General features: G+C 41.2%; 3 protein-coding genes across 4 annotated transcripts; 1 reads left to right on the top strand and 2 right to left on the bottom strand.

The window, feature by feature from the left end:
• Positions 1 to 5760: 5760 nt before the first annotated feature.
• LOC118123866 lies at positions 5761 to 11255 on the bottom strand. Its single transcript, XM_035181510.2, has 5 exons — positions 10920 to 11255; positions 10001 to 10102; positions 9412 to 9588; positions 7485 to 7610; positions 5761 to 6004 (listed from the first exon to the last, which is right to left on the bottom strand). The coding sequence occupies exons 1-5, from the start codon at positions 10966 to 10968 to the stop codon at positions 5829 to 5831; spliced, it is 630 nt and encodes a 209-aa protein (XP_035037401.2). The 5' UTR covers positions 10969 to 11255; the 3' UTR covers positions 5761 to 5828.
• A 6205-nt stretch (positions 11256 to 17460) lies between these two features.
• Positions 17461 to 27096, top strand: LOC118123137 (pyruvate dehydrogenase (acetyl-transferring) kinase isozyme 2, mitochondrial). Its single transcript, XM_035180299.2, has 11 exons — positions 17461 to 17710; positions 18441 to 18582; positions 20383 to 20454; positions 20599 to 20786; positions 20923 to 21012; positions 21785 to 21862; positions 21999 to 22075; positions 22502 to 22600; positions 23562 to 23672; positions 23769 to 23882; positions 25169 to 27096. The coding sequence occupies exons 1-11, from the start codon at positions 17581 to 17583 to the stop codon at positions 25310 to 25312; spliced, it is 1245 nt and encodes a 414-aa protein (XP_035036190.1). The 5' UTR covers positions 17461 to 17580; the 3' UTR covers positions 25313 to 27096.
• A 12001-nt stretch (positions 27097 to 39097) lies between these two features.
• On the bottom strand, positions 39098 to 109410 carry LOC118123921 (potassium voltage-gated channel subfamily C member 1). Of its 2 annotated transcripts, XR_007034919.1 has the most exons (6): positions 108743 to 109410; positions 74628 to 74759; positions 73018 to 73879; positions 69526 to 69738; positions 42978 to 47194; positions 39098 to 40625 (listed from the first exon to the last, which is right to left on the bottom strand). XR_007034919.1 is itself a non-coding variant. In XM_035181624.2 (5 exons), the coding sequence occupies exons 1-5, from the start codon at positions 109283 to 109285 to the stop codon at positions 40612 to 40614; spliced, it is 1764 nt and encodes a 587-aa protein (XP_035037515.1). In that variant the 5' UTR covers positions 109286 to 109410; the 3' UTR covers positions 39098 to 40611. The 2 variants fall into 2 exon arrangements, 1 of the variants encoding a protein (XP_035037515.1); XM_035181624.2 differs by lacking the exon at positions 42978 to 47194.
• Between the last annotated feature and the right edge of the window lie 18364 nt (positions 109411 to 127774).

The raw sequence follows: 127774 nt of genomic DNA, 5'->3' as shown, positions 1-127774 counted from the left end.
GTGACTGGGCCCTAAGAACTAAAGAAGCCAAAGACTCAAGCTATGAATTTGTTTCTGAAACGTGCACTTAATGTCTTATTCTTTGAAATCCTCTTTACTTCCCGATAGCAATCAATAATTAGAGGAAAAAAGCCGGTGTCTGTGGCGCTCGCAGGACTTTAATATATGAAATGATTGGTTGGCATACCTGTATGTCACTTACCGACCTTACTGCTTGTGCACACCCTGACCATGACATACACCGATGAAGCTAGAGCGGTATTCGAAAGTAAGCGATCGAGTAACGTAACAGTCGGCCTCTAGCGGTTGTCAGGCAGTGCACATTCATGTGTTTTGGGGCATGGCTTTGACGAGGGGACAGATGGGAGAGGGTGGGCCGGTCGTCGCATTTTTTCAAAGTGTAGCCTGCTCCTGCCATCTTACCTTGGATGACCAACTCTAGCGTTACCATATTTCAGGAACACACTATGACATATTAAGGATGGTGGTGCTGTTCAGCCCACAGATTTGGTCCATATCTCAACAAATTAAAGTGTGCCATTCATGTTCCCCAGAGGATAACTCCTACTGACTCTGGTATTCCCTGAGTTTCCTTCTGGTGCCACATAATTAGAAACAAATAACAGATCAAATATTTTAATTTCCATGCATATAGTGGGCTCACGTGGTCCGCTGCCTCTGAGCCTCACTGACCCCGTCTACAGCTCCCAGGTCCTGTCTCCTCCTTCTGTCCACCAGATGTCCGCAGATTTCTTTCCCCTATCTTCAGTTCCACATGCTCACATGTTAACTGTCTGCAGTCACCTGTCCCAGTTTCATCATCACTTTGGTCACTGCTCTAATTCTGTCATTGTCATATTCTCCAGCTCATTGTCGGATTGTCTGTTTCTCTACTGTTCCGTTACCTTTGTTCTCACTTCTTCCTGCTTGCCTCCTCATCCACCCATCTGCCTAAAAGACATTGTTGTCCTTCATTAAAGCTCCTTCTCTGCATCATAACATTCCCCTCAGTTTATGTTTGAGTTACACACACCATCTTGTGGCCACTGTATATCACCAGACCATGTACACAGTTGTGTAACAGTCATATTTAAGCTCTGTCAGACAGGTTTTTCTAATGAAAATAATAAGAGTGATGTTTAAAGATGTAACAGTGTTATTAATGATAGCAGCCCCAGAGAGAGAGAGAGAGAGAGAGAGAGAGAGAGAGAGAGAGAGAGAGAGAGAGAGAGAGAGAGAAAAGGAGAACTATGGGAGGCTTGATTGTTAAGGGCTTTGTCTGTGAGGAGCAGGATCTTGAATTCTATTCTGAATCTTACATGAGCCCAATGCAGGAGAAGCTAAGACAGGAGTCATATGGTCAACACTGAAACAATCTCAATGTTTGCTTGCTACTTGCTTGTTGCTACATCATGTCCAGTTAGGAATCATGTTTGAGTTATCGTCTTAATGTCAGAAGTGAGGTATTCTGTTACGACCCTGACCTCGCTAATGTCTAATTCCGACCGCTTGCACGACTGATGTTTTTTGTTCTTGACATGAAATTGTGGATCTTTGTGCGGTCTGTGTTATGTCAGTCAGTCAGTTTGCGTGCGAGCAGGTAAAATCTCAAATTAAACAAACGATGAACGTGTGACATTTGTTAATACAATTATTTAATCAAAATCAAACTTTGACACCCAATCCTTCCCTTACCTTTCCTTCCCTTCGTTTTTAACGGCTGTCCCAATACCTGTTGGGGGGCATTTTTCAGACCATCACTACAAACCGAGAGGTACCCAGAATGCCTTGCGAATAAACGGCAAACTGGGAGAGAGACCCACAAATGTAGTATTTTCTTCATTAATACGGATTTAAAAACTACGATAATTATTGTAATATATTAGTTTAATATCATTTCAATGTATTATGGTCACTTTTTTTTTACAACAACCTTAAAAAAAAGATCGCGAGGACGCTAGCGTGAGCATGCTAGCGATCCTTTCTTGCATAATAATCCCGTATTTTCGCATCTACTACTGACGACGTGTCGGGTTTTCGCAGCGACTACTGATGACGTACCGGCTTCTTGAAGGGCTGTCCCAATTCGTAGGGGGAGATTTCAACCACTACCCCTTGTGACTCCGTTTCAAGGGGCAAGATAACCCTCGAAAACAAGGGGTAGGGCCAAGGGCTGAAATGGGATTGGGCCTTAATTTGCAAAATAGTATAGTAGCCAAACATTTGTTTTGGTAAAAGTAGAGAATTACTGTAAATATGTTAATTTTAAAGCATAGGCACTGAGACTGTTTCTCTGCAAATGGATGTGTGTCATTTACCTTAAGTGTAAAATTCAATCTGGTTTGCTGTCTGGTTGAGTGAGTGTGGGAGACGATCATGCTGTTGACAGCAGCATGTGGTGGTTTACAGAGACTGTGGCCTAACCGGTTCTGTTACAAGAGAGGCTTTTGTATGAACATGGAGGAGGTAAATATTGTACCTGGGCGCCACCCTGAGGACTAACCGGCATTACACTCAATTTTACAGTTATATCACAGATCCACCGTAGATTTTAACACTGTTCTAAGTATGGAGGTAATTTCCTGGCAAAACATAAACAAAACGTGTGTGGAAAGCAAAATAGTTTTTACTCATTTTATTAAATGTCCATAATAAGTGACATTAAACTTGTTTTCGCTTCAACCACCTTTACCTTAACGCAAACAGAGGCACATCAATTATCAAGCTGCAGCTGGCGTGACCAGGTTTTCACTAAAGACGGACCACATGACCCCGGTAGCTATCGGAGATATCACCTCATTAAGTTTTGATATTCTCCCAGGTGATAAAGTAATCCTTCAGATTTTGAATATTTGCTCATTTTTAACCAAATGAGGTTTCTCCAGCTGGTCAATGTGTGACGTTATACCAGGAGAAGAATCTTGCGTCAACAAGCCCTTTTGAAATTCACTCTGTCATTGTTGTCTGTACTTTTGATCCAGATAAAATTCCTTCTGACCGATGGAATTTGTATCGCATGTCCACTGCTGCCACTTTTTCAATCTTTGCCAAGAGATAGAGCTGAAAAATGAAAAACAACATGGCTTTCGTAGGCTTTCGTAAATGCTTTGTTTAGTTGGGTTTTTGGCAGGACATAACCTGAATGTTTGCAATCCAGGCAGATCTTTATTTTATTCTTGACTATTTATCTTGATTACCTACTGTGTAGTATTACCTCTCACAAGCTCAGTCTTTTCTGTCTTCTTCCAGATTTTCTATCCATGACAGCCCAAATTAAACAACATTGCCCCGGGCACTCTATGTGATGCAACTCGGCTGCTTGGCTTCTGCTTCAAGTGGCAGGAACAGTAGACTCTGTGCCTGCCCAATTCAAGTGTGCCCAAAGACTACTGAGTCCAGACCAGGATCCGTCTTTGCAAGCTAATATTGTTTCTCTCATGTGAGAACTTATCTTTCACTCTTCAGTCTGTGCACCTGTCACATGAATCGGCTGCGTTTGAGTGATCTTCCTGCGTGCACACTTGCACCCACGTTACCACCATAGATTGAACAAATTATGTGGGAAACAATTGGGGATGAACACTTGACGTTACTCCGCTTGTCAGTTGTGCCTCCTCTGCTGCCTCACTTGGGTGGAAAGCAAACAGGTGAGCCCACAGATTAAATAGTCCAAAGTGGACAAACTGACATAACCTATGATCTGTACTTTACTGTCTACAGTGTAGGAGCCAAAATACCTCCAGACACGGCTTCTCAGATGCTTTGGTGTCGTAATTGTCCACTCAGGGCATCTTTGCTTTCTAGCATCCTCCATTTTCATAGCAGAACAACAAAACATTACTGGCTTACTTCACTGAGAGGTCAAGAGGGCATGCAAGAGGTCAAGCTGACAGCGCCCGCCCGCTGCTGGGTCTTGAGGCAAACTACTTCAGACGGTCTGATGCGCTTGTAGAGTGAATATTTTGAATTCGAGACGGTCATTACAGTTCGAATGTGAACTTCTCCTCCCCACGTTTGAATGAATGTTCAAATTTCAAATAAAGAGTGAGGGTGGGTGTGGGGGTGGCTCAGGAGAGCACCCCCAGCCGTGCCAAAGGAGTGATTCCTGCAGCAGTTAGTGAATCACTCAGTGTTTAAAGGTGGCAGCACGGCTGGACGTGGAGAGGAGAGCCACAACACACAGAACAGAGATCATAAATCGTAGAGATCACATACATGCATGAAAAGAAGCGTGCGCCAAGGGAGCCAGACGGCAAGGCGCACTGTGGTGTGGAGTTTTTGTGGTGTATTCTGTGTGCAGCAATCTGAGATCAAAGCTCTGTGTTGTGTTCTTAGTGCTGAGTTAACCCACCACAGCAACCACCTGTGTTACACCATGTAAAATAAATAGTGAATAAATGGCTGGACAAATGCAGTATGTTGTGAGTACTGTCATGTCGGGTTGATTAGAGCCGAGCTTCTAAAAGCTGTGGATCGATATGGTCCCCACACAAGTAAAGAAATTATTCATTGGCTAGATTGAAGAAAAAGCTCTAGTGGTTTATGGTAAATGGTTTGTATTTATATATAGCGCTTTTCTAGTCTTGAGGACCACTCAAAGCGCTTGACAGTTTACAGTTTGCAGCCAGTGCATCTATAGGCAGCACTTTTTTTCCTATGAGGGGCAATCAGGGGGTTCAGCATCTTGCCCAAGGACACTTCGGCATGCAGATGGGGAAGACTGGGATTGAACTGCCGACCTTCTGGTTGAAGGACGACCATCAGGCACCGCCGTCCCAGTTCATGTTTAATGCTGCTAACTAACAGACAAACAAACGCAGATGAACACATAACGTCTTTGGTGCAGGTAATAATGCACAGTGTTATTATTGTAGTAGTTCCGAGAGTACCCTGGATGGTCATTTTCACACGAGTTGTTGCACAGGGGATGTCTGAGACAATGTCTAAGAAGTTGCTCTGCTCAGCTGCACATTGAAATGATCCGTGCAGTATGTAGCACAGTATACAAGTGTTATATGTTGGAGGTTTACACTCCAGAACAATCGTGAGCCATGTTAGATACAGAAACTCTGCTTGACACTTACCTCAAGCTGTGTTTTAATCTCTATCTCTGATGTGACGATTAGAGAGTGTATGTAGTTATATCTTAATGTGTGTGGTCTATATCACTTATGTTGTGGGGACTTAGATCCATTTACAGAGTCACATTATGGGGACTTGTCTTACCATCATTACGGTAAATTAAATCATTAGATTTTAAGGTCAGTACAATATTGTAAATTTGCCCTATAGTGGTAGGTTTGGTTCATGTTAAGGTTAGGAGAATGGTTTGTGTTTGGCAAGTACACCTTATGGTTAAGTCTCCAGGATATTAATGTAATTCAATGCAATGTCCTCAGATGTCACGCAGACGTGTGTGTGTGGCCTGCAACACATGCTCTTACTGTTCTTCAGCATAATTGTTTGCCTTCATACCTGTGGGTTTATTACATTACATCACATGTCATTTGGCAGACGCTTTTATCCAAAGCGACTTACATTTAGTGCATTCAACATCTACATCTATTTATCTCTAGGATTATATCTGTGTGTGTGTTTATGGGTGTGTTTGTTGTGCGTGTGCATGGTTTTGTCTGTGTCTATGTGGGTGTTGTTTTTTGTTATCAGTTCTCTATTGTGACATTCCGTTAATGCATAAGTCTTGTGATAAATATCTTTGTCATCCATTGTGTTCAGTGCAGGCATAGCAGACACAAATAGTTTCAGAAGAAAATGGGTTTTATTTCTGCATTTCAGTGTGTGTGTGTGTGTGTGAGCACAAGTATTAATTAAACAAGGATTTTATGCAATGTAAGAGCAAAGGTCACCAGCATAGCGCTGATGCTGACGCTCCACGGTGCTCCACATGTGATCCTGGGGTAATCAGTAAGCAGGGCCAAGATAGCAGTCTCTGGGCTGCAGAGGTATCTGGTTATACAGCCGAGCAGCAGCATGTTTGATGTAGCTGCAGAGAAAGGACATGAAAAAGGAAGAATTAAACACATATAAGAATGAATGATAAGTGCAGTGATCAAAACAAGTATGTCAATGTACCATGACAGCATGCAAGCTGATAAAAGGGCTACAGTCCTGTAACTATTAACATTGTTTAGTGTTGCATTGCATCACAATAATCACTGGAACGATATAGAAGCATTCAGTTTAAACTTTTCTCTTTTATCCGCATTTCTTCCTTCATCAGAAGTCGCAGTGTAGAAACGTGGAGAGAAAAGAAGGGTATGACATTTTAAAAGTGTTGTGCCATTAGGCACAGTCATTTCAGTCACATAAGCAACAGAATATCTAATCAAGACATTTAAACCACTACTGTGCACTTACTGGTCACATTTAGATACCACTGAAATTACAGCATGGCAAGATTCTGCATCGAAAACCATGCGTCTGGATTTGTTTCGAATTTTCCTCTCTGCAATTTGCACATGGTCATTTCGAGGTGTGTGATTTCCGAAAACATGCTTTTAGGATATTTAAAACATTTTGTGCTTATTAATTATCTACTTTTGCTTGGATTCAGTGTTTAGTTGGATTTATATTCGTTTCAGTTTTTTTCAGATAAGTCTAACATGAACCTCCAGGTTATTGAGGCTTAACCAGACCAATCAGTGCTGTCAGGTTCCAGCCCGGTCAAATGCACGCATATGTAGCAGTGTTCGAACCATCTCCTCCCGCTCACTTCCGATGCTAGCCAGGAGGCGATTCAACATTTGTTTCATGTGGCGAGGCAAATTGCAGCGTGGCTTCGCGTGAAGATCAACTTTAGTGAACTTTGATGAGCAAGTGAAAACCTCAAAAACGTATATATGTCACATCCCTTTTCTGTCAATCCTTTTGTTGTCTCGTTTTTGGTTATATTTTGAAACTCACATTCTCCCATGTTAATAGTTTTTTGGGTAGTTTTTCCTTACTCTTGTTGAGGGTTAAGGACAATGGATTTTTAAGTCCTATGAGACAAGTTGTACATTTAATTAGTAAATTATCATTATTATTATTATTATTATTTTAAATGTTCATTTTACACTTAGTATTAATACTTTTAATTGAAAAGTAATAGTTTGAATGACTATGACCTTGGCCTCCTTTCAGTGCAGTGGTATTTAAATGTCATTATCGAGTATAGTATTTTCAGTAGTTATTATGGATTTCCTTGCTTTCTGTGTGAAAAACAGACAGACAGAAATAGAGGAAGTTATTGTCCTGTGTTTGTATAACTGAGTGACCAATTAGAATGTGTGTATTTCTCATACACTGTTCATGGTGAAATCATGGTCAATCATAGAATGTAATATTCTAATTGGTAGCTATATTAGTTGCTTGTGTATTACATGTTTTATCGCGGTAGGCTCAAGTTTGCTGTTCTAGCTTGGACATCAGTAGCCACTTTACCAACTGCATCACTGTACCGTCATTTTACTGCAGGAACTCACTGTTGCCACTGAAGCAACTGTCTTCAGCTCCCACACAGTTCAATGTTGTGTTGCAGGTCCCCGCCAAGCTGTCAGCTGGGCTCGCACAGTCCGGACACACCTTCCCATTCATGAAAGAACTGGGAGCTGGAAATATGTAAGAGGAGGAAAAAAAAGTGGAGACAGACATGTTTAAAGTGCACGTCTTTAGTACATGTAAGAAAACCAGACCCCAAGCTGAACGGACTTTACTGAATCGTCACTGTGGCTGCACTAGACTTCCCCTCACTGGTGATAAAAACCTCCATTGTCATCTCTGCAGTGTAACTGTATGTGACACCTGTCTCTGTCCAAAGCCAATAGAGCGCAACAGTGACCTTCCACTTTCAGAATGGCTCCAGTTCTGATTAAATTCTCCTTCATTTTCTCCATTGACATTTCAGCAAATCTGGAACCAGGCTGACCAGATGAATCCTGACCATAAAACATTTTATTAAAACATATTAGAAAATGGAAATAAATTATTTGAAGGAACTACACATTCCCATAAACCGTTGCTAATGATCCCTTTCCCGTAACTTCCAGCGCTTCTTCTTGAATTTGTTGCAATATAGTGTTGTTTGTACCTTGTACATATACAATGTTTAATACAGTGTATAGTATAGCAACCGAGTGTAGTAACGATCCAATCATACCTGATTGTAACCAATCCTAGCCAACATAATTTCGCAGTTGGTGGTAAACATTTCCATGGCAAGAGTGATTTCCACCAATCAGCGATGTCGCTATCACACCTACAGATTTAGGGTAATGTACTCCTTCTTCTTGACATCTTGAAAAAAACACTTCAAACGCAGTTGATATCGTACAGACTTGGGGCTTTTACAGGAGCATATAACATTGTTTGTCAATATGGTCGCTTGTGGTAAGTCTACCTTGGATACTTACATTATTATGGCTAATAATCAAAACCTATATTCAGAAAAAGAACGTTTTTTTTTACATCCTTAACCACATCGTTGAGCTTTATAAAAACCAGACTCCGGTCCTTGTAAAGCTCCAGTAAGAAGTAACTTCCTGGAGTACTCACCAATAATAAACATAAGAAGACACTGGTCTAGCACACTAGAGAGGTGTTTTTACACATCGAGTTTTGTACAGATTAAACAAATGCAATATAAAGTGTTAGTTACTGAGCTTTAGAGGAGTTGATATGTAGATGTTGTCATCTTTGGACAGAGGCAGGTAAACTGTTCCACTTTAAGACCCACCTGAAGACCCACCTCTGCCTTGGCCTGGGTTAGTTTTAGGCATGAAGAAAGGTGATTGGTTAGGATTAGGGAAGATTAGACTAAACCAATAAGAGGCAGGATATGTCTCTGCTCACCTCAGGTAAAAAAAATAAAATGTTGCTTTTACCCTGTTTACAGTCTTTAGGCTAAACTATGCTGAATGGCTATAAATAACAGCTTCATAATCTTCACATTTAACTCTTGTGAAAGTCCATTCCTAACAATATTGAGCTGTTGCTTTAAAAGCTCACTGAAAGAATGATTGTGATATCCATGTCAAGTCTGTGTGTTAAACACAACTGAGTTTCTAAGCCTAGCTTGGCATCAAAATAGGGAGCAGGTGGAGGCAGACTCAAAACTAACCCTAACAACACGGTAGACAAAACAAGGGTTTGAGTTGTGTGTCGAAACATTTTTCGGCTTATGAGACACATGATAGCTTTTTCCCCTCCTTAAAGTCTTTGTGCTAAGCTAGGCTAGCCACACCCTGTCACCTGCTCCATAGGCAACAATACTGGTATCAGTCTTCTCTCAATCTCAGACAGATATAAAATAAGTGCGTTTGTGACACATTTGAACTTGCCCTGTGCTTGGAAATGCAAGTGATAAAGGTTTTACAGAATTGCAGAATTTGTAAAAGTTGCATTAAATCTTACTGGCCAATGTCTGGAAGTTGCAGTTGTCGGTCACGCAGCAAATCTGAGTGTGGGCTTCCCGTCCGTAACCGAGGTTCACTGACCATTCAGTCTCAATGCTGGGCGGAGTGAAGCAGGACAGCGGGGAAGAACACTTTTTATTCACTGTCACAGTGGCAGATGAACCGGTCCCCTTCACTGGAGGGAAGGAAATAAAAAACATGGGAATAAATAAAATAAACAAAATGTTAATGGTTAACTGATTCAGTCACTCTTGTAACAATAACCTACTTTATCTCATCACAAGAAGATTGAATTGTTGATTCGGTTTGACTGATACTTCATTAAAGGCTCGTTGTGTAGGATTTAGTGCCATCTTGTGATAAGGGTACAGATTGCAGCCAACTCATTATCTCTCCACTCACCACTCACCTGGGGTGGGTCTCGGGTCACAGAAAAACATGCAAGGCCCTTCCCTTCGGCAAGTATTTGGGTTTTCTGTTGTAGGCTATTGGAGAAACATGGTGGTGCCACATGGTAGACTATACACCTTTAACAATGCTCATGTAAAAGCACTGGACTCACAGTACTATAGATTACTGGCACCCACCTGAAGTGACAGTTTTGCAGATTGTCCTCGTGGCAGGACACTGGACAGAGGTTGTGTTGGAACACATTTCATTTGTACACACATGGCAGTGCAGTGACTCAGCTGGAATGCAAAGAAAACAGTATTTCTGTTTCATTTCAGTACAGAAGGAGAATAACACGTTTCAGCTTCCACCATCTCACACACATGAACATGTGTTCCATTGCATGTTCATTTTCACTTTTATTGCACATATCTTTGTATTGCATGTATCAAGTCATTTTCTTTTCATGTAAAACTCAGGAAATATTAATTGACCCTTCTGGTAAGATACTTTTCAAACATGCAACATACAAACAGGGTAACACAACAACCCTTTGTAAAAGGCCTGCATCAAAAAACCTCAACTTATCATCAAAAATTAAAACTGGTCATGAAAAGTCATATGGATCTAAACCTGATTCAAATTGTCACGAGCAGACAATTGTAGTAGGGCTGCTAATAATTATCATTAACAAATAAAACATCCCCCAAAACCCTCCACTTTGTTCAAATGACAGAAAATATAAATAAACATCAACATTTCAATTTGAATTCTTAATAATTCATTTAGGATCAAAGATGCTGATTGTATAGTTTTGTGAGTCAAATAATAAACGAGGTACATGAGGTGATAGAGGTACAGTACAGTAGTGTTACTGTAGCAAAGTAGTACTGTGTATATCATATTTTCCCAGATGTTTAATCTATTGCCTTTTGGAGTAGACGGTAGTGAAATTCCTTTATAGTTCATGTGATGCAGGTTGAAAAAAGATGCACGATTGAGAACAGTGAAAGGCTGTTGCAAACAAATTACCACTATAACACTTCAAAAGTATTATTCTGTGTGGATACAGACAACAGCGTGAGACAAATCACATGCCCAGAGAAAACCACTTGCCTGTGTAGAGCAGAGCCCAGGTCAGACAGACAGTCAGCAGCAGCTTCATGTTTGGTGGAGGTTGGTAGGTGTTTGGAAGTGGAAACCACCAAAGCACATATAAAAGTCACTGAACATAGCTTGATGACAAATCGTTCAGCTGTGGAACCAGTTCAACTGCTGTTTATCTGATCATTTACTTTGATATTCTCTCTCACGTAGCTCCAGCTACTCTACTTCGTAGTGCAGGGGCAGCTCCAGTATTCAACTAGATGTTAGGTTGCTGTATATAAAAAGGTAAATAGACAGACATGGTGTTTCTGGATATATTCATTTCTCAAGTTATTCTTGATATTCTTACTGAAGCACTGTGGAGGCATTTGAATGAATGGAAGTTAGAGATATATTAAATAGAAAGACCTGTGTGAGGGAGAACTGTCGGCAGGGATGTCGTACTTGTGCTCTGCACATACCCATCATGCCATAGACTGTGTGTTCCCGTATCGGCGTATTATCTCACAATGAATCTGAGTTTCAGTCAGGAGTCCTCGATAAACCATCTTTTACCTGTTTCCTTAATGCACATAGTGAGCACCTGACCCCTGTTCTTATTCAAAATCATGGAAAAAAGCAAATGGCCCTGTGTAGAACTGCTTTGTTGCCAAATTTTCATTTGAGCTTGACAGAATTACCTCGCACAAACAGACATTTAAAGTTGGTCTGAACTGGTCAGCACACAGTGGAATTAGGTAAAGCAAGGTAGCCCACATGTTGCTCTCTAAGCCACATCCTCCCGGTCTTGCTGGGTGGTCCCATGGGGTTCTGGGGCCAAATGATATGTAACAAAAAATGTATAATCACTTGAGCTTGTTGGCCTCCTCCAATTGGATATGGACTGGGAAAACCCAACAGCCACCAGAATCAAATGACTGAATAAACTGGTTCCTTCTAATAGAAAGAGAGCAGTAGCTTTACTCCAAGCTCCCCACCTGGTCCTGAGGACCGAGTCCAGCCATCCTGTAAAAGTCATACATAACAGGTGTTGTGATGGTGACTCATTGGAGTGTTCTTTGCTGCTCTTCAGAGAGAGAGAGAGAGAGAGAGAGAGAGAGAGAGAGAGAGAGAGAGAATGTGAGGGGAAAAAACACAAAGTTAGTGACATGTAGTAAAATAAATGCCGGGTGCAGCACATGACAACTGCCAATGCCAGTCCTCTCTCTCTCTTCTCCCAGCAAGCAGGGTTTTTGGTTCAAGTTTTGATATTTATTATTAGAATTATTAAAATTAATAAACTTTTTATTATCTGTGTGGATTCCCTCAATTTTTGTCTTTCTAAGTAATGTGGATGAAACAACCCGAGTTTAACAATATCACAGATTTTGCCCCATTATTATACCAGGCACCTGAAGATACAATACATATGCTGCTGGAGTCAAAATCAACAATTGTTGCTGATCTATAATAATCTACACTGAGTTGGTGAGCCTCAGCAGGTTAGGAAGTTACTGTGTAAAACACAACACTGCCATCTATGGGAGAAACAGAGCAATGATCACACTAAAGCGGCTTCTGGGACGTTTACACATTTTCTGTGTAATATATCCAGGGAATACAGAGCCGCTAAGGCCCCCAGGGGATATTTATTTATCTTGTACACACAAGATATCAACTTGTTCACAAAAGAAAATCACCTTGTTGGAGCAAGTTAAGGTATGTGCAGCAAATGATTTCTGCTGATTACAATCGCATGTGTTTCATTAAATGACATTCCAAGGTGAAAAAAACTTCTCTGAGTTCTCTCCATCTGAAGTTGTCAGAGGTGCATGTAAATTTTTACTAAATCATCTTTTGCACACAATATATTTATTCATGTAAACTAGTTGTGTGCTAAAGTTATCTTGTGCGAACAGGATTGAAAAATATCATCTATCGGGACTTCAGGGGCTCCATGAATTCAAATGTTCAAGTTAGCCCTTGTATTATTTCAGCAGAACAGTAGGAAGAAAAGGAGACGTGTCTTGTTGTGAGCGCTCAATGTCCCTTCTCCAAACATCTTCAGTTGTTTGTTGAGTAGTTTAATCTACGTCATTGTGTCGTATCCCGTACCAAATCACACATTTTTCAGCATTGCTGTATCTCTAAAAGTTGACGTTCCATGATCTCAGAAAAAGCCCCAAAGGAGCAGTCACACCTGCTGCTGTCTAGCGATGCAGAGAAGTGACCTTAGCAAAGAGGATAGTACATTGACGGACATTAAATATACATTGAAAGCCAATGTTTCCTCAACATTTTCAGGTTGAGAGGTTGAGATCACTGAAGTGAGAGTACACACTTGTGCACAGTCTATTCAGGCACAGGCATGAAATCTGTCATCTTTGCTCTGTATTTCACTACATTGAATCTAAATCAGAAAAATGTGTTACTTATTTTCAGATGTATCAAGTGAACCATGTAATCACAGTCATTTGACAGACTGCCAATTGGAGAGGAGAACGATTTTTGACCCAAGTGCCATCCATCCATTCATTATCTATACCGCTTGTCCCGGGTCACAGGGCTCAGAGACATATATTATAGTCTCTATTAAACCTAAATCTAATCTGCATGTTTTTGAACTGAGGGATTGAGACTAAGGAACCTCTTACCATGAGGCAACAGTTCTAACCACTGCATCACCATGCTGCCAACTAAAAAAATAATCTAAAGTTGAATGTCTGCACTTAAAGTTCATAACATAACTTCATATCCAATGAGCTGAAGGGCAGAACCAAAATAAGCAAAACGTGTGCCAGTGTGTATATATTCCATATCAAACTTAGAACTGTAGGTGAGACCAACAATGTAACTCCTTCCTCCAACGAGGGTTGGGACAGCCCTGTTGTCCTGTAGTAGTTCTTCTGTACCCAAACTTATTTATAGTTAATATAATGTGTAGGTACATTAGTATAAATAAGTACCTCTGCCAAGGAACTTGTGTTTTCATCAGAATTACACAAAAACTGCTGAAGTGATCCAGATGAATGATCATATTAAGGATTTTGTTTGGATAGGGTGTTAGCATCCAATTGAAAATAACTGTAGTTAATGTTGCAGGCATAAAAAAATCAGATGCCAACTTCTGCCTTTAAACTTCAATAGAAGTGTGTTTAGCTGAGGGCAGTAAACAGTAAATATAACACATCAGCCTTCTAAACCGTGGTTTGACGCCAACTGTAAATAACACATGAAGCTATGCTGCCTGTCTCCACTGCAGCTGTCACCTGAGACTGACCTCATCGCCTCAGAGGAAGATCAACTATCTTGGCGCGGAAACACTCCTGCTGTGACTCCTGCTCTTCCTGGAGAGGAGTATCTGCCGTCTGTGCCTGGAAACACTCCTGCTGTGACTGATGGCCTGTTGTTGCTCTCTGCCACAAGTGTTTACTGCATGCGTCGTTCTAATTGCAGCTCTGAGTGTAAAATATCATCAGGATAACATCAGCGTTATACAATTAATATCAGTTTATGTGGATCGCCATTAAATAAATATTTGCTGTCTTTCTGAAAACAGGTTGACTCATCATCATGATTATTATTTGGGAAACAAATAAGACAAATAAGTAAAGTTCTGTTATATTTGATGAAGATACCAGGTTACAAGAGAAAGTGAATTTCAGTGATTTGTGGTTTGAGGTGATTTGGAACTTTTCACCTCTGAGTTATACCATACCTCCACAGCTGTAGCTACTGTAGATGTTATAAATCTGCCTGTTTGTGACTTGGGACTCGTTCCTGTGTCAGACAGCCAACCTCCCCCTGTCCCTTCAGCATCCCCAAATATAGCCTGTTTACAGTGTGGAAGCTTAAGAAGGTCACAAGGGGAGGAATGCATTACAGTTTGGATCACTGCCAGGGACTCCACACACACAGCCACACAGACACTTTCCACTAGGTGAGTTCAGGTTCCATGAAGTGACTCATACACAACTGTTGATCTAAAGAGATCAGTTACAATTTTGAAAATATGTCCAACTCACACAATAATATATGTGTCCACACGTTATGTCCTCAGCACCCTGTTGTTCACATCACTACACATTTCTGAGAATAAAAAAATAAAATAAACAAACATGAAACCCTTCTCTAGAACCTGTGAGATCATACATGTGTAACATAAACGGTACTGACACAAGCAAAGATTATATTTCAGATTGCGGTGAATGTTCTTTTGCTTCCTGTGACATTAACTTAATTTTATTAACAGATGTATAATAACTGTTGTGAAAATAGTTGTAGCTTATTATGGGGTGACACATGTCATGTTATTTTTAAAACATACCTGAGATTTTGAGGAAATGAGGTTTAATTGATTCAGGGTCACATAATAATTTAAAAATAAAAAGACCAAAGCACTTCTGATGGCAGTGCGTCCTTGCTATGACCTTATTAGATTAATTAGATAAACTAATGAGACTGTGATAAATGTGATTAAATGACCTCATGTTTCATTTTTTGTCCATTTTTAATGGACTGGATATTTTAGTCTCATCTAAGTCTAAGAATAAGAAGCATTTTTTCTCATTGTAGTGCAGACTAAGTATGAACATTTTCCTCAAACTTCAGCAAACCGCATTTTGTGATTTCATCTATTAAGTCCGGAAAGATGCAACAACACAAGCAAATCCAATACAATCTAACTCCTACAATAAGATCAGAATGTAACCAGAAAAAAGAAAAAACCCGTACAATCAGAAAGAAGCCTTCACAGTAGCTCTTCCCCGTATTATGTTCTGATTTGTCAGAACTGTGACGGAAAGATGATGATTTTATTCTGTTGTTTCGTTTGCTAGTGGGAGTTTGTGTTGTACTATCACTCTCTGCTGCCTCACGATAGTTCATTCATCAACATTTTCACTGGATGGGAAAATGACATCTACGTGGGTATAGCAAAGACACTGTCGGACTTCTGCCTGTAGGATGCACAATTTCAGCATCTTTGGTCAGGACTCTGAACCCCAAGTTCCCCCTGATGGCTCTGTGTGAATGATGTAGGATAGAAATGTGCAGTATATAGAAGAGCTAAATATGTGTGTGAACGGATGAATGCAATTCAAGTGCTTTGAGTGGTCTTTAAGACTAGAAAGGTTGCTACATAAATCCAGGTCATTTGTGATTAACAGTTAGCCTGGTATATATTGGTAATGCCCCCCAATATGCAATATTTTCTAGGGTTGTAAAATAAATATTGATTTTGAAACATTAAACTGTTGAATCAGTACCTTCCTGTTACATCTTATACTGTAAACTAAAGCTGAACTATAAAATCATGATGGTAGATTTATTTTAAGAACGCAGGTTGCAGGTCAGAGGAAATAACTCAACCCAAGTACGGCTGCTGACCTTGTGCCAGACCCAGTTTGCATGATGCCCAACAATCAGCCTAAGTACATGGATCTGTGTGAACAGACATCGCCAGCATAGGTCCACAATCAGCAAGAATGATAGATTTAAAATATACTGGTTGGAGTCCTGTTGCCAAACCCTAACTGCCACTGCCACCATTGTGCTGCAATCAGCCCAGAACAAAATAGCCCATAAAATCTAGAGTGACATCTAGTGGTGGAGTTGCATGCTGCAGCTGAATACCCCTCACCCTCCCCTTCCAAACATGACAGAGAACCTGTCGTCGCCTTCAGTTGTCATACAAACTCAAAATGTGTTTAGATTGTCCAGTTTGGGCTACTGTAAAAAAACATCCGTATAATATATATATAGTATAAAGGGCCCATTCTATGGTAAATAAAACAACAATTTGTACCATTTAGATGATTACTAGTGAAAATATGACTCAAACTATTTCATATTCATTTTCTACCAATAGATCCCTTTCCCCTAAATCGTACACATTGAACCTTTAATAGTGTATAAGCCTTAATAGATTTAACAGAACAACACTGTGTGTAGTTTTCAATAATTAATTAAATATACTGAACATATCAAAAACTATAAATTGACATACAAAGTCAGGTTGGTTTAACATAAGGGACTTAAATATACTCAACATTAAAACATTAAAGACAATCTTAAAACTATCATAAATGATCCACATCTGTTTAACAAATAAACATTGTGTATATATAACATTAGTAAGATATTTTTAAAATGTGCAACAATGCGTCTACACATAGACTTTTTTCAGTGTATTTTTGATCCAGTAGTTTTTACTTGACAGCTGAAAGCCAGATGAACAGCTCTGTTGTGTAGTACCTTCAGCCACCGGACACAGTGTTGTTGTTATGTGAGTCGTGTGTGTGCAGTAAGTAGCAACAGAGTCACTTCCAGTGTTTGTGCTTCTCCACTTGTTAGGTGTCGATGTGATGACAGCACACATGGCGACATGTCATTGTCTGAGCTGTTTATCTCTCAGAATGGACGTTATGTAAAAGCCAGTGTGACCGGGTCACTTCTTGTTTACTATCTTCCTACAGCGAGCGCGGACGGGAGTGCTCGAATCCCATTGGCCGGCCGCCGCCCACCGCGCCCCGCCATTGGCTGGCGTCCTGTGATAAATAAGAGTCTCGTGCGGAACAGCAGCTCGTAAAGGATCGTCTCAGTGTCTGTCAACGAGCTCGTCACACTCCAGAGGATTTTACATCCTGTTTTCTTTTGTTCCTGTTGTTTCTGATAATCCATCTTTTTGAGAATGACCAGCAGCATGAGGCTGGTGCGGTCAGTGGTGAAGGCTGCGGCTCTGGCCAACGTGCCCAAACACATAGACCACTTCTCCAAGTTCTCCCCATCTCCTCTGTCAATGAAGCAGTTCTTGGACTTTGGTGAGTGTGACCCATCTTTCATCCACCTACCTTCATTTGATTGATTATACTCAAGTTGAAATGCTGATATAATAGTGCATTTAATATAAAAGAGATACATTAAAGTGCAGGATTGAAGTCTAATAGAAATATTCAGAGTCCAATTTAAAACAAAATGATAATAGGATTGAGGAAAGACGTTTTTATTTGTTAAGAAACTCTGAAGTTCAGTTGCATCTTTATGCTACAATCTCAGTGGTGCAGTAGTGGGCACTGATGTCAACAGGTTATCAGCAGGAAGAGCCGTCCTGTTAAATGATTCCTAATTTGTCTCATTGGCTTGATATCATCATCATCATCATCATCATCATCATCATCAGTTAAGCTGAAGGTGTCAGTTCAGTTGTGACCTCCCTGATATCCAGTGATGATGTTTGCAGTTGCAACAATGGCCGTTGCTTGTGTTAATGCAGTTGACAGTGATGACAATGATGATGCATGTGAAGATGACATTTGTGAGGCGAAGCCATACTTGTTTTTTTGTATTTTTTTTACAGTTTTGCCACCGAAATTTGTAAAGTTCGTAACTATTAATAGTAACATAAGTGGCTACATAAAAAACAACAACTTTGCGATCAACCTACAGCTCGTCATCATGGAGCATGGACTCAGCTTTTTGTTTAGCAGCCTGTCCCTTGAATACACAGTTTCATTACACTTGTTTGTTACCCTGCTCGTTTCTGCCCTTTAGGTTCAACCAATGCCTGTGAGCGCACGTCGTTTGTCTTCCTTCGTCAGGAGCTTCCTGTGCGTTTGTCCAACATAATGAAGGAGATCAACCTGCTGCCCAACCGGCTGCTGGCCACACCCTCCGTCCAGCTGGTCCAGACCTGGTGAGAAATAGCAGCGAACTACTGAGCGCTCACCCAAATGTTTAGGAGAACACTTGTTTGAATAGCAACGGTTTTACTGACTTGTTTACTGACAGACCTGATGTGTCCCTGCTGTCCTGAAAAGAACTCCCGGTTCATGTGTCCCTGCTGTCCTGAAAAGTACTCCCGGTTCATGTGTCCCTGCTGTCCTGAAAAGAACTCCCGCTTCATGTTTCTCAAAATACTGTTACTTGATGCTTCCTTTTGTTTTTCCAAAATGAGCTGAGTAAAAAACATATAATATATAATATAATAATTGGTTTTGTTACTTTAATGTAACTTTGGACACTTTGATATTGTCATGTTTTCACTATGTTTGAGCAAAAAAGGCATGTTGGATGATTCACACATTTCAAACCTTCCTTTTGGGGTTAGCGTTGGGTATTGTCAGGTTTTTAATCCAACTGCAATAAATAGCAGGCCAACAGTGTAAGCCCCAACTAAATCCATTATTACACTACAGAGCAAGGCAGGAGAGAGGGAGGGTGCCTGAACTTTGTCCCAGTTCCTCCTCTAGCCCCCGCCTTTCTTCATACGTTTTCCTCATCCTGCCTGCTTGTTGTTGCAGCTGAGGGGAACATGATGTCCAGAACAGTGGTCTCTCTGCTGAGTGTCAAAGTGATAAACAGTCATAAATGTTTGACTTTTACGCTGACCACAATATTGGAAGCTTGAAATGCTCCCGATCTGGGAAAGTTTGCGAAGTTGCTTATGTAGAATATTGCAGAGAAACTTATTTAAAAATGACTCAAAACACTGTCACTTTCAAAACAAGCCAAAAACAAATCGTGCAGTGGACTGGTTTAGGCAGGTTCAACCACAGCCTCTGTGTTTTTCAAAATCCTGACGTCATGCTGTGGTGTCTCCGGAAACTTTCCAGGAACTGCTCAATGGAATTAGTTTCACACTCACACAATATGGGAACTCAGTAAAGTGAAACTGATAAGTTAAACGGTTCCCAGGATATGCGTTCCACATATAGACAGAAATAGAGGCGGAGAGACAGACAAATGTTTGTGGAATTAGTAGGTAGATTATTGTTTTTTGTGGTTTGTGAATTATCTGAAATGCGATGTGGTCTCTGGCATTGTTAATGCATTGATATCCCGAGACTGTGTAAAGTGATTGATCAACAAAAATCTGGTCTGAAACCAGAGGGGCAGGATTTCACTTTGATTTGAATCAATACAGTAACATGCCCCTGAACTTCATAGGCACGTGTACAACACACTTACCCACAGATGATCTGCTTGTGTTGAAAGTGAAACAAGCGTCTTTAGTGTCTTCAGCACAGACACTGAGCATAGTCATGAAACCAAAAAAACATTAACTACAAAGTTCTTCGTGGTTTCAGAAGTTGTTTTATTAAATGAGAAATCCCATGATCCACAGAGCAGACTGTGTATACATGCCCTAACAGGAAATGCATGCTACTTGCTGTCAACTCTCTAATAACAAACAGCAGGCAGGACTAAGGGCATGTCAGGCGACTGGCTGCTTGTTGACAGCTGGGTTATGAAAGCATGCGTATTACATGTCAGGACTGGTGATGGATGGCAGTGTTTCCATTTTTCTCTCCACAGCCCCAGGCACTCCTCTCTGTTTTTTTGCCTTGCTCTCCCACTAGACTGTCCCGATGATTCCAACTGTAGCGAGGATAATCTGTGTACTGGTGTGTTTACCATGCTGTAGCGACCACTATCCCCGATGGCTGGAATTGGCCAGATACTCAGGAACTCTCCTGTGTTTGTGTTCTCTCAGGTACAACGACAGCCTCATGGAGATCCTTGAGTTTCTGGACAAGAACCCTGACGACCACAGTGTCCTCGAGACGTGAGTAGAAGAAAGGGCAGGACAGAGCGGGACATGATAGCACTGCTTTCACTTTCTTCTTCTTTAACCTGACCCCTGCCTTCTTCTTCTCCTCCTGTCACGTTCCCTCCCGTCGTCTCTCTCCTCTGTCTCCTCCACCCTCAGGTTTGTGGAGGTCTTGGAGGCCATCAGGAACCGGCATAATGAGGTCGTCCCCACCATGGCTCAGGGAGTCATCGAGTACAAAGACACCTTTGGCCAGCACGACTCCGTCACCGACCACAACATCCAGTACTTCCTGGATCGCTTCTACACCAGCCGCATCTCCATCCGCATGCTCATCAACCAGCACAGTGAGCCCCCCCACCATACACAAACAAAACAAAGCAATGATTGGTTATAATATGTCAATATACAGCTTTTCAACTACTGCGGCTAGTGGTATTGCACTAAGAAGGACTGATTTCCCTTGTCTCTGCTCTCTTGCAGCTCTAGTCTTCAACGGGAACACAAACCCCGCCCACCCCAACACCATAGGCTGCATCGACTCCATATGTGATGTGACAGAGGTTGTGCGAGGTATGGAGAAAGACGGAAATTACAGGTTTTAAAATAGATTTTCTTTTTTCAAATGTACGTTATTTAGAAGATCTGAAGTTGACATTAAGTTTTCTACTCGAGAAAAAGTAAGTACGTAGTTGCTTTTAAATATACGTAAATTATTAAAAATAAAAGTGCTCTTAGAGTGTAGCCCGAAGTACAGATATTTGGGGAGGACTAAAAGTAAATATTAGCCAAAAATAAATCTACCCAAGTTACATGAAAGATGTACAGTAACACTTCAGAGGTACATACAAACAAAATGCACAGAGGGTGGAGGGAGTGGGGGACCTGAAGCAGACACAGCACCTCATTCCCCCCCCAGGGAGCTGCAGTGTGTTTATCCAGCCCTGATATGATGTCAGTCATTATATACAACAACAGTACAGTGTACGCAGGTTTTGTCCAATATATTGCAGAGGAGGAGCATTTCAAAACTGCTAGTTCCAACCGTTAGAGCCTTGCTCTGTTCAAGCAAGCCAGGACTTTGTGTCCCCACGGCCATTAGAAACATCCCATAGTGATTTACTTTCATATAGTCAAGTGTCTGGGTCACTTTTTGTGATTCATAAAGGAACAAAGCTCCCCACCTCCTGAAATGAGGTCTGGCAGGCTGCCAGTACAGGCTTGTTTCAGAGTCACAGCGGCTGATTGAGATCCATGATTATACTGATGATAAACTTGCATTTATCACATAGGTTTATCTTTATGTTTATTTTATGATGTTATTTTCCTCTCCCTCTCTCTCTAGATGCCTATGAGAGTGCAAAGTTGCTGTGTGAGCAGTATTACCTGGGATCACCAGAGCTGGAGCTGAGGCAGATGAATGGTGAGACACACACACACACACACACACACACACACACACACACACACACACACACACACACACACACACACACACACACACTTGCTGATGTGTGCGCCTACAGAGCATTTGACCGATTTTTTTCTCTCTCCCCCAGTCAACAGCCTCAGAGGGCCTATCCAGATTTCATACATCCCATCTCACCTGTACCACATGGTCTTTGAACTCTTCAAGGTAATTAACGATATTAGACCTGCACAGTCAAACGCTTATTCTCATTATTGATTCATCTGCCACAGGCCAAGGTCACATCTTCAGTGGCCTTGAGTCTTGACGAAAGTCAATTAGGCAAGACTGATCTTTGCAGCTTTTCTCTATAAACATCTGTATGCAGTGGTTGCTTGTGTTGGCAATGATGTTTGAAATGTCTACTTTGTGGAGTCTACTGTTATAACAAGGTGCACACACAACAATGTCAGTGATGAGGCACATTCAGAAACTTGTGCTTAGTATCCATACACCACACCAGCAGTTCCATCAGTATAGTTTTTATAGTACGTCACACTTCATGCAGCATCTATTACCTGCTTTTTAATATCATGTCAATATAATTTACTGGCTATCAAACAGCTTGTAACTCTCTCTGTGTCCTCTCTGTAGAATGCAATGAGAGCAACCATTGAGAACCATGAGGCCAGCAGGACCCTCCCACCTATCAAAGTTATGGTCGCCCTTGGTGGAGAGGACCTGTCCATCAAGGTGAGTGAATCTTCTGTAAAATGCAGAGACTCTTTAATCGTCAAGTTAGTAACATACATGCATTTTTTACTCAGATGAAAATATATATGTCAATGTTTGATTGAAGGAAGAGTTCTTACATCTCAGACAATGCAATACCACGCTAAGTTTTTTTTGTCGGGTGGGGTTTAATTTCAAGAATTGACATTTAATTCAAAATCTCAATTCAAAAGATAATTACTCAACTTTTGAGTTGGTGTGATCCTGGGCATTGAAAAGTTTTGAAATAGTCACAAATGAAATGAAACAATATTTTCCAGGGAAATTTGAAGTAAACATACTTCAGCAAAAATATGCAACACTACTTGAACTTTGCAGCTTTGCACAACTTGAAAGAAGGATAAACAAACCAAGAATAGAACCAGAAATGGCACAACTAAAACTTAAAAAATATCACACTAATCCATCCTGTAATGCAGCCATACTGAAGTATGTTACACACACATCATGTGTCCTCTAAGAAGATTATGTATGTGAGGATTGTTAAGAAAAATCTATGAGAAGAAAGAGAGAATGTTTTCTTCTTGCCCTCATTCTGAAGTGACATGTTTTCATAATTCCCCCAATGATCTTGTGTCCCTGTCTCACCTCTGTTCAGCGGATTCGTAGGTTATATAAACCTCATAAACCTACATTATCTGCCCAGATACCGAGTACATTCATGGTGAACCACGTACCCATATTTAGACAGGATCAACTCTGCACATAGCTGATATCTGCAACCTTTGCTCCTTAGATGGAGACACACACACACACATACATGAACAAACACACGGTTACCTGTTGTGAGTGCATGTCTCTGTCAGTGTCCTCAGAAGATCAATCCTGTGTTTATGTTTAATGAGCAATGTACCAAAACTGCAGGTTTTCTCTCCACCCTCTCTTCATGAGCAGACTCTATAATATGTGTCTCTCTCTCCAGATAAGTGACAGAGGAGGTGGCGTTCCTTTCAGGAAGACAGAGCGCTTGTTCAGCTACCTGTACTCCACAGCGCCCAGGCCTTCCATAGGAGACAAACACAGAGCCCCACTGGTAAACAAATCACACACAAGTCACACGTTCAAAACACAATGTTAATATGTGAGAAGAGCTAATGTTTTGTGTGTGTGTGTGTGTGTGTGTGTGTAGGCTGGTTTTGGCTATGGTTTGCCCATCTCTCGGCTCTACGCTCGCTACTTCCAGGGAGACTTACAGCTCTACTCTATGGAGGGTCATGGCACTAACACTATCATTCACTTGAAGGTAATATATGCAGCTACACACACATTTGCACCAACATATTGCCTGGTATATGAAAGATGGACTGATTGGCTCTGGGCCCAATTCTCTGCATACGGCTCCACTAATCCTAATATGTCAGCCAGATAAAGACTTACACTTAATGTCTTAGCCAGCTAACTTCAAATGTAACTGGAGGATTAATATATTACTTATCAGTCAAGTCACCTAAATGATAGTTTGCTAACATGAGAAATGGCACCATATTTTTCTAAGCTACTGAGTCAAAGTTCTATGAAGCTGATTAACTAATGTCACTAGATGCACATTTTATTTACAAAATGACAAATAAAAACAATTCTAAGGATAAGTCAATAATCAGTTTAAAAACAATTATTACCTAATTCAAAAAATAGTTCAGCATTTTGGAAAAAATACACATTAGACTATTTGACTATGAGGGTTAGGCCAGAGGATGTCGCACCTTGTTAAGCCCTATGAGACAAATTGTAATTTGTGAATATGGGCTGTTGAAATAAAATTTGATCGATTGACTATTTCCCTTTTTTGTGTAAAGAGATGTGAGAGGAATAATTCACTCATTTCTAGCTGGAGCTTGTTACCTTAACTTCAAGGCCTCTGCTGGTTGCCTGGCAACCATCTAGCAGTGATGTTAAGAGTTCTGAAAGTCCTTGATGCCGACAATAAATGTGATTCTTTACACTGAGATTAAACATGACGATTTTTTTAGCTAACAGACTCAAACTGTTTCCCTCCTTTATGCTAAGCTGAGCTAACCAGCTCCAGTTTACAAATTTATTTTGGTATCAATCTTATCTTATTCTTGACAAGAAAAAATAAAGATCTCTTGTAAAATGTGGGACTATTCAATTATGAAATCCTTCCTGTTTCAATGAAGTTGTACCTGTCATTTTTATTAAATTAAAATGTCATAATCATCATTTAAATCTCATAATTAAATGGCAAAATTCTCCATTGGAGTTAGGTACAATGGAAAACAGATATTATTATTTCAAATTACCTATGTTGCTAAAAGCACCACAAACTAAATTTTATTTTTTGACTTTATCTTATTGTATGGTCCTATTGAGAACTTGCTCTGAGATCTAGATTTATTTGAATCGGCCTTTAAATCTCAAATGTCCAAGCTTTTCTCTCATATAGTCAACCTCACCATGGTTAGCGGCATATATAGAAAAGGGCCCAAGTCTGGAGTCAGACAAAGGCATAATAAAAACTAATGGTAAATGAACACTGCACTGAAGTCTTTTCCCTGTGTCTGTGTGCAGGCGCTTTCTACAGACTCTGTGGAGAGACTGCCAGTTTTCAACAAGACTGCGCTGCGTCACTACAAGCTGACTTTGGAGGCAGACGATTGGTGCAGTCCCTCAAAGGACCCGTTGGACATGGCTGTCTACCGCGCCACCAAGTGATGCAGACAGGATGCCATGTGACTTTTGGCACAAACATTTACAAGGCGACCATAAAATGTCCTTCAAAGGCAGGGCATTGTGGGACCAGAACTATAAGCCCGGCGGTGGACCGGGGCAGAAGTGATCAAGTGTGGCCAGGGAGAAAGAGAGAGAGAAGGCCGAGTATTGCATGTCCAGATCATCCAGGAATTTTCTTGATTAGAGCGAGCACCTTCTTCCCATATCTTCCCCTGCTTTCTTTGCATGTGTGCTGTAGATGAAGGAAGAGAGAGGGCTGATACTGTGAGTCGAGATAGTGGACTGAGAGAGCGAGAGAGAGAGATGTTGAGCTAATGGCTTAAGATACACAGTGGACATTTTCTAGCAGATAATAGGATTGTGATTTAATGGTTCAGTGTGTAGGATTTAGTGACATCTAGTGGTGAAGTTGCATGTTGCAGCTGAAAACCCCTCACCTCACCCTTGCCTTCAAAGCATGAAGGAGAACCTAATGTAGCCATCAGTCTGGGCTACTGTGAAAAACATCCATAGAGAGGACCTGTTCCCGATGGAAATATAGAGTATTCAAATATGAAGGGCCCATCCTAGGGTAAAGAAAGTTAATTAGTTAAATAGTTTCCATTTTATCTGACGTCTGAAGTTACTGGTGTGCCGGGAGAAAGTTGACCACACATTAGCCAAATTTGGCCACACCTGACTAAATTCACCACGCAGCGTTGTCTTAATGGTGAGGAAAGTCAGTGGTTACTGACTATAACCATGCTAAACCTTTTTTACTGTTTGGGAGCTGCAATTTTTTTTTTCAGTCTTTCAAATCTTGTTTTCGAACAGGATTAAAGTGATTAATCGCTCCGCCCTAAATATTGGAGATAGATGGTTTCATTTTTAAAACCATTTTGAAACAGGGTAAGCATTCCAACTCTTTGCAATAGCTGAAGCCTTTGCATCAGTTCTAGCATACAAACTGTTAATATACTTTCAGGATTTTTGGCATCAGTTTACTTTGAGCCGACATGATTACGAAACTGATGGAATGGGTCCGACGAGGGCTTCTCACAAGAAGTTTGAAGAAAACCTTGCTAAATCTAGGACAGATAACAGTACACGTGTATTTCAGCTTGATATTAATACACCACTTACCTCAGAAGAAAAGAGGCATTTCACATAAATGTTATTGTTTCTTGTTGTTTTTTCAAAATTAGGATGTTTTCGGTCTTTCAGTTTAAAGACGCCCTAGGAAGTTTCCCTCCGCTTGTGCACTTTAACTAAAAAGTCCTTTTTGGTATGAGAAAACAAAACACCTTCTTACTTTGTGTGACTGGTTTGTTTTTCAGTGAATCAGTCAGACAGGACACTATGCTGATTTTAACTAAGTTTATCTTGAACAAATCAACTATGTAAACCCTCTCTGGAATTCCTGCATTGTTGTTGAACAAATGTTCAATTGTCCAGATACTGATAGTACACGAGAATTAAAGATCATTTAGTTAGAGTTTAGCAAGTACGTGTAACACTGTCAGACAGTTGTATAAGCATGTCTTCTATTGACAGTTGTGGTTATCCATTAAGTATCAGAACTGTGTGGAAAGTGTTCGCCTCCATCACTGAGTTGCAAAATAACAACTCTGTGCTGTATATTGTGTCACAGATACAGAATGTGTGTGTCTCAGACACTGTTATTGTGTCTTTTTTCAAGTGCCTGTATTCTATTGTAAATTTGAAGTTAACTGTTCATATTGGACTTCTATTTTTTTAAAAGAAAAAATAAATAATTCTGAAATGAATTAAACTTTTGTGTTTTATTTCAATAAATATTGGGGGAGGAATGTGTGTATTCCAGGGTTTGAAGCTGTGTGTACAAAACAAAGAGTGGAAAGATGCGTGTGTGTGTGTGTGTGTGTGTGTGTGTGTGTGTGTGTGTGTGTGTGTGTGTGTGTGTGTGTGTGTGTGTGTGTGTGTGTGTGCGTTGTCGTGTGTGTGTGTGTGTGTGTGTGTGTGTGTGTATAGATGACCTCGAATAACTCCAAACAGTTCAGGGCCAGCACAGGGACCTTGGCCACCATGCAGGGTGTGTTTGCTGGCACATCAGTTAACACGCAGCGGGCCTGTGTGTCCGTGCGTATTTGAACATTTGAAGTCCTGGTCATAAAGTATTGATTGGGCTGAAGATGTGACAGCTTGTAGATATGGTCCAGCATCAAAGCTGTAAAGATTGTAGTGTTGGTGGTCAACATCTACTATGATAATAAATTGAGGTGTGTGAGGTACTATTCTCCATCCAAGAGACTATTTCAGGTATCACTGGTTTCTGATCTAAAAATGTCTGACATCTTTCAGTTTTGATCATTTGTAATCAATGGTAACAAGTGTTTTGAAATGATTCCTCTCTGGTTTGCACCTCTCACATGGCCAGGGTGGCTGCCGTTGCCATAACAGATGAGGATTGTGAATATTGTCCATTATGTCCCCTGTGCCAAATTTAAAGACAAAGCATGATTTCTAACCAAAACTCAATTGAAATGAAATGAATTGGAGGGGTGACGCACACCCTGCATGTACACTGTTCCCTCTATAAGGCAAATCTAGCTTTTTAATATTATAGTAATGCTGTTTCTTATTGATGTCAAATATCATTATGAAATGCCAGTGGGATGTAATTGATCATGGATTATTTTTCCAAGCTTTAATTCATCTCTGTTGCCCTAAAATTCTCAGAGACACCTTGAAAAATGTGTTTTTGATGTATTCATTACATTGTGACTTCTTCATGATGCCACTTATCATACGATATCGTATAGACATATTCTGATCAATACAACACCCGATTGTCCCTAGCCCAATTTATTTACAGAGACATCTTGGAAAATGTGTAAGGACATATTTATGTTGACCTTGACCTTTGACAGGGGTGAAAACAATACTCCTGACATTTGAAATGGCAGACTTAAGATAAACACATATCATACCTTCTCTGGGTGAACTTCATGTTTATGTTATGCAGTGTTTATGATTGCACAGCAAAATAATGGTTTTATTAAATTTCCCTAAGGTGCTCTACCCACATAAAAATGATTATGCAATAACACAATTATTATTAATCCAGTTTATGATGTGTCCAACAAAAAGGTTCAAAAGTTTGGCCTGGATCTCGACCATGAATCAAATTCAACCATCATGACCTCAGTCTGACATAAGTATTGACTGTACACAAACACACAAATGTACCCAGTATATTTGACCAAGGCAGGTTCATGGAAGAAAGCTGAAGGACTAGCTTGAACCAGTTATGTTGTGGTATGAGCCAGAACCTGGTCCCTGCTGCAGTAGAAGGTTAGGCTCTGCTCTCTGTACGTGATATCTGACACGTCCATGATGTCTAACACAGACAAAACACAACAAACCCCTTTTACAATTGAGTTCAACACTATCATGCTCTTGGAGGTTCTGGAGGCATGCCCTCTCTTTGGTGTCTCAAAAAATACACGGTTTATATTATTACTTACAAATTTTATTAGAATTACTCAAAATCATGAGTTAGAAGTCAGATGATGAAGGATTACACTGAAAAACCAGAATGGCAGTAGGAGAGCACGTACCTCTGTTCAGGCCAATCAGTCCCTTTTTTAAAATCATATTTAAATTCACTAGATTGATTTAGTTTTTTCTTGGCACCAAATTTCACACACTGATAAATACCAGCCCCCTAAAAGAGCCTGCTTTTTTATTTAGATCCATGAATTATTCTCTGAGAAAGCAACAAAAATGTTTGGAAAAAAACTCAGTCCCACCTCCCAGTTTTGCATTCTCAAGCCGTGTTTTTGTCCAGGCAGAGACACTCCAGCCATAATTTAGGGGGTGAAGTAACACATGAAGTTTGTGCAGTTACAACCTCTGGCCAGTAGAAAGCGCTGCTGCCCCCTCAGCATACCCACTTTCAGCATCCTTGGATTTTATGGTTACAGTCGTGGTGCTGCAGAAATGTAAATGAATATTTTAAATTGCTCTCCTGCTTCCTTTGGTGCTCTATCTAGGTTTGAATATCTAGGTTTGTGTTAAATTGTAAACTACCTGTACTGACCATCAAATCAGATAAGAAGGGTTAGGGTTAGGGGAATTAAGAATTTTCCGAGCGTCTCACGCCTCATGAGAGGCTAAAAGGATTTAAATATTCATGTTTGCTGCTCCAGTGCATTTCTTGACCTGCCCACCACATGTTAACCTATTTAACTATGTTCCAGTCAGGTAGAATAAACTCTGTTTATATGAAGATACTTCCAAAGTTATTGTTTCTATTTCAAACTATTCCTGTTCTCATTGGGAAATCATTTTTATCACTCTTGATTCAAACTATTTCCACTTTTATGGAAGAGATTATTTACTGCTGTGCCAAAAAATAAAAGGGGGGATGTGACTATACCTCGGTCTGTATCCTTCTTGGTTTGATCTGGTAACTCTGTTCATGATCCAGTCTGAGTACAGATGGTACAGATATCTGAATACATACAAGACAAGACAAGACTCTATTGTAAGCCACGATTTGTTTAAAGATGTGGTCAAACATTTCAGCTCTATAGTTAGGCTACTCCTCTGTTTCTGTGCTGCAACGGGATTGAAAATATTACGTTTCCCCAAATTTGAGCACTTCTATATTAAATTCAGTTTACTGTGATGTCAAATCTAAATTTTCCTCCGAACAGAAGCCGATTGTAGATTTTATTGGAAAAGTGTCAATGTGAGTTGTTCATTCAGCCTCAATGAACAGTGCTTCACTCAGTTATACTTGCAGGTATAACATAATACATTTGCATCATTTGTGAACAGAATTGGCTATTCATTCGAAATAGAAGTCCAAAAGGCAACACAAATGAAAATGAGTTGTAAACTCACAAGTCTCATTAACTCCTGATGATAAAACAAGAAAAAAAACACACACAAATGGTTGAAACATGCAGTCATGTATTGTTTTCCATGTTGGTCTGTTGTCAGTGGTGTAATTATAGATTGAGCAGTGACCCCATGTGGTGGGATTTACAAATTACAATTAAAGCATGTTTGCATGGTTGCATGTTTATTGTTCTCTGTGGCGCAATCGGTCAGCACGTTCAGCTGTTAACTGAAAGCATGGTGGTTCGAGCCTACCCAGGGACGCATGTGGTATAATTAAATAGGTAGTTTGATCTTGAGGGGCTGTGGCTGAGGGGTAGAGTGGTTGTCCTCCAACCAGAAGGTCGTGGTTCAATCCTCAGTCTTCCCCATCCGCATGCTGAAGTGTCCTTGGGCAAGATACTGACCCCCTAAACAGCCCTTCGTAGATGTTGAATGCACTAATTGTAAGTCACTTTAGATAAAAGCGTCTGACATGTAATTGTTTCTTTTTAGAACTAATCTATCTTGGTCACCTGAAGATAACAGCAAGATTTATCAAAGCTATTCTGGAGCTAATCACAGTATGCTGCTCACAAAGTGTGGTTGCATACATTTAGAGTGGGCTAGTTGGTCCTTTGGTGTTCAGCTGTTAAACTAAACATATTTTCTGACTCTGGATTTTTCTGGAGGGAGAAGGAGATGTCAATTTTTAACGACAGATACTTTATTTATGTCCTAAAACATGTCGGGATGTTTGTTCTAATGACAAAAACTGATGGCTCGCAGTCATCTTGGAGAACCAGGGTCCCTCAGGGTCTGCGGCCCTGGAGCAGTTTTCTGATTTACCAGCTCAGTATCGTGGCCGTGTGCGACGTCCCTCTCCACTCGCTCAAGTGAGTGAGCTCTGGGTTTGAAAGGCCTGGCCATTAACTGCTTTTCTAGCTCTCCCTTCAGCTGACATCCACCCTGCGTCAACCACTTTTACATTTTGCACTCATGTAGCCCACACTTACATGTCCTGCTTTCTCTGCTGCTGGTGTTTCTGATCCACTCAGTTAATAACACTAAATAAATGATGGCCATGAGGTGTCACCTTCCTGGAGTCAGTTTTTGACAGTTGCAATATTCGAATGGTGTTTGTGTCCACCAGAGGGGGTTGTAGCAGGGATCTCAGTCTTCAGTATGATAAGAATGTGTGTATGAATAGGAAATTAACAGGCGGCTCAAAAAAAGAAGAAAAAAAAGAAACATAAAAACAAGCACAGGACACAAATGGAAAATTTTGGCATAAGCTTTTAATCTTTTTATTACGTTTTTGAGGTTTTCTCTTTAAATTTTATTTTTGCTTTTTCCCAGTAGTTTTGTTTGTTTGTGTGTGTGTTTTTTATTATTTTTTTTATTATAACTCATCTGGTTTTATTTATTATATTAGTAAAGGAGGAGAGTTGCTCAGGTAAATCAGCATTCACAGTCAAACCTTCATACATTTTAACAACAGATCAGATTTTTTAATAAGTCTCTATTTCACAAATGCTGTTGAATTATTACAGTTTCACCTTTTTTCTTCTTTTACATTTTTCAAAAATAGAAAAGGTAAATAATAAACATTCCATTGAAATATATTTTATACAGGTCTTTATACTCTTCATTTTTTTATTTTTCTCTCTCCAGTGTAGTGACAATAAAATTATCCAGCATCAGTTTGTATAGCATAATCCCCATTTATTAATGGAGGGAAGCCTCTCGTCCATCTGCCTGTCATCCTTCTGGTGTTCTCTGCCTCTTTCCAGTGGACATACACCAACATGTTAATCCTGCTGTGGGACCATCCACAGATCAACCAACGAATATGTCAATACCTCAACAGTGATATGAACCCCCGAGTGTCAAAATTCAACTTAGTAAATAGCTGCATCTGGACTTGTGGCGTGGTGTGTTTTTGGAATACATGAAAAATCTGCAGCATTGGGTAAATGAGGAAGAGAAGGCACAGCAAAACGAACAGGCCTGAACAGACAGGCAGAGAGGCGGGCAATGAGTCGGCAGCTTGCCAAACAGTGAAGAAGAGTTTTCCATGGTGCCATGTTTCAGTGGGAAGTTGTGACAGCAGTGCCAAAAGCAGAGAGAATAAAATGACCCTAGAATATATCTGTTGGAAATGTAAGGAGACGGTTACATGGGAAGAATCCCTCTGCTTGATTTCCCAAACAGGCATCGAAGCCTCGACGCTTGTGTTGGAGAGCTTCTGGATTGGACTCATGAAACTGAGCCTGTTTTGCCGCCAGACAGTGATCACGTCTAAAGCCTACCAGTGAAAAATTAACATGCCTGTGTTATAGCATGGAAATAAGCCCAATAAATAAAAAGAGTGAATTAAAGGGGCGAAATGTGTGTGTCCCACAATGTGTCTTCTAACCTGTCAGAGAAAAGAAGAAGGGAAGGCAAGCACCTTTGCTCTTTTTTTTGTTCTTCCATGGAGGAGAGGCTTCCCTCCACATGGCCATTCGCAATTGAAGTTAAAGTCATTTTAAAGTTTCCCACACATGCATTTAGAATTCATCTTGAAAAAATAGGATAGAAAAACACAAGAACAAGGGATGCAAAAAAAGCTTCTTCCTCAAAGTAAGTGGAGGAGGAGATGGAAAAGATAGAGAGAGAGAGAGAGAGAGAGAGAGAGAGAGAGAGAGAGAGAGAGAGAGAGTGAGGAGGATGGGATGGAGGGGGGAATGCAGACTGGAGTTTTAGAGCCCAATTTACAAACCAATGAAAAACATTATCGAGACGGGAGATGACAGAAGTCACCTTGACAAAGAGAACTGCTGCTCTCCATAGGTTGAGACTTTTGACCACACCCAAATCGGTGATGTCACACCTCGCATTTATTTTATCTGTTTTGGGGAAAGCATCCACTGTGACATCACTGAGTGGTGTGAGTGTGTCTTAACCCAATGAGAACTGCACGGCAACCGTGTCTGCCCACGTGCCGTTCGTGTAGACCTTAAAAACTCCACTCAGCGTTACAGAATGGCGGCAGTGGTGGATAATGGAGGGTTGGGGTGGGGGTGGGGTGGGGGGGCTTAGTGGGCGGACAGTGGGCGGAGCCGCTCATCTGCATATTGTCCTGATATGTTTGCTCGTCAGTTGGGTTTCAAGTAAAGTTGCACTATTGGTTAGTTCAGGTCTCCTTTTATTCACAAGGGGGCGGGAGGGAGGGAGGGGGGGGGGGCGGCTTAGCTTGGACTGTACAACATGCTTCCTCGCTTACAGTGTAATTTATACAGACAAACACACACATTCACACACTGTCCCTTACACACCCTTACACACGTGTAACCAAAACCAGAGACCCTAAAAAAGATCTTATTTCATTATTGCTCTATCCCAGCTACGCTGCAGTGGAATAATCAAGATTTCTATGTTTTTCTACAACTGTGCAACAATAACTTCTTCTTCTCCTACTGTCCGACATGTCTCTATTACATCTTAATCAAGCTGGTTTATGGAGCAACTTAACTTATACAATTCATGGGGAGCGGTTGTGGAGGTTGGATTCCACCATGATGAATGACTGTAGCCACTGCCCATGAACTCGACCTTTGCTCTGACATCTTAGTGTTCCCAAACTGAGGATGTTACTAAATGCATTTCTGCAGGACACGAGGGGATTGAAGCCGTTCGATGTCAATAATCAGGTTCAGTAATTTTTTTACCTGGGTGCTTTTATGTTGTGAAGCAATACGAATAACAAACACCATCAAGTTGACGTATGGTTATTGCAGGATCAGGCATTTTTTTGTAACTTGGCATGTGCTAGCAGCTATAAGACAGGTTATCTGAATATGCTACTACAATTCAAATCACTTTGACAAAAAAAAAAAAAAATCTGTTTCACACAAGTCTCCCAACATTATGAATGACCAATTATCTACTACTGTAATTCAGTGGAGCTTTGTGAGCCATTTTGGTAATATTGATGATATGATCACCACCCGTTAGATCATATTGTCACTGCTATAATAAATAAATAGACTTTTGTAGGTACCCCTCTGTATGCACTGACTCTGCAGTGACCGATGTATATCCAGGTTAAGTTTAACATAAAGCCCAACTGAGACACAGAACAACGTTTTTCTAACAGTGACATTAAGCCTGTAGCCCAACTGGTGCATGCTCTTTATGTTAACTGCATGCTTGTATACAAAAGCATTTACAGATGCAATTTTAGAGTATTCATGATCATAATTCATCAGACTTGCTTGAGTTAAGAAATATAAAATTCATATGCAAAATAAAAGTTATGTTCACCTTGACGTTGGTACAGTTCATTACTATTTTTGACATTTCAAAAGAAAAATGACAAAAACATAAAATAAATAAAATACCTGATGCAGTGTGGAAGGGCATCTGGACACAGTTTTGGCCAAAAGGTCAGAAAAAATCTACTTCCAGGTTTAAAGTAGCATTTTTGTGAAAATGCTCTTTTGAAACAATGATTTGAAGATGAAATTTTCTTGTAATTACACACTGCAGCATCATAACAATCTTGATGCTCTACCTCTCAGATTTTTGATTCCGTGTATTCCTGAGATGGGCCCTGTTTTCTGTTTGAGTTTCTGGCTCTTTATGATTCCCCCAGCACGATACAGAACATTTGAAACAAATCACAGTTTTAAAAAAAAAAAAGTAAAACACAGAAGACACAACATTTCTTTTTTGTGACAGTACAGTAATTTGGAACAGAATACCAGTAGCAAATAGAAACCTTGTTGGTCCCTGCAATGTGCAAAGTGAATTTCACATGTGCTGAGGGAGGATCTATTCTTTCTTTCAGCCATTGTTCTCATAAGTTTCAGTTAGCATTAAGTGTACTGCATGGCCATATACACAATAAATTAATGAATGAATACTTCACGGACTTGGAAGCACGAAGAAAAAAAAAGATAAGTGAGCTGAGGTCATTTTGTCTCCCTCTGTAGACACAGAGGAACTTTCCAGTGAGCTACCACACTTAAGCTAAATCCAAATTTGCAAAAGTGCATCAAGCCATTGTCTTTTAGCTCCGTTGCTACACTTGCAAACCAAACGGGCATGCACTCAGAAAGCCTGTCAGTGCGTCACACTCTCCAAACCTGCAATTCATCAAGTGCACAGCTGACCTCAAGGGCATTTTCTGGATTTGTAGAGTGCTCAATAATTATGCAAAGACAAATCAAAGGGAAAGTTTTGACGTGTATATCAATAAAGCAGCATGATGTGACGGGTTCAAGAATTTTTATCAATAGAAAGGATTTAGGTCTTAAATTCTATCTTCGTAGCTAAACAGTGCGACAATTGTTGAAAATGTCACAGCTCACTGGGCCAAATTTTGGGGGTTGGAGTTCACAGATCTGAAGAGTCGACATTTGGACTTAGACATTTTGAGCAAGCATGTCTGTCGATCTTTCACTGTGGGAGCACAGATCTGGCTGCATGGTAACATTTTGCCAGTAACAACTCTATTAGCTTTTATAGCCCTTTTTGGAAAAGTGTGCAATGCAGAAAAGCACAGCTGATGAACTCCTGTGGCTAGTGAGTTTGGCAAAAGTGGTGACACCAAGAAAGTGGAGATTTGTCTCCAAGTAGCTGGACAGTTCTCAGAACGTATTCTGTCTGTCGTTTGTGAGCATTTTACAGGATGTGTTCGAAAATGGAGCCAGATTTCAGCAGGAATATTATGGATTGTTGTATAGCTACACATATGAGACATTGGGCCCCTGGGCACAAGCATATGAAAGGCCACCCACCCCACCAACAAAGAAGCAAGACACCCAGAATGAATCAGACATAACACAATTATGCAGATGTGGCTTTTTTTTCTCTCTGTGGTTATGTTTCGTTCTCTTTGTCGTTATTTTGTTTCTTTTTGCAGTTGTTTTAAGTCTTGTTTTTGTCATTTTGAGCCTCTTAGTAATCGTTTAATTCTCCCACAAGACGTGTTCACATCCATTTCAAACACAAGCCTCACTCCCCCTGGTGCCTCTGCCCAGCAGGCCTGTACACTCATCCATCCATGCCTTCACAGTTTCCAACTATTTTGCCCAGGTCAAGGGCCCACATGGTCTCACAAACCAATTAACAATGAACAGAGAACAATTCAAATACACATGAGAAAACGTTTCAAACACAGTGAGGTGTATAAAGAAGACATGAGAGGATCAGAAATGAGAAGAACCAGCACATTCCAAATCCAGGTATTCAAACAGTTTTTGGTAATAACTCATCTGTCCAGTAATAGTCAGCTTTCACTGACAATTTTAAAGGCATTTCCACCTTTCTGTGTATTTCACTCTGTTTCTCTAGTTTATTAAAATCTGTCCACAGATGTGAGTGAAAATGGTTTTCCCACAGCCGAGCAGAGCGTCCTTCCCTCTGCTGTTCCCATAACCGTAGGGGTACTTGGCCAACCCTTTTTAAAAACATAGAACCAAGATGGCTGCCTCTCACCGGGAGAACCACCACGAAGAGCTACTGTTCATCTATTAATGCTGGTCTGACTGACACTGCACAACTGTCCTCTTCTGTTGTCTCACCATGGGAAATGCTACTCTGTTCCTGTGTTATATGAGCCGATGACTGACCCAACCTAATAGCTGCACAGTTACTTCATATTTTAAGTAGTTATACCATTTTTTTTGTGTGTTCACAAGTTAGGCTGCTAAAAATATCAGTTTTCGTGCTACCATGACTATACATGTGCTGAGTTTGTTATGTAGAAAAAAAAAAGTTTTGTTAGTTTGGTGTAATGCTACTCGGCCAGGCCTTCAGTTACGGCAACCATTAGCAGCAGTTTGCAGGACACTAATACATCCAGTAACATCAGCCAACGAGCTTGTAAAAGCTGCTTTCAGACAAGCTCTATCCCAGAAAGTCTGGACCCAATTGTGCAGACATTCTCCAGAGTTCATGTCAACAAATGGTTGAATATTGTGATGCTCTGATTCAAAAGCCTCGCTCAGTAAATAAATACTCTTTCAATGAAGCTACACTTTTACGCAACAAAAGGAACATGGTGAAGAAAGCGACTGTTTTCCTGAGCCATTTTGAAAAGAAAAGCATGGAAACTAACCAACAGCTGCTGTGGCTACATTACAGCTAACTCAAATAGGGTTAATTAATTATCACTCCTCTTCACCACATAAATTACAAGATGAAATCTGACAGGGACTGTTAGTCATTATGGGATTCTTTGGCAAAGCTACACTGAAAAAGCTAGTAGACCAAACATTTGCAGATGACATCATACTGTTTCTGTCTGAGTCTCCTGAACCATATACAGAGTTATGTCAGGGACATACCTATATTTAGCTGCGGCTCAGGAGGCAATAGAATAGAGAAGCGCTATACGAACGTATTACTTTACATTAAGCTATAATATAAGGAGTCTACATTCAGGGTTGAGGTTTTCAACATTGCTTGTGATATTTTCTGACTATACTTGACTGTTTTTAAGCATACAAAACAACAAATCCGATTTTAAATGGGAGTAAAAGAGGGATTCTGTGTTAAATACAATTGAAACAAAATTTTTCGGGGATAACATTTAATGTTAACCGAAAAGGTAAATGAGGAAATAAAATCTCAGGATTCTTCAGTAGGTGAGGTTGAGCTTGGTGAATTTTGACTTTGGTATTTGTGAAAATTTGGCTTGGGCCTTTCTTTATTTTTCAAGAGTACACACAGCATGAATTAAATTGAGTCCAAACTCCTCCCATACAATATGAAATAATGTTAGTCTGAACCTTGACTGTGACTCTTGAAAATGCTAATAAAATGCTTTTATTAAAAATGTTTCATAGAGGTTTTGATTCAACTGTACGATCATTTTGGATGATGTAGTTTGTGATGCTGTAGAACTGTATTATACACAGAAGAGTCTCTGTCATTAAATCTATCTTCACTGATAAAAATGGGATGGTTAAAATAATAGAAACATGTCAGTTCAGTTATCAGTTCAACAGCATCACAAACTGCAGCCTCCAAAATGACTGTAAAGTTCAATCAACACGTTAAAAACACTTTATAACATTATAACCCTCATGAAGGAAGATTTATTACAGGACTGTTAAATTTAGCTAGTGTACCTAATAAACTGACAGCTGAGTATTAATCTAAAATCGTGGTGTGACAACCCTGGATGATGAGACAGCCATCTTGTGTCTTTTCACCTGAGGAAGTAAAAAGGCCTGCCTGGATGTGGGGGTGCAAAAAATAGTTTAGTACCTTTTCCCGTCATATTCTGGACCCCAGACTTCCGATGACCTGTTTAACCTTGAAGATGTGGCGATGCCTTGGATGTCAGGGTCAAGCAACAAGTTCCAGGGAAAGGGACAAGAGACATTTTCAGTTCAAATTCACGTGATCAGTGACACCTCGGAGGGCACAGCAAAGTTCAGTTCAACATCAGTTTGATAGTCCTGGGTCCAGATGGTGGCACAGAAACACGCATGCAGCTGCCATTTGAGAGAGTCACATATAGCAGTTCTGATAAAAGGCTACAAGAAGAAGAGGAAGAAAGAGAAGAGGAAGAGGAGGAGGAGGAAGAAGAAGCTGGGTCGCAGTCAAGTGAGAGGTTGAAGAAATAGCAGTAGTAGACGAACTTGTAGTAGCATAATAAACACTTGCAGAAGTTGGGAGGAGTCTTCTTGGATTTTTGGGAGCTGGGTTGGGAGTCCCCTAATATTTCTCAAGGAAAACAAAACAGGGGGGATGTTGCAACTTCCCCTTTCCCCCTTAATTGTACATGTTTTATCATTAAAAAATAAGAGAAAATCTTTTTTAAACATTATCCTAGAATTCTTTTTTACTCTTTTGCATATAACATAACTCTGTTAAATTTTCACATTTAAATGATCAATTTCTAGCCCTGTTAATCTTGGGGGGGGGGGTCGGAATGGCTTGCAGGGGTCATGCAGAATATTCATGCTGGTAAACAATGTCATAAAAATGCATTTCTAATTTGCAATCGTCACCGTATTTTTTTTTTTTTTGGTCCATAGAATAGTTTCTCAAAGATGTTCTCCCGCTGCTGCTGAATATCTGCTTTTCTTTGAAAAGCCTGTATCTCCTCGCCCCATTCCCAGAGGTATTGAGTGTATGGTCTGCAGAATCTCCTCCCCCACTCCCTGTTTCTCTCAGAGGAGGAGGCAGCTCCTCCTCATCCATCATGCCGTCAGAGAGAGCGGTTTGCTGCAGGAGATGCTGTTTTGCCCACATCTTAGCATCCAGTTTTGGGGTTTAATAGTATTTCATGGTGGTGATAACGAGAATGACGTTGCATTGGCATTGCTAGGTGGGGGGAAAAAAAGAAATCTACAGTCTCTCTCCCTTTTTTCTCACGGACCCCTGCTCCACTTATATAATCCATCCATTGTGTCTTTGACTGTCTTTCTTCTGGTTTTAATTGGTTTCATTCATGCCATGCAGATTTGCTAAAGAAGGGCAGCAGCAGCAGCGATGCAGCGATGCAGGGGGAGGAGGTCAAGATACCGTAAAGTCTTGAGAGGGAAAGAGAGAGTGAGAAAGAGGCTCATCACATCACATCTTCATTTCCAGTGACACCTGCTTCTTACAAGCAGATGTTATGGCCAGTTTCATGTCTTTGAGGGTTTCTGTTCACCCCAATAGTTTGTCCATCCACGTGTCTGTCTTTGGGTTAAATTCCATCTCAAGGTGGACTAAAAGTGATTCCTCGAGGGTCTACGGAGATCCCAGTGTTCGTGTTTAAGTCCGAAGCTGCCAACAGTCTCTCAGATGATACAGATGCTGTCAAATAGATAGGATCACGTCAAATATACATATGATATGGCTGATGTTTTCTGATATGTATGAGCAGATTCCCACCGGCTGGTAGAGGTCCTGTGGTTCAGCAGAGATGAGCAGGGCAGCCCGACCTCTGCAGCCGAGCGGCAACACTGGATCAGGCTCTGCTGGAGCCGTTCGACATCATGATGGACCGCCCCTCACCTTGCATAGTGCTTTGAGCGCCAAAATTAAGGAGCATTCGCTGGAAATCAATAGCTGTGCATGCAGCTTCTCGAAATAAAGGGGAGTCAGTCAAAGGAATAACACAACTGTGGAAATGGAGGGTGTCCTTGTCACATGGTTTCCAAATCCTCTTGCTGCCGAGCTGGGAGCATCCAGACCGTGGTTCGTCATGATTACCAGTCACTTCCATGTTAAAATGTCTCCAGGTTGCATATGAATGTGTCACACGGATGAAAAAACGTTCAGTCAGCGACTATGATGATTTCAACCTCTCGTGTTCTTTGTTTTTTTTTTCTCTTTCTCTCTGTCTCTCTCCCATTTTCAACAGTGAGTTCCATCAGGGGAGATGGAGGAGCAGTGGCATAAAACTCATTGTTTTCCTCTTCTCATGTGGAGGGGAGGAGGGAGGGTTAGAAACTCAGCACTGAAAGGAAAAAGAAAAGAGAATTTTATTGAGGATTTAAAGTGGACAAGCCGCGATCATGACTTGTTCACTTCAGATTGATCGCGCCCTGATGGAGGGTGATCGAGAAGTGTACAAGTCATAAACAGTTCATCAATTCCTTCAGGTGCTAACACTATGTATGAGCGGATAAAGACTGTAGATATTTCAGATGCAGCATTAGGTTACAGTTTGTTTTAACTACAGGCCAATGTGTTATTTTCTTTCAGACTTGATGTGAACTTAAGCAGCAGATCTGCTGTACATTCATACTCATTTAGCGGAGCGATGCTGGTGGGTAAAATCATTTCTTCTTTCCTTTTAAAAGAATGTCTGCACAGAGGACAGGCTTTACTCAGTGAAAGTGTACTCATGAATAAAATAAAACATTTTAGCATTTTACAAACTAGTTGTTAGTCAGAGATTAATTATTAGTAAGCAATGTCACTCAGTAGCCTAATTGTGATGTAGCAACTGAAACAACTGACACAAATAAAGTCAGGGTTAAGAGTCGAAAAGGGAAGACGGTGGAAATGTCTGAACATACACTATTATAATAATAATAATAATAATGTAAATCTTGAAGATTTTAAGACTAATACTGGTTGTTTTCCTCTGGGACGGGGGTCATGTGATAGAACACTGACGAATCAGCGAATGCTTTGTGCTGGATTCTGATTCTACGTTGTGCCCTTAAACACCTTATCAGTAAGCAGTCAAGTGTGTTTACGTTTACGAGTTGGATTAATGGAACCCAAAAAATCCGTAATGCCCCAAATAATTCTTTGGACACAATAAGCTAAAAATACAGTGTGACAATTATTTTACCCACCAGCATAAAAAATGTACTTGGTATCTTTCTGAGGTGGATCATGGAGCCACATTAAGCACATTATGGGCCTGTTTCCCAAAAGCATCAAGATGGGGTCAGATTATGTTTGTTTTGTACATCTTAGATTCTTGTTGTTTTATGCCGTAGAAGGTTACTTTTTGTGAGGTTTGACAGAACAACATAAACTTCTTGTTGTCTCTCTCCATCTTAGTCTCTGTTGTTTTGAAGAAGCCTGAATACACAACTCACCGCTCCTACAATTTTTTTTTCAGGTTCCAAAGATTTGTGCTTTTTTTATTCACAAATAATTTTGTAAATAAGAGGTCAAACAATATGAATAAAAAATATTTATCGAAATGTTTCAGCTCTTTAAAGGAAATTCCAGGTGATTCCTTTATTTTCCCCTTTTGAGTCTAATAAACTATTAATACAGAGAAGGTTTACAGCTGGTTTGTCTATTACTATGACAATGGCCATTTTTACCCAAAGATGCTGTTGGCAAACAGGCTGTGAGATTCCTTGGATATACGGTAAATGAGATGTGTCGCATTAGCCATTATAGAAAGCCTTCTTTCTTTAATAATTCAAAGTCATCTGAGGCTGGAGATATTAAAAGACTTTCACAATGGAGTGTTACAGATCTAATTTGTAGTTTCCAGTGTTGTGGAAACTGCAGCAACAACATACTGTACACCAAGGCAAGGGAATGGTAAACCAACTACACCACTAAAAAAAAGGAAAAAGACATCACTAAAAGGCTCGCCCAGCTCAGTCGACATGCAGACACACCAAGAAGACACAGAGCCTGAATGTGACACACACTAACTCATTTCTCTCTGTCCACACAATCACACACTCACAGACGGCAGAAGTCCTCGGGGGGCTGCTCAGTCCTCTGATATGATGAATGGTTTTGAATGATTTTGGATGGTAATTGAAAAGCTGATGAGACCAAGAGACATCGAGGTCAACGGCAGTGAAATCAAAGAGGTGTCGGAGGTCAAAGTTCAAACCAGAGGACTGCAGCCAACCAGAACTGGGCTCAAATCCAGACCAAGAGCTGAGACTTCAACATCTCAGTTGGTGTGTCCTGCTAATGTACAGACCAGACCTTGGCCAAATAACAACCATTTTTAGCTCTTTGTTTCATCCCACTTTGACCGTCAGACAGGCAAGGTTTGCTGTGTAAGGCCAGCTGATTTTCTACCTAATTTCATTCTGGTGCAGTGTGACAAACTTCAGTTGCCCTGCACCTGTGTGGGATAAAACAAGCCAGAGGAAGTGTTTGTGGAGGCTGTTTGACCCAGGTGTGGTATACACAAAGGCTACATGAAAGAAAAGAAAAAAAAAAGGTAAGGAAATAGAGTGCAGCACACGACACGAAAAACATAGAACATAAAACAAAATGTCACGAGAACACAGGAACCACACACAGGTGAGGGAAGACAGCACAAGAAGCAAACACAGGTGCACAGGAACAACAGTGAGGTACACATTCTTACATGGAGAAGTGATTTTTGCTTCTTTCTTTCTTCCTCCTCATCATCATCATCATCACCATCACCAAACTTTTCTGTCTTCCCCAAACTTTTCCTCCTCCATCTCCTCCCTCTGACGCTGCTCGGCTGACAGTCCACTCAGAACACATCACGTTTACAGCACATTCTTTTTTCCCTCCTCCCCATTTACAACAATCTTTTAAAGTCCATTCCTATCTCTCTTCCTGGTGAAATCCAGTTATGCCAGTGTATTCATATTTTTTTAACCAGGGGCAAAGGTGTTTCAATTCCTCTCTGTGTGTTGGAGGGATACAGTTTCACAGAAAGAGGGACGCAGATATTGAGAAAGGGTGAAAAGACGACTGGATGACACAAGGGGGAGACAGGAAGCACATTTGGACAAGGAAAGCAAAATAGTATAGTTGAAGGGGAGTGGGCACAAAACAGAGCACATGGTGGGCACAGAGAAGAGAGGGAAGATCTATGTACAGTACATCTCTGAGGAAACGTGGCTGAACATGAACACTGGGGCACAGATGGAGAGATTGAGGAAGAGATACCTGAGTTGTGAATGGATGGAAGGGAGACAAACTTTGGCAACAAGGGGCAACATGTGAGAACCAGCAGTAATTTAAATTTTAAAAGAAAATCCCCAGAATTTAGCTTGTGTAGGGTACCTCTGCAGTGTGCCAATCCATTTCATCCATCCTATATTTTTGAAGCGTCTAACTGGTTTAGCTTGCTGTGGAATAGTGTACATTCTCAACCATTTTAAAGAGAGAAGTCATCAGGCCTAAACTGGGGTCATATCGATGCATACTGTGTTCCCAGCATAGCTGGACCATGATCTTTCCTCATGAAGGTTGGATCACCAACCTCAGAAAAATGGTACATCCACTTAATTTTAATATCATCCAATACTAGTGGACATAGCCCAGAAAAACTGATCAATTAGGCCTTCAGAAAGCTTTATCTTGCCTTTTTTCACAAGCAATCAAATGAATTTGTCTTTCAATATAAAATGTCCATTGGTATGCTCACTTTTCATTTTTACCTCATCTTGTTCACTATAGGAAGACATTTAAAAAATGGAAACCATTGGGAGTCATTGTTTACTAGAACAACACGTTGTTTTTTGTATGGAGTGTACTGGTGTAACATGTTTTCCAAGTGTTGCACTATAGGTGGTTGCAGTCTAAATGGCAGGGTCAGGTGAATCTTAATTTAAAGGTGTTTCTAAAAGCTGAATTGGCTGCTCCCTAGGAAATAAGTTCATGAGGGTTAGGGTTAGCAATCACCTGCATCACCACAGTCACAGAGTGTCATTATGGGGGTGAGGTCTGAGAATACGTGACTGATAGAGAAGCCAGAACCCAAATGTGGGACTTATTTTCTGTTTTCATGGAGGGGTTCCATGCTTAGTACAGAAAAGTATCCAGCGGTAAGGACTCTCTCTTCCTGGGACTCACTTTAACATGGGGAGACGTTCCAAACAGGATTATAATGACAAAAAAGTGTTGGGTATCTTCAAAAAGTTGTTTACAGGGAAAATGTTATACAACCAAGGTTTCCGATATTCAAAGTAATAGGGTTTTGTGCTCCCCTTGTGAGTACTACTAGCGTCAGGTTAAACTGGGCTTGACTCTCATCCCTTGGGGGAGGTTGCATTGAATTGTTGGATTCTCGTACAGCAGAGGTATCCTTTTAAGCTCCTTGCAGTTCATTTGACAGGACCGATGGAAATGTGTCATGGGCAGAGAATGAAGTCGCAGGTGAATGAAAGTCATGGAGGGGGATCTCTTGGGTGGAGAAGAGTCTTTCTTCTCAAAGAAAAAAAGGAAGAAGAAGAAGAAGAATCAGAAGGAGAAGGAGAAGTAGAGGAGTTGAGACAGTGATGGAAGAAGCTGGATTTGTTTGTTTTTTTCATTTGTTAGCATTAGTTCACAGTTACTGTTTCTTTTTGCATATATCTGACAAGCGCAGGGCTTTCAGAACAGTTCTCTGTGAATAGAGAAGCAAAAAAAGAAAAGAAATGAAATCAAAAGCTACGATTGTTAATATGTTTCTCTATAAGTCTCTCAAGATCGATAAGAAAGCAGCTATACAAGACCTATCAGAAATATAACCCCTTCCCATCCTGCAAAAATAAACTTTCCCACCCCACCCGGCCTTGTTACAGTACCTAACTTGGTCTGCTCCGACCAATAGCATCATAGCATTTTGGCATGCATAATGTCGGCCCATCCCACCTCTTCTTGCATCCAAAGAGATGATTTTTTTGTCCTGCATGCTTTGTTAGTGCATATGTATGCTTCAAAACACATACATCCACACACACCCTTAGTAATCTAAATGTTATATACACATTCATTAAACTTGAGACTTAAGTTCTATCAAACCTCCTCACATTACTAGCCATATCAGTATCCTTATTGCTTGCGTTGGAAACCCATGCATATTCATCTACAACGCAAACTTTACATATGTACATCATCATCACAAAAGCAACCAATCAGCAGTGGCCTTAAGGAAAGTGACTCACAACAAGAGCACATTGGGAAGGAAAGGGGGGATACGGAGAGGGTGAAATGGTGAGAAATGATCGAAAGGCTGGGGGGGTGGGAGTGTGTGTTTTACAGCTATGTATGAATGCGTGCAAGTGTATGTGTCTGTGTGTGCCTGGTGTGCATGTCTAATATGATGGGGGGTTAAAATGATTTTTTTTTACTAAGAATCTGATGTGGAACTTCCAGTATATTTAAACCTCAAAATCACTCATTTGCACTTTGCACTTCTGAAGCAAAATGGAAAGTGATGCCCTGCTCGAGCACGAGGCTAAACAGGAAGCAGGAAGCCCAGCATGGCCCCAAATCAGGGACTCTTGCGGTTCACAGTATAGCCTGACATTATTGGGAAAACTCTCTCTCACTGACAGTGAGAGTAGGAATTGGAAGAATTAAGAGCTATAGCCAGGTGGTGATATATTAAATTAGGTTAGCATTAAACTCTAAGCAGTATTTTCAGGGGGTCACCTAACGTAAGCCCAAGATGAAGCATCTAAATTCCAACACTGCTGACAATGCTCCTTATTAATCTGTACACTAATAAAAACTGTGAAACCAACTCGTGGTTGAGCAGCAACAGGTGCTGTGACTCCCCCGTGTCAGTTTAGTAGTTTTGCTTTGGGACAAAGCCAGGCTAGCTATTCCCCCTGCTTCGAGTCACACATTTAAGCTAGGCTAATCACTTTCGGGCTACAGCTCCAAATTTAGCGTGACATAAAACTGATATTGACTTTTTTTCCCACCCACTCTTGGCAAGAAACTGAATAAGTGTACTTCTCAAAATGCCAAACTTAATCTTCAAATATACAATTATCTCCACATTTGTTGCTCTCACCTTCCGGCATTCCCAGCTTTGAGAGTAAAAAAGAAACAGCAAGAAGATTAATCAGAGCACAGAAACATTCCTCTGAAAAGGAGTCCAAAGCTAAATTTCAAAACTTATTTTTTTTTTGGGTCGGATCCAAGAGACAAACTTTCTCTGCAACTTGAAGTGGTTCCTCTCCAAGGATATTCTCATGCAAATCACATCCAAGATGCTCTGCCGGCTGAAGGCCCTCTGTTAGTTTTACGTGGGAGAGAAAGAAGGTGAGAGCGACAAGGGATTTAAACAGACATGAAACTTAACCAGCAGACATGAAATTACTGTCTACACAACAATGACAAAGTCTGACATTGTTCTGAAGTCATATACATTTCAGTAACATCAGAAAACTCTAGTTTGAAACAAAAAGGGCCACATTCAAAATCAGATCAATAAAAACTAATTGGCAGAATGATAACTGATGATAACTGTTCATAATCAATATCAAAACTAAACTGAAACAATGATTTCCTTTTGGAGAAGCAAAGTAAAAGGATGCATTTTTTCGAGTTGACATTTGTGCATCTTAGTACAGAGGTAGATGGAGGTCTGGGCACACAGACACACACACACATAACACAAATATCCGTTTCACACTCATCACATATGCCACAGATACAATATATCCGAGCACAGATCCGACCGCTGCTCTCTCACTTATCTACATTGCATATTTCTATGTTTGCATGCTGTGTCTGATGTCATGTTCTCGCTCTTCTTCCCATGTGGCGTTTGTCATCCGCTCCTCTTTTACCACGGGCTGTCGCTCCAGTAGCCGTTCACGGTGCCTCCTACTGACCACCGAAAACAAAGAAGAGATGGACGGACAGAGGAGGGAGGGGGAGGGGGGCGGAGGGTTCAGGACGGGGCAAAAAGAGGGAAAGAAAGAGAAGCCAAAAAGGGATAAAACTAAAAATATTGCCACTGGCTGCTGAGTCACACTGGTGTCAGTGCAAGTAGTAACGCTGTTGGTGGCGGCGGTGGTGGTGATGGTGGCGGGATGAACTCAGACCTGAGGAAAACCTTGCTCCTCACACTCAGGCTGAGCTGCAATGTCTGAAACCTTTCCACATAATCACTTGCCACGCCACCTGAATGGAATAGCTTTTATGCTAACATGCTGTCTTTCTAAGAATGGTGTGAAAAGATGAACATTGACCTTGTTTCTGTCTGTCAAGCGCGGAGCTGGATTCAGGCTGTGATTAGCCAAGCTTACAATAGAGACTGGTAGCAGGGAGAAACAGCAAACCAGGGCCCTCCCAACTAAAACTCATTTTACATATTGTAATTTAAGTTTCGTTTGATCTATACACAAAAATAAATAAAAAAGACACTTTCTGGTTTTAAAGTGAGTTACACAGCTACATCTTGACCTATTTTTGCTCAAGGGTGCGATGGTACCTTCAGTCCAGGAGGTGCACACACTTTAGCTCGTAACGCCTCCTTGAGTCTCAAAAAGTCATTTTTCTTTAGAGAAACATCAGGTGTATACCCAATGATAATTAGCCAGCTTCACTTATTTTGGACAGATATCTGTTTCCTCCTGCTTCCAGGTTCATTGCTAAGTGAGCCAAACCACATCCTGAGTCCAGCTCTTAGTTTAACACACAGCCGTGAGAGTTGGCTTAATCTTCCCCGCTGACTCTCAGAAAGAGAGCAGGTAAGCTGTCTTTGTACAGTTCCTTTGAACATGTAGCTCAAGACGAAACGAAAACACCACAAAGAAACGAGAAGTGGTCGTCCCTTTCCTCGAGCTTTGCAGCTCAGCCTTTAGCTGAGAGCCCAGGCGAGAGTGCGTGGACAGAAGGTGCGTAGTGACGTGGTGGATCAGATCAGATCAGGTCCTACAGCTCCAGTTTCCATGACAACATCTAAACTGGAGGTCTTGGTGAGGCTAAAGGTCAAAGTTCAATATGTGTGTTCACCTTAAGTTTTTTTTACATGTTCCTATAGCTACTTTTGGCTTCCTTTTTCATAGAATAAACTTCACGTGCACACTCTGCAGTGTTAATGATTCCCAACCTTTTTTTGGCTTGTGGACCCTTAATCGATTAATCACATCGCAGCAATGGATGGAAACACGATGCATCAAGTCACATTTTCCTTTGCAGATTTTCTTTGGAAATAATGTAATATTTACTCAAAATTTCAGCATATATGTTACGATGTGGTATGACATATGACCAGCTACATTGATATCAGCCTGATTCACATGCCACTGCCATTTCCCCTTCCCCAAAGAGGAACTTTTACCTCTCAGATTAATTTTCTGAAATTAAGAAAGAGATTTTTCAACAATTCTCAAATAAAGAGCAAAGATTAAAAACGATAAAAAAAACATATAAGCAATATGTTTGACCTAATTTTGATAATGTGACACTTGCATTATGTTTACTCGAGGGACCAGATTGGGAATCACTGTTACATGACCTGCATCCCATCCTGATAACCCCCCCCGCACCCATCTTAACATTTGCTCCCTTTGCTGTCCATTCTATAAAAGTCTTCATACAGTACATCCTGTGAGTGTTGTGAGGGTGTGTGCATAGTGGGAAGCCTGAGGAGGAAGGAGGAGAAGGAGGAGGAGGAGGAGGGGACATCCCTAATTTCATAAGCTGGTTGTGGAGGTGATGTAAAAATGTCACAGAGGTCCCTCTCCCCTCTTTTCCTGTACTGAGGAGACGTTCTGATAATAAAGTATGCATCTGTGTGCGCTGATGTTTGCACAGGTATGTGTAGGAGAGGTTGTATTTCATCTATAGGTAACACAGAAAACTGAACATATTTAGCCTACATGGATTTTTTTCAAAGGTGCTCAGGTGCTACAGTTTGGGGTATACCCTTGTCATGGATATGCTTTAGATTTTTAAGAGTACAAAAATTGTTCGATTCCATTATTTTCTAGGCGTAGTGATTTTCTTATTCTGGAGCCTCTCATGAGTTAAAACGTGCATGCTGTGTCTTATTCATAGCTACTCCTAATTATCAGTGTTAAAGCATTTAAGTGCAAGTGCAGTCGAGATACAGGCAAGAAATAGCACAGGGAAAGCTAGAGATAAACTAACTCAACTATCACATTAGTCTAAACGAACCTAGACTCTATCCCTGTTAGTAAGGCAGGTGTGTTAGTGTGTGTGTGTATTTTATATTACATCTGCTTAAGCATCTATCTCAGCTTTATCATAAAGGTTTAGCTTTTTTGTGATTTTAGAATAGGACCATCTGATTAATAAAGTCTAATTCAGTGTTCTATCAAGAAGTAAAGATGAGTTATGGAAATGAATGAACAGCTGGGATGAATCAAATGTCCATGAGACATTTCTTCCATGTTGATTTTGTTTCTTTCATTTTCCGCAGAAAAAAAAGTACTGTTGCTGTTGTTGTTGTTGACATTTTGCTGATTGTGTTTCTCTGTTGGTTCTGCTACAAGATGGAGGGTATGGGGGAATGGCATCGCCTGAGGCCAGCCTGCTCGAAGGGCTCAAAGGTGGAGTTGGTGATTGGGGTGAGGCGCAGTGGGGCGCCCGTCATCCCAGATATGTTATTGAGGCTGCGTGACTTCTCATAACCCGTAGCTACATGGAGAGGACATGCACAGGTCAAAGGGCAAAGGTCAGAGCGGGGTTATGAAAGGTCATTCACAGCATTAAAGAGCAAAGAAAAAGTTTTCATGATTTGGTAAGAAGTTGTGTGTCATGGGATGGCAATACAAATGTTCATGACAGATAATAGAGTCATGACATATTAGTATATGTTATATTATGACAGCATTGCACATCATAAATAGCAAATATAAACCATTTGTTACAGTTACAAGCATTTGTAAATGAAACAAAGTTGAAAAAAGTTAAATCATTCAAAAGAAAACCAGCCCAAACCAAGTAAAATGTATCAGACCGAAGGAGGAAGTTGGAAAAAGACAGACAGATAGATGGACAGAGGGACAAACAGATGGACAGACAGACAGAGACAGGACAAAACAGGAATATGGGTTACAAAAATCAGCTATCAGTTGCCACAATATCCCATAGACATCTAGATGTGGTGCTCTGGAGCACCAACATGAACTGTGTAAGGGAGGGAGGGTGACCTCGTCCAGTGTATGTACACAAACTCCTTCATCTGAAGACATCCCATTAAATGTTTTTACATGTACATCCACTGGACTACCTGCTCTGGGATTCCCAAAAGTACATTAGCTGTGCCAGATTTTGATCAGGAACAACAGACACAGACAGACTTGATATTTCTATGAATTTTTGGGAAACTCAGAGTAACTCAGGTGGGTAAATCATCTGGAGCTGAGCAGTAGAAAATGAACACAATCCTACATGTTAACACCTTAATCTTAAAAAAACGTCAATGTTTAGTTCTCAGAGCCCAGGGGCTAGTTTCACCAACTGGTCTTTACTAAGACTGACTGTACTTAACTGCTAAGTCAGTCTTTGTTAACACCAGTCTTTAGAACTTAGCATTGGTTGTACCAAAACAAAAAGGCTAGTCTCGACTATGCCTGGTCTTAGTGATGTGTGTTCATGTGAACACCGCTTTTGTGCTGACAGATAAGGATCCATGTGACTGACAATAGTAGAGTAATCGCTGACAGTCCGATGTCATGAGAACGTCTTTTTTCATTTAAAAACAGCTGTTTCTGTTATTTTTTGTATAAGTAGCTCATTAATCAATATTCAATTTAATTTGCCCCGCCTTATATGCAAATTCGCGTATAGCCGACACTTATACATCCACATATACACAAACACACAAATACGCATCCACACACTCACACACACAAACAGAGACCAACGCCACTCTGACTACACTGTATGTTGTGTGTACATGTCCACAAATACAGAAACGAGAGCAAAGGAAAAAGGGAAAGTCAAGAAGTGAGAGGGGGTGCTGAAAGCCATAAACAGCTGTTTACAGAGTGTTTTCGTACTTCACAACTTTGTCTATGTATATGGGCCTAACTTTTGACTTAACGCCTGTACCTGACCAGACGTAATGTCTATGTTTTGGTAAGAGGAAGGTTTAAGCCTTGATGGTGCAACTGGTGTAACTATGAGGTTGGACTTGCAGGCGTAAGACCAGTTGGTGAAACCAGCCCCAGGTGTTTTAGCCAATCTTCCAATAGGAACAGTTGGCTGCTGTTACCAAGGAAACAGGCAGTTAGACAGGCAGACAGATAGACAGACAGACAGACAGACTGACTGAACCCTCTCCGAGGTCTGGGTCAAGTAAGTGTTTGTCTTCATTTAGGTCAAACTTAAGTTTCCAAGTCGACAGCCATTCCAGCTGCTGCTGTATTTGGCCACACCTAAGCTTAGCATGCTAATATATGTAAAGTGAGAATGCTAACATGCGGAGTATACATTGTATGAATTTAGATGTATTAATGGGGTTGAGTTTTATTTTGAGAAAATTATTGCTCTTCATTATTGCATAATTTGGTGTTACATGGCTTGGAATAAATATTCCATTTTGGTCCGTGAAAGAAATTACTCTTCTGCTTTCTGTAATGAAACCAAATAATGTAAGCATTTTATTACTGAGGGCAGCCATGTGCATCCCCAGAGCCTCTGCTCTAGTTCACTGGAGGATTCAAAATGGAAGAGCTAATCATCCCTTGGACAATCAGTGACAAAACAATATTTTAAAGTGGATTTAAGGTATGTAATCATTTTTTTCAGTGGGCAACAAAACTTCCAATGGAATTTCCATTTCTGTCTTTTCTTCCCAGAGCCCCTGATCCAAGCGAAGTAGGGATGTAAAATGGCACAAATACAAATGTCCCTAAGAATGCCATTAATCATTTTTTACAACAGGAATATTTTCAGGGAAATTTTTGGCACTTGCCACTATCTCACTCAAGTGAATGGTAACATGGTCTGAGACTTATGACACCACTGTGTGTATATGTTATGCTGGTCTGTGGTGCTAGATTAAGCTGACTTGGCCATTAAGAATAGGCCAATGAGACGCTGCTTAAACCTCAAGAGGCATTCTGGGTATTGGATACCACAGTGACAGATCTGGGTCACAATGTTCTAAGGACCTATTGAAAACACTATGTGTGTGTGTGTGTTGTGTGTGTGTGTGTGTGTGTGTGTGTGTGTGTGTGTGTGTGTGTGTGTGTGTGGCTTGTATTACTATTTTCATGGGGGTCTGAAAAACAGGGACTATGATGTCAATGGTTGGTCCCCATCAATGCAGTAATACAAGGATCTGTGTATATATACGTGTGTGTGCGTGTGTCCCTGTCCCAATCAGCTAAGAGCCGCAGTGCTGCTGATTTATTCTTGTGGTTACAGGACTTGACATTGCAAACACGGCTACTTAAACAGAGCAGAATATGTGCTGGTACACAGTAAACACAGACACACACACACACGCACGCACGCACACACACACACACACACACACACACACACACACACACACACACACACACACACACACAAGCACATATGAAGCTGTAGTTTACAGAAATACATTGGCCATTAATTTTAGAGTGACCTAATCATAGCACATGCAAATACATGCATGCACACACACACACGCACGCACGGACGCACACACACACACACACACACACACACACACACACACACACACACACACACACACACACACACAAACACACACAGTAGTGGTAGATGATGGATTGGAATCAATAACATACAGTGTCTAACATACAGCAGCACTTTATAGCGACGGGTAATCCCTGGGCAGGAACGCTATAATCAGAGATCTTGTGGATATGATTCTATTTATGAGCCTCAGGAACATAAACAAAAAGATACTTTAAGTACATGTCTCGGTTCTTTAAAGATTTAAATGCAGTGACTTCTACTGGTGCGGCTCTCACAATACAAAGTCGAGCTGAAAGGTGCGCAGCATCCATAATGAGGGGCTCTCTGCAGTTTGCTCTGCGGCAGGTGCAGCATGAGGCAGCTTCCACTATGATCTGCTACTTTATGTGCCTGTTGCCATGCTCACAGCCTCTGAAGCCATTTCATGTTGTACTGTAGTGTTGCTTCAACTGATGAAATGTCCTCATTGACCCAGTGGCCTCAAACATTTTCTGTGCTAGGCATTAACACACTCTCCTGAGAAATGTATTAGCTGGTGCCACCCAATCCAGGCCCTTTCTTTTTGTAAAGGCTGTTAGCGATGTAGCTACAATAAAGTAGCATACATTGAAAGATTCAAGTAAAGTGCATTTTCCTCATTAGTGTACTTTGATAAAATGTTTCAAAACTGCTGACTACATGGTTATAGATACACATTTCACTAAATTGTACCACAAAACTACTTTGTTACAGACACAATCAGTTTGTTTGCTGTCCCAACAGGAATTGGACGTGCAAGGGTAATAAAAATCTCTTGAGGATGTGTTTGCTTGGCACGGGTGTGGAATACGCCTGCCAGGAGCTGCTGGTAAACCTTCATGCAGGAATAACCTGGGATTTCAAACCCAATCAAACCGTAATCCCACTTAGCTAGGTTTAGAGAGCTGTTTGACACATTTTCAAATTAGGCCTGCAAGCTGTAGCTATTAAGATAAGCTAAATTGATAGCTCATGGCTGCCATGGCCCTTAATGACTTTAACAGTCACTAACTAACTTCTATTCTGCCTATTCTAGTTTAACTCAAACAATCAGATTATTTTAAGGCCAAGAAAAGCTTAATGTTTAAAAAGTAAAAACACTGATTTCTGATTTTCACATTTTCCGATTTTTTAAGCCAAAGCGAGAAGCTTAGCGAGTGCTCACAGTGTAGCAACATGGGGCTCTGATTGTCACTTGATGTACGTACCTCCAGTCAGTCAGACTTTAGTAACACAACGTAGGGGGAGGGACTGAGGAGGATACCCTGAGGATGGGATGGATACACCAGTGTTAGAATGCGATGCAGAGACATGAAGGTCGGGGTAAAGGGAAAGGCGAGAGGAACAAGGGAAGAAGAAAATGAGAAAAGGAAGAAGGAACAAAGCAGTAGGGGACTAATTAAAATGAAATGATGTAATTGTGTGTCACAACACAAGCACGTCTGCACAGGGAGGAAGTATATTACTGTATATAATACTAGCTAAAGTGGAATGGGTATTTTATGTACAAAATGACTAGAATTAGTCTGTTTACTGTATGGCAGAGGTCAATAATAGGTGGACCGCTGCCCAAGTCTGGAACCAGAAGCTATCCTATCCTATATCGTCACATTTTTAGAGAGCATTCCTATTTTAACTGGTGCAAGTTTCTAGCCTTCACGGCATCGGTTTTTCGGCCCAGGAAACTGGCCAATCGCATATGTTTTAAATCATCTCATGTGATGCCGAAAGAAAAAAGCTTTCTGTTATGTATTTTTTTTTTACTTGATATGAGAAAGTAGTATTTTTTTTCTGACAATAAATATTATTAATTCTTTGATTTGACTGTCAGTTGTTGATGACACACAGACGTTGATACAACTGATATTTCAATACAGACATTATGAATTTTAAATGAATACCCCTAAGGGTAACGCACACAGCTCTGTACTGCAGAATAGGCATAATTTCAAAAATGTTAAGTATTGTTGCTACTGAGAGGAAATGTTGTACAATAATCATTTATAATGAGTTATTGTTCAGAGTTTTATCCATAATTAAACTGAGATCATTATCCTGGATGAATGAAATGTCTGCAGGGAAAGGGAGAAGAGAGAAATATAAATAATAACAGGGCAGATGTGGAACGAGGGAGGCAGAGGCAGGAGTTGGGAAAAGGGAGGGTGGTGGGGAGAGAGGGCAATGGGCTGGGGGTGAGGAGAAAACACAAAGGCAACAAACAGGGCAAATATCATCCCAACAACAATCTGCATGCAAACACTATATCAACATGTGTTTCTGTTCATAGCAAGCTAGTATTCAGCTATGTGAAAAGCTTTTTATACACACAAGCCTGTCTCATTCTATTTTTGAAACCACATGTGGATTTGAGATTGTGAAGGAGTAATATTTGCATATAATGTAAACATATAGGAATGGAATATGACTGAATGGCATTATCAACACATTAAACTGCTGGTTAAAAAGTACATACAACATTAATTTAACATGTATGTATGTGTCATATGGCAAAGCTCGTTGAGAGCTGAGATACAATGACAGAAATACAGAAAAGACACACATGCACACAGGAGTAGGATATAGAAAAGAAAAGAATAATATTATCACTGATATATTACATGAGCACAGACACATTTTAAAGTTTTAACACCACAGATGAATACATAACAAATGATACACTCTAAGGTTCTGCAGAGAAAGATGCTCATACAGAACATCTAGAATGATGGCTGAGGCTGTAAATGAGGAAAAATATCATAAATGGTGGAATCATGAAGCTTTTGTTTGTTTAGGGAAATATAATAATGTACAATATTTGACTGAATGAAAAACATGACAAAGTAGTGACATATATGAAGTGTAGGGGGGGACAACAGAAAATGAAAGAGAAGAAGTGATGTGAAACAGGTTAAAGTATAAAATGACATCATTCAATTTTATATACTGGCGTGTCCTCTGTCATTGGCCACATATTTCCCGAATTTGAAAATATACACTTTCCCTGTCACAAGGCCTGATTAAAGATAGGATTGCTTTACACTCAACTCTTTGACCATTTGGAGTGCACCATCCAGGAATTGAGACATAACACTTTTGACAAAAATGTCCGGCTTACTCGCTTTCTACCCACATTTTGAATCAAGTGATTCTTCGAAGAACTAGATTGAGCATAATATTACCCGACTCCATGAGTAACTTTTAAAAAACTACAGCTACCACACTGTGGTAAACATCCTTTGTATGGAAGCTCAATTGGAAGACTGTATGCCAACAGCTTGACAAACTGAGCACTGTTTATTTTACATGGATCAGCTGGTGAGGATGCTGATGTTTTGCCTCGGACAAGTCGGCTGGAAACATTAAAAAGTCACCTGGAGACCAGGATTTAGCTGCACAACATGATGTCAGTGTAGGTTTCATTAAACTGCTAGGCACAGATGACAAAAGTGACAGTTGTCATTTCGGCTGACCAAACTCATACATATGTCAAGAGCAATAGAAGGATTTGTTTGTTAATCATTAAAAACAAGTGCAGCGGCCTTTCTAATCCTGCATGTTTGGAATGGGCTGTTTTCTTGCTAATGCTCTGGAGCTACTTCAGAACGATTCCTTGTCATCAGTGAGTCCTGCTCAAACACTTCTACAATATACTGTTACTTATTATTGCTTGTGTGCTGGATGTTGTGTGAAGAGCATTTTAAAAACAGTCTATGGTGCAGAGTGAAGATAAAAAACTGTGTTCATCCTACCTGGTTTATCTGCCAGGAAGACATTTTGCATATGATCAACTAGATTCAGTTTTTTTTGCCACAATTTTACGGTCAATATTTCCTAGAATAAAACTGAACTAGCTTCATGACTGTTCACATATGTGAGTTATATATAAGTTTAAATGATTTACTCACTCTAATTAAAAGCTCTAGAATGTTAGCTTGATGCAAAGCATTGCAGCAACAAAACAAATGCAGTGCTATCAGACAAATTGCCAGAGGAAATGAATCTATGAATGTTGCTGCCATGAGTCCGCAACACCCATGAATGTTCAGCTCGGTTGTAGACTAAACACATGTCCCCCCCCCCCTCACTGACTGCATGGCTCGGTTTGCCTGTTTATTTAAATATTATTAATGTTGAACATGTCCAAATCGCACCAAATTCGACACTGCACTTCCCGAGGCCCATAACTTTACACACAAGACACTCACTCCAAGTGTTATGTGGATGAACGGTTATCGAGATATGTAGGCTATCCACATACAGACAGACAGACCTACACAGTAGTAGGTAAATAGACAGTGTTTGTTTGGTACTGCAAAATGAATATCTGATCATTTTGTTTAAGTGCTCTCTTTTGGCGAAGATACAGATTAGTACAGAACAGCAGACCCCTCCCCTCATCCACCCTTCGAAGTGTTCAAGTGAACATAAAAACATACAAGACCCTTTCTAGAGCCAGCGTTTGGTTTGTCTGCTCTGAGCTACTGTAGAAACATGGCAGGCTCTGTTGCAGAGGAGATTCTCCCTATGTAGATATTAAGTGCTCATTCAAAAACACAATGATTTGTAGTTTAAGGTGATTATACACAAATGAAAACTCCATCATTAATATATAGATTACAATGAGATTGTTTGATAATTCTTCAGTATCACTGATGACAGGTTGACCACCAGAGCATCTTTATATAATATATATAAACTTTCATTCTGGTTTTTTGTCGGGCAGTATATGTTTGCCTGTTTGTTTGTGTTTTTATATTTGCAGTATGTTTCTGTTTGAAATTAATGTGTTTTCTATATCTATTAATCTCCATGTGTGTGTTTTCTTAAGCTACAGAGGGCTGAGCTCTCTTGGTCACAATAGAAATACTGATGACTGCTGCCAAGGAGGTTATGTCTGTTTGTCTGTCAATCTAACTGTTAGCAGGATTATGCAAAACTACTGAACAGATTAACATGATACTAGATGGAAGGATGCAGTATGGGTCAGAACCCATTGGATTTTGGTGCAGATCTGGGTCAGGGGCGAATCCAGGAACCTTTTTTTCACGTTCGTAGGGTTCTAACCCTAACCCTAACCCTTTAACATTGCGAGGGCGTTTTCTGTTGAATTTTTCATTGATTTCTCTCAGAATTATGCGTAAGTCTTGATGGAAAAAAACTCTGAAATATTTAGGAGGTTGGTATTACTAGTTTTTATAATTTGGCGAATCCGTGGCGGATTTGTTTCGGATCCAAATAAAGATCTATATCTAGTGGATTCAAAGCTGTTTTTTATAGTTTGTGAGCCTTTACAAAACCTTATAGTAATTTACCCTGAACATTACCATTTATGTATTTGATGCAAGCTTTTCAAATATGATATTCTTGTGTACAATTCTCTGGTTACCCTTGTCAATGGTAGATTCTTACTTACTTACTTGGTTTTAAAGTAATAGTTTCAGCTCCACGACCATAATCCACATAATTGATCGGTTTGCACTTTCCTTGGTTAACATGATTCTCCTCCTGATACCATTGTGGCTCAACTATTGTAGTGGCACTCAGGAAATAAAGTAATGTGAGTGCAATCCAATAGGCCTCAAGGGATTCTTACCACCAATAGTGATTAAACACAAGCCTAAAGGCCATCGATCATTGACTGGAGTAAATCAAAATTAGGTGAAGGAAAAACAGACAGTGTGAATGGGAGAGAAAGAGAATGTCATCTAGTGAAGAGAGAGTATACTCAACATGAAACTGCATGCTCGTGGTAGAAATCAAGGGACAGGGAGTGAAAGAGAGAGAAAGAGAGAGCATATTTGCTCCTATCAATGAGGCTGTAAGTACTGACTCAGGAGTCAGCTCAGGCCAATGGAATCTGTCTGTCAATGAGGACAATCAATACTATTCCTACTGAGAACAAGTAGGAGGAGGACAGAGGGGAAAAGACAGGGGGAATGAGAATTATGGGAGGAAAAAAACAAGGGGAGACTGGACAGCAGTCAGAGACGGCATGAACTACAAAGCCAGGGAGTGATTAATGCAACATTTCATTCCCTTATTCAGCCTCCACCCACTCACTGATTAGGTTCCCCAATGAAAAGGGAGACGGACGTGTACAGTATCATAATGCAGAGTGTCTGCTGCCTTTGAAACTGAAGCAGTCAGGACAAAGGTGTAATGTGCAGTCTTGGCCTTTGGGGGCACTAGCGGCACTGCACCAACACTGCTGTTACTTTTCTGCAGGTTTTTTGTTTTCTTTTTTTTTGAAGGAGAGAAGGCAGCGTTTTCCCCTCTTCATTTTAGCAGGGAGGACACTGCTGTGGAGGGGTTCTTCAGCAGGACAGTAATTTGATTAAATGTCTCGGTCTGACCATGTTTAAAGACAAAAGGTTCCATACCTGTTCCGTAGGCTGCACTGAAGGGCGAGCCCTGCTCGGTTAGGGAAATATTGTATCTAAAACTAGTGTTGATTACAAAATCTGATATTTATTTAGTTGCAGCTTTCTTATGATGGAATTTGTAAATTAGTATTAGTCTAACTTAAGTCGTTCTGAGGCTATAGCTGTCACCATCTTGGTCCTGTACAGTCTCAGTGGTTGCAGGCGTTGTTCTCTATCGCAAAGAAAAGTGTGTGCTCACTTGTTCTCACACATTGTGACCATGTAACTCAGCTTTGCACCAGTATGACGGACTCTCCTCAGCAAATCCAATAATTAGCACTTCCAAACGATGGCTGTTTGAATAGAACTGCACTCTGTCAGTTGTTCTGCATTGCTGCAGCTACCTGTGCTCTCCACTGCAGAGCAGGGAATGATTCAGGAGCCAGCCTAACTCACTGGTTCACTGAGCCACAGTTCACTGTCTGAAAGGAGAAGCTAAAACGTCATCTAATCTTATTACAGTTTTATTTCTTTAGCAATAGGAGGAATTGATTCCTTTTGAGCAACACGACAGAGAACCACCTGAAAGTAATGTTAACGTGACATTCACATCCTCAGCTCTTGGTAATGTTAATTTTATTGGGCTAGCTTGTCTCAGACTTTGTTGCTGCTTTTTGTCTACACTTATTTCATAAATCTGTATTTTCAAAAAAATACAGTGATGCAATTCACATTACTGACAGAAAAATAAAGTTACTCAATGCCAGATAATTTAAGCAACTGACTCAACTTCTGAAAAAAGTACTTTTTGAATAGTGCATAACACAGTTTTACTAATCAAAAGCTACAGTGTTGGAATCTGCAGATGCATGAACAATTAAAATAATTGAATTCGTCCATCTTTCATGTTAGAATTTAGCTTTTTAATTCATATACGGAAAACGTATTGAAATTCCTCTGGATTCTCATTTCAATGGTAACTTTTGTTTTGTACTGTCCGTCTGGTTTTCTACATTGAAAAAGGGTATTCAACAAAATTTAGAAGACTTGAATCATCATACAGACACCACTCAGTTGATTGAGATTCTTCTAGTCCACATTGCTGTTTGAGATAAAAATCATTCCACTATGTCAAGTTTTCCTGTTTGCTTGGTGAAGATCTCTGTGACGGGTCAGGCAACAACAAAACTCAGGGTTAGACAAAGATTGTGGTTATTGTTAGTAAAAGATAGATGCTTATTGTTGGGCTATGATGGGACATTAGACGCCCTTCAACCACCTGCTTTTACTTTCTTTTCTGTGCTGCTGCAAAAGCTACACTGAACATAAACCATGAATAGCAAAAGATAATCGCCATATTGACTTTATATTTGGGTAAAGGCCTTGCTGCCAGAGCCTACCCCCAGCTGCCTTCCATTTATTCCCTAAATGCCCACGTCTTGGAACTTTGACTTGATAAATCTTAAAACCTATTGGTAACTCTCTCCTGGGAAGCGTTGGTGTTGTGCTCGCCTGTGCACACAAAATAAAGGAACTAGTTGTGTGTAGAGTGAACTCCACCTGCTCTAAAACCTCTGGACACTTGGCCAGTCACAGAATTGTTTGTCCAAAAAATTAGAAACTACCAACAGTAAATATTGCTGCTGTTATTTAGTCAAGATAATTCTTTCCTTAATAATTTTAGTTGCCTTAAATTAACCAAGGATGGATCAGAAAATGCTGCTCATTTTAAAAAGCAATGACCTGGTTTGTTGTTTCTGTAGGAAGATGACAGGAGTCCCTCTTAAATAACCAGTGGTTATGACTGAGGAGGGTCTTTTGGCAGAAATGGAATATAGTATTGTGTCTGATCATCTGAAACTAAGAGTCATTGTGTTTTCGTTACCTTGGATTCAGCATTGTGCCCCTCTCCACAGAGTCCACCATGTTCCATGTTTCTATAGTGGCCCAGAATGGACAAACCAAACTCTGGCTCTAAAGTCTTGTCGTTAGTGTTTTTATGTTACCTGAAGGCCATCATAGATTCTCCTACATTAAGGGGAGAGCTGGGATAGTTTGTTCTAATATACAACATCCCCGCTAGATGCCCCAAAACCACACTGGGCCTTTAAATATTTAGATAGTGAGAAAATGACTTTACTTTTTTGCCACAGTGGCTTATTTAAATTCACACACTCCAATTAAGGGGGCAAATAGAGTTTGCTGCTCTTTATTAATAATTGAATATAAATATGAATGAATATGAGAAACAGCACAGATTGCTGGTTTACTGATTTTGTAGACAAGTGGTTTACCTACAGCTCTTATGGTTTGTTTTGGCTTTCCAAGCATCAGTAATCACATCTTTCTCCTTATCCCCACTGACTGTTGTTTGGTACTGTCTTGTGTGTTCTGGAGTCGATTATGACCCTGTACTTCGCACATTGGCATCATTTACCTCACAAAAGGTTTAATTTGTATCACCATTTATTTGTTTCCCCTTGGCTTCACTGGATGGTTGGTGTAATGCAGCCCACTGTATCGATATGAATCAATAATGCAATCAAACAACCAGCCTTGACCCAAAATGCTTTGCTGCACCAAGTCCCAGAATTCCCCTGTCCACTGTTTCCGTAGCAACAGCAGAGATAAGGAGAAAATGAGGAGAGCAAGAGCGAAGAGAGAGAGAGAGAGAGAGAGAGAGAGAGAGAGAGAGAGAGAGAGAGAGGAGGGATGGTGGGGAAATGATCAAAGGATGAGAACGTAAGACAGAATGATTAGGACTGATAAAATAGGCATAAAGGATCTAAAATAACACACTAAACCGAAAGAATAACAATTTCAATGTTGAAAAACTATTTAAAAAATGAGCACATTTTCAACACCAGGATGGTAGGAAGACAGATAGATGGATAGATGGATAGATGGATCGATGGATCGATGGATCGATGGATCGATGGATCGATGGATATATAGATAGATAGATAGATAGATAGATAGATAGATAGATAGATAGATAGATAGATAGATAGATAGATAGATAGATAGATAGATAGATAGATAGATAGATAGATAGATAGATAGATAGATAGATAGATAGATAGATAGATAGATTTGACCTCCTGTGACTTGCGCCCTCGAGCTATCGGGTCAAAATAGGGTCGCTAATATTTAGATTATGTAGTGTATAGTTATATGTTATATGGACAAATCAACACAAGATGCTGATGTCAGCTAAAATCTGTACCTAAGCTGATTGGACAATGACAATCCAATCACAAAGCAGAGTCCAATCAGAAGGCAGTTGGTTCTTTTGCCTGAAAGGTGCAGTACACCTTCAAGCTGGATTGTGTTTAATTATTTGTGTCTAATTATTTGTGATCACTTTACAAGCTCAAAATGTTTTGACCCCAATTCGAGCCCATATTGAGCCAGGATCATCAAAAGGTCAAAGCATACCAGGCTACAACAATCCCTCTGGCAGGGGCGAAGTAAAGAGGGTTTTTATGACATCACTGTCATTTTTCTCTGTCTTATTTCAGGCTCTACAAACCAGAAGCAGAAGCTTGCGCCCCTGCCCTATAAGTCGCTTATAGACTAGGCAGGAGACGAGTCAGAAAGTTACACAGCAGGGAAAAGGAGTGTTCCAGTGGGATGCTGCCCTTTCAAAATGCCTCCAAAATGCTCAAGTCTTCCGTTCTTCCCGCCCTTCACAGCCACAGATCTGAAAGTGTTGCATTCTAATGACAGCAGTGACATTAAGATCTGTTATTCATCCCATATGAGTAGAGCGGGTTCTGTAATAATGTCAGCAAGAGAGGGGCAGGGAGGAAGGAAAGAGGGGTTCCACAGATGGATTGGAAGAAAGGCCCAGCGGCACATTTAAAGCAAAAGCCCAGCGACTGGAGGTGTGCATTATTTATCTCGCTAAGAGACTTAACAACTGCAAATATAAGAAAATTACAAGCATAAGATAAATAAAGCACAGATTTTTTTTCCTCAAACAAGTTGTCAGCTAATTGGTTTTTTTAACTGTTTCCACAGGATTCAAAGTTTTTAAAGTTTTTGAGAGTGCAGAAAGACAGAAAGCTACGAGGCCATCACAGCACAGCCAACACTGCCACCACTACACTCGTCACCATAGCCCTTCGAAGTTGTTCTTACACTTACCTGAGGGTGTGTGTGTGTGTGTGTGTGAGTGTGTGTGTCTTTTCGGGGTGAGAGTTTAGTCTGTCTTTGCCTGCCTGCTCATCTATCAGCTGGTCTGTCAAAGAAACCTGTTTTTTGTGTGTCTCTTTGTATTTGAAATAAAGCCGTTAGGTGTCTCTATAGCTAACGTAGCTCTTCGAAGCCCTTCTACAGCCGTCAGTGTTCCAGCCCAGCCTGACAGAGAGGCCCACACAGCTCAGCTCGTTTCAAAGTACAATGGGAACTTTTTCTTTTAAACTTTTTGGGAAATCATACTTGAACACAAAGCTGTTTCTTTCCAATCGTCTTGAGCCCATTATGCAATCCATGGAGCCGAGTCTGCTGTGAGACAAAACAGTGCTCTCTGCGTGCTGCGCTGTAAGAACTGACCTGAGCTCAGCTCCAGAGGAGAAGACAAAGGTAAACTGACCAACCGACCAACCAGCTCTCACTCTCCTGGTGCGGCAAAGAGCCAACCAGTGTGCAGCGGTCACTTTCACTCTGGCACCCATCCCCAAACAAAAACGTTGAAATAGATCCCCATTTATTCTTTCTCTCTTATTCCCTATCCTTAGTGTTTCAGTGCATATACAGTTTTAGTTTTTTTGATTGATCTCAATAGTACCATGAGAACTTACTAGACCTTAGATCTGCAAATCTGCAAACCAGGAACCAGCACCATCTCGTTGAAAGCAAATGGGAATTAACCCCCGCTGGCCCATTTGGACCAAAGCTGCTTTCAAAGAGGTAAATGTGACAGTGAATGTTTGGCAAACCTCCACCCCCCCACCTCCTTGCCCTCACCCCCCAAACCCCTATCTGTTAGTACCAGAGTGAGAGGAGACCAGGTGAGAGGAGGAGAAGGAGGAGGAAGAGGAGGAGGAGCAAGAGGAGGGGAAGACAGCTACACACAAAATACAGACACACACACGGAGAGCGACGGACGAACAGACAGGAAACAAACACAGAAAGAAGAAAATAATGGAGAAAACAGACAGGCAGACAGATGGACAGTGTAACACAGACCAACAAGAGCCAACGTACAAACGCATGACCTGACACAACCTGGGGAAGGAGACAGTAACACAACAACAAAATAACAATAACAACAACAACAGCACGCATCAGACATGGATCCACACTGTGAACTTTAACCTTCAGACCAACTCTGTTCTCCCTGCTGGATACAACGTACTGTCGGTGTGAAAGAGGCGTATCTCTGTCCCACGTGAATAGGCTAATGAACAGTACACAGGCATGCATTGAGTCACACAGCCAAGCTCGCAGTCACACATTGTGTCCAGTTATGTGTGCGTGTGTGTGTGTCTGTGTGTGTGATTCCTTTTGCAGGAAGTGGCTTTGTCGTTTAGATTTGGTCCACTAGCACTGTTTTCGCCGTGCGTTACTATTTTATTGTAGATTATTATTTCATTATATGATATCATATTTTAATATTATATTTTCTACAAGCACACAAGTAATTGAATTTGATCAAACAAAACCTGTACAGTGCTACTTGAAGCTAAGGTTGGTAAGTCTGGAAAAGCTATTAAGAGCAGGGTACACTTTGAAATGTATATGCAACCCATACATCTCACTCCCTCCCATCAGCCCTCTTGTTAAAGCTACAGCCCAAAAACACATGAACACACACTGCCTGACAACTGCTAGGAGTTTTTCGTGTCGTCTCTGCTTCAGCTGTGTATGTCTCCCCACCTGAATACTCTGGTCTTGAGCAGTGAGAGCTCAGGCAGACAAATAGGATACAACTTCAATCCAACCTCTAATGTGTGGACCTGTTTTTTCAGTTTTAAATAAGCACCCATTCTCAATACCCATGTTCTGTACCCTCTACAGTATGTGCTTGTACTCAGCGTGCACAACCTGACAAGTATCTTAATGTGCCGCAATTTTACACGTAAGTCAGCTATAGGTGATGAGCAGTTTTGTGTCCAGTTGCCGGTATGGAGAGAACTACAAAGTGGCGCAGAGAGATGCATCTGTGTGAAATCAGTGTGCTTGTGTGTGTGTGTGTGTGTGTGTGTGCAAAACTGTCCTGTAAAGAGTTTTGAGTGGTCAACAAGACTAAAATACAGACCATTTAGATGACATTTAAAATGTACTTGTACTTATAACTTTGTGAAGACCATTTAAAGCATAGACAATACAGCGTGAGGACATTTTGACCAGTCCTCACTTTTTCAATGGACTGTTAGAATGTTAAGACTAAGGTTTTAGGGTGGGTTGGAATAAGGTTTAGGTTTGAGTTAGGGTTAGGCATTTAGTTTTGGTGGTTAAGGTTAGGGTAATGGGCTAGGGAATGCATTATGGCAACGAGTGTCTTCAATAAAATATAAGTACAAGAATATGTGTGTGTGTGTGTGTGTCCGGTGTGTAATATTTGTTTACAATATTATTTGTACAAGGGGAAGTATTGTAGGATATAGGACAGAAAATGCTACTGAGCTTTATTCTACATACAGATGAGCAGTGATGAGATGAAGCAGTATAGCAAGTAGGCTAATGATAGTAGTTAGTAACTAATCAACGCTGCTGACAACAATAAGCAATACAAAATATTGTATATATAGTATAGTATAGTTTATATAATATAAGGATTTTGTACTGTATGGGCAAAACACACACACACACACACCATGCATAAGCTACTCCCACCACCACGCACCACTGTTATTCACAGTATGATGCTGAACCACACTTAAAATTACTATAACAAGCAACCTGCATGTACCTTTACACATTTTACCACACGCCTGTGTGTGTTTGTGTAAGGTGCAATGATGTAAAGATGTGTGTGTGTGTGTGGTTGTGAGTTATGAGGCATTATGATGTATTTCCTGATCTTGATGTTGTTACTGGGGGTGGTGCGCTTCTCAGCTTCATGGTGTTGTTTTTCCTATGGTGTAGAAAAACTGTACATGTATCTATCTACTCCAATACACTGATTTCCTCCTGTCAGATTCAACTTTTCTTGTCTTCTGTTTCCTATTTTTCTCTCATCTGATAAATGAAACATATTGAATGAATCCAACTGATTCTAAGAGTAAAGCAACAATGCAATAATCTAATAGTTTCTCTAGTTTAATCTAGTCTGATGTACTCTGGTTAAATCTACTCCAAATACTGCTAATCTAGTCTAGTCTAATCTAGTTAAGCTTTGTCTAACTGAATCTAGTCTACTGTAGTCCACTGGAATCTTCTCTAATTTACTTTTATCAAATAAAGTCTGAATTATTCTAATCTGATAAAAAAAAGTCTAGTCCAGTTTCCTCTAATTAGTTTTGTTTGTTCTTGTTCTTGACAGTGTTACCTCTGTGTTTCTATGGTTTGATCCATGAGGCGGTGGGATGCTATAGCAGAGGCCCCTCCGGCTTGAACCACTCCTCTCCCAGGAAGGATGTCACACTGCTGGACTCTGAGACGTCAGTGTGTGTATGGGTGTGTGCTTTGGAGTGTGTTTGTGTGTGTAGATCAGGGGAAATACAGTAGCATAGAGGAGTGTTACAGGTGAAAGGTCGGGGGTCATATATGAAAACGAAGAGAATTATTTTAGTATCAGCATTTGGGGTGGGCAGGAGACAAGATGGCAGCGGGAAAATGGCCGAAAAGATATAATGGAAATTTAGAAGAAAAGATACGGCGAGCACGGAGGCGCGGATGAAGCAGGAGGGAAGGAGAATCAGGCGAAAGGAAAAATGCAAGGAGCAAGTGGACGAGGTGCGTGAACAGTAAACATGGGTGCAGAGATTAGAGTGTAGTGCAGGGAGGAGAGAGAGAGAGAAACAGAAGAAACTGTTAAAGAATCATGTCAGAAAAATAAGCTGCAGTGAATTAAACAGAGTGACAGAGTGAGGAAGAGACAGCAGACAATGACGATGAAGAAGCCTGAGGTGATGCCTGAGAACAGACAGACATTCATCTGATCCATCTGTTCTACCAGACTACATTCAAACAACTTAAGATTTACACATGAAGGGTTTCATTTCAGAAACAGATTGAAATATTTATGTGTTTAATGTGTTATTAAATATTGCATGATGAGTGCATGATGTAAGCATTTTAAACAAAGAGGCTGGAGACATTTCGTATTTTTCTTACTGTCAACTAATCAAATCCCATTAAAAGAGCATCATTATTATTGTTATTATAAAGATATAAAGATCAACCTTTGAAGCTGATTGGTCAAGGTGGGGGCCGTCGGGACGCCACACACAAACAGTACCTTCTCTATACTATTTCACTAATGTATGTTAAAAACTACAGTGTCCCACAAAAGATGAGAAAAGAAGACAACTTCACGAACATGTTTTCCCAGGTCAACTTGTTTTCACCTCTAGATTTAAGGATGAATAGAAAAAGAAGAGACTTGATTGATGCTGGTCACCTGTTTATTCAAACTTTATTGATATTGAACATATCACAGGTCCAAATCGCATCAAATTTCACACTGCACTTCCTTGGGCCCATAAAAAAATACATGCGAGTGTGAAGCCTAAAGGCAGCGGGCTCTCGAGATATGCCTTCCATGTTTATCATAAAATAAAACAGTTCTACAATAAACTATCACTTTGTTATTGCCTGTGTGCTGGACGTTGTGTGCAGAGCTTTTTATAAACAGGCTATGGTGCAGAGCGGGGTCAAAAAACGTTGTGTTTATCCTACTTGGTTCTTTGCAATAAAGTCGTGCTGTGTCAATAATAAACTGGATTATATTTTGTGCACCATTTATATTGTCAATATTTTTCTTAAAATAAAACTGAATTTGCTTTATTACTGTTTTCATATGTGAGCTCTATATAAGTTTGAATGATTTACATAGGTGGTATTAATATTTCATATATTGCATGTTGGCTATTTCAAGGTCTGTGAAGTCATCAAGACAATCTTCAGATATTTGTGTCCACATTCAGACACACGGACCACCTACCAGAAAGGATCGGTGGTGCTGATGCTTGTCTTCTTTTGTCTTTTTGGGGGGATTTGTAGACAGTTAAAAAATTAAAAAACTCCTGATGCCTCTCTGTGTGTAAAAATACAGGTAACATAATAATCCCATTAAAGGGCAGTGTTTTGAAATGAAACCGATTCAGCTGTATGAGGTTTAACACAAAGAACTGTATCAGCTGTGGTGAACACAGAATACAGCGCACACGGGAGACCGGTGTAATCTCGCATGTGACTGTGGATCCACCTCAGTGCAAAATCCCAATATAACCTGATTTGACGACAGTTCACAAAATCAAAGACAGAAATCTGTCATGAATACGTTTGTGTTGCACTACAGCGAATCCAGTCACTTGCATATCAGTGCGGATGGTAGTGCTGCAGCAGCCTCTGCAGTACCTCTGCAGTACCTCTGCAGGATAAATGCATGAAGGGGAATTATTCTACTACAGCTGTAGATTGAAGGTATGACTGAGCCTTTGACATGGTGTTAGTGTGACAGCAGAGAGTGTCTGAGGGGATGTGAGTTTTTTTGTCATTACTGCTTTTTTGAGTCCTTTATTTTGAAATACATTTATACATTATATATTTTACGTAGTCTGTATGGTACAGTATGTGTGTGTGCTTTTGCATCAGCTTTTTCTGCATCAGTTTGTGTGTGCGTGACAGATAGGTGCTGAGGGGTAGTGACATCATTGACTCCAGAGAAATGCATTTTTTATATTGTGGGGCTTCAGTTATTATTGTCCAGCCTTTGTATTTGTGCATGTACAGTATGTAATTGGATATTTGTGTTCGGAACATATGTATGTACAATATGTATATATTTTTACACGCTACACACACTATGAGTTTATATCAATCAAGACCACGCATCGAGAGACAGCCCACTGCTGTCACTAAAGTACTGCCCTCCCTCCACCCCTCCTCCTCTCCCTCCTCTTCCTCCTCCTGCTCCTTCTCCTTCTCCTCCTCCTCCACACTCAATCCTCCGCCTCCCCCCCTCCGCCCTCCTACCTTTCCGAACGTTCCCATCCGTTGTGCGCTGGAATTCCCCCGCGCTCAGCAGGAAGCAGGCCCGGTCATGTGGGTAACGCTCACGACTAGTGGTGGAGCCGAGGCCCCCGGTGGCTGGGCTGCGCTCGTCCCCAAGCACCTGGTCAATGGTGGGGCAGTCCTCATTGGCCAAAGCTGCTGTGTTGGCCGCTGTCTCACCATTTTGCTTGGAATCTGTGTGAAAAACAGAAATGAAAAGAGAAATATCAAGGTTGAGGACTGCAGGCAGAATAAGAGATGTATAAATGAGAGGAGGAAACAACAGTTTGAGAGAATTGCCAATTGGAAGGAAGTTGAGAGAGAATGTGGCGGAGGGGGAGTTGAAGAAAGGGAAGATTAATGGTCAGGAGAGAGAGTGGGGAGGAGGGTATTGAGAGAAGAGGGGAAGGTAAGGTTGAGAGCATAAAAGCAATAAAAATGGAAAAGGGAGATAAGACCAGAGGTGGTGAGGAGCGACTCGGAGGAGGACAAGTAGAAGGGATTAGGAGATGAGAAACAGAAGCAGGGAAAAAGGGAGGAAAAAGAGGAGAGGGAGAAAAAAAAAAAGGATTCAAAGGCAAAAAGAAAATTAAATTGGGAGAAGAGAGAGAGGAGAAATGATAGACAGGAGAAGGAAGGAGGAGGGGCGTGTGAATGAAGGTTAGTGCCTTGTGATAGTTATCCTGATCACATGACCAACACACTGCAGCAGAGCAGGCTGCATACTCACACACACACACATACACACACACACGCACACACACACAAGAGGAAAGGGCTACAGGGAAACTGTACTTGTAGCTTTCAACACAGCTGTCAAATCTAATCTGATATGACTTACTGTTCAACAGAGCAGTGGACACACACACACACACACACACACACACACACACACACACACACACACACACACACACACACACACACACACACACACAAACCACACACACTGAAAGACAACACAAACATGCACACATTATACATGGACGAGGGTCAGATTATGTTGGAAACCATCTAGTTTATCAATATTTATGAAATATAGAACAACAGCAATTGGTTTCTGACGCTATTCCAGCAGCTGACTTGCTGTTTGGGATGGATTATACTGGCAGCTTTAGGGACTATAGGGTTTATGATCTATCAGAACCACTTTGACCTTGTCCTAACAAAGACAATCACAGTGTCGCGCTCAGTTGGTTACATTAAAAGTGTTACAAATAGTTATGTAACAAATGAACAAAGAGAGCCAGAGAGAGAAATACAATCCTTCTCTGTTTTCTCACAGCTGGCAAGTCAAGGCATGAGGAGAGTCACAGAAACGTTTGAAACAGACTCCCTGTAATGACGTAGGAAAAGTGTGTGTGCACATGATAATCGAAGCTCTTCGATTATCTCTATTCATCATTATTTATCATCATTATTTGAACGGAGCCTGCTGCATAGTCTACATCCATGTAAACACTCCTGTGATTATGTTTAGCAGGTGTTATATCCGCCTCAATATGTCCACTGAACATGCGACTTTTATGCTCACACTTTACAGGTTGACTGCCCGACCACAACGTGGTGCTCACACTGACGCCTGGGCCGCACTGGGTGTGTTTGCTACGCGTCAGAACTGCGTCACTGATCTGCTGCGTCTCAAGCATCTGTTGTTCACACAGGGAGCATGTCTGCTGCGTGCCAGCTGCAGAACTGGTATTGTTTTCGAATAAAAATACGCTACGCAAGATGTCCACAGCGCACCGCTCATGCATCCAATGTGAGACAAAACATGGCAACGACATTGGTTTTGTCCATTGACAATTCAAATGAAGGTTATTTAGACAAAATGGCTGCATTGTCAGCAATATTGTCAAAATGACGGAAAGCTAATGTTCCTTTGGGCAATTCTTCCAAAAATATAGAGCTGCCTCAAGACTACAGCTTTAACCACAATGCTGCAGTGACATTGTAGTTGGTAAAATAAAAACTTAACATAAAATAAAAACATGAAATTTGGAATTGCATAACTTGCATTGCATATTTCTTTTTGAGTCAAGTTATTTCAGCTCAACAAATTCAGTTGTATTTAAATTCAAACACACAGCATTCAGTTGAGATTACTTTTTAAAATGTTTACTCAGCTTCTGAGGTGCTGAAAATGATCTTACCAATGATTTGTAGCCATTGTAGCTTTGTTTTTTCTTTTGAAAAACATGCGGCCGTTGATACTGTGGTTTATTCTGCTTCTGATCTCAACTCATATCCTGATACCCTGACCCAACTCTTCATGGGAAACATTTGCATTTTACGGATGTACAGGCTTAACATCGAAAAATGCAAAACGAGAACGAACACATTGCACACACACACACACATAGACAGAGTGAGAGAGAGAGAGAGAGAGAGAGAGAGAGAGAGAGAGAGAGAGAGAGAGAGAGAGAGAGAGAGAGAGAGAGAGAGAGAGAGAGAGAGAGAGGATGGACATGTCTATTAAAACAGCAGAGCAGACATTGGATGAGATGGCCTGGATCAATGTTTCAGCAGTCAGAATGTAATGTAAAGCGCTATAGACCCCATCCAGGATTATCAGAACATGTCAGCCTTGGTGGTGCAGCATCAGGCTGGGACAAGAAAGAGATGGATTTGTCAAGAGAAAGTCATGTTTTTTTCTCAGCTTTCTCGCTCCATCGTAAATTAAAATCTATTTTAGTGTACTCCACTCTAGGAAGCACGAGGACATCAGTAGTTATTTACAGCTTCAAACCCTCTTAGATACACAAGTCTCACATCATCACAGTGCTTAAAATCTGACCTCCGGTTGGCGGGAGGGTCAGAAACTTGGACAGTTTTATATAATGATCTTGTTAAGGCCACTCCAGTGATTAACTTTAGAATTTGGAATTCTGTAAGTATTAGAGTAAAGAAGAAGAGACGTCTGATCTGAAGAACAAATCCGTTTTTGAACCATTCCAAACCATGTGTAAAACAATGAGCCGTTCAAGGCACATGACCTCTACTGCTCAATGACAACAACACTCTAATGCTCCAACTGAAATTCACGCCATTTTATAATGACTTTATCAATGAGATTCAAGGTTTACAATTGGTTTTGTTAGGGTTAAGACACAATACAGGTTATAAATAAATACATGTTTGCCTCTAATGATTGGTATTTTATTATATTTTATGACACTTATTACAGTAAATGAGTGATTATCTGAAAATAATAGAATAACAGATAAACAGAAACCTCCACCACAAATTTTGACTCTGAATTTTGAATTTAGGCTGAATGATTTGTGCAGATTTTTTGTTTTGCCTCTAACAAGCAGATCCATTGCTGTCAATAAGTCATATGACATTCCAGCATTGCTGTGTGGGGCATGTGAGGCTGACCTTGAATTAAAACTCTGGTATTTGAAAGGCTGTTGTTCAGTTACACCGTCATATTAACACAACATTCCCATCCACACATGTTCAATCACTCACCTGCCCTGTTGATCTCAATGATCTCCTCCTGTGCCAATGGGCAGTCTCCAGTACCCATCATGCTGCCAGATCCTACCATGCCCGGCCCGAGCACATTGCCCATCAGCCTGTGAGGAGAGGCGGTTGCCATGGCTAGGGCGTCTGGCTTGCAGTAGTTAGGGCTGCCTGGCTGTGGCGCTCGGGGGATGTGCTTGTTCCTCTTCTTGGGGAGCTTCTGCTTGGCCATGGCCAGGGAGTAATACATGCCGAAGTTGTTGACAATAACGGGCACAGGCATGGCAATGGTCAGCACACCAGCCAAGGCGCAGAGGGCACCCACCAGCATTCCCGACCATGTCTCAGGGTACATATCTCCATAGCCCAGTGTGGTCATGGTCACCACAGCCCACCAGAAGCCAATGGGGATGTTCTTGAAGGCGGTGTGGGCCGCGGCCGTTGGATCATCTGGGTCGGCACCAATGCGTTCAGCGTAGTAGATCATGGTAGCAAAGATGAGGACGCCCAGCGCCAAGAAGATGATGAGCAGCAGGAACTCGTTGGTGCTCGCCCGCAGAGTGTGGCCCAGGACCCGTAAACCAACAAAGTGGCGGGTCAGCTTGAATATACGCAGGATACGGACAAAACGCACCACACGCAGGAAGCTCAGCACGTCTTTGGCTGTTTTTGAGGAGAGGCCACTCAAGGCCACCTCCAGGTAAAAGGGCACAATGGCCACAAAGTCTATGATGTTTAGGGCGCTGTGGAAGAACTCTGCCTTGTCAGGGCAGAAGATGACGCGCATCATCACCTCAATGGTGAACCAGATAACACAGACGCCCTCCACATATGTCAGCCAGCCATCTGTGACCACCTCATACACTATCTGCAGGGTGAAACAAAAAAATAAAGGATTAATTGTGTTTATCAGGCCCTTACTCATTTATTTGTTCATTCAGGACAGGCTATATGCCTGGGGGCACAATACAATGTTCCACAGGTAACAGTTTTTTGCGTTTATGCTTTATAGTCCCAGTTTGTCACAAATTCAGTGCAACTCTAAACTAAAAATACATAACTCATTTTAGGTCAATCCTAAATTCCACCTAAACACCTACATCCATTCTGCATCTGTAACAATACATCTTTTCCATTCATATGAGGTTAATGCTTATCGGACATGGTCCCTGCAGAATGAATGTAATAAACTATTCTAAATGTCACTTTATTATTTATGAAAAGTACATCTCAGCCTGTGAAAACAATTATATAATGATGACTTATGTGGATCTGGAGGAGCTTTGTCAAGTGTAATATAAAGAAATGTGGTTTTGCAATAAGGGTTATCTCTCCTTTGGTGATGTATGAGATGATACATTGACCTTGCAAGGAGGGTCTCGCAAAATGATGCTAATAATTGCATTATGGGATATGTAGTATAGAGTATTTCTCAAGGTTGATCCACGAGGTTCTAAAAAATGTATGGATATTTTAGCCTCTGCAGCTCCTTCATTCATTTTTAATCTGTACCACACAAATCACTTTATCTTTATCAAAGAGCTGCTCCAAATTGCTGGAGTGTCACATTCACATTGTTTAGACTAACGGACCAAGAGGCAGAAACGTCACCGTACCTCCTCATGTGTCACGTTGCCGATGGTGACATTCTCCGTTTTGTTGTAGATGGTGTTGAAGGCTTCGTGGGTCTCCAGGCAGAAGGTGGAGATGGAGAGGAGGATGAAGAAGAGTGAGCCAAATGCCACATACTGCAGAGAGAGAGAGAGAAACAGACAGGGAAATATTAGATTTTGCACATGAACCTTGTTTTACTCAAAAAGAGCAGGGAACTGTCACACCTGCACACCAACACTGCAGGGGCAACACGGTTTTTGTGGACAGTATAAGCCTTTGTCTTTAGCATTTTGCTGTTCACGGGATTGCTGATGGAGGAGGAGGGGTTTGGGCCAATGCAGTATGTGGAAAGCAGTGGTTATGCCAACACGCTGCAGATAGGGGGCGGCAATGACACACTGAGGACAAATGCTGTTAACTCAGCGCAAATGTCTTGACTGCTGCAATCCCACTGATAACGGCACAGTCAGAGAGATAGAGGGAGGGAGAGAGGATGATGGATGGAGTGTGTAAAGGAAATGAGGTACAATGTGTGTGAGTGTGTGTGTGTGCGTGCGTGCGTGCGTGCGCATGTGTGTAATAAGTTGTTAATGTAATAAGGTCAGTTATCGTCTCACAGTCTTTTACCACTAAAACACACATATACACTCTATCAGCCTTGCAACAGTAAATATGTTGCAGTGTATTATCACACATGTTCTGTATGTTGCTGCTTGCGTGTATTAGGAGATTTCCTTTGCTCTGCAGCATCCCTTTGAAACCAAACTGTCCCTAACCCTTCCAATCTCTTTGTCCCTGCATTTCCATAACCCTAATATTCCTTCTCAGCACTGTCCTGCCTCATGATAATGCAGATACTGAGTTGTCGATTCTGAGCCATCTCAATTTTTCACAGTCACATCATTTCCATACTTGGCATCGTGTGCTCACAGGCAACCGACTTTAACTTTAGAGCGAAGGTTGATCAGACACTGCATGCCGAGAAGCACATGATCAAAGAGAATTAGTGAGACCATGGCTGGGAAAAAGCATGGTTACATCTTTATGCAAACAAAAACAGGCAGAATTCTGGTTTGATTCGGACAGCAGAACAAGCTGCAAGCCCACAACTGTGACAAAAGCAGATACTGTAAGCACATCCGGTGATAACACAGCGTTAGAATTCATTTGAAGTCCCGTTTTTATCCATTTGATGAAGTCCTATATTCACTCTCACACTCTCTACGACTCCTCAGAAATATTGTCTGACTCTGTAGCGGCTAATTGTTCGATTGTGTTTGACAGCTATAGTCTCTAACTGTGTCTGTCTGCTGCTGGACAGGCTGGTTTGACAGAGCCTTGTGGCTGAAGGCAGGTTAATGAGAGCCCTGAGGCTGAATCCACACAATAAAGTCGCCAAAAAAATCCTATTGAACCAGAAAGACACTGAAATGCTCTGCACAGCAATGCCAAAAGCTGTGAATGAGACCTTTATGTTGTTGTAGATCATTCCATTTGTAAAACTCTCTGAGCCTTTCAAACATCTTAAACAGTTGGCTGCTAAATACAACCGTGAGTCATCGACATACCTATGGAATGTCGCACTATTTTATTGTGTGCTTTGGTCCAGTGGGAGTATGTACAGTCAGATTAAACCTGATTAATTGTGTGAGTGTAAACAGACTCCCTGTAATGACATATGAAAGGTGTGCGTGTGTGTGTGTGTGTGTGTGTGTGTGTGTGTGTGTGTGTGTGTGTGTGTGTGTGTGTGTGTGTGTGTGTGTGTGTGTGTGTGCACACATATGTTCACATATACAACTGTGCAAGTGCCTGCTAGGTCAGTGATGAAGGTCGACTTCCTGCTCTATGTGTGTGAGTGCGTGTGTCTACTGACATGTTATGGACATACAGCATGTTTAATTGCAGTGCTTGTGTGTTTAGCTCCATGTATATATATGTGTGTACTTAAAATGAACCACTGTATGTGTTTGCTTAAGTATTTACACATGTAAGAATGCTCTCTCTCTCTTTTTCTCTCTCTCCCTCTGTGTGTGTATACGTACACGCTCGTCAGCTAAGTGATGAAGATAGACAAATGAAGTCTTCCTCTAAACCTCAGGGAGCACAGAAAGTCCCACAGCTTATTATCATGGTCTAATTTAACACTGCTATCTAGAGCTGCCCTGGATACACAAAACACACTCACACACACACACACGTTCTTGAACATTTCAGGGTTGTCGGAGAGTTATTAAAAGCAGAAACAAAAACATCCTCTCGTTTAACTTTTCAACTTGCTCTTTCTCGAACCGGATGCTGCCCCTTCTTTAAAAAATATCAATCCATTTTCTCATCCCTCTGAGTTATTCTATTATGGTAGTTTTGAAAAAACTGATGCAGGAAAAGTTCCTCTGTTGCCCTTTATCCGACAGATATGTGAGTAACAAAAATCAGTCTTATCAGTCTGAAAGGAAGAATTTTGAACACAATGAAATGGACTTCAGGTCATTATCCTGTTGCCGAATCCTTTGGGGACTAATCGAGAGCACTGTTTTTACAGTGCACCAAATTCAATGACTATTCAACCCTTCTCTAGTCCTAATTCCCTCAAATTTAAGGACTCAACTCAGCGTAGCTTGAGGGTGCTTTCACAACTACCTTGTTTGGTCCAAGTTTGGACTTTTCTGTTAATGCTGAGCCAAAATAGCAGGTGTGAAAGGTGCCTCGGACCCCAGGACAGACCAACGGACCAAAATTGAGTCCAATCAAAAGAGGGGGACTCGGTCAGAACCAAACTGAACCATGATTCGATTACTTTGCAGTGTGAGAACACATGCAAAACGGTTCCTTTCAAACCAATTGCAGGAAGTTGACACAGCATAAAGCAATAGAAGAAGAAAAACAAGTGGCTGGTAGGATTGCTTGTAATCTTTGCCACTGATTTGAATGACGAGGATATTAATTAGAGAGTAGTCGAAATATCATAATGATATCATAGTGGCAACAAAATCAACAAAGTTAACCGGATTATTAATTTCCTCGATGTAAATCGAAAGACTACCTTTTACCTATGCACTTGATTCAAAAATCTTAGTGAATAAAATTGCCGAATTGACAAGACGTAAATGTTACACGCAGAAATGTGTCAGTGTGCAGTTTCAGTGGACCAATCACAGGTAAGCTCTTTACATTCCCAGTCCTTGTTTTGTTGCATGTTTTGGTTTTATGTACATATGGGTGCAAATTATATGCTGCTTTTTCAGGGATGTAGTAGGAGTTGGTAGGTTTCTGTTGGTCTGTGCCATACAGGCTGTCCTGCTGCTGCAGTTGTGTCTGCCAACTGCTTGTGGTCGTGTGCTGTATAAATACAGACCATTTACACAAATGTGTTTGAGGCTTAAAAGGAAACACCTCCATTCACTTTCAATGTGGTGACTCCACACGTTGCTGAACTGCATCGTGGCTCCCTTGTTTCGCTTTGCTTGAGAAAAGCTAAACTTTTCAAGCATGACAGGGACTCGACAAGGAAATCACGTTCATACTAACACAGGTCCATCCCAGTGTCCCGAGCTGGAAACTGTAAGTGGTTCTTTTGTCGTTTTGGCGATAGCCCCAACAAGATACACATTCCTGCAAAAACACTTTCTCGATAATAACATTATCTTTGTGATGTTTTACAGCTAGTTGAGGGCTTTATTGTCACTTGGACATCAACTCAGTTCCAGACCAGTAACTTGCTGACGCTCTCAAAGACTTCCTGCCAATCATTCCCAGTATTCCACTGATCTACAGTTGACAGGGACACAACAGACACAGCAAGCAAGAGGCAGAAAAAAAGTCACTGCTGGCAAATGAACACAGAGGAAAACCATGCAGGGTTAAGATATTCCAAAAATTGCCATTGAAAAATATTGTTTTTAGGTCAGAAAGAATTCAGCATGTCTCTTGGGCCCCATGGGTACACACTATGTGTTTGATGAGTAACACTGAATGTAAGCAGATACTCTGTTGACCAACCAGGCTAAAAGTAGTAGCTACCTTGCTACCATTCTAACATTTGTGCATGTGGCACTTAAACAGAAAGTAAGCCTGAGATATTTAGTCATAAATCAAACGTGTTTGGCTCTGTGACATGTGTTTTCTGCAACTGTTAATTTTCTCTTTAAGCATTGTGTGTCTAACAATACAGCTGAGATTTGGGTTGTGTTGTCACATCACAGCTCACACTGTGAACTCTTTCAGTGGGAAACACATTCTACCTGCCAAATGCTTCCCAAATGTCTGGCTGAGTGTGTCTGCTCTGTCAGACGCTGCCTGTGGCAGATAACCATCCACCATTAGGCATCATAGTCCGCTGGTAGAATTATGTGATTGTCAGACGGACTGATACGAGGGCTTTAGCCTCAAATGTGGCCAGTTAAATGAGCATTATAAACTGACTGTGTTATTTTGACTTTTACAAAACCCTCATGCAGACTGACACAATTTTCCAAGAGAAAACAATGCACCATTAATACAATATATTAGCCACAATCAGTGAAATACACAAGTGCATATCGTGAGCACGAATTTGTCTCATTACAGGTCACCTTTGGGACTTTTCCAGACTTTTCCTGAAAGCGGCTCATTTTAAGAGTAGATCGCTATGTTAATCTATTTTTAATGGCTAACCTACTCGAGAGAGCATCAGATCAAAACCTGCCATCCGGACTACTGACCAGTCAGATCACAGGGAAAGTGGAGTACGGCTTTAGGAGGACAAATGTACTGAGTTTACAACAGGAACAAGAGATTAAGATTTGATTTGACTCGCACTGTGTGCAGCAGGAAATCAGATCACAATCAAGACATAATCAATGGAAACCACATGCTTTCTTTGGCTACACTGTAAACACATACAGCAGCTGCTTCTCTGTTGTATTTATGACAAAGTAGCTGCTCAGCGAAAGTCTTTGGTGCTAACAGCAGTTACCACGTCAACAATTGTTAAGAATTTCATCTTTAATTGTTAGTTATTTATAATGTTGACGATTACACTTCAAGTCATACATTTCACAATCTGTATCCACGATCAGGAACAACATAAAACCTTTTTGGCTGATCATGTTTATCTGCTGCATCTTTATTAAGAGTTCAGTGTGAACCATGTTTGATGCGAATCAAAACTTATTGTCTACTTCAGATCTTTTTTCTTTGTTACCTATGAAAATAATTCATTTAGAATGGATAATACATGTACTAATATAGTATGATACATTTTTTATTGACATGCATATACATATATAAGTGCACTTTAAATTAATTTAGTTAATGTTACTGATAGGTTTGGTTTTACTTGAGTGCCTGTATTGGCGGGACCTCCATAGCACCGCTCCTCTCTACTCACTGTGCAGACTCTGGCTCCAAATGGCGTCACCAGTGCAAGATGGCAGCTCCTGTAAATGGGATATTTTGGCTACATTTGGAGAGGCGTCATCCACCTTTACATACAGTCTACGGGTTAAACAGGGGTTCATCTTACTCTTTCTCCTCTTCTGTCTTAGTAAATTCCTTCCTTCATCTTCACCATCAAATTCCCTTGCTTCTGTCAGTCATACAGAGTGACCTAAATCTCTTCCCTTACCTCCCCTGAACAATCTCCTCTCATTCTTTGGCTTTCCCTCTTTATCTTCTTCATCACTGACTATGCCTTCTCCCTCCCGTCTTGGCTTTTTACTCTTCTATTTTTGTGACTCTTTTTATACCTTTCTCCTTCATTTGTGTTCTTCCAGTTTTTGTCATCTCTTGGTGCCTTTAGATCTCTCTGCGCTAAATCCTTTTCTTTCTTTCTTTCTTTCTTTCTTTCTTTCTTTCTTTCTTTCTTTCTTTCTTTCTTTCTTTCTTTGATAGCTCATCTCATAAGTTTTGCTCCGAGCAGGGACCATGTCCAATAACCCTGTTTTCAGCTTCAAAATATGTCTATTTTCAGCAAAAAAACATGCCTTGCACCACCCAGGGAGCCACACAAAGTTAGCAGTAGGCTAGTGGACATAGTAGAGCATTTAGTAATACATAGTCAGCTATTTTTCCTCAGGAGTTCAAGAGAGCGAGAATATTTTATTTCCTTTCATTAGGAAAAAAAGAAAAAACTCACAATGAATGCCAATGTGTGGTGAATGTTCCAATAGATCATTGTTTGCTAACACATTTGCCAAGAATGAGTTTATGCAGGTATTAATTCACAAAAACAAAAACCTTATTACTATTTTGGTCCTTCCCATGAAGCCAAAACAGCTCTGATCTGCCAATGGACATCCTGTGATAGGGGTAACAGGCAAGTTAGAGCAGATGAACCTGAGGTAAATCATTGTCTTTGCCATGGAAAAACAATTGTCAACATTTTTAGTTCTGTTTAAATTCTTTATAAATTTTCTTTTAAATGAATGCTTCAGTGGCTAAGAAATTAAGGTTTTCTTGATCCCGTAACAATCTGGCTTGTTGTGATATACTCCCCCTCCCCCTCAAACATGTCTCTCAGCCGGCACCTTGGCCCAGCGGGCTACGTCAAAGTCTAGGTCTGAATCTTCGAACTTCTTGTCATTGTTGTCTACATCCAAGTAACTGCTTTACTTGGCGTGGATGTTGGTCCTCTTGCTCAGGTCATCAGCCATTTTCTGAACACATTTGAAACTGTCTGAAGACATTTTCCATAACACATTTCGCTTAGCAATTTGCGATGCATCTCACTGGGGACGTTTCTTCAAAACCTCGACCGATTGTATATGTGGCACCAGGGCTTTAAGGACATTCAGGCATATGTTGCATTCGGTCTTTAATTGTTGAGTCCTATAAGTTGGGAAATGGATCTTGTTCCGTCACATCTCCCTATACCCTGTCATTGGACCTCGGTTTGCAGAACACTGGTACTCACCGCTGCTGACCCAGTTGTGTCAAAGTCACTCTGGTCTATGCATTTTTCCCACATCCAACGTGTTAACTACTTGACTGTTCTCTTTCCCAACCATGACACGCGCCTTTGATTTGTTGTTCATCAATTTTACATGTTGTGTGACTTGTTGTGGAGTTCTTCCCAAATGTCAACAACAAAATACCTGGCCTCCACTAAACAGCTAGAAAAAGATAGATGTATAGAAAAAGTCAGCGACTAACTGGTGAAGAAGTGAATGGTGTGCAGCTAAAGAGCCAGGTGCTGCTTTTAATGGGTTTGTTGAGACTTTGTTGAGAAAGTGAATATTGGATTCGAGAAAGGCAGATAATGTTGCCGTGAATGTTAAATGTTTCAACAGGCACTAACTCAACCAGTGCAGGTATAATAGTATCGTTTTATAGTTTCTCCTTTGCTTTGGCCCAATTCTTGAATGGGCTTTTTCTCCCTGAAACAATATGTTCAAATCTCTGAACATTATATTTGTTTTTTAAAACAGATTAGAATTTATTCAAGCAAATTGCACTTTTTGACCACAAAGTGCACAATTACCACACACACATGGCTTACTGAGTTGGTTCATAACTTCGGAACATTCTTTCATTGTTCCAGCAATCAAATCTTTAGGGAGATATGACCTCACTGTCAATGGACATCGAGCCACAATTGGTACACGAAGCCAATGTCGGGGCAACATTACAAAGTGTGCTGCCATTTCTGAGAATGATGTGAGAACATATATTCCACACATTGGGACCTATACACCCAACTTCTCCTTGTGTTCCAAGATACACCTCAATACAAGAACATGGACAAGGTTTAGTTGAACCAGATTTGCCACAATATGTCATTGTGTGGGATAATGTTTGATTAATATTTTAAAGATTTTGATGTTTGATGATTTGTTTGTTGCAAATGAAACAATGGAATTCCTGCACCATACCCTCCATACCAGACTGATATAAGATGGAGGAGGGAAATATATTACCATCAGCCTCAGTGTGAACCACAATAAAATTCAAAACTGCACTTATACAGACAAAACTGGATAGTACAGCGAGTAGTCAGTCAACAAAAAAGTAGAACAAAACATGTATGAGGGACATTTCCAGGGTTGCCTGCCATGGTAAAACTCTAAACATTTCACTTTTCGTGTGAAGACTTTTCATTGTGGTGTCATTGGCTAATTTACAGTCACAAAATCTAGGATTTTAGTTTGAAATGTTTTGTGTGGGTTACCTTTTGCTGCCAGGCAATAGAAGTGTCCCATGAAACAGTTGTAGATAATTGCTCCTACAGTTCAGAGAATGTCAGGACTTTTTCATCTAATGAGCCAAAGCAATTGAGAAAACCTGTCAAATATTTTTGCTGACATGTAACCACTCAGCTCTTAGCTAAAGTAGTCTACACGTCAGAGAAAATACTAACCCAAAAATAAAAGCATTAAAAGCATTAAAGTGGTCTCACTTAGATTTGCTTATGCTGGCGCATTAGAAGGATTACCTCTAAAACATCATCCGGTGACACAGAAGATACTCATTACCTAAGTACTTAGCTAATAATGTCAATACTGAGAGGTGGAGGGAAGAGGTGGGGATGGGGGAGTCAGCAAGGGAGATGGATGTTAAGAAAGTGAGGAGTGATAGAGAGAGAAGGAAGGAAAAATCTCTTTCTTCCAAAATCCCTAGAAGAAGATAGATAATTGCAAGAAGGGGATGAAGCAAGAAAAAGATGCTCTCAGCTTGGGACATAGGATCAAAAGCTTCTAATTAGAGTAATTTAACCTGGTCAGACCTGAGATATGCACCCAGACCCTCCACAAAAAAGATAACTACAAAAAGTGGAAGCTGAGGGACACTCAATGTAAGCCGGGACCTTCAGCTCGTGGATATAATAGGAGGCCAAATAATGCGAGTGTAAGCAAAGGAAGACTAAAGGACAGTTCACGTAGGACACAGAGGCTCATCAGCACTGTCAGGGTTTTCAGGTCACGTGAAATTCACTGGGAGCTAGTTCAAGTGAACGCTGGTTACACAATGCAGAGGACCCAGGCTCACATCCTGAGTCCTGCACGTGGGAAGGTTCAGGTAACAATAGCACTTTGGTTAAGGTTTTGGGAAGGACTGCTTCAGGTTAAATGTTCATGAAGTAAACTCATTGTGGCTCGTGTTTCCAGCCACATCTGATATTGTCATATTTGAACCAGGGACCACAATCTTTCCCTAACCTTTGCCAAGAAAAACAAATAATATTGTCAGAGAACATTTTGTACATATGTGTGGTTTCAACTTTTAGATTTTTTTCAAATAATGTAACTAAAACCCAACCTTCTGTTAATCAGATGTTTCAATCATTGTCTCCCTGCCCAATGCATTGCTTAAATCTGACGGCATATCAAGGTGGTGGTGAGTATTCCTCCACAACAGATAGAAAACTCTGTGTGTTAAGCGGTTACAGCACCTATAAAATCTGGTGAGGAGTTCTATGACATTTCCCTCTTTAGCTTAATGCTTTCACTGGAAACACGTAAATATGTTGAACTCCAATAGCGCTCTGACATCATCTTCATGGAGACTTTAAGCTTCATTGTAGTTCACCGAGTAGTACGTTTTTTAACGAGACAGACATTCAGTTGTGTTCAAGTTGTTGCTTCAGCACATCAGGCCACATTCGCACAAAGTGTGTGTAGGAAGTAATGATACTGAGGAGGCTGCGGCGCTCCCAGGCAAACCTAGGCATAACAAAATCCATCAGTTAGTTTTACTCAGACTTTTACTCTTTATATTCTTTCAAATAGTTCATATGGTGTGCAGTATTTGTGGCAGAGAGGTTTTTTCAATTTTCAATTTTCTATAATGCGCAAATAAATCGAGGCCTCAAGCACTTTATCCATTTGGTCAAAAAACCACAAACATCTGGGTTTTGTATTCAATGGAAATGGCTTCAATCTGTATTCACTCCCGGGTCAATTGACTCTGCAGTTGACACAGGACACACATTCATATGAAAGGATTTGGTGGTAAGTGGTGTGTGCAACTGATTTAGCAATATTCTTCTATTTTGAGTTTTAAGGTACGAACACAATTTGCAAGTGGTCCAGACCTGTCGTAGGAGTCATTTGAAATTAGTCTGCTGTTTTTCAGATCAAGTTTTAAATAAATGTATTGTATATTTCATTAATTTTAAGCAACTATAAATACATATCTCAATTGCCATTCACAATTGTATTGACAATATTCTATTTAACTCTGCAATTTGAATTATAATATAATACTTAATGTATTCATGTGTCATTGCACAATGGCCAGGGGAGCAGACAATTTTTTATTTGACAAAATAGTGCAGTTGGTATGCATATTGATGTTATGCTAAAGCTCAGTGGCTCATGACATCTCTTCTCAACCATCAGTCAAGACAGGAGCGCCTATACAGCGAGTGTCATATTCACACTCGAGCCGTGGTAGAGCCGCAGTTCGAGTCGTAAAGACAGATTGGATGTACGTTGAGCTGCTCTACACGCCAGAGACTTACATTTTCTGGATCTCTGAAACCAGGACCTCACTGTTAACATTAAGCTCTTTTTTTATGCCATTTTCATCAATGAACTCTTGTGCCATGGGGCAGGAAGCACAGCCTTATTTAGTATTACTGGGGGCATTACCATGCACGTTGATTCAAATATACACAGGTGACATTCATCATGTCTACACTGGTTAGGTTAGAAGCGTTTGCTTAAATTTTAAACAAGAATAATAAAATGTTCTTGCATTTGGCTAATTACCTTTTCCTTCTTTCAGGCCCCGAACGATTGTGAGAGGACTGGTTTCTGTAGACCAGTGCAGCACATAGCTGGTGACTAACCTCAGAGGTCCGGTCCGCTCTGCTGATGAAGGTCAATAGTGACATGTTGTGGAGGCAGTCGTTGCTCTGCAGCTGCCTCAGCAACCTGAGCTCATTTGGACACGTTTTGGTGCAAGTTTAAAAAAATGTCAAAATGATTCCATTTTAAAAAGTGGTGGGGACATGACAAGAAGATCAGTGTTGTTGAATTTGAAAATTGAGCAAAGGCTGGTACTGTATAAATGACATCATGTTTTCTCTCCTTTTGCAGTGACGCAGCAGTTAGGATGTCCTCTCCTACACTGCAGAAAAGACCCCCACACACACACACAAAAACACACACACACATACACACAGTGTCCCTTGTAAAGGTGACTTCACTTCAAATAGTGCGGCTGAACATTAACATTATTCCCAGGATGAGGGTACAGCAGAATGTACACGCACACACGCTCACACTGACACACACCTTTTAAGTGTGACTTGTGCTGCGTCAGTGAGACTCTAGGTGTGTGTATGTGAGGGAGTAACAGGCGGAGAAGGTTTAGGTGTGAGACAGCCTACATGTGTCGCCTGCTTTGTAGCTGGGAATTGTTTCAGACAGAAGGAAGTGGTGCAGAGCATTGCAACCGTAACTGGGTGGATTTTGCTTCTCCTCCACTTCTGTGCCACTTCATTTTCCCACTTTACACTCATTCATCCCTTACTCTATATCTAGCTGTCTGTCTGGCTGCCTTCATCCTCACTGCTGTCTGCGTTTCTCTGCATCTCTCCGTCTGGCCTGTGTGCTGCCTCCTTTCTCTGTCTCTTCCTCTCTCCCTGTTGTTCACAGATGGTGACATGCAGTGTAGGTGACAAAGATCAGCGTTAGCACAAACAACAACACAGCCCTGACTATGGCATGAGCCTAATGGATAAGGAATAAAAAAGGAGCTTTACAATCATGTCCTTTTTTATCCAACAATTGTATTCTTCTATTTATTCTTTAATACACTTAAATATGCTTGTGTACAACTGAGAGGCAGGTCTCCAGACCACAAAGACACTAAAGTCTCAGAGAGAGAGAACAGGGTGGCAGGTGGATGCAGTCAGGGGGATGTGACTGCAGTCTTTTCACTCCGACTTTGAGAGTGGCATAGTTTTGCTTTAAGATGCAGCTGGACAACAAGTCCTGCAAACAGCGCTGTTTGCAACATTTTGAGAAGGGTAGTGACATTATTTTTTATTTAAATCAATAAATAATTATATCAAAGTAAATCTCCGAGAATAATTGAGTCCATCCATCCATTTTTATCCTTTTTCTCCAAGGTAGCAGTGTAAGTAGGGTGTTCCCAGTCTCCCCAGCAACGGTTTCCAGCTCCTCCTGGGAGATCCTGAGGCATTCCCAGCCCAGATGGGATATATAACGCCTTTAGCCAGTTCTGCATCTACCCCTGGTCTCCTCCCAGTGCAGCATGCCCAGAAAACTTCAAATGGAATGTGCTTTTTGAAGAAAATAATACACCAACCAACTAAATTGGTTCCTTTCAACATTAAGCAGCAATCCGAGCTGCCAGCAGGATGTCTGAACTCCTTGTCCTATCCCTGAACCTGAGCCCAGCCACCCTATGGAAATTTGGTCGCTTGCATCCGCAATGTCATTCCTTTGTAATGAACCACAGCTCAGTGTCATAACATAGATCGAATGGTAAATTGAAAGCTCCCTCTTCACCACAGTGGTCTATGCCCTGAGATCTCCATGAATCTGCCATGGGTCCCAAGGGCAGGCAGCAGGCAAAGGCCAGGAGCATGCGTGTGCTGTTCTCTGGCATCGCAGACTGGACTGCACCATTTGAGAAGCTGGAACTCGATACGTTTTTTTCAGTTTTGTAAAATAAAAATTGACTTCGATACAAAGATTAATTGATAATCAAATTTGTTCCAATTTATTTTAATCAAGTAACTGTTTAATCTGTTATACTCACCAGGCCTTACATCTTCAGGGGGTTCATATTAATTCTGTGTCAGTTGTTTTGTGAGGATTTCAATACATTTATATTCTTCACTAAATTTGTGTATTACTAACTCCAAGCACCACCACAAGCAAGGACCCTTGAAATATATTACATGACCACAATATTAATATAACTGGAATGAGCAGAAAGCACAAAAGGCACCAACAGACGACCACACACCCAGAACACACTGCTAATCAGTTCACCACAGTTTAATATACACAGCTCAAGTCCAACCCACAGTTGTAGAAAGAACTAGGGTCAATATCTCAGTATAAATCAACTTTGGGATCCCAGTGACCAGCTCTCACTTCAGACTCAAGTGAAGCTGGTGAGTGGCTGCTGCGAAGTTCACAGCACTGTTCTGTGGTGACGATCCAGAGGAGTAAATAACGAGGATGCACAAATTAGTTTGACATGTCACCAGCGACTGGGGAGCTGAGTATTGCTGGGACCAAACTCAGTGGGCTAATCTTTTGGACTTGACTTTCAGTGAGTATGATATGAAACAAGTTGAAATCTGTATGTCCTGCCTCCAAGAAATGATTCCTGCTGAGTTTGGAGACTTGCTGCTGTGGTTTGGTTGAATTGATTATATTTTAGTGGCCGTTTATTATTAATAGGTTATCTCCAGGCTACTTCTTATTTGCAAAAGAAAATAACATCTCTCTCCCTCTCCCTCTCTCTCTCTCTCTCTCTCCCTATCTCTCTCTCTCTCTCTCTGTGTGTGTTTACTATACAAAACAGTAATGTAAAAATTACACCAAAGTACAGAGACCAAAGACATTTTTGCTGGTGCTTGCATGGAGCCAGTCTAAAACCAGCTCCTTTCAAGAATTGGCCCACATTTCGACAGGTTTGAGAACCAAACGTCAGATGGTCCACACCATACCAGAGTGGATTAATCAAATGATCTTTGAAGAATGTTATATTGAGGAAGTCGGGGTAATTTCCACTGGAATTACTTCCTGGCTAATGAATTACTTTTATAAATGTTCATTTAAAGTCATTATATCTCTCACCTGCATCTCGCTGCTGCTTCTGCATTCATTCATGCTATGTCAAAATGGCAGATAAATTCCTGTGGCAGCCTCCACCTAAAGCTACTGATGTCAAAGGTTCCAACTTTCGGGAACCACTGTCTTTTGCAATTTTGTGGAGCTGCACTAGCCCAAGACATTTGTGTTGAAAATGTGTGGAACTGCCTCCAGAGGCGAGCCCTGAGTCTGTATAGAAGGTTGGATGAATGGAGTGTCTAGAAAAAGGTCCAGCATGTAACTCCACATGGTTGTTTTTACATTTCTGTTTGTGTGGGCTATGAAGTAAAGTGAAAAATGTTTAATTGTTAATTACTGAACTTTGAAATATTTACTTTTTTGTTTTACTTTAGACAGCACCAGGGTACTTGCAGTCCTAAAGTGAGCTGAACTAATTTCTGATTTGCATTATCTCTGAGATCCTCTGCACTGCATTAAGCATATTCCCCAAAATGTCAGACTACTCCTTTAAGTCGACCAGGCAGGATGAATGTAAACTTAACTGTGTACTGTTTAAAAAAGTTCTGTCTGATTCATCTATTTTTTAAACCAATTTTCTAAGCTCTACATAAGCAGATCTGACTTCAAAACATGTGTTGCAGTTGTAATATATATTACATACTGTTCATCAGAGAAATGGCCCAAGACAGGTTTCTGGCCTGAAAACCACCTTACCTCTGCAATTAATTCCTTTAATGCCTCCTCTCTTCTTCCCTCCCTTCTTCTACCCTCTCTGCCTTCGTCCCTCCTCAGCGAAGTTGGACAGAGTAACCAGCTATAGCCAGCCAACCTCAGCCGTGCATAAAACTCCCTAAGCACTCTCATAGTAATTGCTGTCCAGCCTTCACCAGACGTATGCGTAAGCAAAGCTGTATCACCCAGAATCAGCAAGCAGGGAGGTGGTGGTGGTGGAGGCAAGAGGATCGATGGGGTTCTTTTGGATGAAAAACAAAAGACCTTTGATGTCTTTTCATTATAAATCGATGGATTAAATCTCATCAATCACAACGCATCTCCATAAGTCATAAACAAAGCCAGAGTGCGGATCTTGTTTTGCAGTATGCCCAGGTGTTGTACACTTGGAGAAGAACTAGCTTGCATGGGAGCTCATTTGGGTAAATGGCTGGTGTAATCTGCTAAACACAGCAGTTTGTGCTGGAAATACTTGGGCAGGAGGAGAGGGGTGCAGGACAGGTGGGGGAAGAGCATACAAGTTACAAGCAAATGTAATGCCTAAGCTGCCTACTGCGCTATAATGACACGGACCAACGGATAACCAAGGTAGAACAATGAGACAGGAAGGCTGCAGCAGCAGGAGGAGGAGGAGAGGTGCAGTCACAAGGCGACGAGGCCTGAGAAATCCACCCATCCGTACACTGGCTACAGCACTAAAACAGCCTCAAGTCACACTGTAAAACCTGCTGCGTCTAAGTGTGTGTGTGCCTCTCCACTGAGTCCACTCGGTGGGTTTAACAAGCCAAAAGGGCTTTTTTTAAAGTAGATTTTTAGCGTGCGTTTTGTAAAGTGGACAAAAAAAGGACATTTTAAAAACAGGAGTCAGAAGAGGAAGAACACTAACAAAGCTACAGCTCAAGCAAGCAGGAAACCTCAGAGAAAGACGTGACAAATGAAAGCTATGTTTTCCTCCTCCTTTGTGCCCGGCTCTGCTGTAGTGCCGCTGCAGGACACAGATTGTTGCGGTGCCTCGTGCAGTGCAGAGGTAGCTCCAACACACTAAGACGGAATCACAGAGCTCAGCCAATTAGTGCACCAGGCTGCCAAAGGACAGAGTCAGGTCCAAAAGAAGCTGTTGCCAGGAAGCGGACAGCGCACGTACATGGGTGACAGAACCAGCCAATGGGGGGCGCTGTGAGACACTTCCTGTTTACTTGCTGGCCATAACACAGACCCCACCCCTCCAACTACCGCCTGTACCACTTCACTACATATCTCAAGGGTATTGCACCAAAATTCATATACATTCATACGATTTTACCCTTTTATGATCAAGCACAAAATTATTTCTGGATTTTTCTGCTGCTCCACATTCATGGGAAATGTTTCGCATGCGACATATTTATTGAGAAACTCTATGTAGCCATTTTCATGTTAGGTTATAGACCCCTTCAAGAGAGAATTATCATAGTGGCACAGTTGACAGCTGCAAGAAAGGAGACAGGACATGATAAAGCCTCCGACTGGCCACTACAATGATTGACAACCTGGCCCCGCCTGCCTGCCCTGGATTGATGTTCTAAATGGCCAGTTAGATGAGGTCATCCACTGAGGAGGGCACTTTGCTCAGGTCATATATTGATCTGTGTTTGTTGTTATATCCGTGTGGGCAATGCTTGTGAACAGCGCAAGCAGTTGAATTACCAGTGTGCACATTTCAGCACAAAAATGTGGTAATTCTCCCTATGAGTGTGTATGGGAGTGAAGGTGAAATATGATTATACTATTGATATTCGATGATGATATACTATTTTGTCCTTAATACATTTTAAGACACATTCTTTGTGGCCAATGCAATTTTATTTTAGTGGCTGCTAGGCGAGATTTTTCCATTATAAATTGAATTAAAGATACTTGCCAATCTAAACGTACAAGATGTAACTTCAGCCGCTATAGGTGTCAATCAAAACAATAAAAGAAAGCCTAGTTTGATGATGTTGCAAAGCAGCATGGGATCATGGGAGTTGACTTTACCACCAATGCCGATTAAAATCTACCTGACACTCTTTACATTCGGCAGAGAGGAGAAGGGATTTATAGTTTGACAGCAGCCGCATGATTGGCTGGAAGAGACTGCAGCAGAATCTGATAGGCCATTTAGAAACGCCCACAATGAGCTGATAAATTAGCATAGAGAGAGAGTGAGGGAATTGAGATTGATTTAAAGGGGGAAAGTCTTCCTGATTGAACTTAGGCTGAGCGAACGTGAACCACATTGTTAGTTACCTTTCTGCTCGTAATTGTTTTTGCAGTTAGTTATCGGTCACTGTTTTCTTTCTTTGAGGAAAAATCGAAGTGTTGTTTTTTACCCTTTATACAGGATCAGGTTGCATCTTCAAAACTATACCAATTGATCTGGCAGATGTCTACTGTCTGCGTGGAATAAAATGTTTGTCCAAAGTCAAACCACCATCGATGCTCCCTGGTGGCTGGCTGTAGTATAGGTCATATACTCTGCCTCTTCCTTCATGTTAGTGGATGGGCATGTGTATCGGTGGGACCACAAGATGGCAGAGCTCGTTTCCAGGATATTACGGCTTCATTTCTAGATAGTGGAAGCAAATGGAGATGCATTCCCCATCTTTACATACAGTCTATGTGTCTTCAATCCTTCAGATGGCAGGACAGTGTAACAAGGTGACTAATATGTTTTCTCTTTTTCGGATATTCCTAGATTATAAGGTCTGTAAGCAAGAAATGGAGAGAGAGAATGGGGAAGACACAGCTGCAGGAGGGCATGCAAGCCTCCACATGTGGGGGCACCCGGTTTTCTTCTGCACAGCACCTGCAATATGACAATTACTTCTGTTTTCCATCAGCTTCACCAAGACCCAACAGGGAAATGGTGTGTTGGTGTGAACTCATATCTTCCCCTGGTCTCCATCACTCCATCTGTTCCTGTGTCTAGTATCTAGAATTTTGCCACGACACTGATGTCAGTTAGTCGTTCCACCACTTTCAATCCAGACAGTGAAATTTGAGACAGATATTTACTGTTCCCAGATGACGAATCCTATACTGATTTTGTCGATCCCTTGGTAAATGGATTTAAGGCCACACAATAAATGTCTGCAGGCCCACTCTAATTTAGATTCTCGTGCCATTGAGTGCTTGCTTTCAGTGTGAATTAACTGGTTGTAGCAGTGTGAGATTTGTGTTTTAACCACTGAGCAACTTGCAGCACCACAATCCTCTCCCCAGTAGGAAACAATTGAAAGTAAAACTTTTGGGGTTCTGGAAATAGGGCTCGGGTAGTAAACTGTAATCAGGGTCCACAGTGGAAATGAAGGTTCAAATGACAGCTGTGGCGTGTGACACATGGCGTGAGCAAACAAACAGAGAGAGATTTAAGATGCTTCCATTTCACAAAAGCAAATTCACACGATACATAAATACACAGGGAAGGGTCGTGGTCTGATTTAGCCCCATGGTCAGGAAAGGATGCTTTACAAATGGAGGAAGATGCCAAAGCATCAAAAAGCAAACTGCTAGGAGGTTTCCGGAGGACACCAGTGATTTACATTAGTGAGAGAGGAGAAAGTGAACTGCTTGGCATATTTCAATTCACAACGTTTCTGGTTCACTTAGCCTTTGTGACGCAGTACTTTTACAAGTGCTCCGTACGCTGATGTAAAGAAATGCCTGGAGGTACATTAACTAGCTGGCTTCCTGTCGTTGACTTGATATGGCCACATTAATCTTGCCTCCCTCCCCGTCCTTCTTTCTTTTTTTCTCTTTCTTAAAAAATACTTCTCTCAAAAATAGGGTATAGTGTTAGGAGATATGTACGCTCATGTACTTCTGAGCCTGTGTGTGTGTGTGTGTCTTCATGCACAGCTATAAGTCCCTTGAGTGATTTAAGAACAGCACAAGACCTTAGGGACGACAAGAATGAGAGCAGGATAATGGAATATGAAGCAAAGGGAAAGAAAGAAAGAAAGAAAGAAAGAAAGAAAGAAAGAAAGAAAGAAAGAAAGGAAGAACCCGTTCAGCTCGCCAAGACGAGGCAGGCAAACTGACGGCAGTGCACTTTTACTGCTTAATTCTCCTTTTCTCCCTGATCTCTGCAGTGCTCAACAATGCTGTTCACATTTGTCCTTGCAAACATGTTTCTCACTTTTGCTTCCCCTCCTCTGGAATCAAAGTGCAATCACAACTTTGGGTAATCAGCGAGGACCCCTGACTTGCTAATGACCAAAAGACTGACAAATAGAGTTCACATTCCAGTGAGCTAAAGACATTTGACCTTAAACCCTTCTGCAGTGTCCTTAATAAAATGGCAACAAGTTCTACTCTGTTCACCCAGTATTAGGGTTGGGAAACAATATCTGGTGCCTGATTCCTAAACAGCCGGTACTTACAGATTTCGGTGTCTCATTTCGTTGCCCCGCTTAAAAGCAACATAAACATCACCGCACATGCCTTAACTCTGGTGGCAACACACTCTCTACATGGCTCTGGTAGCAAGTAACATTAGTCAACACGACAACAAAATGCCCGGCGCGAGACAGTCAAAGTGTGACCGTATTTCATCGAAAGGATTCCGACACCAGGAAGAGCAGCAAATGTGCGAGAAATGGCTGAGAAGGGGGGAGCCGAGAGCAACAGCTTGTAGAGTTGGTGGCAAGATGCACGTTGTTGTGTGTGACCCACCAGTTAACCGAAGGAAGAAGAAGAAGAAGAAGAAGAAGAAGAAGAAGAAGAAGAAGATGGAAGTGACAAACACAACAAACTTAATGAAGCACCTGGCAACACACAGCATATATTTGAAAGCAGAGGGATGCTCCGTGTTTGACTGCTTGTGTGACAACATGTCAAGAACATCAGCTGGCAGTGTGGACGTCTCTGGCCCCAGCGGTGGGGAGACAGTTGATGATGAGTTTGGAGGGGAGAGTATTTTACTGTATTAAACACTGAAACTCTTATATAGTGTTAAATTATTGTCGTTGGTTTAGGTTTCATTTATTATGTGATTTTGTTATGTACATTTGTTAAGGGGTTTGAACTCCGTTTTGTGGCACCGTTTAGGCACCGGACCCATTTTAACAGTATCAAATAAGTACCAATATAAAAAAGCCAAACGATACCTAACCCTTAAAAAAACCCTATACCTAAACCCTGTTAAACCTGTTACTCTCTTTTACGACCATAAAACTGATGACATGCCTATCAGCCTCAGCTACTTTTTCTTTAGTGCTAATTGGGGACCCGAACATGCCCTGCTAAACATAATCAGGTTATCGCTGTCAGTGCAAGAATGTGGATGTTAGCGTTCAGCTCATGGCGCTGCTGTGTCTGAAGTGAAGCCTCACTGAGCAGCTAGCATGGCTCAAGACTTGTGTGTTGTTTTATTGCATTGCATTGCAACACCTTTAAACCTTTCCTGACATAAATCTTTAAGGACTCGCACACACACACACACACACACACACACACACACACACACACTATACATTTGCAGAACAGAAGAGTGCAGTCTGATTATGCATGTGTTTGTAAAGCAGTGGTCAGCAGCCTATTTCACCTCCATCATCAAATCGCATACACACACCATGCACACATACACACACTGCCTCCACACAGACCCACACACACACATGCTCATAGACCAACCTGCATAGATTTCTCAGCATATTATTACTGGAGTAGAAACATAAGAGCAGGTGGATTTATAAAAACATAACATGATATCAGGGGAGAAAGAAAAAGGTAAGAGAGGAATAAACATGGAGAGTGGAAACTGTTAAAATGGAAACACACGTAAAAGGAGGATGGATTGCTTCATCTGCTTTCCCCTATAGAATTTCCATCTGGTGCTTATCCCTCGTTCTCATGGATGAATCTTCCCTTTACCTACCTGTCTCATTTCCTTCTCCTCTTCATATGCACCTCCTCCCTGTCTCTGTCTCATTCTGAATGGCGTGCTGCAGCATCACCCTGTTGTCACTTGGAGATTCTCCTTTTGTTCACTCACATTTCATCCCGCAGGAAACACACAAACACACACACACTCTCTCCCTGCATTGATAACATGATGATTTCTGCAAAGCCTCCCCGTATGTTTGCTTTGTTTAAAATTGATTGGTGTGTGTGCATGTGTGCGTGTGTGTGTGTGTGTGTGTGTGTGTGTGTGTGTGTGTGTGTGTGTGTGTGTGTGTGTGTGTGTGTGTGTTTGTGTAGGAGAAAAAACAGCAGACTCTGCAGTAATGTTAAAAGACAGGAGGTAAAATGGACTAAAATGGATCATTCTCTCTCACACGCCTTTCCTCACACCCCCTTTCTTGTGTCTTCCTTCCTTTTTTTTTTCATGGGAGATCAATTTTTATTTAATGGTCAAATGATCAGGGAAAATATTCTGCTGATAATTCCAGTTCCTGAACTCCTCAATGATCTCTCTTGGTTTTACTGTTTTCAGAGATGTAAAATACAGCACTATCACATCAGTGTAAAAAGATACTGTAAAATGTGTTTATTTACAGCTTGGTTTTTTCTCAGTGAGTTATTATTCATCCTTGCTTCTTTCTAAGTTGTGCTCTTGTTCCACTGCACATGTGCGAGCTTGCACATGTGCGAGAATCCACTATTACGACTGATGATTCAATATGAAGCTATAGCCAGAAGCAGGTTAATTTAGTGTAGTACAGCATAGCCGAGCATAGGATAGCTGTATCCAACGACATCCTACCAGTAGATCTAAAGCTCCCAGAACCAAAGTGTAAAAACAACATTACTCCAGGAAGTTACAAGAGACAGTTTGAGCCGTTTTGCATAGATGTGGGTACGTCTGTGGGTTAATGATATGAACAAACTGATCTCTGTACAAAGGTTACATTATCGGTGTAAAGATCACCACCCAAACACTCATTATATCTCTGGGAGCAAATTGATCATGTGCCAGTGGATTTCCCAACAGGCTCAGTCAAGATTCCCCACAGGCTAATTGTTCCTGCTTATGCTTTAACCAGCAGCCATGCAAGCAGCTTTGAGTGGCTGTGCTCAGGCAACATGTTTCTTTGGGCTCCGTCGTACACCTGGCTTAAAGTCAAGCATCAAGCGTGACTCACCTGTCGTAATTAGGTTCAGACGACACAGTTGTCCAGTTCCCATTAAATACATGCTATTTAAATATCAAATGCCCATCTGAGCACCCGTTCTGGTGTTAAAATGCTGTTTGGTAATGCACGTGTTTGGTGCATTGCTATCTTAAGGCAGTGGAAAGCAATTGCACCAAAAAAAAAAACCTGGTCTGAAGTCAGTGACAATGCATTTCACTGTAATCCTATGGGTTAATTATCAAGTAACATGTGCCTACATAGACGGGGGCACATTAAGAGCTCACTCAAGTGCTTGATATGCTTGTTACACACACAGATGGTGATGAGTATCTTACTACATGGTGGATCCGCCCTTATAATCCACCAAGGTGCAAACAATCCTGACTTTTGAATGGGAGACGGCACTCTGATTGTTTTATTGCATGTAATGCCAAAAGAATCCACCCATGTTCAATTAAAGCTTGTGTTGGTGAGTTGGTTAAAAACAGGCTGACATTGTGAAAAAATGTAACCCATACATAACACAGCTGCTAGAAGTCGACTATTGCGTGACTCGCTCATTAACTTCCGACTATCGTGTGTGTGTATGCCACTTGGAGATTCTGTGTATGTCTCTCGTGCTTGCGAAGGCTCCGGTCATGTGCATCGAGAGCACTGTCAGGGTGCACAGGCAGGCACGCAGGTCGCTTAGTGACAGGCAAGTACGCCAACCAATCATTTCATTCAGTCCTGCGAGGTCCAAAGACACCTGCTTATTTTCTTTTTTTTTCCCCAGGCGACTTTATTTATCGATGGCCATCAGGATATGAACAACTTACCAACTCTACTTTTTAGAGCAGACCTTTTTGAACCATGGACCTGGATCTGTCAATTCTAACTCACTCTCTACAACCAAACATTTGCTCCTGAGGGTTGTGGCTTTAAAAGCTTCTTTATGGGCAGCGAAAGACAAACACTTGAATAACATTTTACACATCTAAGGTCGATCAATGTGTTATACCTCCTCACTGTGCCTGCACAATGCATAAGCAATAAATTGATATATATATATATTGAACCTTTGTTATATTGCTATTGATGACTTTTACATGGTGATTATTATTGATCTTGTTTTATTGCCCAGCCCTATTAAATGATTGCGGTAGGTAAATAAGTTTCTATTGTCTAAAAGCAATGCAGTTCTCTTTGAAGTGGTCCGAATATTCAGAGGCCTCCTGGATGCCTGCTGTTGGCTGCAGCGCCCCCCACAGAGCGCGGCACTGAACACTGCCTCAACGTGCTCCTCCTCGTGGAAAGAGCCAAGGTATATGTGTGACTTTGTGTGTATGTGTGTGAGACTGCACCAGTGGCTGGTCTCTATGAACACGCTTCAGAGGCACGGTAAGACTTCCAGTCCATCGGAGGGACGAGATAAATGTGTGTGTGTGTGTGTGTGTGTGTGTGTGTGTGTGTGTGTGTGTGTGTGTGTGTGTGTGTGTGTGTGTGTGTGTGTGTGAGTGTGTGTGTGTGAGTGTATGTTTGCGTTTTAAAATGACAAAGTGAAAGGAGTCTAAATTTAGAGAGAATCGAGGAGCCGGGGAAAGGGGAACCTCTAATGGGTTTTTGGCTACTTGAGGACAAAGCTGCAGAGAGAATGTATATGTCTCTGTTTGGTGCATTCGTTGCTCTACATTCACGTAGCCTGTGTAAAAGCTAGAGTTTTATATCTGTTCCCAGGCTTTCCACAGTCCCCCTTAGGATGAATTGTTTTGAAAAGCTTAAGATTGCTCCAATTAAGTTCAGCTTACGTAGCTTGTCACGGCCCACAATAAGAATATTTTTTTCAAAAGAATGCCTTCTTTCAAAAGTAAGTTTTTCCAGAAGTCAGTGCCAACTGTGTCGATACATAATTCAACATTAACAAAGTGACTATAATATTTAACGGCACCCAGAGAGAGAGTGTGGGTTGGAGGGGGAAGTGACTTCTGTTGTGTGGCCAGTGGCATTGTACTGAGTTTTAAATGAATGCTGTCGGTCAAATGACTATGAAATGTTTCCTCGGGTCAATACCTTCCCTGACAAGCTCCTCAAATGTCACGTTTGTCATGAATAAATTAGGTCACGCTAACCGCAGTGTTCATGTGTGTGAGTCGATACATACGTACAGCTTTGCCTGTTATGTGAAATTTAGAATGACACCTTTTTGGCTGTCACAGCTGTGGCCGGGGGTCGGCAGAGGTTTACCACACCGCAAGTCGCTCACAGCTCGTCACAAGACATCTACTTTAGCTCTAATTAGTCCAAGAGGACCACGTTGAGGAAGGCAGTGTATTTGAGTCCTCTCCTCTCAGTGCACTGATGAGACTATACCTGCCTCCAAGCCACAAAAGGCCATATTGATAATATTGGCTTGGTTGGTTGGATGATTTTGCTCTATGTGAGCCTTGCGTTTTTTTTTCTCTTTGCATTTACATCCTAATCTAATATATTATTTTCCGATGTAAATACTAAAAACAAGATCATTTCACATAAAGAACAGTGATGGAGCAAGCACTCACTGCAGTAAAATTTGCAATACCGCTCTCTAAATCTATTGTGTTACAGACCTGCATTCAAAATGAGCCATAAGTGAAAGCAGCAAAATCTATTTAAAGTATATTAGAGGAATGTAGTGGAGCAAAAATCTAATATTTACCCCAGAAATGCAGCAGAAACACCTACTGTATACCTATACCATAATACGGAAATTATGTTTTATACATTGAGGTCTTGCTACTTTTATAGTGATTTAAAAAAATGTATGAAATCTTTTTAGGTTTGACACATTAAAGCTGCGCCGTACCTTATTATGAGTGGGCTGCACATATTTATACCCTATGAGCATCAACCAGAGAATTATGTTTGCGGAATATTTAGGTTTATGCCCCAACTGAATTAATAAGTAGAACTGGACATTGACACAGGCCCCTAAGAATAATGGAGAGCCACCTTATGGCTCTCACAGTAAAACTTGGGTCTCTGGGAATCCTGGAGGTTTGGGGTCTTCCAGCCTAGAATGAAGCCCGCTCCGCCTCATCTCGGTCGGTCGGTCAGACTGGACGATGACGGTGCTGAAACCTTTCATCCAGCTACTTCCAACAAACTGATTTCATTTCCAAAAGGATTTCGAGCCTGAAGTGAAATTGCCGCCTGTACACTATTTCAGCACTTAAGCACCACTATCAGAAAGTGCCAACAAACACTTGCCAGCAAAACGAGCACCCCCCAACCCCAAATTAAAATTGCGTCCTGAGGTTGATTCAGCACTTCTTCACCTCCAGCTATGCTTCTATTTCAGTGTCACTACTTAGTGCCAGTAACCCACATTAGCTAGTTCAGCACTGGAGAGCCCCACAGGGGAACAAACAGCACATGTAAAGTATTTCATTTTTCATGCGACAGCTCTGTTAGCTGAAATGTGCACCACACATCACCTCACTCAGCAGGGGACAGCTGAGGGGCTCGGCGTTGTGACACTATGCACTGTGAGCACGCCACACACCACGACTTCAACCAGGATCCTCCAGCACCTGAAGGGGATCGAACAGCAACACACACAATGATCCAGTGGATACTTTGCAAGATTTTTAAGGCAGATTTTTATCGTGATATTTGAAGATTTTAAAACATAATACTTCTATACTGTCTTACTCTATCAGTGCAAATTTTAAATCTTCTTTTTGAGGCTTCCACACTTGTTTGTTAAGCTTTTACTGCTACGCCCTAATCTAAACCTGACCAGACCCTAGAACGCTTTGAAACAGCAACCTCCTCCACATTCTTGTTTAATTCAATTCAATTGTATTTGATTAGCACCAAATCATAATATACATGATCTCAAGGCACTAAGGTCGAGACCTTAAACCCATCTAACCCATTAAGACCTAAGGCAATAAATAAAATCTCACTCTAAAACCCGAGGGTTTTCAAAAGAACTGATAGACACATGAAATAAGAAAAACATTTAATCGCTTTAACATTTGCCCTTCATGAACATTTGTTAAAAACACAATAAATACGGCAAAATCGCCAAGACCCCCCCCTCCCTTCTACCGCCTTAAACACGTCTCATGATAATATCTCCTTGTGAAAAAGTGGTGTCATACACGTAGAAGACACAGACAAAGATGTGAAGACAGTTTGTGGTGATAAGAGCCGACAACGGTTCTGTAAACATGACCACGTGATCTCGGCATTTGGGTTTTAATACGTCGCTTCCTGTCTACCTACTGCACCCGGCTGCTCCACCTCTCGCCAGAATAATGCCGAGGATTTGATGCTGTTGTGAACGCGTCTGTGCAGAGAACCTCCCGTTGTGTTGTGCATGTGTGAAAGGCAAACTAGCCAGACCTTAGCCAATTCTTATCACTTCTTGCATTTGTGTGAAATTACCTTTTGCAGAGACAAGAGAATAACGTTTTTTTGCAGACACTAGCAGATTTCTGTGCTGATAACCTCTTGCCAGCTGTCCAAGAAATTGGCCAGAGAGGATCCTCTGATTTCTGAAGTTTAAGCTTAATAATATTCTGAATCTATAAATCCAATGTGAAAAGCAACAGTGAGTGTATCCGACTAACAACATCTGTGTGTGTATCAAAGCCTGCTGTGTGTTGTTCCTCTGTGCCATTGAGCACCATTGTTGTCCAAAAACTATTAAAAACACATTAGTGAGTCACAATGTTACACTGAGTGATGTTACTTCATCATCATGAACACACACTGTGTAGCGTATTTTCCCTCAGTCCCTGTAACACCATCCTGCTAACCCAAATACTCACTAGAACACCGAAGGTAGAATAGTTTGCTGGGTCATTAACAAATGCAATGTTTCCTCCTGTTTGAGTATGTTTGATTTAAAAGTACAGTGACCCACAGTTTAACAATGTTACTGAGCTAATTTTAATAGATGAAACTATACATCAAGCATGTTTTAATAAATATGAACCATGTGCAAAGGACAGTAAGGACAGAGAAGTCAGAATAGCTGGTTTTGAACGTTTCTTGGGATTTGTCACCAATATTAAAAGATGAGGAATGATGACTTTAAATTGTCCTTAAACAAGAACTCTTTTTACACATGTTGAGCCGTTTGAAGACAATGCTAACATTATGGAAATTGTTTCAGGAAGCGTTCTTGTTGCAATCTGAGCAGGCTCTAAAACAGCAAGGAGGATGGGGTGTTATGCAGCCGCTGGGGTAGAGGGAGATCCGCTGCATTTCTCACCTCCCTCACACACACACACACACTTACACACATACACACTGCACAGCACGTCACAGCAGATCCTTCTGCAGTAATCTGCTGCATATGTGAGCGTACTGTATAAATCAAGGCTAGGGGCTTTCTGTTCATGATGTTTTCTATGCTCAATTAGCTGTTTTTGCGCAAGTGTGTGTGTGTGTGTGTGTGTGTGTGTGGGGGTATGTGTTCAAAGACTGTTATTGACCCCCTGCGAGACGCGAGGACAGCAGAGATCAGTCAGAGGTTAAATGCTTTATTTCTTGACATGTCATCAAATATAGTACGGTGTCCCTCTTTCTCTCTTTGTACTCTCTCCTCTTACATTCACCCTTCTCCCTCTCTCTTTCTCACTCTCTTCCCATCCGCTCTCTCTCTCTCTCTCACTCACTCTCCCCATGCTCTCTCTCTCTCTCTCTCTTCTGCAATGGGTGACACATAGAGAAAGAAAGCTCTGTCGCAGCATTATCCACAGAGGGGGAAGGGGGACACTGGTGGATATAATGCCTATAGCGCAACAAAACTACCAGAGTGGGAGGGGGAGAGAGAGAGAGAGGGAGAAAGAGAGAGCAGTCCTGAAGATTTAAAAAATGGGAGAGAATGACATGGGAAGAGAGATTTTCCAAAATGTGTGCATGTGTGTGCGTGTGTACATGCGTGTGTGTGTGTGCGTGTGCGTGTGTGTGTGATTACATCTGGTCGTCATGTTCTGCTGCAGGAGTATTGCGCTCCTGCAGTGACGTTGCAGTCTAGCACCATGCTCCACGCTAAAGGTTGAAAGCAATGTACCTGCTCTATAAATAACGCTGGCTAAGTCATTGCTTTTGGGTGAATCGGTCAAGAAATGGGGCCAGTTTCCACCCACAGACCGCCTGCCTCACCTAGCCCTTAAAGGAACAGTTCTATCTTTTTGGTCAAAGGTATTTTTTGCTTTTTTGTTTCCAGATTAACATCATAATATGAACATTAATCTCAATCTCAAATCGGTGTGTTGACCACATAGCTGGAGGAAAGAAAGGGTTACCTTTGCTTTACATCAACACTGGAAGGAGGATCACACTGAATGCATCCTTTTTTATTTTTTCATCCAATTCATTACTTTGATTTGGTCATGTTTATAATTTTCCCAAAAAAACAACAATCGAAAGAGTTCGATAATTCAATAATAAATTTATCAATTTCCAAGTATACAACAAAAGTGAGGACACCTTTGTCAATATAAAGACAAAACTTTGATTCGCGTAATTGCTCATGTGTCTGGTAAGTTTGGTTTAAATTTGTTAAAAAAAAGGGGTTGAGATGTCATAATTGCTCACGGTTGGTCACGCAGGTGTATGGGTGGGACCTTGGTACTTAGTAATGATAAGCATTTTGTTCGATTGGTACTCCCTTCAGCTTACTCAGATGTATCCAGCTTTGTGGAATTCTTCTTAAATATTTTTGCATTGTTATATATTAACAAATATTATATTAATCCCTGTGTCAATGCATCAGCAGTTAGGGGCTGTGATGTGACCTGCAGAGCCTCAATTGTTATATTCCAAATATCTCTCATGTGCAACCAAGCCTCTTACGATGACATTGAAATGTCTTCGAGAGTGCCACAATGGACGTGTGTGGCAGTAAAGTAAATGTGTGGAAGTGTAGAGTCTACATATGCACATACGTTTATATGTGTGTGTATGTATGTATGTATGTCTGTGTGTGTGCCACTGTGACGGTATTTGTTTCCCTTCTTGATGGACCGGGAATTACCATTACATCCCACTGTGTGAAGGGAAGGAGGTGGTGAGAGAGGGAGAACGTAAGGAGGAATATGTGTTGTTGTGTGTGCGTGTGTGTGTGTGAGAGAGAGAGAGAGAGGGGGCGGTTTTGCTTACAAAGGAACACCATTGAGCTGAGACGTCCTCCTGAATGAGGTGAGCTGAGACGTACGACCGGATCGATAAACGGATACGAGTATCCCAGCCTGCCGAGCTCAGCAGAAAGAAAAAAAGAGCGGCAATGGGAACAAAAAACGAGGGGGTGCAAAAGTGCCCCCCCCCTTCCTATTCACCTTCTTCCTCTCCCTCTTCTTCTTTGTCTTTTTATTCCTCTTCTCCTTTTCCTTCTGCTTCTTCATCTTAATTTGTTCCTCAACACTACCCCCTCTACCAACACCGCCTCCCATCCAGTCACCCCCCCTCCCCTCTCTCTGTGTCTCTATCCCTCCTTCTCTGCAGCAGACTAGAGCGCAGTCAGCTACTACGGGGACTGCAGTGTTACGCTATAGCACAAGCAGAGAGTTGGGGAGGGGGGTGCAGGGTGGAGGGGGCTGGGGGGACTGAATAGCGATAATAAGCAATCCAGCACTCGGCTCTGAAATCGTGGTAATAAAGCAGAACGAGCTGTCAGCGGTGACGACAGGGAGAAGAGGAACGGGGGAGGGGTGGGGAACGACTGTACACACTGTAGAGAGGACATGAGGAAACAGAAAGATGAAAAGAAATGGAAAACTTGCTACCCGTGCAAATACTTGTGAACTGAATGCGTGAATTGAACGCCTGAGCCAGTCCTTTATTCTCCGGTGCTTTCTTCAATCATCCATTTTTTTCTTCTTCTTCTTCTTCTTCGGCTGAGACATTTGGCAGCTGTGATCTCCACCGAGCCAAAACTGAGCTGGTCACCCGACCACGTCCTACCTGACAACCGCTGCTGCTGCTGCACTGGCCGCCCCTCGCCACCCCTTCCAACCTATCTTTATGTCCCCGCGTTGGCACTGAAACTATTGACTGCAACATTTTCAAAGTCACCTCAGCTGTCACACTGATACTGTCCCAACACCACCCCGGTGCTCAATTTGTCTTTTTTTTCTGTCACCCCCTTTTGGTTCTTCGATCGCTTGTTTGGCAGCCATTTAATTTTCTGAGCCATCAAGTTTTCTGCATGAAAAAGGCTGCACAGGGCAAGACCAGATTTCTTTGGTCAAACGCAGCTGCAGCAAAGACCAGTGTCCAGAACACTGCAGATTTATACCTTTTGTCTCTTGTTTATTTAATAATAATATAAACCGGAGGCTTTCTTTTAAATACGTCACCCCTTGTGAGGAGCTGGCATACCTCACACACCATCTGGAAAATAGGAAGTGTATATTTGTGACTCCGCCTCTATATGACAAGATACGTTCAAGTCATATAGCTTGCGACAAACACCTGCAAGCCAGTTGTGGTTCTTCACTTTTGCAGCAGTGAGAGATAGGGTTGGGTACCGAATTATATTTTTTAAAGGTACCAACCAAATGATGTTGGTACAAGTACAGACAAGTACAGGTACAAGTACAGAATCCAAGTACAGATTCACAGTCAATTTAAAAGGTGCCAAATTTTGGTTGCATCTCGGAATGTGTTTGGAGAGGAGAAAAAGAGTATGTCGAAGATATCCACACTGCAGATGGGGATGCAGGATGGTGGTATTGCACCAAAATCTGTATGCCAACCATCAATAGGACAAGAAAAAGAAGAAGCCACTAACATGGATGCACGTAAGTCGGGGCAATGGTGAGCCCAAACTGTGTGCAAGTGGTTTCACTTTTCAAAAAGCCAACACAGACGATGCTCACTGCAATATCTGAGATGCTAAATGCTGGCAAGAGCAACACGTCTAACCTGAGAAAACACCCATAAAACATATCTAAAAACTACCATGTTTGATAGCCTGAAAAAACCTGCTGCCGGTGTGGCCAAGGTGTAAGGTTGGTGACAGGATCATCTACAGGGCTGCAGTGTCAGTGATAGCTTGGTTAACACTGACAATAACTGGAAATGCTGCAAATGTGCAAATGTGCATATTATTTCTTTCTATGTATGTTAGTCTTCATCTCCATTGAGGACTTTCCTGCAGTCAGCAGTTGAATCGACAGATTCATTTGCTTGAACTGTATGTCCGCAGAACACATCTCGTGGTGTTTTCAAAGGGGGTTTGAGGGTTAAGACTTGATTTAAGGTTTGAGGTTAGAAGTAGGTTTACATTAGGATTAGGGTTTGGCATTTAGCTGTGATGTTTAGGTTATGGTAAGGGGCTAGGTAATGTATTATGCCAATGAGTGTAGTCATGAGGTAAAAGAATGTGTGTGTGTGTGTGTGTGTGTGTGTGTGTGTGTGTGTGTGTGTGTGTGCGTGTGTGTGTGTGTGCGGTGCTGTCCATCCTAAATCACACAGGAAGGAGTCAATATGCTGTCTCTGTGCGTATAGCAGAGTCCACAAAAAATACACCTGAACACACAATGATCCAGGTCAGCACTGGCCTCTTGCTCTGCAAATGGCCATAGATTATTTTACAGAGAATTAAGCAGGGGAAGGCTGAGGAAGACGTGGGTGAGAGGTGAGTGCACAAGGAGAGGCAAAGGATGGAAGTGAGGAAGGGGCAGGAGAAAGAAAACATTGGAAGGATGGAAAATGAGCAAGATGGTAAAATTATAAGATGGATAAAGACAGACAACGTGAAGAGAAAGGTGGGAAAGCAGAGGGATACTGAATACTTTTTTATTTACAACCAACTGCACATATGGTGTTGTAAAAAGAACATTAGGCTTCATGCTATAACATTTGTGTTCAAATTTCTCTATCAAAAAAATATTCGTATGTTTGTACAGGGTGTTCATATAAACATGGCACGTCACATTCAGATTCTAACTTAAGGAATGTGTGTAAATGACCCACGTAGACAGCTTGTTGTATGAGTGCTCCTTTCTTGTCTGCATGATCCAGGGAGTTTAAGCATGAATTTATAATTATGTATTTTTCAAATTATATAATAATTTTAATTGCAGATATAAACAGAAAAACTTTCACATAATAAGAAGGTGTAGTTTATTTATTTATTTACAATTGCTTCAAACTAATGAAATATACATATAATATACTGAATAATAGCTAATTTGACATGACTCCTTCAAAAGGTTTGGACCACTTCTAAATTGTGTTCATACCTGTACCTGAGAGAAAATTCAAAGTGCGAGAAAATTGGTCAATGTGACAAGTTCTCCTGAATGCCTCATACACACCACTTAGGAACAGATCTGTTTGTGTGAAGAGTTCTTGCATGAGGCCCATTGATAGAGGCAGGAAGTAACGTATTAATTCCGCTGCGGGGGATCAAATGTTTTTGTTTGCAGCACATCGACACCAGCATCTGCCCATATCACCAAATTCTCTCTTGACATCTGCGTCGGTGTCTTCTAACTGTGGGGCACCGCTTTTTCATCAAGAGATATTTGTAGACCTATTGGGGGTTTTTTTGTTTTATTTTGCGTCTGTCAGGTGTTAGAAACGTCATCAACACGATCACTCGCTAACAGTGATCTCATGCTGTGTTCTTACATCGACTCCTTTGCACATTCTGCAGACTTTTTACATGGGGACAGGCCGGAGAAATTCTGCAAAAAGTCCAGAGACTTTCAATTCGGACATTTGCGTTCACACATATCGGTCCTTCGGAGAATGTCAGAAGGATTTCCAGTGCTCAGTCCATGTCTGAAAGCAGCTACATAGTGTGCAAAAAACGGTATTGGCTGCAAAAAAGCTTGTCAGCATTTTGTTGAAGTAGACAGGTGGACTGTCAAATATGATAGCGGGTTCCCCACCAATTATAAAAAGCACAACAATGGCTGATGTGCCCTTTTCCAGAGGGAATCTACAGACAGTCAGGATAGAAAATACCAAAATATGTTTAATAGTGAACATTTTTAAATCAGTGACTTATGACTTAGAGAGCGCTGTCACTATGTCACCCTGTCTCTGTCCCTCGAACCTCCTGTTAGGGGTTAGGGTTGCTCACCTGTGCACACCTCACCCACACACACTGAATGTTTTGAACATCCTGGTTAAGAGAAGCAAGGTAGAAATGGAGGCTAACAGTTAATTTACCAGGAGACACCATTAACCTCTCCAACTCAGGTGGTAGAGAGGGTCGTCCACTAACCACAGGGTTTGTAGTTCGATCCCAATTCCAAACTGTCTCTGGGCATTGGCCATTGTCATTGACCTTGGGCAAGATAACGCAACCCAAAATTGCTGCTGACGGTTGTGTCAACAGTGTATGAATGGTGTGAGATAGAAAAAGCACTGTATATAGAAGCACTGTGTGTGAATGGGTGAATTTGACTTTTACTGTAAAATAGAAGTGGTATATAAATGGGCCTACAGTCTATTTACCATATATCTTCATACTTTGCTAAAGAGGAATTCATTCAGATCTTGCATTTGTATGAAATTTGTGATTTGCAGTGTTGTTTGATACAACTACTGAAAGATGAGACCTGTCCACTAAGCGTTTTATCTTCATTGGATCTGGACATTCCTCATGTCGACCTCTGTGATGCTAGAACAGTGACGTCTGCAGTAAATAATCTGATGTTACTTGCTGTGAAGCGGCGCAGAATATTCCAAGTCATATTCGAAGCAGCAGTATGTTTGTCTCAAAATAGAGGCTAACCATGGCTTTTTGATTCATCAGTGTTGTGCTCTGATCAAATCTGGATGGACATGTATTCATCAGCAGATTAAAACAATCACTCAAGACCAGCCACTTCTTATCGACTTCTATGTAAGCTGGAGGAGGAAAAGTGTTTAATAGCACAATAATGTTTGCACCATTGCCACACACACACACACACACACACACAGCGTCTCTTAACTACATGGACATAAGCCTTCACCTGCCTGAATACATAAATGCCACACACATGAGTAAACACAAATGCATCCAAGGCTCTTTATGTACCTGTGCATTTTCACACACGCACACACACACACACACACACTCAAAGCCTCATACTGAATAAAGTGTGAGGTTGTAGCTGCGCACAGGACGTCATTTTATTTCCATATTAAAGAGAGAGAAAGTGGATGAATGGATGCGGGATCACCTTCATCCGTGTGGATTTTCACCTTCACTGACTCGGCTGATCACTGGAATGTGGCACCATTCTCAGTGAACGCGAACTGGTCGATGAGAGAACTGGATCCCACATTATGGAGATGTGAATACTGCGCTTTTTGAGTGAGAAGCGGAAAGAAAAAAGCGAGGGGTGAAATGAGGCACGCTGGCTGGTGATCTCACTGGGAGAGATTAAAGGGAAAAATAGAGGAGGGGAACTCAGAGAAACTCTGCAGTGAACTCGTCAACCAGAACAGCTTAGGCAATTACTTTATGCGCAACAATGCGCAATGGCCAAAACGGTGCCAAACGCGGATGTGCCAGCCGAAAAGAAAGGAAGAAAGACGGAATGAAAGAAGGGAAGATGCTTGGCCACTCACCCGGGCATATTTGGAGGAGTAGGGGTCCTCGAACAGCGCCCACATATTGGGCCGCCACACCTCCCACCACGTCGCCCTGCGGCCGTCCTCCTGCATGCACAGCCGCTTCAGGTCACCGTCCGCCCCGCCGGTGAGCGCAGGATCATCGTCGGGTGCGTCCGGCTCGGGCTGCTCGAAGCTGTCCAGGGCTTCCTCCGCATCGCGATGCTGCCGGTAGTTCATCCAGCAACACGCCTCAACGTCCGTCTCATCAATGCCCCAGAAGGCGAGTTCCTCCTCGAAGAGCGGCCCGCACACATCGTTGGGGCAGTGCAGCTTCCCGGTGCGGTAGTAGTTTAGGATGAAGGCGAAGGTGGCCGGGTGGCGGTCGAAGAAGAACTCGTCGGACTTGGGGTCGTAGTCGAAGTTGCTGTAGGCGTCGGGCTCGGTCAGCCAAGACAAGCGCGTCCCCGGCAGCGTCTTCAGGGTGCTCCGGTAGGTCTCGTGTCGGATCCCGCCGCAGTTGATCACGATCTTCTCGCTATCTGACGCCGAGCAAGTCATGGCTGCACTGGAGCATGCTTCGGTCGGTGCGCCCGACTGCTGCTGCTGCTGCTGCTGCTGCTTCTACTGCTTCTACTGCGCCTCCCCATCCACACCTGTCCCCGCTCTGCAGGCTTCTGTTATACCGTGTCCACCAGGAGTCACAGGACAGACTGAGAGGAGGAGAGAGGAGCAGTGGAAGGAGGAGCGTGTGTGTGTGTGTGTGAGAGAGAGAGAGAGAGATGGAGAGATGGAGAGGGAGAGAGAGGGAGAGAGAGAGAGAGAGAGAGAGAGAGAGAGAGAGAGAGAGAGAGAGAGAGAGTCTGCAAGTGGGACCGAGAGAGAGAATCAGTGGGATGCGGATTTTATGAATCAATAGATTTGCCCGCTGAATGACTGACTGTCTGAATGACTGACTGGAATCATTTTACTGGATTATTTGACGCCATTAAGGTCAGAAACTACCATTTCTGTTGAGCAAATCCATTCTGATTCTCCATGATGGTACGAGATTCTGCTGCATCCTTAACTATGAAGGAATGTAATTAACCAGAGAGAAAGAGAAAGTAGGCAGGGTCTGGTTTTTACTGCAAATCCTCATGGCCAAAAGCACAGACACCTGCATCGCACCATGTGATTGCTGAGCCAGAACCGTCCATGAGCATCAGTGTGCAGCAGGTTTGGACCGGCATGGCTGCAGGGAGTAGTGGGTTCCTGCACTGATTTTAGAGGTCTGGTTTGCAGAGGATGCTCCACTTCATCCCAAAGGTGTTGGATGGGATCGAGGTCAGGACAGTCAAGCTCCAAGCTCCTTTGTGCACAGGTGCATTTTTTTATGTCAAAACAGCAAAGTGACACAAATCATAGACAAACAGCTACAAAAACATCACTGTGCAAAGACCAGTTTGGACAGGATTACTATTACAGGGGCGGGGGGGGATGGGACCTGGGAGTTCAGAGACAAACAGTGAGCAAATGCAGGGTGACGGTGAGAAATGATCCACATGCTCTGTCAAGAATTAAGTTCACCAGTTCATGTTGTGTAAAAGTCATGATGACTGTAGAATGAATATTTTATTGGAAACATGTGGCCTTAACCAAGAAACACAGACTTAAAGTACACAAAAGTACATGGACATCTGGGTCCAATGGCAAGATACTGGTAAAGGTTTCCAGGTAATGTAATGCTCACACCGCCTCATTTGAGCCGAGCTGGTCTTGTGTCAGAAGCTAGAGATTAATCTCCAAGAAGACACGATAAACAAACAAGTCTTCACTGATGATGCAAACACATTTAAACTATTGGGCAACAGCATAGCAGGGAATGCAACCCACAATGGACATGGGCAGCACACAACACAACATTGGAAGTGAATAGGGACAATCTTTGCAAGCACCCTTGAAGAGAAACAAAGTTCACTCCCAGAAAAACACTGCCACTGTAAAAACTCAGTATTTACATGCATGGCATTGAATTAGGACCACTCCCAAGTGCAGGCAGGCCAGAGCCATAGTGTATACGTTTGTACTGAAAGTTGGGCACAGGGCTTTCCTTTGGCGACAAGCATCATCTCACAATTAGTCACTAAAGCCATTTTCAGACAGAACTCAGGAAGATGTCTTTATGATTTTCTCCCAAGATTCCCTGTCACAGAGGATTCTCCAGTCGGATGTGTGCACGACAACAGGGAAACCTCTGTAGTGTTCAGACGATGCGTGGTGCAGCGTGTAGCAGGCAGGACGTAACATCACACCGGTGTCAAAGCTCTCAAATCTCGTTGTCTTTCCAAATTGACATCGTTGGCAGTGTCTTATATGAATATGGCAGCGCTTTTTAATCCTGAGATACTTGTTTTTCCTTTTTGTTTTGTTTTGCATCCATCGTGTTTTGGAAACGTCATCAACGCACCCACTCGCTCATAGTGACTTTGACTTGAGTTGCCCAACAAACAAATACAAAATTTGCAGCCGGACTTTACACACAGGTAATGAATGGATACAATTTATCTGAGTTCAAACATATTAACCTCAAAATGTATAAAAGGGTTCCTTTGCAACCGTTACATTTTTGATGTGTATATGTGTCTACAGTGTTTCAAATAGTGCAGCTGATAACAAAACCATCACATACATGTGGATGACTAAACATACATGCAAAAGATTTTTAAAAAAGCTGAAATACTAGTGCCAGTGTCTCAACTGTAAAATTTGGTCTGGTGCTGTGAATGAAAATGAGTCTTCTTAACTAAACTCTCATCTACCCTCTCTCTCTCTCTCGCTCTCTCTCTCCCCCTCCCCCTCTCTCCGCTGCATCACTCCCTTTAACCACACGATCTTTCAATCTACTAAAACACTTGGCTCAATTAGAGCAGGGAAGAAGGGATATGATAGAGTGTTTCACGCCCACTGCCCATTCTCTCTCTCTCTCTCTCTCTCTCTCTCTCTCTCTCTCTCTCTCTCTCTCTCTCTCTCTCTCTCTCTCTCTCTCTCTCTCTCTCTCTCTCTCTCTCTCTCTCTCTCTCTCTCTCTCTCTCTCTGTCTGTTTCCAAGATAGTCCCTCCATCAGCAAGAGAGAGAGTGAGAGAGAGAGAGAGAAGAAGAAGGCCAGGAGCAGAATGAGGATTGCTGAGCTCCACAAAATGGGGAGAAAAGACTGCAGACCATCAGATCATTAGTGCTCTGCCATTTCCTCTCTCTCTCTCTCTCTCTCTCTCTCTCTCTCCTCTCTCTCTCTCCTCTCTCTCTCTCTCTCTCTCTCTCTCTCTCTCTCTCTCTCTCTCTCTCTCCTTCTCTCACAGTGTATTCTCTCCATTTATTTCTCCACTGCCCTCCCTCTCTCCAGTGTAGAGCTAATGTGCTGTGTTGGTCTATTGAGAGCAGTCTGCAGCACTGTGCTCTGCTGTATAGCCTCTACGTCACACATACAATGTAGGATGCCATGGCCTCAGCTAGTGGAATACCCTAAACCACCCATGGGTATACAAACTCACACAGAGTCTAGCATGGAATAAGGACCTCCTCACCAGCCTGACCTGTTCAATAGAATCACTTAGTACAAAATGTAGTAAGAAAAGTCCAAAGCCTCATTCCAATTGGATTTACATCAAGGTATGGGTAATCATCCCTGCGCTGGTTGGTAATTTTAATGATGGTGAAATGACAATATGGGGTCCGTAGCTGAGGTGGACACTCAGTAGGAGAGACCCGGGGGACAGACACAGGGGTGGGTGCGGGTGGGTGCGGGTGGGTGCAGGACTGCTGAAAAGGATTTAAAGATACTGCATGCAGTGAATTTGAGTCAAAATAGTCTGAGGAGCAGACAGATATGAATCACACATTGATAATCATCTAGTGTAGGAAAAAGATAGGAAAAACTGATTGTTTTCAGTATCAAACGCAGTGATAACTGTCGGTACATCTGTGAGTATATCGCAAATAGGAAATGCTAACAAGTAGTTCTGTATAGCTGTAATGGCATTAATCCACCAAAATGTAAACAAATATCAATCAAAAAAATTGATTGATTTTGCTCTGATCATATTGGTTCCCAAATATGCTCCTAGTACCATGTTTCCCTTTATCAGATTAGCAAAAACATTTTAGACATCTTCCATTTGAGAAAAGTAAAAAAGCAGTTATTATCATTGTTCTTATTTCTGCAGGTATTTGGTCAAACTAAATGAAATCTACAATTCTCCCTTCACAGTTTTGCATACATGCACAGAGCTCTGTACTTTTTATTTGACCTATGGTTGTGGCCACATTCCAGGGCAAGAATGTGTTGGGTCGACCTAATTAGAGCACAAAATATTACACAGTGATTTGTTGCAAGGACTGTAGATACAGTGGATGATTTTGGCTTCCTGGCAACCAAATAGAGAGCGATAACAGAAAATAATTGAAAGAAGTAAAGATGTGTAACAATATGATAGCGCAAACAGCATGCCGATAAACAAACACGCGGTACCATGCGCTTGGCAGCAGACATACCTCCTTTATTAAGTCAAGTGAAAAGGTGTGATGGTGTGGGTAGTTTCATAGTCATTATCATGAACTTTCTCCAACATCCAAGTTTGACATCTTGGGCAATGCAGAAAGTACATGAACACACTTATATTTCGTATAGTAAGTGTGACGCTAAAGCCAGCAGCTGGTTAGCTTAAAGGGATATTTCACCTAAAAATGAAAATTCACTCATTATCTACTCACCACTATGCCGATGGAGGGGTGGGTGAAGTGGTTGAGCCCACAAAACACTTTCATAGTTTCAGGGGGAAACAGCGTTGCAAGCAAATCCAATACAATTGAGATAACTGGTGACCGATTCTTCAATTGTAAAAAAAACAACAGAAAAAAAACATAATTTGCCTCCACACTGCTCGTGTGGTGTCACCAAGTGTCATCCAAGCTTCCCGACATTAAAATTCGACTCGAAATGGGGTCATTTAAACCATGTCTTTAGCCTCGCTAAACCCCGCGCCCTTGGGCAAGAGCTAATGTTCAGTGTGTGCATGTGCAGGTGTACGCAGCTCCAGAGGAGGATATCACAGGATGAAAAGTAAACTCTTTGCATTTTTTTTTATTTAAATTTTGTAAAAACCAAGACATAACAAGTTTAACACTAAATAGACATGCTTGTAGGTGGATTTGTTTTCCTCTTGGACCTAGCCAGGCTAGCTGTTTCCCTTGTTTCCCTTTTTTGTGTTAAGTTTAGCTAACCAGTTACTAGTTGTAGCTGTATATTAAGAGGAAAACGTGCGTTATCAATTAGACAGCAAACAGGCTTCATGGAAGGTGGAGTGCTGAGTTTGGTGCAATGTGGACACACGATATGTTCAATATTGATAACAAAAATTAATAATGAAGCAACCAGCACTCTAGCAGTCAGTGTGTTTGTGAGTGGGAGGGGGAAGGGCAAAGCATGATTTAACAGTTAGTGCCTGGACCGACTTGAACATTTCTTCTTCTAGTACTTCTTCTACTCCAGGCAGCTGGATGAAACCGCGGATCAAAATTGCAGCAAGGTCATTTTGATAATATGACACAGACACGGGTGCAGTGGGTACTGCCTTCCATCATGGCAACAACAGTCATAGAATACCTTTCTGTGTGGCTATTTGTTTTCAAAGTAAAAGCACAATGTTTGTTTTGTTGTTGCAATGCTTTGCATCCAGTTGAATTACTGAGTTTTTATTTTGAAAAGCTGTGAACTTGGGTCTGAAGATTAACACACCTCTGAAATAGCTGACATGTTGTGTATGAAAAAATAACAGCAGATACATAAATTATTCAAACTTATAAATAGGCCACATACATGAACAATGATAAAGAAAGTTATGGTTAATTTTATGAAAAACATTAACAATGAAATCTTCATTGGAGATAAACCGTAAACCAGAGGTGTGGACTTGAGTCGCTTGACTTGGACTTGAGTCACGATTTTGATGACTCGAGACTTTACTCGGACTTGACCTAATTTACTTGTAATGACTTGACATATTTCATAGGTCATAATATTAGTTATCTCAGGGTTCCAGCTATGTTTATTTTACAGCGGTGGCCCGTGCTGTATTACCCTGTCGTATGTTCTCACTATGAAGAATGAGAACATTATTACATACTGTAAAAGCTACTCACTCATTCATTCACTCACCCCCACCTTGCACCTCACTCACCCACCCTCTCAAATTAACTTGCTTAAGTAGCTGTAGGATACAGTACCAAAGTAATTATTAAGTAGTGTTCAGAAGCAGTATTCAGTATTTACTCTCATTTGTCTTGTCTGTAAGAGAATGTATGTGTGTAATTAAAAAAAAGTTGCTGTTTTATCAGTGTTTCATTTCTAAAGTTTTCTATGAAAGTGATAGACATTTTAAAAGTAATTCACTTTTTTGTGTTAATTTAGTACACAAGTATTACTCTGTAGGCAGGAATGCAAGAGCAATTAGTCGAAGAGTGCACAATGACTTTAGGACTAATAGAAAAATAAGGTGAAGCACTTGGACTTGATTTGGACTTGGTAACCCTTTACTTGGGACTTCTCTGTCTTAATTTGGTAACTGACTCAGGACTTTATCTTTAGGACTTGTTACTTGAAAAACAATGACTTAGTCCCACCTCTGTCGTAAACCAGGTATGATAAACGTAAAGTTTTCTAACTTCACTCTGCACCACAGACTGTTTTTACAGTAAAGCTCTGCGCACAAACAACAAAAAGTGACATTATATTGTAGAACTGTTTGAGGAGTACTCACTAATGACAAGGAGAAATTCTGAAATAGCTCCAGAGCATTAGCAAAGGACAAACAAACAGGCAGGTTTAACGGGCTCTGCGCTAGTTCCCTAAATATCTAAATTTAGTTTTTTTTTACCATAAAACTGTAGTGCCGTCATTAGGTCTTGATTTGTAGTACTTTAATGTATACCTGTACACCTGATGACCTTCACATCAGCCGCACTTGGACTTTTTGTGGAAAGCAAACATGTTAAACTAGGAACAAAAGCCTGTTCAAATTGTCATTGTGAGGACATGAGCATTTAGCTTAAAGCTGTGGAATATAGTGCATCAGTGCTGTTGGCTCTTCTCACCTTCCTTCTGTTTTTCCTAACAAATGGCAGTTATAATGATAAGTTATAAAAACTACAATGCTTACAAGATGTTGAGGTTTTTAGTGTAATTTCAGACTCTTATAGCGGAACACACACAGAGAGGCAAGTTAAAAGTTAAAAAGCATATTTAATACAACGTCCAAAACCACTGACGATTATAACAATGGATGTAGACTCCGGGTCGGTAAAGTGAAGCCAATGCAGAAGTGCCTGAAACCTGTATTCTCTTAAATGACCAGCAGAGGGCAATTCCACTGATTCCAAAAATAAATGTGCATGGTCTATGACAGTGATCACCAACCTTTTCAAGCCCAAGGTCACTTTTTAATTCCAAACGTAAGCCGATATCTACCATCCTGATTTCCAAAAAAACCACTTATGAGGGTTATATTTATTATTTTTGCAATTTCTGTTTAAGGCTCAATGTACGAGCATTAATGCACACAAAGAAAGGCAGTTATTCAGCTTCATCTATTCAATGCACAATATTTACATTAATAACAATTCAAATTTATAGCAATATTTAGCTTCTCACTTCAACAATATGTTCTGCAGAGTTCTGCTACTGCAGCACAATGTTTTTACATTGGCTTTGCCTTTAATATGGACACAAATTAATTTTCCTTAAAATCATTCCTGTGTACTCAAATAAATAAATCCCAGTACTATACAGTATGATGCCGTGCATCTACATCTGCAAATATTTCCCAATAAAACCACTTTTTTTAAAACAGAAGAATTGATTCTGTCAACAGAAATGCTGGAGTGCTTTTAATTTGAAACACATACAGGAAGTGTTACAACCATTTATGTTTGTGACATAAATTCAACAGATAAACATTAAAACTCAGGTGGAAGATCATTTTCTCTGTTTATTCTGCTGTGAACCACAATGTTTATCTGTCTATGTCACAAACGTATGTATTTCAAACACTTCAAAGTAAAAGCACTCCAGCGTTTCACTCTCTGAATCCATTCATTTGTTCTAACGGGGCTTTGATTGTTATCGCAAGACAGGAAGATGCACGTCTTTATACCGTAGTGTGCTGGCATTTAGTCCTGGCTAGTAGTGGACATGCTACCCATGTGAACAACAAACAACCTACACGTAGCTGGTCTCCGGCGCACCCGCCAGTGAGTCTAGGGAGTAAAGGGGATCGACAGTGAAGACTGTCGATATCAACCAGACGATCGGGAGCGACGGGTTTGCGACCACTGGTCGTAGATGATCTGGCAGAGAAGTGGTGTATGAGCCGGTTCTTTTATACATAATGATCATAATAATGGCTTGAATTTATATAGCGCCTTTCACAGGATCCAAGGACGCTTATACAGCAGCAGTTGATTGATGAATGAAATGCATGTGGTTGGCAGTAGATGGGCGAAAATAGACACTTACAAACACACACACACACACGCACAGACAGAGCATCCAAAAGCAATCCAAACATTGTTCATAGATCCATAGATAAATAATCCATGACATTAAAAGAAATAGTAAATAAATCCAGCCTGTATTCCAGCTTCCTGGCGAAGTCCTATCGCCATCCAGGGGCTTTTATTTTGAAAATCAAGCCACTATACGGGCTCCCTGGTAAGGTCTAATTACCAACTTCAATTGTATTGGATTCTGCTGCAACATAGTTGACCCCTGAAACTCTTTTGTGTTCTGTTTTGTGGACTCAAACACTTTACCCACCCCTCCATCGCCATATTGGTGAGTAGATACTGAGTGAGTTTTAATTTATCAGTGAACTATCCATTTAAGCTCTGAACGCAGCACTTGAACAACATTTTTTTAAACTATAGGTCCTATCGGTGAAATAAGAGCACCATGAGAATCACAAGACTTTTTATAAAATAAAAAAAATGTGACTGTAGGAGCAAGTTAAAAAAGTGTTACTTCAAGGCTCCTTCCAGAAATTTCCTCTCTGATTTAACATGAGAGTGAATGGAGAGCTCCTTGGTTCTCCTTCCGTTTTAGAGCTCATAGAGCCAAAAGTTTAGGTCTGATAGATTTCACAGAACATTTGAGAACAGCTGAAAAACAAAAAATTGTCAAAAAAGATTTCTTTTGTAGTTTTTTCCCTCTATGTGACCTAAAAGCACGGGACACGTTTCTTCTTTGAAACAAAGCACAGCAGAGGCTGCTGTCGCTGTCCGTGGTGCTGAAAAAGATTGAGAAGCTCCAGAGGTCTCATGTTGAGGCCGACCGATTTAGCAATCGGCCAATGAAATGCTTTCTTTCATAGACATATTGCTATCAGCCATTATGTTTACCAATATGCATCAATATAGACCTGTTTGGCAATTTCACAGAATAAACAACTCAGAAAGATTTGTATATATTAAACTTAAAAAAGATATATGTTTAGTTTTTTTTATTCAAGTTGTTTGTATTTGGTTGTATTCAAATTTTATTTTATTTATAGATATTTACAATAAAGTTAATGTTTGAACTGTACAATATAAAGCCTTGATTACATTTCCTTGACAAAGTATACATTTTGAAGTTTATTGTTGAAAGGTCTCGGTCAGAAAAGGAAAGAAAAGGAATTTTTCTGGTATTTCTACATCCTACAGGACTACAGACATGATCTGAAGCTAATACAAAATAGGTCTTATTGAAGAAAAATCTTTAATGATGATATAGATGGAATTATGTCATCATGATGGCAATATGAAGTCAGTAGCTGATGCCATATGGTAGTAATGTATCAAATTTTGCAACCAATAACACGAGAGACATGATCTACAATTTAGATTAACTAATACTTTGTCATCATATGGTATAAAAACATAAAAATCATACCACTTCCTGTGGGTATGCATGGCTCCTCCAATGCTTTTCAGTATAATACTGTCAGAGGGCGTCAGCTGAGTAGTAGGTCCTTCAATGTCATTCCAGACGCAGTCACTTTCCCACTGCTAAAAGAATCTCGCCACATGTGAACCAGATCACCTCTCGAATGCAGTTAGATCTAAAATGTGTCTTGGGTGTGTTCACACCTGAACCTAGAGCTGTCGACTTGTGATCGAATCACTCAGAACTGATGTTAATACGAGGTCTGAACAGGACCTCTGTGCTCTCATGTGGCTTGTGTCTGTTTAGCTTGTACTGCAGTAATACAGTGATGACAGATGATACATTTCTGATACATTTCTGAGTGATGACCTGAGCTTTGAACACGAATTACATCAAAACAGAACACAGATAGAACATTATAATTCCAAGGTCAAAAAATGGCACCAGTTATTTAAAGTCTTTTAGTGCATTTTAGAATGTGTCTCAGTTTTATCAAATGTTTCTCTACTCTTTTGAACCAACTGACAATTTATTGTTATGTAATCAGTTCCATCTCTAACCCTGCCAATGACAAACATCTCCTGCTTTCTCCTCTGATTCCCCTTTTTTCCTTGTGACATGGAAATGACAAATGGGTCGGTCATGGTTGTCTGTTCTCTTAAGCAGCCACACACTCACACACAGTACATGAACACACACTCTCCTTCACATACACCTCTCTCTCTCTCTCTCTCTCTCTCTCTCTCTCTCTCTCTCTCTCTCTCTCTCTCTCTCTCTCTCTCTCTCTCTCTCTCTCTCTCTCTCTCTCTCTCTCTCCCTCACACACACACACACACACACACACCCCCACACACACTCTCTCTCTCTCTTTAGCAAACACAGACGCATGCACAAATCCTCACAGAGATGGACAATGCATTAGCACATGTAAACACACCCACCCATACACACACTCAGTTAATTAAGTTAACATGCTGACTAAGGAGCTGGGGAGCTCTTTGCAGTATGAGAGTGATAGACGAGGGGACATGTGCACACACAGTAGCCTACACACATGCAAAGTCAACCAGGAGACACCGCTGTTTGTTTTGACATTGCACCAATACAAGGGTGTGTATATGTGTGTGTTTGTGTTTGTGTGTATGTGTGTGTTTGTGGGTATGTGTGTACATATATTCAGTTCACATAACTTCCTTATCACCCCACACTGGACTGAACCCCACCTCCATCCATGACAAGATAGTTGAATGGGTCAACAGTTTCAAATATCTCAGACTGATTGCTTACATCAAACGAAGTATTGATTAACTGAGATCTATAATCAATCCAAGCGCAGACGCCGCATCATACATTAAACAGACTTTCTATATCCTTTGCCTGCTGCTTGTTATACAACCCTTTCTGTTGTACCAACTGTTCTCCCTGTTTCTTTTCAATATTAACCATCTCCAATAAAAGAAACTCATCAGGATTTCACATCCCACATTTTCAATATTATCTGCCTCAACACCCCTAACCTCTCAGATATATATATTATTAATATAATCTCATTATTTAATGTTCAGATTCTGTAATTCAAACATCCTGGGCCTCACTTTCAGGCCATCTCCTCACACTCTGCTGCTTTTGTGCACTCGCCAAACTTCAGCTCTCAGATTTTAGGATATTTGTGAAATGGGGTGTATTTCATTATTCCCCAACCAACATTATGTTGTGTCATCCATGTTGCATGTAGACATGCATGCATATATGTACGTATGTGGGTTGGGATATGGGCAGGATCATGAATGCTGGGTGTCTGTGTTGTTGAGTGGATATATATGTTTCTGTGTTGGGTGTGTTCAGATTAAGAAAACTGTCCCCTTGGGATAAAAAAGGCTTATCTATCTGAGGTTAGGTTAAGGTGAAGATGACAGCATGGTGAGGTTAGACCATGCACATCGGGTATACACAGGGGAATATCCAGACCTCTAGGGCAGAACATTAATGGCGGCCATAATGCCACAAAAATCATTGTATATCTTATGGCCACCGTGGCCTTTGTGCCACTGCTAGTGAAGAGCTGTGTGCAGCCCTCTTCGCTCCACTGTCTCTCTCTCTCTTTTTCTTTCTCCCTCACTACGTCGATAGCCTGTTTAAACATCATTTATACCGTCCTCTGCAGGCAGGAAGGGTATGCATTTCATTTACATGATTACGTTGAGTCAGCTCTCTAAAACTTAAATTACTCTACTATGTATGAATACTCACCATGACTTAAGTGTGACTACAACACTTAACTGCTGGAAGGAAACCATTGTGTAATGTTTTCAGTTCCACTTGTGCGTTTACTGCTCCTGAAACTAGAGTGGTTGAATGTTTTTTGGGGTTTCCAATTACTTGCCTTTATTTCTATACATTTTAAACTGTGTTTAGCCAGCTTTGATAACACTGTACTTAACTATGCTCTCGCAAATATGGCCAATTCCAATATGGGAGATAAATAGATCAAGAAGAGAGAGGAAAGACAGATAAATGGGAGAAAGAGGCAGTGATGAATTGGTTGGTGTAGTGACTTAGCACAATCAAAAAAACAGGAAAATCGTGTGTGTGTGTGTGTGTTCTGGGTAGAAGATAGGAACAGTGCAGTAAGCAAATTACAGCGAGAATGAGAGAGTGAGCTGAGCAAGAGAGAAACAGGCAGATAGGCCATAACTTACATCAGAGGAGTAGTTAACATTTCAGCAAATACTCATTCGCTTTCTTTTCACAAGTTACATGATAAGAATCGGTCATACGATATGTCTGGGTGTTTAGCACAGAGCCTTGTTAGCATATTAAAGACAAATAAAGACACAGATGCAGCATCCGTGACTAAAGCAGGGCCTGGGAACCTGTGGCCACCTGGCTTCTGACGGCCGACAAGACAATTCATAAGTACAAAGTAGCTCATTTATGTTAAAAACATCTCACAATAGTAATTAAGCTTTTTGCTGTTATTCCCGGCCTATAGAGGAAACCTGAATGTAGCATAAAAAGGACATCCCCCTCTTTTCTTACTCCCAACCATGGCTAAGGCAAATAGGAGTCCAAACGGAATTGATTTTCAATCAATGAGGGTAAAAAAGGTCAGGGTGAGCATTAACGAAACAAAAAACAAAATCAACTAAATCAGAGTTTTCTAACTGACCTAAATCCAAGAAAAGAAAGAAACTGATTTCAACAAAAAGGGCTTCTAACCCATACAATTACCAGGACTGCTTTTTGAAGATATTTTTAAAACTTACAATGAATATCAATCTGATCAAACACTCTAAGTTAATCACAGCCACTGGTCCAGTCAGCACAGGCACTAGATACTAGAAGAAGAAAACAAAGCAGGTGAATAGCACCAGCCTACGGCAAGAGTGTTAACCAACAAAAACAACACAAAACCACACTATAATAGAAATATTATATATATAACAACATAAAGTAGGCTAGTAGACTAACATGTGCTTCAGATGGTCCCTTTTGTTGTTTTATTACGTCTGAAGTGTAGGTCACCATTGACTTCAACTGTATTCGATTTGGCTGCAACAAAGTTTACCCCTGAGACTCCTAAAGTGTTTTATGGACTCAAACACTTCACCCACCCCTCCATCTGCATAGTGGTGAGTAGATAATGAGTGAATTTTCATTTTTTGGTAACTATCCCTTTAAAGCTCCGACAAGGAACATTTCATTTTCGTTGATTTTGGCGCGTCTGTGGACAAAAGCGTTAGTGTTTCCTCTGTTCCAACCTCGGTCCAGACAGCATGTACATTTGTTTTGGAAGGAGTGAAAAAAAGACACACCGCAGCTCTCTTTGGATTGTTTTTACTGTTTTTACTGCACGTGTCATATACAAATAAAGATACATAAAATATGAAGCCATTTGTCAGTAAAGACAATATTATAACAATATTATGACTTATTTAGCATAGCCATTGAGTATTAAATACATTTATACAGGTACGAGAAATCCATTCTTCCCCCCTTCTCTTATTGTGGGCAAATGGAACATTCCACCTGAGATACCAATTCGCTCAATGTGTAGGGGCTTAAAGTTGGCTGAAATATTATGAAACACACCATTACACACAGCTGTTTGCAGGATAGCGATGACGTAATGTGTCGTATTTCTCATTCTGATCTCATCCACCTTGTTTGTATGAGATGTGGAGTTGGTGAGGTGCTGACTAGGGAGTGCTGGTCTGTAATGGTTGGCCTTTAGCCTAGCATTTAGCCTAGCTTTTAGCCTAGCTTTTAGCCTAGCGCGTAGCCCAGCTCGCTTCCCCTGCTTTTATTTCCTCTCCCTCCACCTAATTAAAGGGTTTTCCAGCCTGACTGTTGTGAATTGTTTCTCTGACCTTGTGGATAATCTGTCCCGACCACAGACATTGAGAATAGTGTATAGAAAAATAAAATGTTCTCCCTGATTGTCTTGTTTGCTGTCGTAGGTCACAAAGAGGCAGCAATATAAAAAAAATAAAAATTAAATACCATTTTATAACCAGTTTAGTGTGTCTCTCTTATCAACACACTAATACATCCATCTCAGCCAAGTGTTAAAGAGGGGTTTGTGGTATTTTGCCTTTTTTCTTCTTTTCTTCCTTCTTCTTTGAATTTCCACTCAGGTTTTTATAAATGGAAATGCACTTGTAACGTGTATATGTGCTGTGTGACAGAGCTGGACAGTGTGGCAGCAGAGGAGCATGTCACTGCGAAAACAGTTAGTTATAGCACCACTGTATTTCCCAAATTTATGAACTATTCCTTTAAAACTCATGAGCAAGAAAGCAATGATGGGGGTAAGGGCCTAAACCTGCATTGTTACCACAGAAAGAGAGAGTCTGCACCTGGATATTTTCCTCCCCCCCCACACACACTCCCTTTCCTACACACACACACACACACACACACACACACACACACACACACACACACACACACACACACACACACACACACACACACACACATACCCTCTGTGCAGTGCAGGTTCTGCAGCTTGCACTATACTGCAGTGTGGTGCACGGGGACATCTAAGGGCCAAAAGAGAGAAGTACAGGAAAAACACTGCAGTCTCCCCTCCCTTCTCTTCCTTTGTCTCCTCCTCCTCTCCTCTCCAGCCCCTAGCAGCCTTTTTTAAACCCGGGTGTAACCGCTAAAAAAAGGCAATTGACTCCTTATATACCATTGCCAGTAGCTGAGATTGCCGTTCTTTTCCCCGGTGTGTCATGTTTGATGTGTTTTATCTTTATTTCTGTGTCACCTGTATAAGAACAGTGTAAACACCCTTTTGACTTTGTTTTGTTTTTTAAGTATATTTAATTTTTGATTCTGACAACAACAAAAAACTGGCTCTGTTATAACATTTTCAGTTTAAAACAAAAATGTTTTTTGGTAAAAATGAAAAATCAAGCTGTCTGAATGTATAAGGACCCTTTCCCAGGTGCACTGGAATGTATAATGGGAGCCTTTATGAAACAGTATGCATGCACGCTGTTTTATAAATCTGATTACTGCTGATGATATCTGATGATATAGATATACATTTTGGCACATGTGTTTTTATGCTTTTTTGCACACATAGACTTTTAGTATGATTCCCACTTGTTGTTTTACGAATGAGTCCCCAGATACGGGTACAAGCAAACAAAATATTCCACCATCATGATATTGTCACTTATAGACAGCACTAGATTACACAAATCAAATAATTGCTATAAAACATAAACTTGTATTGCCATGGCCTGAGCGGTTTCTGCACCTGATATTGGTGAATAAGTGCATCACTTGTGTGTCGTCTAAGGAATACAAATTTACTACACACCTCTTCATCCAGGATCTCACCCAAACTGCTATGCTTTTTACTGCCTTCCCAGCACAGATGCCACTTTGTAGACACAGTCCAAGCTGCTGGTCGTCATTCATGTTTCATGCAGCAGGTGGCGCAGGGGGACGTCTAACTGCAGAACTCCAGTGGTTACTATTGAGTCTTCAGCTTGTTTTCCATGCCTTTAGTTTGTTCTAAGCGCTACAATTAAATGCAACTTCCTGATCGTCAAGGACCAAACATCTATTACTTCCAACAATCCTCATGTGTGGTCAGCCCAGTCTTTGGAGATTTTGGATATTCTTCAAATGAATCCCAAATTCATAAGATTAAGTAGACAGCAATGACTGTCTTCTCATCTGAAAATAGAGTATCAGATAAATCTCCTTTTTTTATTTGTCTTGAATTTATAGGACTGGATACCTTTGTAAATGATAGTCCAGTCAAAAAATGTTTGACTAATTTGTAAAGTGTTTAGTAAAATTGTTTCATTTTACTAAAGTAATTTTACCAATCAATCCAACTCCCCTCCCAGTTCACACTACAATACCCTAGTGTCCTGGTCTTTAGTTGCATAATTCAATTAGAGGAAATATAGTCAAACCAGAAACCTCATGGAGCAACTCGGCTGCAGACACATAGCCATAGATGCCCGAATGGATGCTCGCAACATGCAGCAGGTCCATGCCACAGCCGTCACACACGCAGCCGGTGTGGCCCAGGCAAAAGGCCTTTTTTCTCAGGTTATGTCCACACCAACATGTTTTAGTTTTAAAATGCGTCAATTGTACATTTTACCGTGAACGCTACTTAAGATGAACTGAGATGAGGCCAAACCAAACTATGTAAAGTATAAATAAATGCACGAGACGATGACATATTAAGTGATACACACTGCAGAGCAAGGGAGATCTATGATGAGCTGACCATCTGGAGCTGAGCCTGGGAGTTGTCCAGTAAAAGCCGGAATGTATAGAGGCCACAGGGTTGATCTAAACAGTCATTTGGAAAGCTTGAGGGGGAACAGATGTGTGTGTGTGTGTGTGTGTGTGTGTGTGTGTGTGTGTGTGTGTGTGTGTGTGTGTGTGTGTGTGTGTGTGTGTGTGTGTGTGTGTGTTGTTAGAACTAGCAGTCCTCCTTTCCACATTCTCTATTACAACATCTAACTGGGGAAAGTTGCTCTCAGGTCAGCTAGCATTATGGGCCAATCACAGACACACAATCTTTTGGCACTGCGGGAAATGATGTTCCAGGAAATTGCCTAAATTTTGGAAGAAGTGGGCAATTTTCACTCAAAATACAATTCTATTCATTATGTGCTACTCCATGCTCATTATCGACTCATCACTATGCTGATGGAGGGGCGGTGAAGTGTTGACATTTAGGCTAAAAACATGTAGTAAATGATGCCATTTCGAGTCGAGAATTTGAATGTCGGGACTTATGGACACTTGGATGATGTCACAGGAGCAGTATGGATGCATTTTATGCTTTTTTATTGTTGTTTTATTATGTTTGATGAAGGAGTCGCCAGTAACTTCAATTGTATTGGATTTGGCTGCAACGCTGTTTACCCCTGAAACTCCCAAAGTGTTTTGTGGACTCAAACACTTTACCCATCCCTCCATCCGCATAGTGGTGAGTAGATAATGAGTGAATTTTCAGTTTTCGGTGAACTATCCCTTTAAGTTTCAAGTTTTATTTGTTGTATGTAGGTTAACACAGGGTCAACAGTACAATGAAAAGTGTTCAGCTTCAGCAGTGCAATTAGAGCAATGATGAATTCAAATAAAACAAGGTAAAAAAGCTTAATGTATAAAATAAATACAATACTATAAAACAATATACATTGGAGGATGCAAGTGTTAAACCAAAGTGACAACCTTAAACTGTATAGGAATATTTATTGCACATTTTCCAGAGGTGAGTAAGCAAAACAGGGATCTAACCAGATATGCAGAGGGTTGTTGGATATGAATTGAACTGTGATTTCTTAAGTTGGGTGGTGTGTGCAGCCCTGCTCCTGCACTGTCTGCCAGATGGTAATAGAGAGAACAGTCTGTGTGCTGGACGGCTGTGGTCCTTGATGATGCTACGTGCCTTCTGCCGACACCACTGGTGGTAGATGTCCCGGAAGGGCGGGAGCCTGTTTCCTGTGATGTGTTGTACCGCCTCTATTGTAGTTATTTGTGGCTGTGAGCAGAACCGCTCACATACCAGACTGTGATGCAGCCCATCAGTAAGCTCTCGATGGGGCACCGGTAGAATTTTGTGAGGATTCTGGCGTTCATACTAAAAATCCTCAGTTTCCTGGGAAAAGAGAGATGCTGACAGGCTTTCCTGACCATGGTCACTGTGTGGAATGACCAGGAGAGGTCCTCAGTGATGCGCACTCAGAGGAATCAGAAGCTGCTCACCCTCTCTATATCAGCATCTTCAATGAGGCTGGAGGGGAGTCCACTTACCATCTTACCATAATACCACAACTACTAATACTTATACTTTATTATTATATTTAAATGAAAAGACAGAAAAAAGAGATTGAATGGTAATATGATAACTTTTGTGCACACCATGCATGTTTCTGTGTTACAAGTGGAATACAACAATCCTGCCTCTGGACCGGGGGCCTGTATCACATGGATACCAACTATCTTAGGGTCCAACTCAGGTTTTCTGGTGTCACAAAGGAGTCTCTCTTTATTTGAACAGAATGTCATTTATAAAACCACATGAGAAGAATTCTACCTCTTCTGTGTACTTATTTAGTATGTGCTCCAATAATCATAAATCAAACATCATACTAAACTGACAAAAGCTGCTTTCAGACATTAACTCAACTCTGGAGAACCCCAAGACATTCTCTTGAGGGGCGGTGTGTGAGAAGCAAATGTCCAAGTGAAAGCCCCTGGACTTTCCACGTCTCTCTGGGCCAGCTTGCTAGTAAAAACTCAATAAAACAAAATTACCATGCATGTAGAAGACATAGACGAAGATGTCAAGAGAGTTTTTGGTGATAAGAAACTACGCTGATGTGGTGCAAACAAAAACACGTGATCTCTGCAGCTGAATTTTTATATTATGTCCTGCCTCTGCCTGCTTTACTAGTCCTTACCTGACTACACTAAAATCATTTCTGGAGTATTCATATTATGTTTATTCATCACACATTCCATGACTTTTAACAGGCCTTCCTAAAAAGAAACTTAAAACTCATCCGAAACTCAGCCGCAACAGTTTTGACTTGATCTCAAAA

The sequence above is a fragment of the Hippoglossus stenolepis genome, chromosome 16 (genome assembly GCF_022539355.2).
Source record: "Hippoglossus stenolepis isolate QCI-W04-F060 chromosome 16, HSTE1.2, whole genome shotgun sequence".
NCBI classification, from domain to species: domain Eukaryota; kingdom Metazoa; phylum Chordata; class Actinopteri; order Pleuronectiformes; family Pleuronectidae; genus Hippoglossus; species Hippoglossus stenolepis.
This window is presented reverse-complemented; position numbering and strand designations above follow the sequence as displayed.

Coding starts and splice junctions, on each gene's coding strand:
- LOC118123866 (XM_035181510.2), bottom strand. CDS start 10,968: ATGAAGCTGCTGCTGACTGTCTGTCTGACCTGGGCTCTGCTCTACACA. Junction 9,589..10,000: donor CTGCAAAACTGTCACTTCAG/GTGGGTGCCAGT, acceptor CCTTCCCTCCAG/TGAAGGGGACCGGTTCATCT. Junction 7,611..9,411: donor CAACTTCCAGACATTGGCCA/GTAAGATTTAAT, acceptor ACATATTTCCAG/CTCCCAGTTCTTTCATGAAT.
- LOC118123137 (XM_035180299.2), top strand. CDS start 17,581: ATGACCAGCAGCATGAGGCTGGTGCGGTCAGTGGTGAAGGCTGCGGCT. Junction 18,583..20,382: donor GTCCAGCTGGTCCAGACCTG/GTGAGAAATAGC, acceptor GTGTTCTCTCAG/GTACAACGACAGCCTCATGG. Junction 23,673..23,768: donor ACAAACACAGAGCCCCACTG/GTAAACAAATCA, acceptor GTGTGTGTGTAG/GCTGGTTTTGGCTATGGTTT.
- LOC118123921 (XM_035181624.2), bottom strand. CDS start 109,285: ATGACTTGCTCGGCGTCAGATAGCGAGAAGATCGTGATCAACTGCGGC. Junction 73,880..74,627: donor GCAACGTGACACATGAGGAG/GTACGGTGACGT, acceptor TTCACCCTGCAG/ATAGTGTATGAGGTGGTCAC. Junction 69,739..73,017: donor CATTGAGATCAACAGGGCAG/GTGAGTGATTGA, acceptor TTTTTCACACAG/ATTCCAAGCAAAATGGTGAG.